General features: G+C 40.9%; 3 protein-coding genes across 3 annotated transcripts; 1 reads left to right on the top strand and 2 right to left on the bottom strand.

Annotated features, from left to right (window-relative positions):
- Positions 1-41,268: 41,268 nt before the first annotated feature.
- On the bottom strand, positions 41,269-42,627 carry LOC135697216 (uncharacterized). The gene is made up of 2 exons (XM_065216844.1): positions 42,011-42,627; positions 41,269-41,937 (listed from the first exon to the last, which is right to left on the bottom strand). Exons 1-2 carry the CDS (start codon positions 42,381-42,383, stop codon positions 41,405-41,407), a joined length of 906 nt encoding a protein of 301 aa, XP_065072916.1. The 5' UTR covers positions 42,384-42,627; the 3' UTR covers positions 41,269-41,404.
- Positions 42,628-81,646: 39,019 nt separating this feature from the next.
- Positions 81,647-114,424, bottom strand: LOC135697059 (uncharacterized). Its single transcript, XM_065216645.1, has 3 exons — positions 114,245-114,424; positions 112,663-113,373; positions 81,647-83,216 (listed from the first exon to the last, which is right to left on the bottom strand). The coding sequence occupies exons 1-3, from the start codon at positions 114,422-114,424 to the stop codon at positions 82,029-82,031; spliced, it is 2,079 nt and encodes a 692-aa protein (XP_065072717.1). The 3' UTR covers positions 81,647-82,028.
- Positions 114,425-133,229: 18,805 nt separating this feature from the next.
- LOC135697212 (protein toll-like) lies at positions 133,230-142,119 on the top strand. The gene is made up of 3 exons (XM_065216840.1): positions 133,230-134,309; positions 140,261-141,707; positions 141,768-142,119. Exons 1-3 carry the CDS (start codon positions 133,267-133,269, stop codon positions 142,113-142,115), a joined length of 2,838 nt encoding a protein of 945 aa, XP_065072912.1. The 5' UTR covers positions 133,230-133,266; the 3' UTR covers positions 142,116-142,119.
- The last annotated feature ends 2,060 nt before the right edge of the window (positions 142,120-144,179 follow it).

Genomic DNA, 144,179 nt, shown 5'->3' with positions numbered 1-144,179 from the left:
GATAGGTAGGGTCCAGGTGTGGGAGCTGCCTCCCTGGCGTCGGTAGCATTGGTGCTCAGCACGGAAAACAAGATCAACGGAAAACAAATCAAGGAAAAAAAATCATTTTACCAGCTATTTTTCAAAATATTTGTTGCTGATTGTATTTGGTACAATTTAATTTGTGTCAAGAAAGCGAATTTTGCTGATATCAGGCTTCATTCCAGATTGGAAATCCTATGATCCATATCATTTTGAGAGATCATAGAACGATCATGAGTTCATTCCTGATTAACTGCAATCGGTTCTAGATAAAATTTTCTAGAGAAAAATTTTCATGTGACTTGAAAAACTTTATTTTAATTGAGATATTCAAAAAATGATGAGGTGGGCAATTTATTTTGCCTATCAGTGTATTCACATCGTCAATATTACCAACGATTTTAAATTGGTTCATTTATTGACTAGCTCAATGGTCCCAGGTACATCTATAAGCGTACCCCATTGTCGTACTAGAATTTGTTTTGATTCACCTTATAAATTTGACAGAGTTTAATGAGGGGCTCGTGAATTTTCCTACTTTTCAAGGGGTAATTAAATTAGCTTGGGGAACCGAAAGTTTGGTACATCCTGTGCCAAAATATTGAGCATGTTTCTCCGAGACTTCCTGGTCTTGGTGTTAGTTTACGATATTACTTGCAATCAGGTGTCATTCCCACTAAAGAACTTATGTAGTCGAAATACGTATCTGTCATGGATACCAAAATTAATTAAGTGGAATTAAATGGAAGATAACCTTTTTTGCTGTTTTATTTAGCATTCCGCTAACAACCCAATTTCATTACTTCATTATGACGGCTACCAAGCCTTTGGGGATTTTCCTTATTAGAGAGTTGTACAGATTTTTCTCCTTTATCTTACTTAAATCTTTGGTTTTTATTAGTTAGGTAGGTTCCGATTCAACACATTGTAGTTTCATTTTTATACCTATGATCTTGACTTTTTTACCTAGGGGATGAGTACTTAAGGGGGTTAGATTTTGATAAGTTCTTTAGTGGGAATGACACTGATGAAGACTGCACATTGTAGTCGAAATACGTATCTGTCATGGATACCAAAATTAATTAAGTGGAATTAAATGGAAGATAACCTTTTTTGCTGTTTTATTTAGCATTCCGCTAACAACCCAATTTCATTACTTCATAAGATTTATATTTTAATGAATCAGTTTTTTCAGCTTGCATTAGGCTTATGAAAACATGGTTTAACTTCAGTTGACTTCCGTTAGGTTAAACCAACATTATTCACAAAATGATTTCTAAACAACCCTCCTTCACAAACTGCAGCAAGTCGGTTTTAATTTTACTTAATTTTTACATTAAATTGGTGAATTATTTCAACCCATCACGGAAATTAATTCATTTCTCAGTAGCTCACCGATTTACCTAATTACTGGCAAACGAAAGTGTGCAACTCTATTTGCGAAATTCAAATTAATTTTAAACTTTGAACCAATTGCACAACTTCAAACAGCAAATGTCCGTCATTAGCGCTAAAAATTACTAAAAGTGAAAAAGCAAAATGGAAAATTGTCTCGATCTATCTTGATGTTTAATAGGTAGAAAACTAAACAAAGCGGTTATTTGCCGCAACGGCGAGATCGCTGTCGGTATCGCTATTGAAGAGGAGGGCGGATAAAAAAACTTTAAACGCAGATCGTAACCTGATCCGTCTGACCCACCTCGTTGACTTGCAGAGTGGAACGGGAGGTGATAGCTCATTTGGCAGTCCGCTCTTCTTCCCTGGTGACAAATGATGCGTTTTAGCTTGCTTTAGAGCGAGCTTTTATATTCGGGGCCAAAAACGATGATCGCTAATTAGCTGTCAGCTGCCGGTATTGAGCGAGATGAATTATTGTGGTGATACGGCGCCGACCCAATCTGTTTAGGTAGACCTCCGCGTCAGCTTTTGGATGGGAATTACTTACGACGAAGGATGCAAAGAGCTACCGATTGAAATATGGGTTTATGACGCCGTGAAATTCATGTTTTACAGTTTTAGCACATGGTGAAGGAGTTCATTTTATAGTACTATTGAATGATTGCTTGTGACCTGGTTGAAGAAAGTTTTCTGGTCGTAAATGAGATAAATTGTGCTAGTTTCCGTTTATCAATATGCAAAGCTGAAACGGACCACTTGAGGCTTGTGCGACGGCTTGAGAATAAATACCAGATCTCAAAACAATAAGCTTTATTTAAAAACCTATCTGTAAAATTCCTATCGACTTGCTTGATTTCCTTGTTGAGGCTCCACCGCCATGAGCCCCTGGGCATGGGAAAATACTCCTTTCCATGTGATCCTAGAACATAAATCGAACAAAAATCCTGATTAGTAATGAAATTTGGGTTAAAAATAAGCATTCCGATTTTTTTTTTAAATTAATTTGTTCAAAAGTTGTGGCCTTATGAAAAAAAAAGTCCATTTTTCACCCTAAAAATGCTTACAAAATCTTGGATTAAATATCCATTTTTGACAAAATCGAAAATGAGGATACGTATTTCTAAGCAGAATTTAATACTGAACAAGAAAACCTAGGCGATATCCAAATTTGATGATAACTGGTTGAAGTTATTTCCCACGCCAGTTTGAAAAACCCCGTTTCGAGATAAACGCGTTAAAAGATAAAAATGCTCTCTCAGCGCGCCGGTAAATGTTTAAGGAAATCGCTTCGTAAAGCGGCAAGGAATATTCTGGTGGACTTGGAGTCTTTTCTTAATTGAAGTATACATCCCAAGGAACATTTAAGCCAAAAAAAAAAGTTTTTTTTTTTTAAATCAAAGTGTATTTCCTCCTTAAGGTGACGCATGATCGTTTTTGGCCCAAATCAGAAACTTATAACTTCTCCTGGGATACCCGGAACGTGTCCGGATACGGTCAATTTTTTCTTAAATGCTCATCATGATAACCATTGATCTTCTTGTGATTTGAGATGTCACGAAATGGGTTTAACATGATTCAAGCCGTTTCTAGACTCACGGCCCATATCCGCCGGAATATGTCAACCATATCTCCGGAACCAATGAACCAATTTGAAAAAAATACTCAATAGCGTTCTATGGAACCACAATACCTTTCATTTGGCGGTTATTGCGTCCAACTCGATCTAATGGTTGCTGAGAAACACGTCTTCTAAAAATTGAGTAACACACACCCATACACCCATTTCCCAATCTTGTCGAGCTAAAATAAAATTAAAATAAAAAACGAAGAAAACCCCAAACTAATATGAAGAACGACGGTAGAACGCCTGATAGTAAAAACGGTGGAGCGAACGTATTCGCAAGAAGTGGGATGTTACAGAGATCACCAGTGTTGAAACAGGTGGGCACAGCGAGTTCCAGAAGCAGCACACCGAAATACAACAGTAGCACACCCCAAGAAGGACTGCAAATTGGGAAAACCAAAATGATGCGGGTCAACAGAAGGATCAATAAACTTCATGACTTCGTCAAGGATAAGAGCAACGTCGACAAGGCAATAAAGGAAATGGTGACGGTTATCAAATCCGCCATGATTACTGCCGAACGTGAACAGGATGCGCTGAGGACAAGAGCCGAGGCTACCGAAAAGACACTGCTCGAGGTCAAGGAGAAAGCAACAACTGAAGCACAGGAGACGCCGAAGGGACTCCAAAATCCACGTTCGACGAAGAGGAAAAGAGAAACGCCAGGAGAGGAAGAGGACTTGAAAAAACAGTGACTATGGCATGACCAAACACTCCCGGGTAACTAACTCAGTAGCATGAGACCCCTGAACTGTGTCGCAGGGCCTGCATGTTACTGGGTATTCGGAGGGGCTAAGCGGACAAAGTATGAAAAAACAGGAATATTCACATTTTCTAAAACATTTATTGCCCTATTCTGTGGCGAGTGAGTGTGGGTTTTCACATATATGTGGCGTGTATGCCAGGGTTTAAAATTTGCACTGTACTCAGAGCTGCAGCGGGATCTCCTACGGCGTCGCGACGCTGGCGTTGGCCCACACGGCTGCTCCTGCACTACCGTGTGGCCGGAAACTTGCGGCGCGGGCTGCAGACAGTGTTGCAGCTTTGGGAAAATGGTGGATCTGGTGGCGTTCATCAGCCACATACGGCTCAGCAGGCGTTGCTGGCTCGTTTGGCTGGCAGGCGTCTTCCGTCGTTGACGGCATCGGCTGACCATGGCATGGCCACCTTGGTCGAGCCGAGACGGGACCCTCCTTGGCAAGCCGTGTAAGACCGTTTTATTTACGGTACGAGGTGTACAAAATGTACAAAAGCACAAGAGGTCCTGAACGGAGGTACGCTTTCCAGCCCAAACCCCACAAGGGGGGGGGGGGGGGGGGTTGTATTCTATATGCACTACACTTCACACTCAACTGGTCTACACGGACGCCTGGTTACTTCTGCCTAATCTTCCAAATCTAAGATGGCTAGCAGTAACGTTATGTTGTTGTTCTTTGCAGCGGCATAAGCCCTCTCGCTCTTGTGTATGTCTACTGTTTTAAGTTTAACAAAACGTGAATTTTCCCAAGCAACAATACAGAAGAAAATCCACGGATTGTAACCAACTGGTTACAAAACCCTAGCACGACTAGGTAGGCAGCAAGGAGGAAGGATGGAATACTGTCGAGAAGCCGATGGAGAAGTGGATAGAACGAAAGAGGTGACGAAGAAAGAAAAACAGAAGAAGGAGAAACCCAGGTATTTCCACCCGTATGTGCTTTTTTCATCGCATCACAGTGCTCAGTGTCCAGGTGACTAGCACGCGTGTCTCGGAAGCATAGAAATCCGGCGAGCCCGTTTATTTCGAGATTCGATCTCTACCCCGGTGAATGGTCATCACAACCATCATCGTCATCATTATCGACATCACCATTATCATCGCTCATTCTCAGTCGAACGTTCGGCCAAGGCGGTTCAGTGTTTTTTCGCTCCGTTCACAGTAATACCAACAATCAATAGGAAACTAACGATTTAAAATTGGCTCACTACTTGACTAGCCTATTGGTCCCAAGCAAATCGATTAACGTATCCCATTTTAGTCGAAAGTCTAGTACTACACTATGTTTGTTTTTGTTTGCTATGAAAGTTTGACAGATAAAATGAGGGGTTAATGGATTTTCATATGTTTCGAGGGGTGCATCGATTAGTTTAGGACCGAAGATAGTACCAGAGCTGAGCAAAGAAGTTGAGCACGTTTCTTCGGGACCTTCTGGTCTTAGAGTTACCTCTATGGTTTGGCTGCCGAGTGATAAACAGGGGTGTTCGTTGCGTTAAACACTGAAATTGAAACTAATTCAGAGAGTGAATAACTTTTACTCAGTTGTGAGTCACTTTTACTCATTCGTATGAACATTTGTCATAAAGCATAGGTTATTCAACGCAACGATTAAAAAAATCTCCATACGAATCAATAAAAGAGACTCATTCACTGAGTAATATTCGTTTTCAATGTATTTAGCTTGCCATCTCGGCTAGAAATTGGATATTGGATAGTCAAGCTCAGTGTGCAATTTGCATCAAATTCCATATTTTATGCATGGCTAGAAAGCAGGTTTATATATTCAGTGAAGTTATTCGGATGGACAATACCTACCGCATGATTGGCCTCTTAATTCAGAATTCACTCACCATGCAGCGCTAGTAACATTTGATTCAAAAGGCTTGCTTAAGCAGTCTACATTCACTGAAAACGAATCTTATTCAGAGAGTGGCTCACTTTACGTAGGTTACTCATGCGCTGAGTGACCAACGCATTTAGAAATGTACTAGGGTGAAAAGTAACCTCCTTGACCGCCAGAATGCGCTGTTACTGCAAAAAAGGTTATGGTGCCTTGTAGCAACAATCAATACGAAACTAACGATTTTAAATTGGCTCACCACATTAGTAGCCTATTGGTCCCAAGCAAACGATTAACGTACCCTATTCTAGTCGAAATTCTAGTACAACGCAATGTTTGTTTTGATTCGCTATGAAAGTTTGACAGATAAAATGAGGGGTTATTGGTTTTTCCTTTGTTTCGAGGGGTGAATCGATTAGCTTGGGACCGAAGAGAGTACCAGAGGTGAGCCAAAAAGTTGAGCACGTTATTTCGGGACCTTCTAGTCTTAGAGTTACCTCTATGCTTGTAGTCCGTTGATATTCAGGCAGACATGCCAAATTTCATTGTGATACTGCACACTACGAAAAAGACATGTACATTTCAGTGCTCTGAGACCGACACATGCAAGCGGCCCTTTTGACATAATAATCAGTTGAAAAGGACGAGAAAATCACTTCAATCAAACGCCCTTTTCGTCGAGTTGCATATGTTTCAGTTTCAGGACACTTAATTTTACATGCAATGTTTGTTTACGTTCCATGATTTACGTCAATGCTGAATTACGTCTCGTGTAAAACTAATAATTTCTAAGTGTGTGTCTTTAGTTTTGTTTTGACAGCTGATTGTTGTTGACGTGTTTGGCATCATGTTGAGTATGGATAAAAACGATTTTCGTTGTCTCATAAAACATTTTTTTTGAGATGCAAAACGGTTAAGGAAACAAAAGAAAAAAGTTGGATAAATATTATGGGGCTAATGCTCCGTTAGATTACACCGTCAAATATTGGTTTCGAGAGTTTCGTGGTGGCACAACTCCACTACCGATCAAGTCCGCAGTGGCAGGCTCTCCGATGTGGTTACATAGGACAATGTCAAAAAATAAATGAAATGGTGTTGGCTGACCGGAAAGTGAAGGTGCGCGAGCTAGCAGATACCGCAAAGATTAGTACTGAGAGCACACGCCATATTTTGGGCGAGATTCTGCATATGAAAAAGTTATCCTGCCGCTGGGTGCCGCGCAAGCTCACTCCTGACCAAAAACACGAACGCGAGAGCACTGATGCGGAATCGAGCGGACTTTTGGCGTCGATTAGTAACTGTTGATAAAACCTGGATCCACTACTACACCCCAGAGAACAGAATGAGTGCCCGGCAATGAACTGAAGCCGGCACGAGTGCTCCAAAGCGGCCGAGGGAGGCTCCATGGGTCGGAAAGGTTATGGCGTCGGTTTTTTTGGGATTGTCATGGCATACTCTTCGTGGACTACCTTGAAAATGGAAAAAACCATCAACAGCGAGTATTACTGTGTATTATTGGAGCGGTTGAACGCCGAAATCACTGCAAAACGGCCTCACATGAAGCGAATTTGTGGTTTGTTTTTGCAAGGTAATGCGCCGGCACACAAGAGCATCGCAACCACGGCTAAGATCAATGACTTACGACTCCAATTGCTTCCGCATCCACCGTATTCACCCGATTTGGCTCCCTCAGACTATTATCTCTTCCCAAACCTCATAAGATGGCTGATCAATAAATAATTCTGCTCACATGAGGAAATCATCGACGCCGCGGAGGAGTATTTTGCAGACCTTCCGGAAAATTACTTTTCGTACGGGATCATGAAGTTGGAAAATCGCTGAAATAAGTGTATCGAGCTAAAAGGGAACTACCGTGCCGATTCAAATTTCGGACACTTAAACTCGAATTTCGGACACTTTTAAAAGTTGATTATCTCGGTCGAATATGATCCACATGTCTTGTAAATTTTAAATTTTTTTGACTAGTGCCCTCCACGATCATCTAACATTATTACTTTGTTTCTAACTGGATGTAATATTTAATTAAAAATGAAAGTGTCCGAAATTTGAATCGTCCGAAATTTGAATCGGAACGGTATATTGAAAAAAAAAATAAAAATAAAAAAAAAACATTTAAAAAAATGTTATTCCCAAGGAGGCTCTTTTCACCCCACCTAGTATCCTTACGAATTAGCAAAAGTTACTCACTCTTTGAGTGAGTGTCGTTTTCTGTGTTTCGACTAGATAGGAGATTGCAATCTATACTAAACTTATTTAGATGGGTACGACCTATTGTATACTGGACACAGGGTGACCAGTTAACCGGGAAATCGGGAAAAAGTCGGATTTTCTAAATCACCGGAAGAAGTCCGTGAATTTCGATGATGAACCGGGAAAATATACTTCGTCCTCTCTTTGAAAAATAATAATCTTCTCAACTACAAGATTGCCGGATACAATCACTTTGAAGAACTTATTCGATAATTTTGATGATAATTCCAAAGGATTTTAGAGGAAATTTTAGAATGAATTCTAGAGATAATAAGGTATGTAAGATACAAATTTCAATGGAGTTTCTGGAAGTATTCTTATAGAGTTTTGACTACACTGTCAAGTCAACTGTATGAGTTCAAAGTAGAATTAATAGGTAGTTCTGTATGAAATTACATGACGATTGTTAAGAGGATTACAGGTTAATTTTTAATGCATATTCTAAATAAATTCCGATAAGAATGTTAAGAGAGTTCCTATGAGAACTTCAAAGAAATTCCGAGCGTTCTGAATTCTGAGGGAATTAGAACGATAATTTCAAGTGAATGCTTACGAAAGTTTCAAGGAACATCCGAGAAAAATATCAGGGTTTTCGGATTTTCAATTAAATTTCTTAACCATTTATTTTGTCATTTATATATTATTGAATGGAACAGCAAAATGGTATCGTAGTTCTACGTCAACATTGCAGTCGTGCGTTAGGCACAACCCTCAACTTTTTAATATCATTATTATAAATATTACTTTTCTTTTGATATTTTGATATTGCCTCAGCTGTTCAAAAGCTAAGATTTTTTCATAATAGACATTATTGGAAAAATCCACCCTAACATGGAAATGGTCACTCTAATGACAAAATAAAAATACGGTTCTAATATTTTGCGACAGGAAACAAAACAACCAATTTTTACGAAATTCTGAGAACCACTATAACGTTTTGCTATGGAATGGCTGTATAGATACAGATATGTTTGCAATTCAATATATCCTAAAAGAAATATAAAATCTCTGTTAAACTCTTTGGCATCAGTAAAATAAATAAAAAAATGTGGGCATTTTGAAATATTTGCATTTAAATTTTGCAAATGAAAAAATCGCTGGAATGGCAGCATTGTAGATACATGCATCACGATCACATAATTTGATTGTACGTTGCTTCAAAAATTTTAACCTATGTCGTTTTTTTTTTTGATTCCAGAACTATGAAGAAATGAAAAAAGGTGTTAATTAAAAATCGGCATTATTTTGATTTATACCATATTGCTCCAAAGTTGCCTCCGAAATAACTTCAATTCCCCGACTTCATAATCATCAAAAAAAAAAAGGTTGCGCAAACATAGTAAGTCGTCTTCATAGTGTCCCAACGCGATCTGCACGTCCAGATCAACGTGATGATGCCGAGGGTTGCCTCTCCCTATAATCAGAGAGCCGTCCGGTTGGCTTCAACTGTCACTTTGCTTCATATGATGTGACAAGTGCCAACGGACCGATTCGAGCAGTTTGTATAAAAAAAATAATACGATTAATTCCACTAACGTTAAATTTCGTGCATTCCCAACAAGTGTGGGCTGTCGTAGAATCCCAGCATGCGGTAGTTTACCCAATGGCAAATGAAAACAATTTATTCCTTGACCAGTCACAGATCCAGTACCACACGGTCAATCACAGTTCCGCCATGGCCAATTCACACGATTATTGCCAATTTCCGAGTCGTTCGACGGTGACGAAGAGACAAACGTGTAGCGCGGTTATCGCAGCAAAACAATCCAACCCGTTGTTGTCTTGCTATCCAAACAGTGCGGAATTAGTTTCATTTCACCTGCTGGTCTCGATGGGTTTCTTTTTTGCGTAATTAAAACATTACTCATTGCTGAAGTCGGTCGAATTGTGCAGACAGCTTTTTGCCTCAATACTCACCCGACTTCAGACGGGGCGGCAGGATGTCAAAGTGTCACAGACATATATGAGTGCGGCATGAGCACTTTCAAGACTTGGTCCGATGACGCAGCGCCTTCATTTCCTGAGAGACATTGCGAATCGGCGGACTTTTCCTTCAGCACCTACTTTTTTTTATTTAGCATGTTATGCAATCGCCCGTTTGAGTGGACCGAGTGTGTCAAACGTAATGCAATCATAATTGAACCATATTAGTTCAGCTTCGTCCGATTGGTACGCATTTAGCGAGATTGTGCTTTCTCATTCTACCTTTCATTCTTCGATTGGGCTTCTCACTATCGTCGTTGCATAAAAATTCAGTACCTGTGTCACTTTCACTGCGACCAAATCAGTGGCTACCAGTCTTAACCAATTATGAGCTTCGAAAAGTATCAATTATGTTATCTTTACTGTTAACCATAAAGACCCCCATCAGGATCCATGGGCTTCACCTTAGCAAATTGACTTCACGACTTAGGCCTGCTGCCAAACGCCGCTCTTGTACTCGGGTCGGAGGAGACGTCACGGCCCGTGCCAATCTTGATGTGCCCAACTATTTACTCGCCGCTTTTCAGCTACCTACCAAGTGTCAGCCGACATTCGATCAGTCACGAATGTCCCAGCCATACGACTGTGCTGGACCATTGATCTCGTTAAAAGTGAGCATACAGCGGTATGGTGTCGTTTGATGATGGTTAGAGCTACCTCGTTCGATGAATTGAGACATTTTTACGACATTACGACATGGGGCGTGTCGTGTAGAATGTGAACCTGAATGATTACTAGGCATCGGTTTGTGAACCTCCTTCTTATCTTCAAGTGGAATTTTTCACCTTCTATGTTACGGGCCATTCAATAATTACGCAAGAACTTCTTAGGGAATTTAACAGCCTCCCGCCCCGTCCCATTTTAGAACGTTGAGAGCTTTCAAAGCATGTGACATGAATCATTTTTACATTAATATATTGTGTGGCAAGTACAATCATTCCTTATGCCTTGGTAAGTCAAGCAGTTTTACAACATGAAAAATTCTTCACTGAACCAAGAATCGAACCCAGATCCCTCTAGTATGGTCTTGCCATATAGCTGCACCTTTACTGACTAAGCTAAGAGTTGTTCCGCAGAAAACCTATACTAATCCATCTGCAGTGAGATCTGACCCTTCTCAATAAATTATATTGCCAGAAAAATGCTAGAAACATATCCGGATGTGACCAACGTACGTCAGGGAACTTAACATGACTGCCAACGCACAAAGGTTTAGAAGCGCCGAAACGTGCATTTTATTAATTAAGCGAAAGCGGATTATTTTAGACATACACACTTAGAAATAGCTAATTTTACACGTGACGGAATCCATCTTTGACATAAAAGATGAGACGTAAACAAACATGTCATGTAATATTAAGTGCTCCGAGACTGAAAAATTCGTTGCTCAACGAAGAGTACGTTTGATTGAGCTATATTTTGCGTCTGTTATGACTCAACTTTATGTCAAAATTGACGCTCGTATATGTCACTCTCGGAGCACCTAAATTTACATGATTTTTTCTACGTGTTTAGGGCAGTCAAATGAGGAATCTTAAAAACTTAAGAACCCAAATTTAATAAAAACAATTACTAGAAATTTACTCGAAAGTCTTTTCGGTTGATCATTTTTGCCCCTGGGGGATGACACAGGATTATCTCATGTTTACCCAAATCTCTCAAAAAATTTCCAACGTGCACAAAATTTCAATCCATCCTACACACTTAGAAAAAATCATGTAAATTTAGGTGCTCTGAGACTGACATATACGAGCGTCAATTTTGACATAAAATAGATTCATAATAGACGTGAAATTCAACTCAATCAAACGTACTTTTCGTCAAGTAACGTACTTTTCAGTCTCGGAGCACTTAATTTAACATGTAATATTTGTTTAAGTCTGATGCTTTATGTCAAAGATGGATTCCGTCACGTGTAAAATTAGTTATTTCTAAGTGTGTATCTATTATTTCTATTCCCAACTTATCCCTTGTGCATGCACACAAATTGCCAAGCATGAAGTGCAGTTTCTAGTAGTTTTCATGATGACCGAGGAGCACTGTCAGTAAAAAAATAAAAAAAATAAAATAAACGACACACTTAGCAAAAAATCATGTAAATTTAGGTGCTCTGAGACTGACATATACAAGCGTCAATTCTGACATTAAATTAAATCAAAACAGATATGAAATTCTACTAAATCAAACGTACTTTTCGTCGAGTAACGACCTTTTCAGTCTCGGAGCTTTTAATTTTACATGACGTATTTGCTTACGTCTAATCCTTTATGTCAAATATGGATTCTGTCACGTGTAAAATTAGTTATTTCTAAGTGTGTACGGATCACTCGTTCATAATCAGTCGCGGGGGCAAAAACATTAAGCGCATCATGGAAGAGACGACAGCACACATTTACTTCCCGGACTAAAACCGTTAAAATCCGATGGAGAAGAGCAACTAGGCGTCGGTGTGTGGTATCATGGAAGGTTCCGAACGGGCGCGATGCCCCTGTTTGATTTCGTTCAAACTGCTGATCCCCGGGAAAAGCCTCACTGGACATCAAAATTCCCTATGTCAAGCAGGTGGAAAAGGAATTCAACGTGCAGGTCATTTCTTTCTACTCAGCCCAAATTCTACTCGTCGCTGGTGCTGGTCAAAGATTTGGAGAAGGAATAGCTTATGATGAAGGAATCCACCAACCGGCTGATACACTTTCTGTGCGAGAATATTAAGAATCTAATTCCCGTCCAAATACAGCTGGGAATATTAAGCAAAACCCAGTCATTCATCACCACCACCCGTTCTTCTTACAGTGCAGTTTCGACCTATTCGGTACGGAACCGTTTTGCTATGAGTTTGGTTATGGAGTGTTTATATCTGTGCTGGTGCTAGTGAGCTGATAAGTAGTCAGCATAATGTAAACAGGGTGTCAGCATCTACCAGCATGAGATTTCAGGAGCAACTGAAATTCATGCTAAGTGGTTGAGCTGGTTGAGCTAACCCAAGTAACAATTCAAGCTGAACAATAAGAACAGAAGCTGATTATTGGTTCATTTAAGGTGTACAAAGCTGATTAACATTAGGCTGAATATATAGTTGATTTGAAGTGCATGAAGCGAATTGTATCCCCATAATCCAACCTCATTAAGTTAGCTGTTCTAAAGATTGAACAAGCCTTCTTTAAGCTTAACACAACTGCACAAATCAGCAAGGCGTTACACATATTTTGATAAATTTATTTGTTGAGTATCTGTGTCACTCGTTGCATTTCCGGCATTTTAGTTCTTCTTAATTCACTGCCTACCTTTATAATTACAAGCAGTGACAGCAATTGAGACTAGGGAGAGGAGATTTTCAGGAATAGCTCCAGGTAGCTGTGTGCTGCGACGACGTCGGAAGAATTAACAATTGTATTTCAGTGTTCTGTATGTTATATTGCACTGAAGTTGCAGACCGCATTCCTAAATTAATGACCATACCTTTTGCCACACATATGCTTAAGTGGTCCAGGAGGTATGGTTGACGCTTGTGAATCAGCGACTGCCGCTTCAAATCATGAAATGCAAAGGTAATTTTTAGACTTATATTAACGATATAAATATGTAAATCCAATTAGCCAGCAACAAGATAAAAGCAGTTCCACATAAATGCATAAGATATGAAGAGATATTCCATTATTATTTTTGATGTAGAACTAGAAGGCTGAACTAGGATTGTAAAAAACTGTGATTTAATGCCTTAAAAGCTTATAATTTATATTACTGTAAAGCTTTTGGCTGATTAAAATCACCAGATTTAGATCTTTAAAAGCTGAAGAAAGGTTAACGTGGTCTATGTACAGTAATTATTCAATCTAAGACTGAATTAAAATCGATTAAACAGCTTTTGTTAAGCATCAAATTGTTGCCTAGGGAAACAACATATATGTAAACACCCCATTATTATTGTTGCAGCAGATGTTTCACCTTTTTACACCTATCCTCTTTCATTGCCCTGCAATAAGATCCAGTTTTTCAAACTGCCGAAAACCCTTAGCAGTGCTGCTGCTCCATAACATATTTAAGCACCGACCATGTAACATTAAATGCGGCCATTCTTTGCTCGACTGTCGAGCTGTTCAGTCCGTATTTTCGCTCGAGTTCTCGATTCGATTTTGTTTCGTTTTGTGCTGTCGCGTTGCGCCGTGGAGGTGTCGCCACCTTCTCGCGTTCTGGCAAGTTTAATTGAACTTGCAAACACGAAACAAATGGTGCGTAAACGTGCCAATGAGCCAGCAGCGGGCCCTTCAAAGAAGGTGCTAATCAAGCCCAGCGCGTCGCAGGATGACGCAGGAAAACGAGTACTGCAAGCCATCCAGTATGCAGTACTTCCAGAAGAAAATGGCGATGGTGACGCCGTTCCCATTGCAAGACGAGAGCGGATTCCCCCGCTTTTCACGCCGGTGAAGGATGTTGCCAAGCTGGGTGCCGAACTGGCAAAACACAAGCTGCTGCCTCGCTTTAAGCTTTGCAGCATCGGTACCAAAATCATGTGCTCCAGCCTGGAGGAGTACAAACAAATAGGAAGTTTCCTGAAGAACAACAACGTGGACTTCTTCACGCATGATCTGCCATCGAGCAAGACACTGAAGGTGGTTTTGCGTGGATTACCGTCGTTCGAGGCTGCTGCGGTGAAGGCCGAGCTGGTGCGGCTTGGGCTCCAACCTGAGGCCGTGTTCCAGATGAACCGGCGTCCCAACCAAAACACCAGCTTCCGTGATCAGTTGTTCCTGGTGCATTTCACGAAGGGATCCACCAGTCTTGCGGCTCTGAGATCCAAAATCCGGGACCTGTTTCAGGTCATCATCAGTTGGGAGCATTACAAACCCCAACATCGTGATGTAACGCCGTGTATGAACTGCCTCTCATATGGCCATGGCACCAAAAACTGCCACATGAAGACAAACTGCGGCAAGTGTGCTGGAACTCACTCAACTGCGTCCTGTGAGCAAGTCGATGACATCGAGCCAACGTGTGTCAACTGCGGTGGAAACCACCAAGCCTCCAATCGCGGATGTCCCAAGCGAGTGGAGTTCATTAATATCCGTCGGAAGGCCACAATCAACAACCAGCTCGGTCACCATTGTAATCATCGTTCGCCTCCTGTACTAACGGAAGTCCAGTACCCAGCTCTCCAGCCCCGTCGACATGTTCCAAACCTAGCCCCGCTTCCACTTAACAACCAACAAGCCAATCCTGCGAGTATCCAAATGGTTCCCAACAGTCGGACAGTTCAGCATCGTCTCGCTGCTGCTGCGGCCCAGGAAATTCCAGGTTCATCCACCGCCCCTGGTTTATCATACGCTGGTGCTGTCTCAGGTGAATCTGTCGACGATTCTTCGTTCACCTCGGAGGAACTTGTGACGCTCGTGGCCGAGGTCATCATCATCATGCGTACCTGCAAGACTCGATCTGAACAGCTTCATGCTGCCTTGTCACTCGTTACCAAGTATGGACCGTGAAGCTATAAAAATTGCAAATTGGAACGCTTGCTCACTGACGAACAAGCATAGAGAGCTACTCGATTTCCTCAACACCAAGGAGGCCGACATTGCTATCATCACCGAGACGCATCTGAAGCCCGAACTGAACATATTCCTTCCCGACTTCCGGCTCGTCAGACTTGATCACACCTGCTCTGGAGGTGGAGGAGTGGCCATCGCTGCAAGACGGAACATCAGTTGCCGGCTGCTACCAAACTTACAGCTGAAAACAATTGAAGCCATCGGAGTGGAGGTGAGCACATCACTTGGCCCAATCACCATCATCGCAGCCTTCTGCCCCAAGCAAACCAACATCAGGGACGGGTCGTCAGTGGCCCTCCGGAAAGACATCATCAAACTCACCCGGAGGAGCGGGAACTTTATCATCGCTGGCGATCTGAACGCAAAACATCAAGCTTGGGGCAACGGTCGGAGCAATAGAAACGGCATCGTCCTCAATGAAGACCTGCAAGAGGGCCACTATATCATCTTGGCCCTGGACTCTCCCACCCGGTTGAGTCGGTCTGGGGTCCATGCGACCATCGACATCTTCGTAAGCAACATGGGACACAACATCGCAACCTGTGGCATTCCAGGAGCTGAGCTCGGACCACTACCCGGTGGTGGCCGAAGTTGGATCCTCGGTAAACCGATTCGAGGCTTCCCGGCGCAACTACCATCGAGTCAACTGAGCGCAATCGCAACACTGCGTCGACACAACCATCGACTACGATGTCCAACCGGGGACGTCCGAAGATGTTGACCGGTGTCTGCAAACCATCGAGGAGGCGATTTCCCGGGCCAGGGAACAACACGTGCCAGTAGCCAGACAGGTGAGTAACACTCTGAACCTTGACAGCCCTACCAAAGATCTCATTAGACTCCGTAGCACCATTCGTAGGTAGTACCAGCGTACTGGCCTGCCTAACTTAAAGACCAATTGTAATCGATTAACAAAGATCATTCAGGCCAGGATGGTGGATCTCAGAAATAACGATTTTGCTAGTAAGATCCACTCTCTCCCAGATTGTGCTAAGCCCTTCTGAAAACTTACAAAAATTCTTAAAAACAAGCCTAGGCCCATTCCACCACTGACCCCACTGGATCGTCCCGGCGACCCAGTGGTTCATCTGATAACTCCTGAAGAGAAGGCTGCCGCGATAGGTCAACACTTCGTCAGCTCCCATAATCGAACATCAGTCAGCCCTCATGAATCTGAGGTTGCTGATAATGCAACCAATGTTCTTCAGATTCCTAACATTTTTCCAGAGTAATCCGAGATTACGGCTGACGAACTGTTGGCCTATATAAAATCATCTAAAAACATGTAGGCCTCAGGTTTCGACAACATCCTGAATCTGAAGTGCCTCAGACTTGGCTACTTCCCCTCGTGTTAGATGTCAGCTAAAGTCATACCCATCCGGAAACCTGGGAAGGATCCGTCCTCTCCTTCAAGTTATCGACCAATCAGCCTTCTCTCAGGGTTATCAAAACTGTTCGAAAGAGCAGTGTACCACCGGCTTCTAACATCTGCCGATGAAAACTACTTGTTACTCGAGGAACAGTTTGGTTTTCGGAAAGGTCGTTCGACCGTCCACCAGCTGACTCGAGTAACAAACATTCTCAGACGGAACAAGTCTGTTTCGAAAACATCTGCCATGGCGTTGTTGGACGTTGAAAAAGCGTTCGACAATGTCTGGCATGATGGCCTGGTGTTCAAATTGCAGCAGTACGGTCTTCCAATCTTCCTAGTGAAGATAATAAACAACTATCTATCAGACAGGACGTTCCGAGTCTCTCTGGGTGGCATCACATCGGATGTTTTCAACATCGGTGCCGGGGTTCCACAAGGAAGCATCCTTGGCCCCATCCTATTCAACCTGTTCACCTCCGATATGCCGGCTCTCCCTGATGGTGGATCGTTGTCTCTGTTCGCAGATGACACATCCATCGTCTACAAGGGTAGGGTCATCGGAGCTCTGACTGCCAAACTTCAGAGAGGCCTGGACCTCCTGTCTGAATATTTCAACAGCTGGAAGATCCGTATCAACGTGGCAAAGACCCAGGTCATTATCTTTCCACACTCTAAATCTCCTAGACTTGTTCCGTCGGAGAATAACAAGATCTGCCTGAACGGCACAGTGGTGGAATGGTCCAAAGAGGTCGTGTACCTCGGGATAACACTAGACAGCAAGCTTCTTTTCAGGGAGCACGTTGACAAAACAAAAACCAAGTGCAACATCTTGATAAGATCGTTGTATCCACTTATCAACAGGAAGTCAACCCTGTCCCTGAAAAATAAGCTTGCTGTTTACAAACAAATCATCCTTCCTGTAATCGAGTACGGTATGCCAATCTGGGAGAGTTGCACAAAATGCCATCACCTTAAACTCCAAAGGATCCAGAACAAGATCGTTAGGATGGTCCTAAATAGTCCCCCGCGGACTAGAAATTCTGATATCCACCTCCTGGCTGTAATTCAGACATTAGAAGAACGGAGAGTATTCATCCTGGAAAGGTTCAGAGACACCTGTCTGAGATCAAATCATCAGATCATACGTGATCTAGCACGTTAGGTTAAGTTATACTCGTAGTTACCCAAGTAACATTTTAAGTTTTATGAAATACTACAAAGCAACTATAAAACAACATTCATAAAACCCTGGTCAAGGCTATTTTGTCATTAATGCATCCACCAAAACCTCATTAAGACTAGAATATGTCTAGTTGGCCCACCCTGGAGAAGGTTCTGAAGGGTGTATTCTCGAAAGTCGTCAAGATTGATTTACTGCAAAAGGTTGTATGACGAACGCATACAGAACCATTTGAAAGCTACAATAAAAGCTATTTAGCAACAATAAAAACCCTTTTCGAGCCATTTCCCCTAGCCGCATGCTGAATCCACTAGGAAAGCATCAATCAAGATAGAAAAGGATTTATGAATCCGATCTTATCAAAATAATTAAAATAGAAACTGATGGTATAAAAATATTGTTGAATATCCAAATTTATTACAATAGTTTTAAGTGACCAGGTCGTGGTCGATTTGACCAATTATTTAACATTGAAAAAAAAATATTCTTCAGATCGAGCTTGGTCGACATTTTTTTAAATGATTTTTGCATTTAAATGTTTGCTCATTGCTAAATTTACCAAAATATAGTTATATCCAAGGCAACATAGATTGAAAAACGAAGATTGTAAAAAAATAAGCAAACTAATTGTAACATGGCGGTGGCATAAAAGTTGATTTTCATGGGTCATTTGTGAAAAAGTTGTTTTGCTTTCAAGAATTCCTTAACAAATTAATAAGGTTTTAAAATGGCTTTTATGAAGAAAACTTGCAGGCTGAATTGTATTTATCCAAAGCCAATTTGCTTGATCCTAAACCATTCAGATTAATAGCAGCATTTATGGAGGCAAAGTTGCCTGCAGAAAGTTAAACGTCAAAGTTTGAATATCTTCCGATAGTTGCGCTGTGAGATCCAGGATTCTTCCAGGCGGTTTTCTCCCGATGGATTGGGAGCAGTTACTCAGATAGTTTGCGATACTGTTTTACAAAATTTCGCATTTCGAACAGCTGGAAGCGCAATCGTTCCCGAAAAAGATCCCCTTCTTCCGGATGGTTACAGAAGTGCACCATCCAATGATGCAGAGATGTACGGTTGAATAAAATTTTCGAAGAGTCTTTCGCCGAATAAAATCGCTGCTTTGGATCGGAAACCAGCTGATCTCCGCTAACTAACAGTTTCAGTGGTTTGCTGTCGGTTGTTATTTCGATTGTCATCGCAAGATCTGGAGAAGGCTGGTATGTTTTTCAACTTTAGACAATGTTTTATGAGTTCGAGGGCCCCGCTCACTTTACTCTTCTCCGACAGATGGTCAGTCGTTGATGGTGTGCTGGTTCTTCTAAAGAAGTAAATTTATCTGAAATTGACTTGATTTTTTCATCCTACTTCGTCTATCCTTCGAGATTTCCTTGTCATAGATTTGGCATTTAGTAACTATGAGGAACCATCTTTTAAGCTCAATTTGTAAACAAAGTAAATGGGGAGTTAATGATGCTTTTTAAAAAGGCTAAAAAGCAAGAATAAATGCTTTTTTCTCTAATGCAAAACCTAATAGTTTTATGGTTGCTTTTATAATGAACATGTTTATAAAGTATTTTATAATGACATTAATAAACAATTGCTAATGACGTTTATGCTTGAATTATAGAACAGTTTAAGGAGGGATTGATAACTGTTTAAAATTTATTTTTAAAACAAGACAGTTTTTGACTTTCTTGCCAGACTATAAAAGGTTTTTAAAACAGCAAAAAGCTGAATTACTAAGCAGGAATGTTTTACACCTTAAAATGCTATATTTAAACTAAGTGGATTGTTCATTGCCGTTATAAACCATCATAAATCAGAGTGGATGCTAAATGGTTACTGCATTGCTACTTGGGTAGGTAGGTTATCACTTTTTTCAATTCAAATAAAACACATCCCCAAAGGGATATTCTGTAAACTAGTTGAAAAACGCAAATATTAAATTAGAATATCAAATTAAACAAAGATGAAGAGCCATATAGGCTAATCAATTAATATGATAAATCAATGTACTACCATAATCAACAGAGATAAACATAATTTTACTACTACTACATTAAATGCGGCAAGGTGGCAAACAATGTAATGTCCTAGAAAACTTTTGTATTTTTCGGAACGCTAAGCGACATGTACCAAGCTTAATCGTATAGGAAAGGAAAAGCTGTCAAATTAGGACCACCCTAATGAAAAATACCATGAACGAACGATAACCCAAATGATTGAACTATTCCACCAATTGTTTGGATGATACCCCGAACACGTCGTTTAGCAAATTAGCCATAACATTTTTATTAGGGCAGAGCACCAGAGAAATTTGGCTTCACTCGAGTTGTTCGCAGATGACAGGCGTTGCAATTCTGTTTGCTCTTCGCGTCGAATCTCTCTAAAAATATTTAACACCCCTTACATCTAACCCATTCCTTGATCCATTCCCAACTATTTTTTCTATCCCAGCTCTATTTTCTTCAAGACGATACACTAAAAAAATCCCATAAATTATGTTTGTCTCCGATAATCACAAGTAATTACTATACTGAAAAAATGCATCCAAATGAGTGTCGTTCCCCCTATTTTGCCCCATATCGATACTTTCATATTTGAGACTTCAAAAATGCCCTAATAATAAACAAAACGCTCAATATGATTAGGTAATCATGCAAAATCTGGCTAAAACACTGTTAAATAAATGATCCAGAGGATTGGGACGATTTTTCAAGATTCAGACGTAGAGAATGTTTTGTTTTAGATTTCATGCGAGAAATGGTTTCAAGAATCGGGACAAAATAGATCATGATTCATAAAATGTCAATTTGCTCGATATTGTGCAATTTATGCCTTCTTTATGATCCATGTCCCGGATGTGAAGTATACATATTTATTTTTATTTTTTATATTGTAGTCTCTTATACACTTTTGGATAATTCGTGACTTGTCCGGGATTGGATTTGAACTCGTGACTTTATTGTGAGAGGTACGCCGGGGCCGTCCCCGTGTGCTCAAGCCAATTTATTTGTAGATGGTTGATCTTGGAATTGAAAATGGACAGTTGTTCTTCGGTGTGTTCACATTCTTGCGACTTTGAATGTTCCTACATACCTGGAATAAAAAATGATGCTCTATCCTTAATATTCAACATTGTAGATGTTGATATATGTTAAAGTAGTTTTGATGAGTAATGCTTGTGAGTTGCTGCGTATTGAAACTACTGCAGTCACACGTTTTTTACTCTTTTTTGCATCGATTTACGTTATTGGTCTGCAGTTTTTTTTTTAATTTTGTTTTTTCATTTAAGTTCATAAACAGTAATGTTTTTGATATAGGTAATTTGAAATACTTTTTTTCGAGTAAAATTTTTTTAAATTAGTTCAAGTCCGATCGAGTAATTCGTTCAATCCAAAGAAGCCCACCACGACACTACTGAAATTATTATTTGCTGTACAACTAGTTGGCCAATTCGCAACATCACAGAATAGTTAAGACAAGTATTACCAAGACAATTTTAATGACTCATCTATTCATTGAGATCATGAGTGGTGTTCAGGAACGTAGTCAATGATGAAAATTTTCAGTAAGCTTGGTGTTATCAAATTATAACTTATGTAACGCATTGGCTTTTGAGCGCGCTGTTACTGAATCGCCTTTCATTAGACAACACTCTAAGCACCGTTCACGATCGCGACTCGATGGAGGTAACGTTCAACAGCGCTGCGACATTACTGACGAGTAATAATGGTGCAACACATTTATCATGAATGGAACATCTCCTTAGTTCCATTCCTAAGCCATTTCCCAATATTAGACATAAAGACAAGGTTATTCACTTAAAACTGGACATAATAGTCAGTCAGTTCCAGCGATACCCCACCTACCTGTGTTGTTCGTTTCATTAGATCTCATTACTTTTGATTCCCTTCATGTTCCTACCGCAGATAAACACCACACTTCGAGGTTTCCTTTCTATCCCAAAATAATGATGCCGCACTCTTTTTTATATTTGAACAAACGCTGAAAGTGAGGCCTCTGGTTAAGAGCAGATAATCTTTCGCCATTACCACCATCGCGTCGTCGGGACGTGTGGTCAGTCCCCTGGGCTAATCGCGGTAATAAATCTATGAAACGGCAATTTCGGTTGACACCCATCACCTGTCGTCTAAGTCTGTAGGACAAATCATCAAGATGTTGGTGATGATTATATCATTTTGAAAGTATTTTTTTCTATGAACAAATTAGTATGGAGAACGGATGATGGGTTGGAACGTGTGGCCTCCAAAATGGGTGATTCTTTCTTGCGTTGTAAGTGCATTTGGAGACAATGTTATCTAATCGGATGATGTGTGGATTAGCCAGTGGGCTTGATGTCCTCCAGACAATAGGTTTGAGGCATTTTATTCGAAGGATGATGCGTGATAACGACCAGATGTTTGGCGGTGAACGTTAGGTTTATGATCAACATTATGGGTGGGACGAGCTTATCATTATGTGTTTCAATACTGGTTTTGAACTACCGATGTTGGCAAGGACAATTGACTATCAATATGAGAACGTTTATATTTTGTGAAATGTTACAGAGAAGGTTTGTTTTTGTAAATTTACTTGTGTCCACATTCTGGTTCAAATCCGTATTCATTTTGACAACATATCTACAACCAGAGCAGGAACCGATAACTAATCGATAACATATAAATATCTTAATATCTTAACCGCTCCAGGATGGTGAAACTCAGAAATAACGATTTTGCCAACAAGATTCGCTCTCTCCCAGGTTGTGCAGAACCTTTTTGGAAAATGACAAAAATTTTGAAAAATAAGTCGAGACCGATCCCTCCGCTTTCCTCTGTTGACCAGAACTCGGACCCATCCCTACTCATAACCCCAGTTGAAAAGGCCAATGCTCTTGGCCAACATTTTGTGTTTTCACATAATCTTGGCCAAACCATGGTGAGTCCCCATAAGCCTACCGTACTGGAGGCAATGTCGCTGACGCCCCCGTAGTAGTGCATGATGATAGTAGAATATCGGCTGATGAGGTGACAGCAGATTTTAGAAGCACTAAAAACATGAACGCCGGGGGTATGGATGGTGTAGTCAACTTCGAGTTGAAAAACTTGAGTATTGACTTCTACAACCATCTTACCGTTATCTTCAACAAATGTTTGGAGCTTGGCTACTTCCCTGCATGCTGGAAGTTAGCCAAAGTGATTCCAATACACAAGCCTGGCAAAGATCCTACCAGTTCCAAAAGCTATCGCCTTTTGTCCTCCATTGCGAAGCTATTCGAAAACTTGATTCTCAGCCGTCTGCTGGTGTTTTCAAATGATAATAACATCTTTCTCAAAGAGCAATTCGGGTTTAGGGAAGGTCACTCTACCATCCACCAACTCGCACGGGTTACTAATATCATCAAGCGGAACAAGTCCGTTTCCATGGCATTGTTGGACGTCGAGAAGGCGTTCGACAATGCCTGGCATGATGGCCTAGTGTACAAGCTGCATCGATACAACTTTCCGATCTACCTCGTGAAGGTCATCAAAAACTACTTGCCGGGCAGATCATTCCAGGTCTAATTGAACAATGTACCCTCTGATACGTTCAACGTTGATGCAGGGGTCCTTCAGGGTAGCATGCTTGGGCCTATCCTATTCATCATTTTCACGTCAGACGTTCCTCCCCTGCCGGGTGGTAGTATCCTGTCATTGTTCGCAGATGATACCTCCATCATCTATAAGGGTCGAGTGATCCGTGCTCTGGCGAGTAAACTACAATCAGGCATGTCCGACTATTTCAAGAGCTGAAAGATTTGTATCAATGCAGATAAAACACCAACAATTCTGTTTCCACACTCGAATTTACCTCGGCTTGTTTGGGCGATAGATACTGCTGGACAGTTAAACGTGGGAACAATTGCCGACACTCCGTCGCCATTCGGGGTTCTGAAGGAGGTCCCGTTTCGGTTTATCGACCTTGACGCAGAGCTTCCCATTTTGGGAGTTTGCTTGGAGGAACCAGCCAACATCGCAATAGCATGCGCATACCTGCCTTGTGAAAGATCAGCAAACCTCAACGGTCAAATCGACAGCATCTTCGATAACCTACCTGAACCGCGTATATTTTTGGGTGACTTGAACGTGCACCACTCTAGCTGGGGGTGCCCCCAGTTCGACTCAAGGGGTTCCACACTGGTAGACAAGTTCGAAAGGGAGGATATGATCAACCTTAATGACGGATCGCCAACCTTCTTCAATGTACGACACACCACGGCAATCAATGTAACTGCTGTTAGTCGTTCCCTCGCTGGAAGAATGCAGTGGAGCGTCAATCTGGACCTCTAACGGTAGCGATCATTACCCGGTTCAGGTGCAACTCTTTGCCGCCGCTATATCGGCAGAAACGCGGAGATCTCGGCGGCGCTATGACGAAGCCGATTGGGAGAGTTACGGTGAAACCTTCCAGTCGTTCCTTCAACAACGTAACCCTGACAGCATCGAGAGTCTCACTGAAGCAATAAACGCAGCTGCGTCAGCAACCATCCCGAAAACCGTAAAGCTCTCAGATGGTGGAACGAGGAAACGAAAAAGGCAGTTAAGGCCCGACGAAAAGCCCTTCCACGAGTCAAATGGTTTCCCATAGATGATCCGGACAGGGAAAACGTGCTCTGTATCTATCGAGAACGGCACAACCAGTGTCGCCAATTGGTCCGAGATGCCAAACGATCCAGTTGGACGGACTTCCTCGAAAGCATAAATGCCTCACAGTCTTTGGCGGAGCTCTGGGGTAAGGTCAACGCCCTCAATGGCAAGTGCCGTACGGCCACATTGCATATACAGGTAGACGGCGCTGCAGTCTCCGACCACACAATCGTTGCAGATAAGCTTGGCGACTATTTCGCTGACCTCTATGCGATTTCCAAACACGAGGCGACCTTTCAACGGCTAGTAAATCCATCGACTTCGTCCGTAAGCAGTTTTCGAGTTTCTCCGGACACGAACAACCTGAGGATCAACCAATCAGCCGGCCCAGGCGAGATCGGCTACCCACTGCTCAAGAACCTGCCTATCCCCGGTAAAGTATAAATGCTGGAACTCTTCAACTAGCTTTGGCAGACAGACCCATCCCCAAAGCAAACGAGCCGACACGGGACGTGGCAAAGTTCCGACACATTGTGTTCACCTGCTGCATGGCAAAGGTGTTCGAGCGGATGGTCAACCGACGACTAAAGCAGTTTCTCGAGTCTGGCGGCTTTCTAGACCATCGCCAACACGCATTCCGGCAAGGCATCGGTACATCCACGTATTTTGCGACGCTAGTCGACGGTCTCCATACGGAGTTGGTTTCCCTGGACATTGCAAAAGCCTTCAACCGTACATGGACGACCGCGGTACTGAAATAACTCGTCAGTTGGGGCCTTAGTGGCCATATCATCCAATTCGTCCAAAATTTCCTGACTGGCAGATCCTTCCGAGTCTCGGTAGGTAATACCAAATCCCGCACTTTCTGCGAGGAAACTGGTGTTCCCCATCGCTGTCACTTTGTTCCTGGTAGCCATGAACAGTGTCTTCGAGCGGTTACCAGCGAACATCTACATTTTCGTGTACGCAGACGACGTAGCCACAGGTCAAACTTCGGGACGAACGAGGATTAGAGCCCAAGCAGGAGTTTCCGCCGTAGCGAGATGGGCCGCTTCGAAAGGTTTTCACCTGTCTGCTGAAAAGAGCGCTAGGTGCCACGTTTGCCAGTACCGACATCGGGTCTGCGGACCTTCCATAAAGATCGGTAATCAAGCTATCGCATTGAAGAAAACTGTGAAACTGCTGGGGGTTGTCATTGACCGGTCGCTGAGTTTTCAAGGGGTCAAGGCCAGCTGTCGCAGCAGGATAAACCTCATCAGCACAATCTCCCGTCCCCACCGATCCAACAACAGAGAAGTACGTTTCCGTGTTGCCCGGGCCATCGTAGACAGCCGGCTGATGTATGGACTGGAGCTACCGACAAGGCAATACAAATACTCGCTCCGGTGTACAATAGCTACCCGCGCATCATCTCCGGTCTCCTACCCTCGACCCCAGCCGATGCCAGCTGTGTCGGAGCCAGCACTCTCCCTTTCCGGTACCATATCTACGCAGCCATTGCCAATAAAGCTGCTGCATTTTCAGCAAATACCGCCGAAATCGAGGGGGACAGAGTTCTCCGTACAATCGCCAGCGCAGAGCTCCTCCCAGTGGCCAAGATTCACTGGTACGGAGATAAGAGTTGGCAATCTCCCGCACAAAACATCGACAGCCGGATAAAGGAGAAGTTCAGAGCCGGGGACAATTCCGTAGCTCTTAGGAGATCGGTAGCAGACCGGATTGTACCCAAACTACATGCATCGTTACACGGACGGGTCAAGATCGAGAGCTGCCCAGACAACCAGAATGCACGTATATTCAAAGTTGTTTTCGTGATATACAAACATATATACAAACAAACAAGTCGTATAGAATGCAAAAAAATGGCTTATACGTACAAAAGTGGAGGCCATATACGTGCATATTTTCGTTTAATTTTAAACGAGTTGATTTAACATCATATACGATTTGATCTGTAATAACAAATCCATTTTGAAAAGTCTTACGATGTAATCCGGTTTAATTTGTGATACAGTACGACGGAAAAATGAGTCATCGAATATAAGTCGGAAATTTGCATTCTATACTATTTAACTTAAACATAATGCGAGGTATGCCATTCTAATATGCGATTTTGACTTAAACTGTAGCAATTTACGATACTGTCTGTACATTGTTATACGGTTTCTGCACGGAAACAAATCCGATTCCATTTTCATGAATAAAAAATCATGAAATGAAAAAACTTGCCATCCCATGAAATCGTAACAATGATTCATGATTTCGTCATGGAAAATCATGATTTCATAATGCAGTAGAATCAAGACCGCTACAAGCGTTACACGTACTTGGCAAACCGTGTTCATAAACCACACTACATAGGTATCTATTATACGCCCATGAGTCATTATTCCCATTTCGGAGATCGGATTTTTTCCCGTGTGGTTGTCTGGGTGGAGTCCGAATGGGAATCGCTGGTGACATTTCCCCAACGAGTAGAAGTCTGCCAAAACAATGTTCGGTGTTCTCGGCAGAAGCAGAGGCTATTCTTCATGCCGTTACGGTTCCTGTGGATTGCCCAATCCTGATCCTTTCGGACTTCCACAGTGTCCACCCTTGGATCCATGGCATCTTGAAGGTTGCGCCACCAAACACTAAATACGCATGGATTCCCGGACACTGCGGGATCCCAGTTTAACATCTAGGCGGACAACCTAGCCGGGTCAGGTCCATCGGGTCCTCGGTACTCGCACAAGGTACCGTTGCAGGACGTGAAGAGATGGATCACTTGCACAGTGTGGATAGCGTGGGCAACGGAATGGTTCAGTGCCAGACTTCCGTTTATAAGAAAAATTAAACGCGACATCGGAAAGTGGACGGATCTTGCAAACCTGCGAGATCAGAGGATTTTTTCCAGACTCCGGACAGGACACTCCCTAATCTCACGGGATTTCAGCGGAGGACCCTTCAGGAAGACCGGTGAATTCTGCCATATTCCTTCGACGGTGGACGTGCCCTCAACTCAAGCAGCTGTACTGCGCTTTTTGCAGGCGGCGAAGCTATACTGCAGGATTTAGCAGGATTCGGCCGTCCGGACATCCCCGCTGGACGGGGCTCTCAAGGACCTCCTACAGTGGAGCTATGTTTTGTCATTGTTTTTTTTTTCTTTTTATATTTTGTTCTTCTTTTTTGTATCCTTTTAGTCTGTCTTTTTCGTATGCTGATAACTGTGTTATTGTACTAGTTGTTTATATGTTTAGCTAAGTAGATTATCAAAGGTTGAAGTAGCATGATACTCAAGCAATGTGGCTGGGGGACCTCTTGCTAAGGCTTCCCACCCTTTACGGAGATGAACTAGCCTACGGCTAAAAATCTCCTAAATAAAGAAAAAAACTCGGCTTGTTCCGCCTGCTAACGTCAAGGTCCATCTTGATAGCACTCCCATTTAATAGTCGAGTGAAGGAGTCTACCTTGGTTTCTCCCTCGATAGCAAATTGCTATTCCGATTCCATGTGGACAAGACATCCACCAAGTGTAACATCTTGATCAGGTCGCTCTACCCTCTGAAAAACAGGAAGTTCACCATGTCCCTCAAAAACAAGCTTGCTATCCACAAGCAGATTATTCTGCCGGCTTTTGAGTATGGTATGCTAATCTGGGAGAATTGTGCTAAGTGCTAAGCTTCAGAGGATCGAAAACAAAAACCTCAGAATGATCTTTAACAGTCCACTGCGAACTCGTAATTCTGAGATTCACCACCTGGCCGGTCTTCAAACACTCGAGGAGCGAAAGAATTCCACGCTGGAAAGGTTCAGAGTCTGCAATAAAACCACCAGATCATTCGTGATTTGGCAACCTAGTTGAGGTAGGTTCCTGTGCTCGAAACAATCCCATAAAAGGGGATCCTGTAAATGTTTCCGTGAGCGGCATACTAGCGGCAGGGTCATAGCAAGCGTGTTAGTGTAACTAAGGATCGGAAGCTGCATTTGAAGGTGTTGAGAACGGTTAGGTAAAACCCAGGGCTGTCGGATAATGATATCGCCAAGAATTTCAATGCCAGTCAGAAGTATTCGTCAGCGAGAAGGATTTCGATCTTTTCGCGCCAGGAAGCAACCAAACAGGACACTGAAGCAGAATCTAGTGGCCAAAAGACGTGCCTGGAACTTGTACATTGAGGTTCTTACAAAGTACGAAGGATGCATCCTCATGGACGACGAAACGGACGTGAAGATGGATTATGGGCAGCTTCCCGGACAAAAGTTCTATAAAGCCACTGGTCGAGGTGATGTCCCAAGGTATTCGTGGAATTGCTATTATTTCTTGCATTCCAAAACTTTTTGAATCAATCGTAAACGGGTTTTCAGCAGGTGAAAAATCTAATTACAAGTAAACAGCACGGCTTTTTAAAGGTTGCTCAACTACCTCTAATCTTCTAGAATATGTATCTTTCATTCTTAAAGCGTTTGACAGTAGCAATCACGTTGAAGCGCTATACACCGATTTAAGTAAAGCATTTGACCACATCGACATACCATTATTAATCCTCAAATTGCAGAAAATAGAAATGGAGCCTGGACTTTTGAATTGGCTTCAATCATACTTAACACATCGTAAACAAATAGTCCGCTTTCAAAATAAACTTTCAGAACCAACTCTGGGGTACCCCAAGGTTCTTATTTAGACCCACTTCTTTTAATTTTGTACATAAACGACATTTCCTACATACTTAAAAAATAAAACTGCTTGTATATGCAGACGACATGAAGCTCTTCAGGGAAATAAGTAATTCTAGCGATGCAGAAGAATTCCAGAATGAAATCAATATATTCCACACCTGGTGAAGTAAAAGTCTACTTCAACTGAACGTAAGAAAATGTACCGCAATAGCATTTAGTAGAAAAATTGAAAAACCGCATATTGAAATATCATTAGGCAACCAAATAGTAGAAACATTCAAAATTGTAAGAGATCTAGGTGTACCTAATCCTATACTCCAAACTAACTTTTATATAACATTATAATACAATCATTAGTAAAGCAAACAGAATGCTAGGCTTCATTAAAAGGTTCACACATAATTTCGAAGACCCATGCTATTATATACCACATCTGTAAGGCCAATTCTGGAATACTGCCACCTAGTATGGAATCCATTAATTTCCATACAAAAAGAACGCATAGAATCTGTCCAAAAACAGTTCCTTTTACATGCCTTACATAAATTGAATTGGCCTGCATTTCCATCACCATCATATGAAGCGCACTGCATGCTCATCAATATACAAACACTTAAGGAGCGCCGCCAATTTGCAATGCTTTTCTTCATCAACGACATTATTTCAATGCGCATAGATTCGGCAGAAATTCTCGCACTATTAAACTTTTACGCACCTTGTCGATATCTTAGAACACGGAATTTATTTTCTAAAAAATCGTTCAGAACAAACTATGCAAAAAATAGCCCGATCAATCGAATGATGCGCCTGTACAATTTGCATTGCGGAACTATTGACATCACTATGTCCAATCAGAAAATATAAAATAAGCTAAAACAGAATAGAATTAGCTCAGGAACCTTCAAAGGAAAATCCAAAGGCTTCGGTAAATGGTCCTCTAAGGAAAATCAATTCGGACAACTTTTGGGAAGTGAACACGGTTCGTGAAGGGTCTAGTCTTGATAAGCACAAACATAAAAGTCATCAACTATAAATCAATACAGGAAGTAACAAGTTCAGAGGGCTTCAAAATTAGTTATCCATTTGACTTTAAGAGCCTCCCTAAGAGTTAGTTCAGCAACCATCTAGGGCAAGCCTGGGGTACTTGCTGAATTGTTAAACTCAGGTACAGTGCTGCAAAATCTCGACAGTACACGGTGATATTGACAATTCTGCTTTGGTCTCTCATTTGAGCTAACAGTCATAGTCAAGGCAAACCATGTCAATTATCAATGACAATGGTGTCAGTGACGAACATGTGCAGATTTGTTTATTAGCTAAATTTGTTATGAAATTAAATGACCTGAGCAAAACAATCACATGGATCCATTTTAGTGAACAAGTATCTACGTCCTGAGCTACTTGGATAACAATAATGTGACACAGAATGTACTAAATTACACTTTTTGTTACCAGGTGAATCTTTGTCATTGACGAAAAAATGAATGAGATTTTGACGAAGGTTGTTTTGAGGATCTAGTCTGTCAGTGACTATGTGACGAACAATTTTGTCAATATCGCGCGAAAGTCTGTCAATGACAATGACAAATCTCAGCACTGCTCAGGTAGCTTCAATGACTGTTGGTCCTTAACGGAAGGTCTGTGGAACTTCCCACGTTTTACCGCAGACCTTAATGTGACAATCCTAAGTAGTGTATGGGCCATTTTGGACAAATTTTGGGTTGTGAAAAAGTACTTCACCCTTAAGGAAGACAAATATACGTATCTATAATACGTAATAGAAACAATATTCGAGTTTAAGAAAAGATGTGTTTATCGGAAATCTATAAAAAAAATCCTTCTCAAGAGCAGTTGTTATCGTCGTTGGTGAGGTCGCCACCGGGATCGAAATCTAGTAACAGCAAGTTAAACAGGAATTTCGTAGTGATTAAGTTGTGCATTAAAGAGCTCGGTGGCCTTGTGGCGACCGATTTTGCTTACTGTGCAGAAAATTATTGGTTCAATTACAAGCTCCTTCATATTATAGAGTTATACTTTAAACCGGCTTTCTTTAATAATATGATATACAGCGCAATGAAATTGTGTTGCAGGAACGGGTACGTAAAATAAGTAATATTTGAGGGTTAGGAAAAACGTGTTGACCGGAAATCTATATCAAATTATTCTCAACACGCAAACCAAAAATCTATTACAATGAATGTTAGTTCCGTTTCCTATCATCCTCTGTTCATGAACATCGCAACGAATGTTAGAAATTGACCATGCAGACGATGTAATGGTTTTTTGTCTTTTTTATTTCGGGTTCAATCTACGCTTTCGACTATACCAGTAAGCTTGTAGAACGACGCACATTGTAGAACATTGTAGAACGACGCACACACTTATCTCGAATCTCTCCAGCAGAAAAAGCATACGAAGTCGAGCATGCGAGAAAATGAGCGCTTCATGTTTGCTTTTAGGCTGACCATATTCTGAAGCATAGAGAGAGCAGTGGAGAAAGCACAGGTCTGATAGTCGCAACGTCCGTGGTTCGAGTCCTGTCGCAACCTTTTTTCTATTTTTTTCGACATAATTAATTTCACTCACTAATACACTCCACATTTTTCGGTCTCCAATTTTCTTACATCGGACCGCAGCTAGGTATATCGCATCCTCGGTTCATGCGGTCTCCACTTACATCCTCTGATGATGAATCCCACATAATTGTAAGCGAATCTTACATCCACCGCACTATGGGCAAAAATGGGTCCAAAATTACCTAAAATTCAATATCTTAACAGCACGCTGAATTCCGACCATGAAAAACAAATTTTTCGAAGGGAAATCGTCCGGGGAATCGATTGCACGTGGTCCCATAGACCGGAGAGACTTGTAGGTATGTGTTTTAGACCATTTTACCCCGTTTTACCCGTACTTTTTTGAGGAAATGTTTTTTCACAGCTCTATTTTTCGTAAAACATAAGCACTTTATGCATGGTTTTAGAATAGTATGTCTTTAAACAACAGTTCATGAGATATTAGGGGAACACGGGGTACACTTTAAAGGGAAGTAAGGGGTAAAAGTGAACCCTCGCTAAATTTATTTTAATTCATAAAAATGTTGAACGATGCGATTGTTTGAATGCCCCAAAGGTTGCCTGCAATAATAATATTTTTTTTTCGAAATGTTAAGGTTAATTGGGGTTAAATAAGTTTTAATTTACTGCTATCTGTTTTAAAAGAGTTTTCACTTTTTTTTTGTCTGTATACAGCAAAACGATATAGTGGTTCTCAGAATTTTGTAAAAATTGGTAGTTTTGTTCCTTATCGTAACATATTAGACCAGTATTTTTTATTTTGTCATAAGGGTGACTATTTATATATTAGGGCGGTAAAAAAATTTTTTTTTTCGATTTTTTTCAAAAACTTATAACTTTTGAATTGTTTGGCCGATAACGGAACTCAAAATACCAAATAAAAGTTAATTAAAAGTATTTTTCAGAAAAAAAATATTATAATATTAATGGATTTTGTATTAAAAAACATTGATTGTATTTTCACTTTTACCTCTTACTCCCCTATAAAGTGTACCCCGTATTCCCCTAATATCTCATGAACTGTTGTTTAAAGACATAGTATTCTAAAACCATGCATAAAGTGCTTATGTTTTACGAAAAATAGAGCTGTGAAAAAACTTTTCCTCCAAAAAGTAGGGGAAAATGGAGTAAAATGGTTCAAAACACATACCTACAAAGCTTTCCGGTCTATGGGACCACGTGCAATCGATTCCCCGGACGATTTCCCTTCGGAAAAGTCGTTTTTCATGGCCGGAATTCAGCGTGCTGTTGAGATATTGAATTTTGGGTAATTTTGGACCCATTTTTGCCCATAGTGCACCGGTTGAGTGAAGAGCAGTTGTTGTCGTCACCGGTGAAGTCGCCACCAGCATCTAAACCTAGTAACAGCAAGTTAAAAACTGGATCGTAATTGTATTGTAAGGAGCTCGGTGGCCTTGTGGCAACCAATTTTGCTTACTGAGCAGAAAACCGTGGATTTGAACTCAAACTCTTTGGCGCTATTGAATCTTCAGGATATCAATTCAGCATATTGTGCACCAAAACGAATCCAGTCATTTTATAAAACATCTCGGTTAATTCTCGTGGAAGTTCAGAGGTGTTCTCAGTTTTCATTAAAGCGAGTATTACATCAACATTTGACCAGCAACCTGGTTTGCCTAGTTTTAGACCACCAGTGTTAGGCCTATCGTTTTTTTTCTGTGTGATTACAGCTGATCTGGCAATAACGGAGTTGCATCTTCGGGCGGACAATCATGCTCATGTAGTCAAACATATGATAAAAGTCATCAAACCCAAAGCATGGACAAATCAATACAGGAAGTAACAATTTCAGACGACTTTAATAATCCAGAGGGCTATAAGAGGTTAGCAAAAAGTTCTTATAGGACAAATGATTTCCAACGGAAAGCCTAGGGAACTTGTATTATTATTCTAAACGTCTTTATGTCTTTATGCCTTCATCTCGTCATAGACAAATTTATCAAGGGAATAACAAGAGGCATCCCAAAAAAAAAACCGACAAGATCAAGTTCATACTACTTCAAATGTAAATTCAGGGTCTGCTCCGAAGTCTTCTATATAAGTTGGACTTACTCTGGAAGTCTTCAGGACCAAACATTTCAGATCACTTATACATTAGAAGCCCTCAATCTAATGCATAAGTGATCTGAAATGTTTGGTCCTGAAAACTTCCAGAGTAAATCCAAAGGTTTTTAAGTAGCAATCCAGAGCAGTTTCTAGGTTAGTCCATATCCACGTGGATCCGACTCTGTGGTGCCTAAAACATCTGAGTGTCAGTCTGGTTCAAAACTGTTGGGTCAGAACGTCATCTCTGTACCTACATGTGAAAAACCGGCGGCAAAATTCTGGCTCTACTTGTCCCGTATCCAACGTGATGTGAGCAACGAAGCAATCTCTGAAATGGTGAAAGTCAACCTGGAACTCGAAAATGAACCTGATGTTGTGAAATTGGTCGCCAAAGGAACCGACACCAGTAACATGACCTTTATTTCATTCAAAGTCGGTCTAGACCCAGCTTTGAAGAAGAGAGCTTTGGATCCGTCATCTTGGCCCGAAGGAGTTCTATTCCGTGAATTCGAAGATCACTCGGCTCAAAAATTTCGGAGACCATCTGGTGTGAATCTAACACCCACGCCAGTGACACCGCAGACGACGTTTGCAGCAAATCAACCGATGGATGGACCCCGGGACGCGCAAAAATAAGCATTTTGGAAGCCTCTTATCCACTCAGCACAGTCGCGCCGATAAATGGTGAATGCAGTCGAAGTCGTCCCGGCCCTGTGTCTGATGTGCGAGAAGAGGTCTTCCAGCTTGCTTGTCTAGGCAAGTATCAACATAATTTTCATAATTTCCTGCCTGATGATGATTCCCTCCTCAGATCACCAACTTGTTCTGCCGGGAGTCCTCCAGCCAACATGGACAACGCCTTGAACGTCCCCAACCTATGTCGGGACGCGCCGAAAATTCCTACACGCCGGCATCTCGTGACAACAGTTGTGGAATTGGTGGTGACAACGATGTTTGGCTTTACTTCCAAAACGTACGTGGTCTAAGAATCAAAATTGACGACCTGGTTGTAGCGGTATGTGATTGCAATTACGATGTCATCATATTGATAGAAACGGGCCTTGACGACAGCATCAACTCACTGCAACTTTTTGGTACTGACTTTAATGTATTTCGCTGCGATCGCAGTGCTCGTAATAGCCAGAAAGCGAAGTTTGGAGGAGTGCTTATTGCCGTGGCCAGCGTTTACAAGTCTGTTGAGATAAAGACTATTAATGGTAGTAACCTGGAACAAGTAAGTGTGTCTGCCTGTATTCGCGGAAAGCGGTTCGTGCTTTGCGCTGTATATATTCCTCCAGATCGTAGTCGGGACGTAGGTGTTATCGATGCCCATTTAGCTACTCTTCGTGAATTACGTGATGCAACTCCAGATGGTGACCTTTTGCTTGCTTGTGGTGACACACATAGCATGGGATTGTCTTGATGATGGAATCTTAAACCTTGATCCTTCCACGACGTCTGCTGCCAGTGCTGCTCTGATGGATGGAACGAGCTTCCTGAATATCCGGCAATACAACTCTATTCGCAATCACCTGGGGCGCATCCTAGATTTGGTTTTCTGTGATTCCGATTGCAACATTGTAGTTAACGAAGCGGTGTCCCCATTGCTGGCTATTGATTTGCATCATCCACCGATTTTATTCTCCTTACCAACTCAATCCGATTGTGTTGACCGTGTGGAATCCCTTGATGCTGGTGAACATACGCTCGACTACTCAAAAATCGACTTCGTCATGCTCAACGAGTTCCTGATGAGCTGTGATTGGAGCAGTATTCTGGCAACAAATGACGTCAACGATATGGCAGCACAATTTTGCAACATAATTTGCAATTGGCTCACCAATAACACTCCAAGACGAAAACCTCCTATATCTCCTGCTTGGAGTTCTCCTCTCCTGCGGCTTTTGAAATGCGATAAAAATTCCTGGCAGCGTAAACTTCGCCGACATCGAACTTCTGAAACGAAACGCAACTTTCATCGCGCTTGCAACGCCTATCGTAAGCTTAATTCAACCCTATACAAGTCATATGTCTTGCGTGTCCAGACCAATTTACGTAGAAATCCCAAGAGCTTCTGGAAGTTTGTGAACTCCAAGCGAAAATCGTCGAATATTCCTTCATCCGTATTTTTTGGCGATTTGGAGTCTACTTCTATGCTCGAATCGTGTGATCTATTTTCCCGCCACTTCAGTTCTGTTTTTTCGGATTCAGCCGCCAACGCAGATGAAGTAGAAAGAGCGGCTTGCAATGTTCCTGAGGGTCTCATCGATTTGCGTACATTTGTGGTTAGCAATATGTATGTCGTTAAAGCTGTTAGGAAGTTGAAGAAATCTGTTTCACCGGGTCCTGATGGTGTACCTGCAATCATTTTTTGCCGCTGTGTTGCTGTTTTAGCTAATGCCCTTGCTCGCATCTTTACGGCTTCGTTGCACCAAGGAGTTTTCCCCGAAATATGGAGACATTCCTTTATGTTCCCTGTCCATAAGAAGGGCGACAAACGTGACGAGACAAATTATCGTGGCATAACAAGTCTATCTGCAGCTTCAAAATTATTCGAGATCATTGTGAACGATGCTATCTTCTTTCATGTCAAGAGCTACATTTCAGCAACGCAACACGGATTTATGCCAGGACGCTCAGTTACATCAAATTTGCTGGAGTTCACCTCAACATGTATAAATCACTTGGAAAATAGGGCTCAAGTAGATACCGTTTATACCGATCTGAAAGCGGCATTCGATTGCATCGATCATGGTATTCTTCTTCGGAAAATGTCTCGCCTGGGAATTTCGGATGGTTTGGTTGATTGGCTGAAATCATATCTTTCCAACAGAACACTTCGTGTCAAGCTGGGTTCGTGCACTTCATCACCATTTGCTGCAACCTCCGGTGTTCCCCAGGGCAGCAATTTAGGACCATTGCTGTTCACAATCTTCTTCAACGATGTGACGCTCCTCTTGCCGAGTGGTTGTGTGCTCATATACGCCGATGATCTCAAACTATACATTATTGTCAAGAACGTCGAGGATTGCCGTCAGCTCCAAGCAATGTTAGACCAATTTGTTGATTGGTGCCGCTTAAACAAGCTTTCCGTCAGTATATCAAAATGTGTGGTCATGACATTTAATCGCACAAGAACGCCAATCGTATTCGATTACTCAATTGATGGATTTGTACTAGAAAGAGTAGAACAAGTAAGCGACCTAGGTGTAATGCTGGACCCTAAACTTACGTTTGACTTACACCGTTCAATGGTAATCACTAAGGCTAATCGTCAGCTTGGTTTTATATCAAGAATCTCAAGAGATTTTTCGGATCCGTACTGTTTAATAGCACTGTACTGTTCACTCGTTCGTCCGATTATCGAGACTGCATCTGTTGTTTGGACTCCCTACCAACTTTCCTGGAACATCAGAATAGAACGTATCCAAAAAACATTCATTCGTCGAGCATTAAGACAACTTCCTTGGAGAGATCCACTAAACTTACCTCCGTATGCTGAGAGATGTCGCTTGCTAAGCATGGACACGTTACAACGACGGCGACAAATTCAACAGGCAACATTCGTCGCGAAGTTATTAAGTGGTGAAATTGACTCTACCAAGCAGATTTCTACGCTCAACGTTCCTATTGCGTCAAGACTCACACCGCTCTTCTTTTGGACAACATGAACCTGTTACGAGTATGATTCGCACGTTTTCTACAGTTGAAGAGTTGTTCGAGTTTGGGGAACCTGCTGCTCAATTCCAGAGACGTATTATTAACTCCAGATACATTTAGTATTTGTTATGGCTTCTGGTTCATTAAGACTTATTGTCAGATGGATGTATTAAATAAAAATAAAATAAAATAAAATAAAAATAAAATATCAATTCCACTGCAAATTTCCAGATTTGTCCCTTGCATGTCTCTTGTAGTCAATGCATTGGTATTCAAGGGTATGTACAGAGGAAAATCTTAATTTCTCGTGGAATAATCAAGAGAATAATACAAACCAATCATTCGAGCCTTTAGAACAAGTCCAGAGTACTTTAAAATCAAGTTTACATGCATTTCAAGAAAGTCTAGAGGGCTTCTAGGATAATTGGATCATTTTCCGGTCGTTAGGTTTAGGATGGAAATTGTCTGCACTTCTGAAGGTATTTTTTTTTATATCTTTATTAAGGAGACTTTCAGCGCTGGGCTGGTTCGTCTCCGAGAGCTCTGAAGGTATTATCAACCGGTGAACACTCGTGTTTATTTCAGTTACCGTGTGGACGTAATTTGTGATGAGCCCCGGTCCCTTTCAAATTGTATCATTATTTATGTACCTTATATTTGAAATGACGTTTCACATTCATCTAGTGATGGCCGATTTTCATTCGAATAATCGATTAATCGATTAACAAACCGAAAAGTAAAATATTTGTAATCGGTTATATCATGCTGATATAAGCATTAACATCTCCAGAGGATCATCACCCATCGTTTCAAACATGTGCTGCACTCTCATTGGTGGAAAAATGACAGCAAAGCGAAAAAAAAAATAATCGATTAGTTGTTAATCGAGTAATTGAAAAAATGGGACATCTCTGATTTTGGTGTGATTGTTTTGATAAAAATGAGCGAAAAATTTCATCTCTACCGAGGGAGCAGCAAAACCACAAAATTACCTTGAATACGGGGGGTATTCATTGGATGAAAGGGACCGTGAAAGAGGACACTAAAATAGAAAGTTTTTCTTCCGACAGTTTCATCTTAGTATTCATCTTTGGTATTATGTTAGGTCCTCATTAAATCGACGGCACACATAAGTTCCAGAAGCTGGTAAGAGTAAAACTTTCATGACGAGTCAGTCCAGAGTGCTTCTACAGATCATCAGAGGTGTTTTTGTCTTTCAAGCCTGGAACGATTCAATTCGGCGTTCAACTCACTGGGATTGCGAAATTAACGACCAGAAAACTGGTCGATGCCAGACTTGCCCTATTCGAGATCATGTTAATTAAACGACGTCACTTGAGCCATGTATTTGCGCCTTTTAAGGCCAAAAGGCCTTTAAGTAGGGATATAGAGTGGTATTTGGACCTGTACTGTGGCGATTTAAGCCATATTTTTATGTAACTTATGGGTAAGCCCAGAGGTTTCTTTACCGTATGCGTGATAATGTTTGCACCATCGTACAAATAAGGTTCCCGTTTCACCTGTGCATACAATGCCATGGTTTTCTTTGCATGTACGTAACCTATAGCTCATACCGTAGTAGGCTGTGTATAAAAGAAAATGATTTACTTAGTTTGACAGTTGTACCATGATGAAGTGGCAGAGTATTCGTGATTTCCGCAAAGGTGGCCACAGGTCGTCCGAGGTCAGCCCGGGTTCCGAGGGTTATCGCTGCTATCAAAAGGAAGATTCGGGTGAATCAAGTGCGTTCAATAAGGAAAATGGCAAAGGAACACGGAATCAGTGACTTTACGGCACGGAAGATCGTAAAGGAAGATTGCGGGGCACGGAAAAAAAAACTCACATAATTACCAACCGCATCCGGAAGCTACGAGTCGAACGATGCAATAAAATCTTGAACTTCCTTAAGCGAAAAAATCCGGTAATCCTGTTCACCGACGAGAGCATGTTTACCGTCGATCCCGTATCAAATTCCAGAACCGACCGGTATATTAGTTCTCTTCCGGTAAAAGACGTGGTCGACGAGCACAAGAACGTGTATCTGACCAAGCATCCTACTAGCGTTATTACCCGGTGTTCATTTCAGAAGGCGACAAGGTCAACACGGAAGTCTACATCGGGATTTTAAGTAAATATGTTCTTCCGTGGATCAAAGAACAGTACGGTCCTAAGCCATATGTTATATTTCAACAAGATGGGGCTCCGTGCCACACCTCGAATCGCACTCAGAAGTGGTTGCAGGAACATCTTCCGTTCTAGGCGAAGGATATGTGGCCGCCATCCAGCCCCGATCTTAATCCGCTGGATTACTCAATATGCCGCGTCATGAAGGCCAAGGTCTGTTCTAAACGCCACCCGAGTACAGCAAGCCTCAGACAAACATTGACCCGTACCTGGAGAGAAATAGATCCAGACTACATTATTAGAACCTGCCGTGCATTCCGGAAGCGTGTGGAGGCTGTAATTGCAGCAAGTGGAAACTCGATCGATGATTAACATAGTTTAAGACTCTAAAAAACACCCAAAGGTGCACAGACAGTGTGGCTACCAGTGTTGGGAAAATATCAAAAAATCAAATCTCATCAACGCCCAAGATCACGCTTGATTTTCGTAGACAAAAATCAACAAGCAAACAACTGCGGTTGATTTTGCAAGCTGTGATATCGCAGCTCGGAATATCAAGCTAACAAAACTCACCAACTGCAAATCTCACCAAACTGTGGTGAGATTGAGTTTAATAATTTTTGCTTTACATCCGAATGCAATCGAAACTTCCATAACGGCTGGCAGCAGTCCCTTCGTGTCTGCCATCGGTGAAGATTAAAAAAAGATAGCAAACTATGCGTTCTCTTTCTAAGAAAATGATTTGCAATGGAAACATTTTTGTGTCGAGTCAACTCTCAGCTTGATTTTTGCACGTTGTGAATAGTCTCGCAATATCAAAGGAGCTTGTAAAATCAATGTCAAGCATGATGTTTTATTCCAATATCATGCGTGATATTGCGAGCGCATGAGAGCGGAAAAATATCAATTGATTTCTGATTTTGCCAACACTGGTGGCTACCAAAATATAGCCATGGATAGAGTTGAATGGAGGTGATTCTTTAGTACAGCACAGGCCAACTCGCCCTTAGCCTGAATCGCACGGTACGTAAGAGTTCTAAAAAGACAAATTGAAAGATTTTCAAGAGGGAAAATGCAGTGTCGGTCCTGAGGAGTTCACAATTTCTAGGCCAAGTCCGAAGATCTTCATGAATCATTCCAGAGAACCAAAGGCAACTTGGGAACTTCTGGGAAAAATTCAAAGCACGTATTGAATATGTATTATTCAACGTATTATTCTTCGTTAAAAGCAGCAATAATATTTACAATATCGAACAAATCTTAAGAAATTCAAGTCAATTGATCACTGAAACAAATTGAAATAAAGAAAAAAAGACCTAATGTAATTTGTAAAATAGTGTGGGATGCGAAATACCTAAATTTCTATTAAGGTTTTAATTTCGATAGGCCCTGGCTTGCGACCAGAATTAAATAAAAAATTCGACAATAATTTCTCATTAAATTAAAATAAAAACGAAATCATTGAACAGATTCAAAATTATTTATTCTTGACCGGGAGTTCATGTATCAATAGACCCATCTAATCGGATCCCTTTTTTTTTTCGTTAGTAAGGACAAAACATGAAGCCTTGACAATTAATTACAATTAGTTAACATGTTAAATATAGCATATAAATAATCAATGAAATCTCATCGGAAAACGGAGACGCTTGCAAATTTAGTGCTTACAGGGAGATCAGTACCATATATCACGCACGGGACCCCACCTCAGGCCCGAATGCTTTTCACACCTTTGATAAACACTTGATCGCCGGGCGATGGTATGTACTCGTTTGTGTTGAAGTTCATTTCGCCGGGGGAATTCATGAGGGAAATTCTCGGTTGAAAGTAGGACAGAACCGGGCTGGAGTACTGTCCAAGCGGGCTAGTGTAGGCTGCTGGCGAGGGCAGGTGGTGATGGCCGGTGGCGGCGGTGGCTGCTGCTGCGTATTGGTGAAGCGAAGAAGGCTGGAAGGGAACGAAGCTCGATTGGGTGGTGGTTGGCGAAGTGAGTAAGGAGGGCGTTGGGGATGATGGAATCGTGGGACCGGAGTAGTGGGACAGGGTATGCGGGTGGTGCAGCTGTTGATGTTGGTGCTGGCCGAGGGTGGTCGATGGCTGCTGGTGTTGTTGGACGTAGGATGGTTGGACGTACTGGGTGCCGTATGGGTACATGACTGGACGCAGCAGCTGGATGTAGTGAAGACCTCCGGTGGGTTGACCCTGTGGGTTGATGTATTGCATAATCAGCGGGGTGGTTGCTGAAAAAAAGGAAAGCGAGAACGATTTAAGAGTGATGGGTTGAAATTGGGATTGATCGCTCGGCAGGTTTACCTGGAGACAATACTTGGTTTCCGGTTGCTTGAGGAGTCATTGCGACATAGTACTGTCCGCCAATGTTTTGTGTAGCAGTGGTGGATGGGTACGAGTTTGGTGGTTGGTTAGAAGTCACACTGTAGGCTGGAGGAGTTTCAGAAGTTTTCGTTGGAAGACCAATCGGTTTCAATGGAATTTGAACCGAAGGTCCAACCTGATTCTGCAGTTTACTTAAGGTTTCACTATCAGGTCCCACAATGGAATTGTAACTCGTTGGTCCACTGGCCGGATGGCGTGCCTTTCGAGCATCCGGAGCCACTGGTTCAGGTTCCGCATGGGCCAGGTCAAGAACCACAGCCGCCAGTCCAATTAAGCACAAAATTGATTTCATTTTCTTCGCGCCTAATTGACACCAAACTAACCGCAACAAGTTCGTCGTCCGGCTCGAACGGGAAATGCCTATAATAACTGCAAAAATCTGCTCTACACTTCACCGATCTGCTTACTATCGCTACACTAGCTTTTTTTATTACTCTCTTTTTATGCAACTCTAACAACAACAACACCACGCGTAACCGTCTGACAACAACACCCAACTTTATGCACTTGCACTTGTGGTGCTTTGTGATTGATAAATGAATGCACTGGTAACATGTGCAAGGTCTTTTATATCGCGTAAGGGAAAAACTAAACCAAAATTTATCACTCCGGGGAACTCTATTGAAGAAAAACAAGAAGAAAGGGGGAGGGCTCAATATCCAAAACCAAGCCACTGCGGCAAGCTGATGCGGTCTAGTGTGTAGTAGGAAGTTTTGCGAGTGCGGTACGCAAAGTCCGAAACCAACTTCTACTTGATAGGTGGGACGAGGGACGCCAGGAGATCATAAGCTAGTGTAGATTTTCCGAATCAGTTGCGTAGCTGGAAATGGGGTGACGTGCATTCCATTGCTTATGAAGGTCGAAACGGATCCCAATGATATGAGCTTCTTGCTAAATATCTTGAATTCTTGATTTTCCTTCAGAACAGAAAACCTCCAATACCCTCACCCACGCATGCCGCTGAATGCAGTTAAACAGACGCATGGTGTGGGATACATCAGGCAGTTTGACCGACCAACAGCAGCTGCAGCATCCCTTCTCTTCTTGGTCTCACCTAAGAGCATCAACTGAAACTGGCAAACATGAGCAAACACTGGTAGTAGGAAGTGAATTTCCTCCCCGGTTTGCCAACTCCGGCCGAGCAAACCGAACTCAGCAGGCAATCTGATAATTTATGTCATATCAATTATCTGCTTGGATTGGCCGGTTGGCTAGTGGCGGCGGTGGAGCGAACGCCTAAGATAAACCGGGCTCAAATTCCTTATCGACACTCGACACTCTGTAAGCGCAACGGAACGAGTCGATCGGAGATAGGTATGCAAATTTCTTGGCGCAAGTGCACAACCGTTGTGAATGAAGCAGCGTACCCGTCTCTGGATAGTTAAGTAGATGACGAGCAAAGTCACACTTCGGTAGAGAAATGTTTGCATTTCAAGTTCATTATCCTGCTCGTGAACTGTGGCCACTTGGAATAGGAAGCGATAGGAAGCAATTTGGTCGCTTGCGTCGCTTGAGTGAGTAAATGATGCACGGGAATTCAACTTAACCTTACTTTGTAACTTATGATTGCCCTCAATTTAGTGTGTTTTGATACATTTTACAAGCTTCTAGATCCTGAAATTGTAAAAAAAAAACCATAACTATAAAACGACTTCAACTCTTCGGCTGTGCCAAAAAAAAATACGTTGTCTGTACCTTGACCCCAAATTTAAATTTTAATATCTCAGCGAAGGTGAGCGACACAGTTTGGTTGGAATTTTTCTGTTTCCTGGCTTATTTTCGCATATATTTGAAGATTATAGTATGGAGTCAAAAGATAAGAATGAATACGAACCACTCCAATGCATAGGTATTTAAATTGGGCAAGAACAAATTCTTAGCCCTGTACCATAGAATAGGTATTATCCGTCTGAATAACTGTACCCCTTCTATATAGTCCATGTGTTAAGTTAGGACAGTAACAAATGTACGTCACACTAGTGCCGCTTGGTGAGTGAATTTTGAGCTGAACTCTTCACTTTAGGATAGGTTTTGTCTATTTGAACAACTTTGCTGCTTCGACACAGACAACTTTGAACAAGCGAAGACACGAATCGAAAGGGTTGTCGTAGCCGTAGTTTGCTCTGTGGTATGGGACTTGTATTAAAGCTGACATGTAGCAATTTTTAGTCCCGTAACCCCATCCCTGGTACTTACGACACTTGGTAAGGCTTTGAAAATTTCCTCCAGTCTTCCTGAAGTGTTCCCACTTCACTCGGACATGGAGCATAAGGCTAGTTTTTTTTATAAGGCATTGAGGTTGTTTAGCTCACTAGACCTTAAGTGAACTAAATAAAAATCATTAGAAAATTCGTTGCGTGAATCACCAGGACGGGATTTCATTTTCATTTTGATTACTTCGACAGGCTCAACTCGAAGTAATTTATTCAATTCATCTTTGATCTGATCCAGGGATTCACCACTGGGCAGAGCTTTAAAGACAACCTTGAACAGTTTTGATGTTATAGGTAAATAATGTGTGTTGCTTCTTAGCAAGGTACTTGAGAAGACGTTTGAATCCGTCCAAGGTTTCATACAATATATGAAATTCACCATAACAGCCAATTGAAAACTTAAATTGAACGAAATTCAAAACTTCCGTGTGAAGAGCATGGAAATCGAAAGGGTTACAACAACAGGGGGAACCTTTTCCTTTTTGGTACTAAGCCGGAAATGTTTAATGGAATTTTGCCTGGATAATGGATCATTCTCATCATCCGTAAGTATATAAAATTGATTGCTCAATTGAATTTCATCAGAAGGGGGATCAAGCGATTGCCCTTTTTTTTGCGCTTGGGCGCCATGGCGGCAGAACCAAGTTTCTCTAAATCGACTTCTAATCAGATTACTGTAAGAATCCGAAGGATCTAAGAGGAAATTTTCCAAGCCGATGGCCAAGTAGAATTACCTCGGGTATGGTCCAAACAAGAATCGAATAGGAATAAGAGTCAAACAAGGTAGCTCTGAAAAGTGCTATTTAAATTTGTTGTTGCTTTAGGTAGCAGTAACACTTCGTTCAGCAAAAAGTAAATAGGTCCGCCCGGAAAGAGAGAACGATTCGGATTGAAGATAGACATCTTAGTAAAATTAGGCATACCTATTATAGTTATTAGCCATTTCATAGCAAAACAATATAGTGGTTCTCATTGCTAAATATTAGAGCTGATTTTTTTTAATAATGACGGTAACCATTTCCATGAAAAATCTATTTTTTTCGATTATTTTTTTAAGTGACTCACTTTTTGGGTTTTTGCTCAATACTCCTGTCATGTGCATCCCTTTGGACGAAAATTTACTGTAAAGACCGACCACAAACCTCTAGACCTTAGACAAGTCTTGAGACCTTAGACAAGTATATGAATATTACATTAAAAAATTAAACCCTGAGGGAATTATTGTTCAAGCGCCAGTATTCCAACAAAAAGGAACAATTTATCTAAATGAATGCATGAAATTAATAAACGATATGGCCAAAACAACGAATATAAATAAAATTGCGAGCAGTGAAATGGATCCAATATTTAATAATTTTTCCCGGGAACAACTAAAAGAAGCAAGCAATGAAATTTTAAATGACGTCATAATAATTATATACACACCAGCAAAGGTGATAAAAGATTCAGATGTAATAAATAATTTGATCAATGAAAACCACGATACCCCTTCGGGAGGACACGTAGGTATTAACAAACTATTACAAAATTAAGAAGAAATTATTGTTGGTCTAATATGAAAGACAGTATATTAAAAACTGTATTTCATGTAGGCAAAGTAAACACAGAATCAAGACAAAAGAAATATTCGAAAAACAACAACACCAGCAAAACCATTTGAACTTGTTTCAATGGATACAGTTGGTCCAATAACGAGATCAACGAAAGGAAATCGTTTCGCATTGACAGTACAATGTGATTGGCCGAAGTATATTATAGCAATACCAATAGTAAATAAGCTAGCTAATACTTTAGCCAAAGCGTTTGTTGAGAATTTTATTTTCATATATGGTTGTCCTACAACAATCGAATCAGACATGGGCACTGAGTATAAAAATGAAGTGTTCCATCAAATATGTACCATTCTCTCAATAAATCAGAAATTTTCAACAGCTTATCATCCAGAAACCATAGGAGCTCTTGAACGAAGTCATCGTTGTTTGAATGAATACTTTAGGCAATTCATCAATGAGCAACATGATAACTGGGACTCATGGTTACCATTTTTCACTTTATCTTACAATTCAAGGCCACATACAGAACATACTTTCACACCTTTTGAACTTATTTTTGGTACACAAGCAAACTATCCAACACAACTAAAAGAAGAAACTTGACCCAATCTACAACTACAAGGCATTCTGTAAAGAATTAAAATATATATTACAAATTGCAAATCACAAAGCAAAAATGTTATTAGACAAAGCAAAAGAAAAAATAATATTAAACCAATCAAAAAATACAAATTTAATTGAAATTCAAATTGGCGACAAAGTATGGTTAAAAAAGGAAAACCGTAGAAAATTAGATTCGTTTTACGCTAGCTCAGGCTCAGGCTCCCTGGCTCAAATCGTTTATTTTGCTGTTTTGGGCCCGCTGTCACAGTATAACATGTTGCCTACGCGCCTGCCACTGGGTTGCTCAAGACGGACCTTTTTTTCTTGCTTCTTTCTTTTGTCACTGCATGTTTCTACTTTTCACTTTCTATATTCTTCTCTTATTTTTTAAACAAATTTGGCTTCAAAACTGGATGCTTCAACACAGGAAAAAAACACGATTTATCACTAAATGATAACTTTATGAACACTTGAAACTAAATTTTAGCACACACATTAACAAATTCAAGTCAAAAAAAGTTTAATTCGCTGACGAAAAATACGCAGCAAAAGAAAAACACTTCAGCTTTCAAGCGCGGCCTACTGCGATCCTCAAAAACGGAGACATCTGGAGTAGTTACACAAAATTTAGAATGGTGACATTTCATTTTCATTTAATTACACCATTCTTCCAAAAAGGGAAGGTGCCATTTGCATCCCTACAAACAACCAAGGGTAGGGTAGGACCACCAATTCACCAAAAGTGCAGACCTTGCGAAGATCTATATATTGGGTACCGACGCTCCAGTCGTCTCTTTCTTACACATAGGTTCACTAGAATAAGCAAGAACATGTAAATGCTATATAAACCAAATAATTCTAAATACACATGCCAATTATCGATCAGCAGTCAAACTCTCTTTACTGCGGTCGGTAGACACTTTTTATAAGTCTACCATAGTTTGGATACCGCATGAACAAAGGAAGCCCTTCTCCCATTTGAAGTCTGCTCGATCGAACAATGTGATATGCAAACCTGCTACATTCATATGCGACTTGAAATAGATATATGTGACTGTAGCTATGTATCAATGGAGACGCATGGTAGTCTAGTCGCATAGGAGTATTGAGCGAAAGCCCAACATTTGATAACTTAAAAAATATATAACTCAATAATAAGAAAAATAGCGCGCTGATTTCCTGATATGTTGGGTAAAAAGTCTAAATTTTCATGGAAAAAATTAAAACATATTGCGCATTCTCTTTACAAACCATGAAAACCATTAAATACAAATACGTTCAACGTTTTTCAATACAAAATCCCAATTTTTTAATATCATTGTATTTTTTCATTAAATGTATTTTAATTGCCTTTCATTTGTTATTTTAGAGATGAACTAGCCTAAGGCTAAAAATCTCTTTAATAAAGCTTTAAAAAAGAAAAAAAAATATTCATTTGTTATTTAAATCTTTGAAATCGGCCCAGTGGTTCAAAGGCTTTGAAGTCTTGAAAAAAGTCATTTAGGAAAAAATCGATTTTTTGAACCACGAACATGAAATTGGTCACCCTAATGACAAAATAAAAAAATATGGGTCCAATAATAAGGATAAGGAACAAAACTACCAATTTTTTTGAAATTTTCAGAACCACTATATCGTTTTGCTATGGAATGGCTGTCAGTAGGTTTCAACTAGATGGGATGGGTAAGCATTGGTGAATTTTTTTTCTGAAGATTAGTTGAGAAGCCATCGAGATTCTTGTCGTTGAACATTTAGGACCGAGTGATTCACGAACCTGGTATTCCACGTTAGTATTTTTCTCCCGGTATTTTCAGTGTTAAGAAGATGTTGCACCCTTAGAAGCTCAAACTCGTTTTGATTAGGAAGCTGTTGCGTTGAGAAAGACGGCAATAGGGACATGACTTTAAAATATGTACCAGATAAGAAGTTTTCAAGTATGCAAAAAATCGTTGGAAACATCAGAGTTGGTTGGAAATGCTAACATGAAGCTTTAGTGTGATAATTTATTAGCTAGAGAATGATCGTTAGAAGAGGGTAGGTGGATAGTTCCGTTAGAGTACGGCAGTATGAAAATTGAATAGAAGTTGAAAATGAGCGAAGGGCCATTAATGCGACAGTAAAAAGTCAAACGCACACCTTTTGCCTAACCCGTACGATGTACGCGGAGACTTGAAGTATGTCTTCACGCATTAGAAACATTTTCATTGCCCTGATAATGGTTTTTCCTGAGTATCCTTGCGATTTTCCTCCACCATGAAAATTGGATTGCTAAGATAATTTTCTAATCATTTTACAACACAACGTTCTTCAACAATGCTTGGTTCACGAGTTATGAATTGTCAAACCACGTGATGTCCGGAAAAATTCAAAAACTTCAATTAAAATTTTTCGGGAAAATTAACCACCTCAAATTTTTTGATTTATTTTTTCGTTCTACCCGTGGAAAAAATTTCATTAAAATCTGAAACCTTCGGCCGATTTTATACAACAATTTAAAAAATTTAAAACAATTTAAAATTTAGAAAGTGGTTATGTTAGAAATGATGGCTTTTCAGTTTCAACAAAATTAAAATTTTGCTAACGTTGGACTAAACTAAAATGCCAGAATGTACCGTTTACTGGACGGTTTGTGAATCCAAACATTTATTTTGCTGATAAATATTTCGTCTTTTTTGCATTATAATAAATAGGTGTGATTATTCTTAATGGAAGTATAAAAGCTAAGGGACCGGAAGTCGGATACGAGTTTAAAAAAAAAGATCTTAGCAGTTACGCTGCACGAAAAATACTAACTTCGATATAGATTGGTATTTAACATCCACCCTATGCTAACTACACAATTGCTGACCTAGCATCACCATACCTGCCGATGTTAGTTCAAGGGTCATTTGCTGTCGTCGTCGTCTTTGCTGTTGTCCGGATGTTTACTATTGATGCAGTCCATACGTTGTTTGTAGTTCCGTGTCGTTGTCACCTGGTTTATGTTGCTGCCAATTCTGCTGATGAGGTCTGTTGAATGATTTTGGAATGTATGATGGTGTCTGCTGATGAGGTCCACATAATGATTGAAGGATGTTTGTTGGTTTAATGTCGTTGCCAACTGGCTTGGTTGGTAACTTATATACATGCTATGGTAGGCATTAGGGTGCTTCATTTCGAAAAAGGGCTACATTTCATATAGGCCACCTTCTTGATTCTTGATTCAATACCCCAAAATATGAGTCAATGCCTAAAATGGTTAAGATTGATGAAGGTTTATAGGTCACGCCAACGGATTGAAGTTTGTATGGAGATTTCGGAGAAATTCTATGGGAAATTATTGAGTTTCACTTACATTGCTCAAACTTTGGTTGTAGTTGTCCAATCTGTGAAAAAAATGGATACGGGGTTGTCATTACAATGAGTTTTTTTTTCCTTGATTTGTTTTCCGTCGATCTTGTTTTCCGTGCTGAGCACCAATGCTACCGACGCCAGGGAGGCAGCTCCCACACCTGAACCATACCTATCGACCCATCAACTCATGAACCGGGGACCAACGGCTTTACTTCCCTTCCGAAAGAAGGCGTGAACAGAGATGTTATGCCTCAGAACATCCCGGCGGCGCCGACTGAGATTGAACCCAGGCCTGCTGGGGTGAGAGGCAATCACACTTACCACTACCAGCACCGCTGTCATTACAATTATTAACAAGCCTAGTATTGTTGTGATGACATTGGTGTTTTGTTTGTCAGTTTTTAGCATTTCTATCTTTCTTGATATCTCGCGATATGAAAGTCTCTTAAATAAAGAAAACCAACCAACCTTTCTTGATAAGCTGTAAAACTGATCGTAACAACAACAGGCTATTTGGATTTTGTTATTGTAACAACATATTCAACAATATAGTCAACATTTGGGTCAGTAGAACCAAAGTTAGGGCGATGTAAGTGTCATAATAATCCCCGTACAGATTTCGAACAATTTGCTAAACCGATAAACCATTATCAATCCTTACCATTTTTACACAGGCTCATATTTTGGGGCTTTGAATCGAACTTAAAGGTGGCCTACAAGAAATTTAACACTTTATTCAAAATAAAGCACCCTAGTAGGCATTTATAAACATCTTTTATAAGTGTTTTGTGGACAAAGTGTCTGGATTTCGAGCCTTCACGGTAGCAGTACTTTGATTTTGTCGAGACTGTAAAGTCATTTCCAGCTCACAAAAGTGTTTATCCATTGAGCATTTAGCGGAACACCTCAAGTGCAAGCTCGCTGATCTCATACACGCGGATAAATATACGCAGAGCATGTTGGTAATTGGACACAAGTTAATTCAAAGGAAAATTGATGCTGTCTCATTGGTGTTATGAAATTAATACATTTACACCGACTGTTTACTGCATCTATCACTGGTTAGCCCTGGTCAGTAATAAGGAAGCATATCTTTCCTGTGCTTGATTTCCTTAGCTTTGAAACGCACATTTAGGGCCACACCCATTTGTTTGCCACAACGAATAACTTACTACGTAAATTCATTAGTTAAGTCCTGTGCTCTTGCTTTGTTTGTCTCATACTGGCCACTTCAAAACCTGCCAAACTCTTCATTTCATTGCTAGCCTTTCTCACGATTCCATTCTCTCACAGCACGCAGTGGTTGGCAGTAATGGACCACCTTCTCAATTTGATTTCCTTATTTCCAACTTTGAGTCTGCTCGGTTGACCATATGACGACTGCCACCGAGCTGCTACCTAAACTGCTACTACCAACATGACATGACGTCCACCGCTTCCGGTGTTGTCCAAAACTAGGCAAAACATTGCTCCGTCCCCGCGCGTGTCTTATTTCATAATCTGTTCACAAGTCATTCTTCAATCGTGCAAAGTGCCATAATTTACCACCTCTCGGAGTCACGAAGGCACGAGGGTGCACTATACTTAACCCAATCAAAACACACTTGCATACAGGCAATACAGGCAATTGGTGACGTTTGCTTTTTTGCTAATGACCGGTCTAATGAATAACAATGTCTTTTCTTGCCATCTAGTGAAATGGTTTTCCGAACCAGTCTACAGGATCATGCTACCGGACAAGTTGTCCTCATTTCTGTTACTTCATTCGTCGTCATCATCAACGTCCATCCATCAGCATCGTTTCAAAACTGGTCACCATATCACTCCCCGGTCAGATCGCTGTGGTATGGTGAAAAAAAAAACAGTCAACAACCTATCCAAATGGAAAATATGGTTCAGCAAAACATGCCCATAGTTGTCCGGAGCGTCATTTCTGGTTCACCTGTTTTCCGCAGATGGTGCCGGGGCAACTTTCGCTCTCGATTGCAACCCAGTTCTTCGTCATCATCAGCAGCAGTTCAGTGATGTATTACTTTCAATTGGAACGCGCATTGGCTGGTTCGGTCGATCTGCGAAGAGAGAGAGAGAGTAAGCGAGAAAGCAAGAGGAATTGCACCAAAGGGTCGTAAATTGGATCAACAACGCTCGGTGGAAGTAAAACCCGTGCTAATCATGGTGATAATTACGTCAACCGCATTGTTTTTTTTTTTTGTATTGAAATACGTTGAACATATTTGTGCACGTGTTAATAATAACTGCTATGAAAGCTTAAATTATCATAAGTTAATACTCAGGAGATCGATAGTTGAATTTTTTTTGACGTCTGTGATGTCTATATGGTAGTACACTTTGGGAAAACCGAAAACGGAATATGTTTTTTTTTAAACTTTATTAGAGAGATTTTTAGCCCTTAGCTAGTTCATCTCTATAAAATGGGAGGCCCCAGAGGGGGGTTCTGCCAGCAAATTTTGTTACGGAGTTGGCTTACAATTCACATGTACTCAAATAGAAGCAATTAAAACAGATTCCAGTCAAAAGACTAACAATACAGGCAACGAGAAAAAAAAAACAATCTGGTACATCAAAGTTAGGTAGGGTTTTGAAAGAGATCGGAGCTCCACCGTAGGAGGGGTAATCCCCCGTCCGGTAGAGATGTACCGTTAGCCAAAAAAAAAATTGAAAGAACCTTAATGTTGTTGTATAACCCAGCGTCCTTTTTTTTAAATGCGTTTATTTTTTTCCAGGCTCATTTGCCGTAGCTTTGCGGAGCCGATATTCATTGTTTGGATGACAAAATTTCTTAAAACTAACGTTAGTAAAGCGGGGGCCGATTACTCGCGGCTATCTCGAGGTTAGGGGTAACAAATTGTAACAAATGGATGGCAGGGTAGGGATTGAGAACACAAGGTTTGGAGAGCAATGTGCTTTTTATCTCGAACTAAACGACCAACTGACGAAAAAGACAAACATGGGGGTACACCGATGGGCAGCTAACAACTTGGGGGAACACAAGATGACACTAAATACTAAATCCTCAGATCGATCCGTTTTAAAAACACATAAATTAAATTAAAATATTCGAGATCTCGGCTCGCCAAGATGTCTCTAACGGGCCGCATAGGTTGTTTTCCTCGGGCCCTGAGGGATGCGGATAACTCGGATCTAGCAACACAATGTAGGGTGCATGACCAAAGCACGTGGTCGATATCGTGATAGCCACTACCACAAGCGCACAAATTGCTGCCTGCGAGCCCGATTCGGAAGAAATGCGAGTCTAACGAGTAGTGATTGGACATGAGCCTTGATATGACACGTATAAAGTCACGGCTCATGTCCAATCCTTTGAACCATGGCTTGTTCGACACCTGTGGGAGAATAGAATGTAACCATCTTCCCAGATCACTCTCATTCCATTTTTGTTGCCAGTTGGTGAGGACGTGCTGACGGGTAATTGAGAAAAATTCCGCAAAGGCGATTTGTCGATCAAAAATATCGCCTTCCATAGCGCCCACCTTGGCTAGCGAGTCCGCTTTCTCATTACCCGGAATTGAGCAATGAGATGGGACCCAAGCTAAGGTGATAGTATAGGAGCAGTTAGATAAAGTACTCAATTTTGCTCGGATTTCGGTCAGGAAATACGAGGAGTGCTTCATCGGCCTCATTGATCGAATAGCCTCCAACGAGCTAAGGCTATCAGTAAAAATAAAATAGTGATCAGATGGTAGTGAGGCAATTTGCTCTACTGCGTAAAATATGGCTGCTAGTTCCGCAACGTATACGGAACAGGGTTTTTGCAGTTGATATGAGGCGCTATGAAATTCGTTGAATACTCCAAATCCAGTGGAAGCGTTTATAGTTGACCCATCTGTGAAAAAACTCTTATTGTTACTAACATGGTGGTACTTGTTTGCAAAAATTAAGGGAACAACCATCGATCGATGGTGATCTGGTATTCCACGGATTTCTTGCAACATGGTCAGATCAAAATTTACAGAGGAACTATAAAAGTCTTGGAGGCAAACACGAGAGGAATTGAATGAAGAAGGGCCAATCTCCAGCGTCATGTACTCGTAATAGAGACTCATGAATCTTGTTTGAGGATTTCTGTCGAGCAGCTTCTCAAAGTTTTCTATTACTAATGGGTTCATTACTTCACAACGGATAAGAAACCGGAAGGACAGTTCCGCGAAACGATCTGTCAGTGGGAGAACACCCGCGAGTACTTCGAGGCTCATCGTATGCGTCGAGTGCATACAGCCAAGCGCGATTCGGAGGCAACGGTATTGAACCCGTTGCAGCTTCAGGATATATGTTTTCGCCGCGGATTGAAAGCAGAAGCTTCCGTACTCTAGAACCGACAAGATGGTTGTTCGGTACAACCTGATCAGATCTTCCGGGTGTGCTCCCCACCAAGTTCCAGTGATTGTACGAAGAAAATTGATTCTTTGTTGGCATTTTTGTTTCACATACGCAATATGTTTTCCCCATGTGCTTTTGGAATCGAACCAGACACCTAAATACTTGAAAGATATACTTTGAGTGATTGTTCTACCCTTTAGTTGAAGCTGTAACTGTGCAGGATGATGCTTCCTAGAAAAAACAACCAACTCAGTTTTCTCCGGAGAGAATTCGATACCCAGCTTCATAGCCCAAGTAGACAAATTGTCTAAGGTATCTTGCAATGGTCCTTGCAGGTCCGGTGCACTTGGCCCTATAACGGATACAACGCCGTCATCTGCAAGCTGCCTTAGCGAGCAATTTTCATCAAGACAACCATCAATGTCTTTTACATAAAAATTATAAAGAAGGGGGCTTAAACATGAACCCTGGGAGAGACCCATGTAACTAATTCGTGAAGTTGTCGAGTTTCCATGAGAAAAGCTCATATATTTCTCAGACAACAAGTTGCTCAAATAGTTGTTCATAATTGGTGAAAGCCCACTATCGTGGAGTTTATCCGAAAGGACATCGATACAAACAGAATCAAAAGCCCCCTTAATGTCCAAGAAAACTGAACCCATTTGCTGTTTTTGTGCATAGGCCAGTTGAATTTCAGTTGAAAGCAACGCAAGACAGTCGCTCGTTCCTTTGCCTCTCCGAAATCCAAATTGCGTATCTGAAAGTAAACCATTCGACTCGACCCATTTGTCTAGACGAAAAAGAATCATTTTCTCCAACAATTTCCGTATACAGGACAGCATCGCGATGGGACGGTACGAGTTATAATCCGACGCGGGTTTACCGGGTTTTCGAATGGCGATAACTCTTACTTGCCTCCAGTCATCCGGAACAATGTTGTGCTCCAGAAATTGATTGAATAAGTTCAACAAGCGTCTCTTCGCGACATCTGGGAGATTTTTAAGCAAGTTGAACTTGATTCTATCCATTCCTGGAGCTGAATTGTTACATGAAAGGAGAGCAAGTGAGAATTCCACCATCGAAAACGGGGAATCTATTTCGTTATTACCCGACGGACGATCACGAACGTTGGTTTGAACCGACACCGAATCCGGGCAAACTTTCCGCGCGAAGCTGAATATCCAACTGTCCGAGTACTCCTTGTCTTCGTTAATCGGTGATGACGCGTTTCGCATTCTCCTGCCGACATTCCAGAGTGTTCTCATGGAAGTCTCTCGCGACAAACCATCGACGAACCGACGCCAGTAACCGCGTTTTTTTGCTTTAATTAAGTCCTTAAAAGTTTTCTCGAGGTCGGTGTACCGCTCGAAATCCCCGACCTTGCCGTGTTTGCGGAACCGTTTAAACGCGGCGGACTTCTCGCTGTTCGCGTCGGTGCAATCCTTATCCCACCACGGGGTGGGAGGTCGCTTGCGGACGGAAATACCCGGAACACGTTTCGTCTGTGCTCGCAGCGCAGAATCGATGATAAGACGCGCGAGAAAGGAGTACTCGTCCAGCGGAGGAAGTACGTCAACCGATTGGCTGGCATCAAGAACCGCGGTCGCAAATTTTCGCCAGTCAATGTTTTTTGTAAGATCGTACGCGATGTCGACCGAACGAGTAGAAGATGAACCATTGGTAATAGAAATTTTGATTGGCAAATGGTCACTACCGTAGGGATCTTGAATTACTTTCCACGAGCAATCCAACGATAGTGAACTCGAACAAAGTGAGAGGTCTAATCTGCTTATTTTTGCTGGAGGTTTGGCTACTCGTGTTGCTTCCCCGGTGTTCAGAATTGTCATTTGGAAGAAGTCGCACATGTCGTATATCAAGGTTGAGCGGTTGTCGTCGTACAGTTCCCCCCAGCCTGTACCGTGAGAGTTAAAATCTCCCAAGATCAACCGTGGCTCCGGCATAGCCGTGCAGATATCCGAGAAACTTTGACGAGAAATCGCAGTTCGCGGTGGAAGATATACTGAGGCAATACTGAGGCATTTACCTCGAATATTAACCTGACATGCAACAACTTCAATGCCTGTCACCGAAGTCAGATCGATTCTGTAGAAGGAATGGAGCTTGTTGATCCCCAGAAGCACCCCTCCATACGAATCTGCGCGGTCAAGGCGAATAATGTTGAAATCGTGGAAAGCAAGATCGTTGTCTGAAGAGAGCCATGTTTCACAAAGGGCAAATGCATCAGAAAGTGAGTTGTTAACTAAAAATTTAAATGTGTCAAGTTTTGGCATAAGACTTCTACAGTTCCACTGAAGAACAGAGATCATATCCCCGACCTCATTCGGAGAATTATCCATCGAAAGATATGATCGATGCAAGGAAGGACCACCTAGAAGCTAGTTGCTTCAAAAGAGTTTTCACCATTGGCAGCACTAAATTAATAATGCTCCTCGTTGAGTCAGAGACATTGAATATACTGAAGAAGCTATCCACAATACCAGAAAACGTGAACATGGGGGCATGTTCTTGCTGATTATTCAGCTGCTTTTCTGGCCGAAAAACTGGGACATCTGGGGTTTTAGATGATCCTGGAAGTGACGGAAAGTTCTTGTCATAATTACAAGGTTTAAAACCCGGTGGAATGGGTTTCGGTGTATTTCCGTTACCTCTTGAATTTTCCAAGGTGGAAGGGTGGTCCGTACGAGTGGCCTTACGAGGCTTTTCGGTGGTGTGTTGTTTTGCTCGTTTTCTCGTATTGCCTTTAAAGACAAACGGACTACCCTCACCGCCCTCTGAGTCAGAGTCTAGATCATCAACTGGCAAAATGGAGAACGTGTTACTGTTTTTTGGTGTGGTCTGAGAAGATGAAGCGGTATTCTTCAAGAGTTCTGCTAGTGTTCTCTTGGAGCGAGCTTGCAGAGACCGCTTAAGTTTTTCTCCCTGCTGTTTATACCTCGGGCAGTTAGTCAGGGTATGCAGGCTCTCCTTGCAGTACACACATTTTGGTGGAGCACCGCAAGGGCCCTCTTGATGTTGCTCGCCACACTGATCGCAGCGTGGTTTGTTCGAGCAGTAGTCCGATGTATGACCAAGTTGTTTACATTTCGAGCAGTTCATTACCCGAGGTACAAACAGGCGTACAGGCAGCCGAACCTTGCCAATAGCGACGTAGTGAGGTAACGCTGAACCCGAAAACGTCACACGAAACGAGTTTGACAAGGAATAAGTTTTTTTGGAGCCTACTACGGATACTGACTGCATTTGAAGGCAGTCCAATATCTTCACCTTCGGCAGAGCACGGTTTTTAAAGATTCCGAAGGAATCGGGACCCAAGAAATCATCACTAGTCAAACTCGCTTCGGTGACCACTCCTTCAATTTCTACCTCACTACTGGGTATGTAGACTCGGTATTCCAATGAAAAAAGCTCGCACGCAACAATTTGGTTAGCCTGCTTCCGGTCATCAACGGTAACGCGCAGTTTTATTGGTGTTACCTTGAAAATATCGGTAACGGTCGAAAAATGTGTTGTTAGATCCTTAGAGATCCTCGGAATGTTCAAAGGTTTTTGTTTGGGCCGGTAAAAAACAACCCATGGGCCTTTCGAGGCTTCTGGGTAAGCCTTTAGGCGGGGGAGCGCAGAGGTTTTTGGGGGCAATGGTGTGGGGGGTGCAGGTGGACGAGGAGGAGATGGTGGGGGAGAGGGTTGTGGGCGATACCTTTTCTTGGGATATGCTCCAGTATTTTTGCTGGAGAGCGAGTCAACTGGAACGTCAAGGGTTTCCATTTCCACAACTTCCTCGAGACTTTCGTGTGAGGTGGAATTAAGAGTTTCGTCGTCTGAGATGGAAAGCGACCATCCCCCGCCTTTATCATTTTCATCCATTGCGGTTAATGGTGTTTTTTGTAAAAAAAAATTACAAATAATCGCAGTAATTTCAAATAATATCAAAAAAAATATATATATATATATAGTTTCACTCTACTAACGAGTAATACATGCAAAGAAAAAAAAATCAAAAAAAAAATAAAAAAAAAATAATGATTATATACTATTTACAGAGTTTTGGATCACCCTAAGTAATACAAAAATAATAATAAAAAAAAATCAAGAAAAAAAAATCAAGCGAAAAAAAAAATTGGATTTTTGGATCACCCTAATTAAACACCAATCTAATATTGGACCAGGGAAACAAGGAAGATGCTATACTGGCGAGAACAATACAAACGACACGATTTATACCTAACGCACTGAGGCGGCAGCAGACTGGAGATATATAATTGTTTGATCCAACGGCTGCAGAGTCAATAACCTCGATGCTGGTGTGCCTCGGTCGACTCGGTAGGCAATATGACGCTCTTTCGTTGTTGCTATCGATGGGGTGATGTACCGATAGTGGTGATGATTTTGCTGATGATGTTGCGATGATGCTTAAAGCTGGACCGTAATGAAAGCACTCGGCATATCATTAACGGCTTCCTCACTCGCGCACTAGTCGTCTAAACACTATGCCAATTAACTTTGGCGAGAAAAAACCCTCGCGTGGGGAAAAACTCAAAACTAAATGATAGTGTCGTACAACGAGACCGATGCGACTTGATCGGCTCAGCGTGCGAGACGGAATGTACCCAGCGTCCTTGAGGAAATAAATAACTTTCGCGAAAGTGGAAGGTTCGTCGCCCAGTATGTCCCTAATGCTGTTCGGAAGTACGTACTGCTCCCGTACTTGTTGGTATTGCGGACACAGGCATAGGATGTGTTCCGCCGATGCAGTGGTTCTGCAAACGTAGCACATTCTGTGGTACTGCGTCCCACCAAAACTATGTGAGATCCTTTTATGGCCTGTCCTAAGACGAGAAACCACCTTCTGGTCCCGTAGTTTTGACATATCTGTCCACTTGCTCGTCGTTCCTTTGATTCTTCGGATGAAGAGGGATTGGGATTGGCACCACTCTGCTTCCCAGGCTTCCCACATTTTGCTGACTATCCATCGCTGTATCTCCTGTAGTGCCACTTCGTCGGTGTAACGAGGGCCAGCATGGCCCAGACCCTGCCAAGCTGTCGGCTTCGCTGTTTCCTGGGATACCGCAGTGCCCAGGGATCCAGGAAAACACCGTGTTCGGTGGTGTGGCCTCCACAATACCCTGTATCCAGGGGTGAGTCATGGTCTCCGGTGTAAGGGCTTGTATCACGCTGTACGAATCGGATAGCACCAGTATGGGCCGGTCTGAGGGTGTTGTAACAGCAACAAAGATGGCCGCAGCCTAGGCGGAGAAACCCGAGCTTTGTGGCGGTAGGCTGCTACTCATCGGTGCTGAAATTCCGGCTACTCCAATTCCGACCCCGGCTCGGGAAAGCGATCTGTCTGTGTATATGTGGGCATGGGTTGGGTAGTCCGAGCCTAGCAGTTCGGCTATTGTTCTCTTCAGAGTTATCTCCAGCCTTGCTTTTTATCCGACTCTCGATTTTTGGTGGAGGTATGCGCTAACTTTTGTCTCCGTACCAGTGGACCTTGGCCACTGGGGGGAGCTCCGAATTGGCAGTTATGCGGAGGAGTATGTTCCCCTCATCGAGGAGAAAGATCCTGTCATTTCCGGAGGTCATTGCGGTAAAGGCAGCGGCTTTCGTTGCAATTGCTGCGGTTATACGATGGCGGAAGGGCAGAATACTCGCTTCGATGCATGCGGCATCGGCGGGCGTTGATGGAAGAATACCGGAGACAATCCGAACGTAGGTGTTAAAAGTTGGTGCTAGTATCTGCACGAGCTTTTCGGTGGCGATACACGTCATCTCAAGACCGTACAGTAGGCGACTATCGATGACGGCTCTTGCAACCCGGAAACGAGTGTCGCGATTGTTAGACCGGTGGGGGCAAGAGATAGTGCGGATCAAGTTGATCCTACTGCGGCAGTCGTTCTTGATCGCCTTAAAGTGCTGCTCGAAGTTGAGGGACCGGTCAACAAGTACCACCAGAATACGGACCGTCTTCTTCAGTTGTATGGGCTGGCTTTGAACTTTAATAGGTGGCCCATTGACACGGTGCCGGGATGGGCACACGTGGCACCTGACGCTTTTGGTGGCCGAAAGCTGGAAACCTACCGCGCTGGCCCACCTGGCTACAGCGGAAACTGCTGCCTGGGCCTTGATCCTGTTACGTGCTGCTGTTTGGCCGGTAGTTACGATAAGTACATCGTCTGCATACACGAAAATGTAAACATTTTTCGGCAGTCCTCCGTAAACTCCGTTCATGGCCACAAGGAAGAGAGTAAAAGCGATAACTGAACCTTGTGGGAACGGAACATGTAACAACATTATGAAAGATTTTGACCGTTAATATCTCAGCTGCCCCTTGACCAATTTTAAAATTTTTACCACCAATCGATCACAAATATCTCTTCTGTTAAAATAAAGATCATTTTTCAAAATGTCACTATTGAAAATTGCACGAATGTGCAATTGTTGCTATGATAATTAAAATTATCACCGATTGCCTGCGAAAAGCGATTTCCCAAACACAGATTTCAAAGTTGAATCCCATCCGGTGGCACCAAACGGTGTATTTAGTGATGTCCGATTACTACTCGATTAAAGGGTGATACGGTCAAAATTTGGTCAATATCAACTTGACGTATTTCTTTCAATTTTGCATTTAAAAAACCTGAGCACCCCTCATTTTGAAGGTGTGTGTGTGTAGAATGTTGCTCCTATTTTGATTTTGGAATTCACTCTTCAGTTGTCAAAATGCCGTCCAAGCAAGAAGAGCAGCGTATCAAAATTTTGCTCGCGCATCGCGAAAATCCGAGCTACTCGCACGCAAAGTTGGCAAAATCGCTAAAAGTTGCCAAATCAACCGTTACAAATGTAATTAAAGTGTTTGGGGAACGTTTGTCGACAGCCAGGAAGTCTGGATCGGGGGGAAATCGAAAACCGGAAGCCGCTGAGACGACAAAGAGAGTTGCCGGTAGTTTCAAGCGAAACCCTAACCTCTCTCTCCGAGATGCCGCAAATAAGCTGGGTGTATCGTCTACAACCGTGCATCGAGCCAAAAAACGAGCCGGACTATCGACTTACAAGAAGGTAGTGACTCCAAATCGCGATGATAAACAAAATACGACGGCCAAAGCGCGATCCCGGAGGCTGTACACGACGATGCTGACGAAGTTTGACTGCGTGGTAATGGACGACGAAACCTACGTCAAAGCCGACTACAAGCAGCTTCCGGGACAGGAGTTTTATACGGCAAAAGGAAGGGGAAAGGTAGCAGATGTTTTCAAGCACATGAAACTGTCAAAGTTCGCAAAGAAATATCTGGTTTGGCAAGCCATCTGTACCTGTGGCTTGAAAAGTAGCATTTTCATAGCTTCCGGGACTGTCAACCAATAAATTTACGTGAAAGAGTGTTTGAATAAACGTCTGCTGCCTTTCCTGAAGAAACACGGTTGTTCCGTACTGTTTTGGCCGGATTTGGCATCTTGCCATTCCGTTAAAAATGCCATGGAGTGGTACGCCGCCAACAACGTGCAGGTGGTTCCCAAGGACAAGAACCCTCCCAACACGCCAGAGCTCCGCCCAATTGAGAAATACTGGGCTATTGTCAAGCGAAACCTAAAGAAGACCAAAAAAACTGCTAAGGGCGAGCAGCAGTTCAAGGCAAACTGGCTTTCTGCGGCGAAGAAGGTGGACAAGGTGGCTGTACAAAATCTGATGGCAGGGGTCAAGCGTAAGGCCCGGCAATTCGGATTTGGAAAAGCGGAAGCCTAACTGAATATTTTTCCTGAATTTTATACTAATTGAACTTGAAAAAGAAATTTAATTTGATTTTTTAAATAAACGATTTCACCGATTTACACGCGTTTTCCCTTGACCAAATTTTGACCGTATCACCCTTTAATCGAGCTAATCGAGTATCTGTTAGAATAATCGATTAATTTTTAATCGATTATTCAATGCCTCGATTATATGCTAATCGATTGATTGGCTTTGATTATTACACCATTATTTAAGTTTTCATTGGAAGTAGGAGTTTAATTTATTTTAGTGTATATAGAACTTACCACCCAGCCAGCCCCGTAACGTTGTACTTTACGGGATGTAAGATCTACCCCCGATTGACTAGGGGAAACAAAACTAGGGAACAGGATTTTTCAGTAATCAAAGGAACACATCTTAGTCTTTGTTACTTTTTATGCCTTGTTGATAGTGATAAGTCCTCGGGTTGCCTGGACCGAGGATGATCTTGAAACAAGGAAAAAATGAGTTAGTTAGTCTTCTTATATGAGATTCCTAATCTTCTATTCGTTGTTCCCTAGTTTGAAGCGGTTAAGACTTGGATTCTGATGCATGGTCATTATCGGTGTAATTGCTTGTTTTTGTTGCTAAGGAATCCAATTTTGATTGACAAAGAGGCGTGCCTTTTGAGGGTTTTTCAACACTTCGAAGGGTATAAATAGCGAGACCTTTCAATTAGAATTGACCTTGCGATGAAGGCAAGAATGACAACTGTATCAAAAGCAATATGATATGCACTAAATTAAGGACACGGGATATGCTACAATAGATCAAATTACTGGTTACAGAGGAAAAAAAACCACCCAGCCAACAAAGCATCGATTAAACTATGTTCCATCTAGAGGTGGGCAAAATAGCTCATCTGGCTGAGCAGATCAGACCCGTCCAGCTCATTAAAGGGAGTCGATTCTTTCGAACAGCTCTTTAGCTCACCTTGAAATTATACAAAATTTGACATAAATCACCACGCCAATCATAAAACCGTCGTCAACGAAATGAGGCAGCGATATGAGATACCGAAGCTTAGGACGCTGTTCAAACGAGTCGTCAAGGGTTGCTTCTCCTGTCGACTATTTAGCAAAAGTCAACCACCACCACCGATGGCACCGCTGCCAAAGCAACGACCGACTCTGTATGTAAGACCGTTCACATACGTCGGGGTGGACTATTTTGGACCCCTATTCGTGAAGGTAGGTGGCACTATTTACTTGTATGACGGTGCGCGCAATACACCTTGAAGTGGTGCACAGCTTGTCTAGTGAATCGTGCGTGATGGCGTTCAGGCGTTTCATTGCTCGGCGAGGCGCTCCCGTTGAATTTTTCAGTGACAACAGGACCTGTTCCGTGGGTGCGAACAAGCAGCTGCAGCAGGAGATACAACAAATAAACGAATCACTGGCTGTGATGGTTACCAATACGAACACACGTTGGAACTTCAACCCCCCAGAAGCTCCACACATGAGTGGAGTCTGGGAGCGTTTAGTGCGCTCGGTCAAACAAGTCATTGGGACAATCATCGAAGCACCCCGTAAACCCAACGAAGAAACCTTAGCAACGATTCTTTTCGACACCGAGTCGATGATTAACTCGAGACCTTTGACTTACGTGCCGCTGGAAACCGCCGATGAGGAATCGTTAACCCCAAACCACTTCCTGCTAGGGAGTTCGTCGGGCGTAAAGCAACTGCCATTGGAACCGGTAGACTACGAGGTACGAGAAATCCGGAAAGGTGATTTGGTGCTGATGGTAGGTGGTGCGGTGCGAAACCAGTATGTAAGAGCGAGAGTTGAGAAGGTGTTCATGGAACGCGATGGTCGAAGCCGTTGAGAAGTCTTCAGGAAATGCAGATCATCACCAGGCTTCACGGGCGGGGGATTGTTACGGCGAGCAGATGAAGCCCCCCGGTTCAGCCGTTACTGAGCTACCCGACGGTAACGTGAGCAAGGCGGTGAATCGGAGCGAAGCTTCGGATCGGAGCGATCTGTCTATTCGCCATCAAACCTGAACATCTGTCATTTGAATGGAGCTGAGTCACGATCGACGATTATCATTAGTTGCAGTTTTCATGGTTTCATTCGATCAAGTGAGTTATGAGTGATCAGAATTGAATTCGATAAAAAAAAATTACATTTATCTACGTTTATTAAAGGGCGAACATGAAATTATTGCGACACCGAAAATGTCATGCCAATTTTCTTATAATGTTTAGAATCAAACCAAAATTTTAGGGTAGTTTTATACATATATTTACTTCAAAAATCAAAAGAAAAGTTAATCGATGGAGCCTTGAGTGTAAAATTGAACGCATTTTCGCTTGATGCCCTCCATCAAAGTCTGTACAGTGTCATCCGGTACCAGTTTCTCAGTTTTTTTTTTTTCCATTTTCTTAACATGTCCTTCTCGTCTTTGACTGTCTTCTTGCTCTTCCGAAGTTCCCGCTTCATTATTGCCCAGTACTGCTCCACCGGGCGCAGCTCCGGACAGTTTGGCGGATTCATGTCCTTTGGAACAAAATGGACAGAATTGGCCTCATACCACTCCAGGACACTTTTAGAATAGTGATGCCAAATCTGGCCAAAATAGCGGAGCTCCGTCGTGCTGCTGCAAGAACGGCAAAAGCGCTTCTCGAGGCACTCAGATTTGTAGATCTCGCCATTTACTGTGCCCTTTGTCACGAAAGGCTCACTCCTCAGTCCGCAAGAGCAGATGGCCTGCCAAATGAGATATTTGGAGGCGAACTTCGACATTTTCTTCTTCTTAAATTTGTCGTCCACATCGAACTTGCTCTTGCCGGTGAAAAACTCCAACCCCGGAATTTGCTTAAAATCGGCTTTTATATACGTTTCGTCGTCCATCACACAGCAGCCATATTTTGTCAGCATCTTCTCGTAGAGCTTCCGTGCCCGAGTTTTAGCCGTCGATTGTTGCCGCTCATCGCGGTTTGGGAAGTTCTGTACCTTGTATGTATGTAGTCCAGCTCTCTTCTTTGCATTCTGGACGTAGCTCTGCGACATGCCGATCTTTTTAGCCAAATCACGGCTTGAGACGTTGGGATTTGCTTTAATCATCCGCTTCACCTTTCCCTCCATCTTTTTGTTCTCCGGTCCCGGTTTTCTTCCAGCTCCTTTGCCGTGGTCCAACGTCAACCGCTCCTGGAACCGCTTCAACACTCTGGAGACGGTTGAATGGTGAATGTTCAACATTTTTCCCAACTCCGGTTGGACAGGTCAGGAAATTCCAGGTGTTTGGAAAGAATTTGTTCTCTCAACTCGCGTTGGTTCACCTCCATTTTCGTTGAATCGAAAAACACGACTTCGAGCTTGACAGCATGTACACAATACACATCAATGAGAAAGGGTGCAAAATTTGGTTGATTTTTACCCAATGGTAAAAAAGTTATGCCCTGTTGAATGTGTCGCAATAATTTCGTGTTCGCCCTTTATTAGCTACTAAGTGATCGTAAGAAATTGATATTTTTGATTGAAATTAATTTAAATTAGCATTATACTTACCTTCCAATCTAGTAGACTAGTAAATGCTAGGGCTGTGGCAGGAGAACATCCGAACTAATTTGCAACCGGAATCGAAAACCAAGATTGAAAATTTTAAATATGATACTCTACAGTCAAATCAATAATCTATGTTACTTGTTGCAGCTTAAATCCATTAATAAAACGTGCGCTAAAAGGACTTGGTCTTTCGAAAAGTGAGCTATTAAAACACGGTGGTGAAGCACTGGCTAGAGCGCTGCACTGGGTAATTTTCAAGATTTGGGAAGAAGAGACATTACCATAGGGGTGGATGGAAGCTGTCATATACCTAATCTACAAAAAGGACGACAGATTGGATTGCTGCAACTACGTTGCGCGTCCAAATTTTAGCGATTCGGCAGGTTCTGCAGAAATACTGCGAATATAACGTGCCCACACATCATTTGGTCATCGATCCATAAAATCCGCATACGACACAATTGATCAAGATCAGCTATGGCAGATAATGCACGAGTACGGCTTTTTGGATAAACTGACGTGATTGGTCAAGGCAACGATGGATCGAGTAATGTGCGTTGTTCAAGTATCGGAGACACTCTCGAGTCCCTTTGAATCTCGAAGGGGTTTACGACAAGGTGATGGACTTTCGTGTATGCTATTTAACATCGCGTTAGAAGGTGTGATCAGAAGAGCTGGACACAAGTGGCACGATCTTCAGGAAGTCCATCCAGCTTCTTGGCTTCGCCGATGACAACGACATCATGGTACGGAACTTTGAGACGATTACAAAAACGTACATCAGACTGAAGGCTGAAGCTAGGGGGATTGGACTTGCCATCAACGCATCGAAAACGAAATACATGAGACGAAGAGGTTCTAGGGAAGACAATGCTAGCCTCCCACCCCGATTTCAGATTGACGGAAATGAAAACGAGGTGGTAGACGAGTTCGTGTATTTGGGCTCACTGGTGACCACCGAAAATGATACCAGAGACATTCAAGACGCATTATACTTTCTTTGGACTCCGAAGGACGCTCCGGTCAAATAAAATTCACCGACGTACGAAGATGACTATCTACAAGATGCTGGTTAGACCGGCGGTTCTCTACGGCCACGAGACCTGGACTATGCTCGTGGAAGACCAACGCATCCTTGATGTTTTTGAACCGAAGGTGTTGCGTACCATCTACGGTGGAGTGCAGATGGATGACGGAACGTGGAGGAAGCGAATAAACCACGAATTGCACCAGCTGCTGGGAAAACCATCCATCGTCCACATTTCAAAAATTGGGCGACTACGGTGGGCTGAGCACGTCGTAAGAATGCCGCATGACGACCCAGTGAAAATGGTTCTAGAAAACGACCCAACATGAACAAGAAGAAGAGGAGCGCAGCGGGCAAAGTGGATCGACTATGAAGAAGGCGACCTGCGAACCCTTGGCAGACTACGAGGCTGGCGAAGTGTGGTCATGGATCGAGTAGAGTGGAGACGACTTCTTCGGACAGCAGAGGAAAACAAGGCCTTAGCCTGGTTGGTAAGGTAAGGTAGTCAAGCAGTTGCAAATTGGTGCCAAATAGTGCACAGCTAAAAAAAAGTAGTGTAAATTTCCGGTACTATGATGCACATAAATGGAGCGTTATATATCATACAAGTTTAGATTATAGACCGTGTAAATTTATGAGGCATGTCCAGGCATGGAAAAATGATGTATGGAACTTTTGTAGGTTTTGTTATTAGCTACAACTTTTGTTAACAAGTCAAATCCGTATCTATGATGCATGACGAACCAGAGCGAACAGGAGCTACTACTGTTTTTCAGTGAATGTATTTTACATTCACTGAAAAACAGTAACAAGTTCTGCCCGCTCTAGTTCGTGATGCATAAGAGATTCAGATTTAAATTATTAGCAAAAGTTGTAGCTAATAACAAAACCTACAAAAGTTCCATACATCATTTTACAGAATGCTGTTGATGAAAAAAGTTAGAGGCAAATGAATGTAAATGAATGTATGAAATGATTGTAAATGATTTTCCATGCCTGGACATGTCATGCAACATTCCATATATTGTATGCAACTGTCCACTTTTGTTTGCAACATTTCTTGCAAGCTGCTAGTTTACGTGAAAAGGAAGTTTACATGTATGAATGTTTGCATGCATTGATGTTTACATCGCCAGTATTGCGAGTTACAGTTTTATTATTGTTTCTGATCTAGTTTCAAACGGAAACAGTCACTATAAAATCCTACACCATTGCACACGGCCAACAACAGTAAGGCTATGTTCAAACCAGAGTTGTTAATCGATGTCTTTTGATATCGTCTGTAATGATGAATTTGACGGTTATCGATTAACAACAACGGTTTAGACTACACAGATAAAAATTCTGAATTTTAATTGTTATGTAAACATTCATTCACGTAAACTTGTATTTCATTTCACGCAACCGAGCAACTTGTAAACAATGTTGTTTACAAAGATGGGCTTTTGCATACAATATTTGCTACATTGCATAAAATGTGTCATAACTTTACATGATATATACTGTAAACGTATATGATATGTGACGCTTCATTTATGTGCATCATATTGAACAGAAATTTACTCTACTTTTTCGAACTGTGTACGCACTTAGAAATAACTAATTGTGACGGAATCCATGTTTGACGTAAATGAGATGAGACGTAAACAATCATGTCATGTAATATTAAGTGCTTCGAGACTGAAAAGTTCGTTGCTCGACTAAAAGTACGTTTGATTAAGCTATACTTCGCGTCTATTATGACTTAAATTTATGTCAAAATTGACGCTCGTATATGTCGCTTTCAGAGCACCTAAATTTAAATGATTTTTTCTAAGTGTGTGGAGAGATGTAACATAATAATTATCAGCAAGAGAAAACCCATCAAGATATGCTTATAACATGGCATAATTCTGTAGTCTGAACATGGCAAAAGATATTAATAAAATCCAATATTTTTTAATCTTCTTTATCAATAAAGCTCGAGAACAATCTGGCAACGACAACCCCATCATCAATCATAAAAACATGTTTTAAGTCATATGTCGATCATGTTTCAATTATTTGGAATATTTGCTAAATGCCATCAACTCATGAATCATGTACTGCTACAGCAAATTGTGCTATTAGTTACAATAATTAGCTTAAGTCTTCATGAATAACCCATTTCCCTCACACACTTCGCATCAATTCCTGCTTTCATTCCTCAATCAATCACCGTAAAGCAAGTCTTTAAACCACGGAATTTGACAAAAGCTTTCCGTGAGAAACTTGCCACAAATTCGAAAATAGCGTGGCACTTCTCACACTACACTTATTGTTGTTGTTGTTGCCGTTGTTGTTGTGGACTGAATAACAACGCACAAGATCAGGTTCACGGCTAGAGTGAAGTGCTGCCGCTAAAGCATGCCATTTCCATCAAGCATAAATCACCAGCACGAACGTTGGGGTGGAGCACTCGTACACAATTGAACCCTCCATTGACTGTTTGCTTTTCCCACTCGAAATATTTTCTTTTTGCGTATTTCAGCAAATCAGTTTTCGAATCTCATACTTAGTGCATTCATGTCGATGTTTTTTTTTTTGCAATCTCATGAAAACAAGTGACTGCAGCTTCTGCAAGTGACGAACCCTCCATCACTGTGGCAGGCACTCGCTCTGACGTTACCGTGTAGCGGAAAGCTTCTCGATTACATCGCCCAACGAAAGTGATAGTTAATTTTGTTTTCATCGTGATCGTTGAAAGCCAGAGCTCTCAGTTGGTGTGCATTGAAATCATCAGCTGAAAAATTACCGTAATATTGCGCGCACGGTAGATTGGTATATTTATTCAGCTGTCCTCGATGTCATTATGCTTGACGGTGAGGTGGCGCGACAGAGATATCTAACAAACATATAGGGTATGCGTCGCTCGAGGGGGTTAATGAGATGAACGTGGTGGTGATGATGGCTTGGCATCAGCGATTTGAACTTGGTGATCTTAATTTAAGCTGGAATGGAACTCGCCACAATAAGGAGCGTTACATAATCCATTGACTTCGATATGGTACGCAGCAACGGAGTGTTTTATGGTTGATCTTTCCTGGGGGTCTAATTGGATTGGTTCCGAATAATTGAATTTGGATCGTGCAGTGAACGGTGACACGCCGTTAATTGAAAGACATTAGTTTGTGTCGCAATTTGGTCCACATCAAAACAAAAATCAGAAATCTTCTGTTCATTGAGCAGACTTGGGTAGTGAATCGAGGCTGCACGGGTCCGAGTTTATCGCTGTTCACTTAAATGGGTGAATTTTTCATGAATCCGAGTAGACTGATAAATGACTGATACAATAACAGCGTGGCGAAGAAATTTGAACATTCAACCTAAAACCTTGGTAAACCAGAGGGTTTCAAAAACAACGGCTTTCAAGAACCGGAGGCATGGTTTATGTAAATAGTTCTTATTGTTTCCCCAAGTTAGTTCATTACCATTAATTGAATAAAATAATAATTTAAGTGACGAAATTTATCGCGCAAATTCCTCGTTTCACGATCCAAGCCTGCCATAGCGGTACGATGGCTATCGTGCCGTAAGATGACAATGTGACATAAATCCAGTAAGATAATTGATCAGAAAACATTTATGTTTGTATAACCCTGAAATAATTACAGAAATTTGCAAATTTGATCTGTTAAATAAACTGTGAACCGTGATGCTTAAAACAGCTTTCAATTTTTCGTAGAAAAAGTGAAAGTCACTGTTTTTACGAAAATGAATGGCTTACTTCACTTTCTCTACATGCTTGCAAAACATGATTTTGGGTGTTACGTGGTATTATTTGTATGTACTTCCACAGTTATTAATTGAGAGCTTTCTATGCTAACCAATGCATGAATTTGTATTGAAGCAATGTAATTGGGTTGTTAGCGGAATGCTTAAATAAAACAGCAAAACAAAAAAAAAATTCTTCCATTAAGTGGAACTACTTAATTTTGGTATCCACGTGTTTGGACTACAATGTGCAGTCAGTGTCATTCCCACTAAAGACTTATCAAAAACCTATCCCCCTCAAGTACTCATCTCCTAGGTAGAAATGCCATTCTCCTTTACTTTACTTAAATCTTTGGTTATTATTAGTCAGGTAGGTTCCGATTCTACACGTTGCTCTTTGGAGTATCGTTCATTCTTTTTAATATAGAAAACTACCTGAACAAAGCCGGTTAACAAAATGAAAGCAAATCGATATTAAAGTTTGCAGTTCCTATCATAATGAAAACTAATTTTGATTTCAATTGTCGCGACAGAAGTCTGATTTCATATTGTGCTTTCATTATGCAGTCAAGACATTCTAAATCAAAGCAACTTAACTTGAAGTACTGCATTTAATTGCTTGTTTAAAATTTGATTTAAGTGCATCTGTCGTTGAACTAACGATTATTGTTTATTTGTTTTGTTTAACACATTTTAGGCCATTCGTGACTAAACCAAGGTAAGATTTGAGATCAATTATTTCGGCGTGAAAATCATAGATGCTAACCATTTACGCCAGGCCCGTATTCAGTTAAACATTATGAATGCAAAATCAGTGATCAAATTAATTTCATTGATAGCAGGATTAGTTTTCCGTTGGATTCAACAGTGTAAAATGTTGCTCTCATTTTTGCATTTTTTCCAAAATGAGATCAAGTGGACTATTCAAAATAAGTTACATCATAACAGCAAATTCTGATTTCAATTTGATCTCTAACTTTTCTCGGGTAACGTTTAGTCCAATTGACATCTTTTCCGAGCAAAGTCTGAGATCAAATTGAAAACTAAATTTGATGTTGGGATGTCCCTGATAAAGATTTTTTTCCTCTGTTAGGGCATAACACTACTGTGACCAGTAATTTGATCTATTGTAGTCAGCGAATCCAAACACATAAAGCAACCAACGATACAGACAAAACGGTTGCTACGACTACCATGACAAACTCGCTCTGTAACATAGCATGATCGGAGTGGTAGAAGGATAATGATATATTGCTTGCCAGCTTTGTTGCAATATACACGGATGAGGACATAGCTTGATATGAATCGAGAAAGGACATAACATAAAAATTCCCATTAACACACGTGTATCATGTTCGGCTTTACTTCGTGAAGCAGCTTGCCAACAATTTGCTCGTTTCCTTCTACCGCCCCGAGTGAGTTGTGTCGCACGGGCTGCTTGTCATGAAAAAGAAGGAAGAAGATTAGGTATCATTATTGCTTTGCACTTCTGACATAGCGTTATTATTCGGTTCGTTGATCGCTTGTCATTTTGTCATTCGGAGATATTTTTGGTTCCTTGATTGTAGTAGGGGAATTTACGTATTCTCGGCAACCTAAGCAGCGACCTTCTTTCTATAGCCTTTTTCTCTAAGGAACGCACACATATGCAGTATTGGTTTGTTTACAATCTTTTGCTGCCAGCTGCTCTAAAAATTTCAGTCGAAAGAATTGTCAAAAACTGTTTTGAAACGCTTTTACAAAGCTCCAATCTTCTCTAGTGAGAGCGAGTATTGTCGGCAACCAGTTTTTCTTCGGCAACCGTTCCATTTGAACTGCATGTAAATCTGCTGTTCTATTATCGGCAACTCGAAATCAGCTACAATTTGTAGTGCGTGTGTTTCATTTCAAGAAAACCTTGCTAGATTCCTTTTTCTCAGTGGTAAAAATATAGTCAAATTGAAGCTGAAAGCATAAAGAATCGTTTGCATGCATTCAGCGAAGTGTTTTTGTAAGAAAATGCAGTGAAAATAGTGTTTCAATTTGGGTTGCCGAAAATAGTCTGGCATGCCGAAGCCGTCATTTCCCCTATATCCCGTGTCCTTAGTTTAGTTCATGTCGTATTACTCCATCACTATTGACATATTTGATTAATTGACACATTCAATTTTCATTCATGTGGGATGTGTGGATTTTATTTATTTAAGCTTGCTTTCAGCTCTTCGATGATGAAACACCTCTAGGATTATATTATAATATTTCATTTATATTATTGAATTTTGCATTTATATTATAAATATTCACTTTTTCAGCTTAGACATGAACTAGCCTACAGAAGTTAAAATAAAATTAAAGTTAAGTTAAAGTTAAGTTAAAGTTAGGTTAAAGTTAAGTTAAAGTTAAGTTAAAGTTAAGTTAAAGTTAAGTTAAAGTTAAGTTAAAGTTAAGTTAAAGTTAAGTTAAAGTTAAGTTAAAGTTAAGTTAAAGTTAAGTTAAAGTTAAGTTAAAGTTAAGTTAAAGTTAAGTTAAAGTTAAGTTAAAGTTAAGTTAAAGTTAAGTTAAAGTTAAGTTAAAGTTAAGTTAAAGTTAAGTTAAAGTTAAGTTAAAGTTAAGTTAAAGTTAAGTTAAAGGTAAGTTAAAGTTAAGTTAAAGTTAAGTTAAAGTTAAGTTAAAGTTAAGTTAAAGTTAAGTTAAAGGTAAGTTAAAGTTAAGTTAAAGTTAAGTTAAAGTTAAGTTAAAGTTAAGTTAAAGTTAAGTTAAAGTTAAGTTAAAGTTATGTTAAAGTTAAGTTAAAGTTAAGTTAAAGTTAAGTTAAAGTTAAGTTAAAATAAAGTTAAAGTTCAATTAAATATCATTTAATATTCTGTTTATACTCACGAGTGCGTGTGTGTGCGTGTGTATGCGTGCGTTTTTGTGTTTGTGTACCTATTATAAATCACTACAATCAGTATTAGTTTACCAAAAACGATCCCTGCTGCTGCAAACCTTTCCCCACATCCAACATCCCAGTGATTTCTCGGGGAAGCGCAGAGGATTTCTCGGTTTCCTTCACAGCGAGTATCACGTCAACACATTCCTTGCCATTCCCTATTGGACCAGCATTCGGACACGGCCGGCGCTGGTATTGCTAAATATTAGATCTTCAGTTTTTACACATTGAGGATGAATATTAGTCCCAAACATCATCTGTTGGTTCTCTGTGTAATTGCAGCTGATCTGGTAATAACAGAGTAGCAACCGTGGGCGGTCAATAATGCTAATGCTAATGTCGTATTACTCCATCACTATTGAGAAATGATTATGTATTCGGTATTGATACAGTTGTCATTCTTGCCTTCATCGCAAGGAATTGATTCTACTTAATTGGAAGGTTCCGCTATTAATACCCTTGGAACACCCTCCAAAGACGCGCCCCTTTGTCAGACAAAATTGGATTCCTTAGCAACAACAACAAGCTATGACACCGATAATGACCATGCATCAGAACCCTAGTCTTAACCACGTCAAACTAGGGAACAACGAATAGAAGATTAGGAATCACATAGGTGAAGACTAACTAACTCATTTTTTTCTTGTTTCAAGATCATCCTCGGTCCACGCAACCCGAGGACTTATCACTATCAACAAGGCATAAAAAGTAGCAAGGACTAAGATTTGTTCCTTTGATTATTGAAAAATCCTGTTCCCCTAGTTTGAAGTAGTCAAGACTAGGAATCGGTGGTAGATCTTACATCCCGTAATGTAACACGAGAAGGTGATCTTCCCACGTTACGGGGCAATTCATAAGCTTATTAATACGATTCTAAACACTTCGTGCACGAAAAGTGTTGATGAATCAGGATTAGGGTAGCTGAAACGATTCAGATAGGAAATAATATCGAAATAAAGATAATCGAGAAATGGAGAGTACTGTACAACGAAGACAAGTGCGATGAATTGGCGCTAAACACTAACACTGTTGTAACGATTTTCCAAATACAGTTTTAAAATAAGATATATCAAGCAACATATTCATTACATTTTGCAAAATAATTACACTCCTGGGGGAGAAAAACTTGGCTAAATAAGTTTGCTGATACCAACCTTTTTGCCTTTCTCGTACACCAAGGTGTACCGATAGGCTATATGATATCACTTGTATGTATGTATGTATGTATGTATGTATGTATGTATGTATGTATGTAAGTTCGTATGAGTGTAACTCACTCAATTTTCGCAGAGATGGCTTGACCAATTTGATTGGAACAAGTTCCAGAACATGTGTTTCAGATCCCTATAGATCGCCATTGATTCTCCCGATCTGAATTTTGGTTCCGAAGATATAAACAAAAATGTGAATTCCAGATTCCACTGGAGAATTCGCACTGGGTAATTTGATTAAAGATGTACAACAGTGTAAACAAATTTTTTTTTTAAATTTTCTCTTGATTACAAAAGTCTGTAAATATCTGTGAAAAAAACTAAAAAGTCTGTAAATGTCTGTAACGAAAAAAACGTCTGTGAAAAAAAATTAAAAGTCTGTTAATTCACAGACATTACTATTTAAATAGTCTAACAGCTGGCCTTTAACGACAAGTTCTAAAACTTTCTCTAATGTGTGCAACATGTTGATGGGACGAAGCTCTTCGGCTTTAATCGTTCCAGCAACTTTTTGAATAGGGACCACTAAGGATTCATCTGTTTGGAAGTCGATTTGGAGAAACTTGGTTCTGCCGCCATGGCGCCTGAGCGCAAAAGAAAAGGGCAATCGCTTGATCCCCCTTCTGATGAAATTCAATTAAGCAATCAATTTGATATGCTTATGGATGATGGGAATGATCCATCATCCAAGCAATATTTTATTAAACATTCCACGCTTAATGCCAAAAAGGGAAAGGTTCCCCCTATTGTGGTAACCACTTCCGATTTCCATGCTCTTCGCACAGAACTTGTGAACTTCGTTAAATTAAAGTTTTCACTTCAAATTGGCCGTCTGGGTGAATGCCGCGTATTGGCTGAAACCATGGACGGATTCAAACGTCTTCTCCAGTATCTTACTGAGAAGCAACACACATTTTCACTTATGACACCAAAACTGAACGTCTGTTCAAGGTTGTCTTGAAAGGACTGCCCAATGGTGAATCCCTGGATCAGAAAACTACTCGGAGATGAGCCTGTCCAAGTAATTAACTAGTGAACTAGACAACCTTAAGGCCTTAAAAAAAGCTAGCCTTATGCTCCATGTCCAAGTTATCAACAGCACAAACCATCAAATTAAGTTTTCAGTTTGTTATCATTGATAGCAGAATTAGTTTTCAATGTGATGTTACAGGAAGCTTTATTTTTTCTCATTTTTGATTTTTTTTTTAATTGTTAAATCGACCGAAACGTTAGCATCGTGAGTAATCATTATCAGGGACATTCCAATATCAAATACAGTTTTCAATTTGATGTCAGACTTTGCTCGGGAAAGATGTCAATTGGACTTAACGTTAATTTTCTATGTTAAAAAGAATGAAAGATGCTTTAAAAAGCGATGCCATCGCTGCTCGGCATCTATGCTGATGAGATGTTTAAAATTTGTTCAAATCTTTGGTCAGGTCTAGAGAAAAAAAGGTTGTTTCCAAAGCACGACCGCATTGTTGACGTAGGACTACGAAATTATTTTTGATGCTCCATTCAATAATATATTAATAACAAAATAAATGGTTCAGAAATGTAACTCGTAAATAACAGTTCATTATTAAAAAAATTGAAATTGGGCGTTTAATGAATACATCCTAAAATTAAGATTCAATTTTTGAAACTGGAAAATCAGTTCCTTTTTATTTATAATAACGTTTAAAATACGTTCACCCAACTTTCGGAAACTTACTAAGCCCCCGGCAAGGTGACAGATCACTTACCCACTTGCAAATAGTAGATGTCACCACTAGCATTGGGCGATATTGAAGCAAGAATCGATCTTAGTGAAACAATTTTTTTTTAAATTATCGATTCACCGATTTAATCAATCATTTTGAATCGATTCATTTTTCAATATGACACAAAAATGTTTCAAATATAACGGATGATAGGAAAGTTGGTGCAGATTAACGCCAAGCTCAGTCTAAAGTTGATATTACGTTACATAAGCTATCTTGTTATGACATTTCACTTGTAATAGTTATTTAGTGTGATGATTTATACAGGGGAAATGGATGTAATGTCGGCTTAAATGCCCCTAGTTTGAACCCATACAAAAATTCAGCAATCGACTTAATTTTCAATAGCGACCAAAATAACCATTAGCTCCGCCCCAATGACGCGATCATCTTGATAAAATTGATACATAGCAGATTTTTAGCGATGGGTCCTATCTTAGATCCATAGGCCAACATTAGAGCCTTTTCACTTAATTTAGAAATTAATTGTGTAGTACGAACGCAGTGAAAGTTGCATACATACATGATGAGAATATAGTAAATGACTATTTTGGTTTAATTTGACATGGGGAAGTTTTTGCTCAGGATACTTGATTAGGTGAGTGATTTAACAGGTTATAATATTCGTTTTATTGGTATTAAATGGACGATTTAAAAATCGAAAGATTAACATGTAAAACAAAACGATTAGATGGTCGGAAAATATTTAATTCAGATATCCCAAAACTTATCAGAAAAGGACCCCAAGAATGCTAATTGAGCCATGCGTTTTGCATTGAACCGATATCGATTCTGTGTAGTTTCACCAGTTTTGAAGAATAGCCTCTTTGACGGAACACTTGTTACCATTCTTGATAAATAGTCTCGAGCAATGGGGTGTACATGGGGACATACACTACGGATTTTCTCCCATGCTCGAAAAGGCTCGACCGAACGTGGGAAAACAGGCTTATGCAAGAAATTTGGTAATTCTGCCGATATGCCCCCATGGCGATATCAGAGGACTGATGGACCTGAAATATGTCATTAGAAGTAAATGTTTGTACATATGTAGATTAATAGCTTTCTTTACCATTTCGTCATGAATATCCCACAGGCCTCAGGTTGGTTTTGATGGGGGACAGCTGTGTGCATATCATCGCATATTCTTTTGGTACTATAGATCTGCTCAGACACAATTTTAACTACCCGAGCGTGAGCTGGAGACTCCAGGTACAGTGTCTTGAAACGGGATCAAGGAGCGTTGCAATAGCAAATGTATCCACCAGCTCAACGTCTTTGAACCTCTCGTCAAACTGCAGGGAACAAGACAAGAGGTAAACATATTAGTGGGAAAACAAACCGTCTGTTCATCCTTGTGAACGTCAAAAAAAAAAATCTATAATCATCTCTGGAGCACCAAACTTTCTCTTTCTCGTTCTTGCCTACTGAAATGTCACACTTTTTGTTTGCAAAGGTAAAGACAAAAAGAAAATCAATATTAAATTGGAAATGCAAATGCACTTACATTTTTTTTGGATCGATACAAAAATCGAATGAAAAGGATCGTTCCAGTCGATTTTTGTCGTGTTTGTGTTTGATCTTTTGTGTTTCGATCTAAGATCGCCCATTGCTAGTGAGTTAGCACACACCGTAAAAAACAGATTGTCCTTCTACACTGAACCAAAACATCCGCAATACTTCGAATGATTATTGCATTGCTCGAGCCCTTTAACAATATGCATTCGAATTTCGGATGATTTTCTTATGGTTGAATTCGTCGTCAGATGATGAACGTCCATATGACTGTCATCCAAATACAGGACGATTTTCGTTTGAAAATTAGCTATAAAACATACGGCACTCAGAGGACAAACATTTAAGAATAGTGTGACGTGCAAGTGCTTTTAATTAGATTTATAATTTGATTATCTACAATTCCATACTGAATAGCCATAATAAGCCATTCCATTATGGATACAACATTTTTCGTGGTGGAGAAAACCTCCTCCACCACGAATTAGCCAAACATTGGTTTTCATCCTTTTACTTTTTTTCGTGACAGCTCTGATAGCGATGCATATGCTTCCACCTCGTTTGTCAGCTCAGATCAGCAAATGACGTTCGATAGAATTATTTACATCATCGTTTTGAATGATTTGCTTTATGGGGCTGAACCAATACCATATGCATTTCCAGTAAGTATGGCAGTCATTCTGCAGAGAGCATTACGCATTTCAACTGAAGGCCCTGTCCCTTCTCATAACAAGTTTCATCCCGTATTCGAGAGGAAAATCATCTGATTTCAAAACAACCGTCATCCGGTTGCAGCTAGGATTCGAAAAAGCGATTTCGGTGTTTTGTTTTGAATGGTCTGAGGTTTCATTCGATTAGAGGATGATGTTTGTGTACAGTGTATGGAAAACCAACGTTTTGTATCACCTTTATAAATTAAATATTTTATATCAAAATTGGAACAATCGAATGTCTGTCAAAGTCATAGAAAAAGTCATTCCAATCGAGCAGAAGACCAGTCAAATGGATAAGATGTCGCCCCTTTTTATAAATTCAGGATCTTTAGTATCACCATGTGAGGATGTCAAACAACAGGCAACAATGCCATATGAAAAGGGCGGATTTATGATTTTTGTGGTGAATAGAAATAAATCCAAACGATTTGAATTTAATGGAGGTTCATATTCCTATATAATCATATGCCAATACAATTATTTGGTTTCTTATACTAAGTTTTGCTCATGAATATAATCATCCTTCAGATTAATGTTTGTTGGGTCACTAATTTTTCCCTGAACTTCTCTGGCCATTCCTTTTTTTTTTTATTTTCCTTTGGTTTGTTTTTTCCGTCGATCTTGTTTTCCGTGCTGAGCACCAATGCTACCGACGTGCCAGGAAGGCAGCTCCCACACCTGGACCCTACCTATCGACCCATCAAACTCATGAACCGGGGACCAACGGCTTTACTTCCCATCCGAAGGAAGGCGTGATCAGAGATGTTATGCCTCAGAACATCCCAGCGGCGCCGACTGGGATTGAACCCAGGCCTGCTGGGGTGAGAGGTAACCACTGGCGCCGTTACTGGCCATTCCTGCCGTTTTCTATGCTTCTCTGAGGTTCCCGAAATATAAATAATTCCCTGACGCTTATGATGTTTTCGGATCATTCATAAAATTCTAAGAATATCCCATAATTACAGGTAACTTTTTGTATGTCTTTGCAAATCTCCTTAATTTAATGGAATTGCTCTGAAGCTATCTGATCGTTCTTGATATATTCGGAACTTTGCTGAATATCATGAAACTATTTTAAAGTGCCTAAGTTTCCATGAAGATCTTAGGATGTTTTTTAATACATTACATTTTTTTTTTGAAAATTGAACTGTCTTGAAGTTCACTAATCCGCTTGTATAAATTTTCGGCAATTTTTGAAATTCTTGAAATTTCCATGATAATAACTTAACATTTTTAAATAATCTCCCATTTTTCTGATGCTAATTTAACTTCCCTTACGTTCTAGAAATTCTCTCCAAAGTTTGCAGAAAATTCCGGAATGTCAATGAATTTTTCAAAAATTCTGTAAGCTTTCTACAATTTCCTTGAAATTATTTGAACTGCCCTTAAGTCCTCTGGTCTGTTCAGTTCAGAGAAGCTTCCCTGAAGCTCACAATTCTACAATATTTTGGTTCTGCTCTGAAATAAATGGAACTCTCCTAAACACTTTGAAATTTCCCTTAAGTTTTGTGGACCTCTGTGAAGGTTCTGAAATATTTCAGATTTTTTCATAATTTCTCTGAAGGTCTCTATACTACCCTGAAATTCCCGGCACATCTTAAGGGTTCTGGTTTTTTTTTTCGTGAAAGCTGCTCTGAATGTACCAAATCTCACGCTTATATATGTTTAAACTCCTCCAAAAGTTAGGACTTTCCTGCAGCTACGGGAACTGCCCTTAAGATTCTCTGAAATTTACCAAAGATCTGTGGATCTAGCTTTTCTGAAGTACTTAGAATTTCTTAAAAGATTTCACAGGTTTCTCTAAAATTCTCCCTACATCTCTGAATTTCTTTTAACCTACATTAAGCTCATTCCAAGAGCTTATTCAAATTTCCTGCAGCTTTTATTAAGCTAATAGAACCGCTCTGAAATTCTTAAAACATCCATGAAGTTGCCCATATTTTCAAGATGTTTTTTAAAGAGCTTTATGTTCCCGCAGCTTGTTTATTAAGTTTCTTTAAAATTCTTAGCATTTCTTTCAAATCAACAGATGTTCTGCTAAATTTCTACAGTTGATGTGAAATTAATGGGACCTCACTGATCATCACTAATATTTTATAAAATTAAATGCAAACTTTAAATATTTTTTTCCAATAATTAAGCTGATGCCAATCATATTTTCATTTAATGTCCAACATCACTCAAATAAGTCGAGACGAGAAAAATTAAATAAGAAGGTATGAAAAAAATAAACACACAATTCGTGTAATGATACATACAAAATTTAATAACAAAAACACAATGTGTAATGACGAACAATGTAGTTCAATTTGTTGTGCATTTAAAATATAATTTTCGTGTGATTGCGGTTCAAATTGATAACGCGTTGAAGACCGGTATAGAAGCTATCCGCTTAAATGTAAATGGTACCCCAAAAGAGGCCGTTTGGCTAACCTGAAAAATTATTAAATGAGAAATTGACAAATATGACTAGGACTAGTTCGGTTTCTTCTGAGTTGGGCAAATCCCCGATAGCAATAGTAATAGTCATGACGAAGAGAATCATACCGGTGGTAAAGCTAAAAGTAGCTTCGCGGATGCTTCGAAAAAACGGACAAGGGGACAGTAAAAGTAAGGATAGGAATAACAATAAATTTGAAAATGATAAAAGTAAGGTTGAAAGTTAAGAATCGAACAACCGTTTGGCTCGTCCGGTCATTTGCGTTGAAACCTAAAGAGTCCAAACAAGACTTCGAGGAAACTCGCAAATTTTTGAAAACAAAACTGGATCCAAAAACACCTAAAATCATTAACTTTAGAAACGGGAAAGTTGGCTCCATTATTGTTGAGTGTGCCACAGGATACAATGTAAATGAGGTGAAAAGGGGCATTGAAAGCAATCTGGGTGAAAACTACAACGCTGGTGTTCCCACATCGGTGCCAATGTTAAGAGTGATGAGCGATCAGCATTCTTCTGATGACTTCATTGACTTGTTAAAAAGTCAAAATGAAGACATCGCGAAAAATGATGTCAAAGATATAAATATGTACGAACATTTCAGAAAGTTATAGCTTACAATGTCAAAACCCAGAGGCGGGAAAGAGTTAAGACTTACCTTTAGTGTTTTAAACTCGGTCCATACAGGTCTTCAGCGTCTTACAATCAGCCCGTCTAAATAGGTTCATAAAGGTCCCCTGGACTTGTCTGGACCTTTTTCCCAATGTCCAATGAATGTGATACCAACAGAATCAAAACAATTTCCTGTATAAACTTTATTCTTCGATTTTCTCGTTTCATATAAATAGTTAATTTCACCAAATTGCAAGTTGTTTTCCTTGCCAGGAGTATAGTCGTTAAGTTTAGAAGACCTAACACTAGAATTATACTTGCATAATTCTGTTAGATATATGCAAATCTCGTTTTCTTCTATCATATCGCTAATCGAACGATTCGAATGCAAATCTTACTTTACATAAGGAGGTTATAGTACAACAAGTTATAAATGGCATTAGTCCAACTTCCGTCCGCATGGCCTTGGTTCTATCTTAGCTTAGTGCTACGAAGCAACCCTTCCACCTCTTCGTCTGAGTCCGTTTTTGCTTAAATTATAAATATCTTATCCAGTACATTCTTAGTATAAATGCTGCTGATCTGCGCTCGTTTCGGTCGAATAAAAAATTGTATCGAGAAAGAAGTCTTTGGATAATCCTAAATGTTCAACTCGCAGATCTTATGGTTGCCACGGGTGGTTATGGGATTTGATAGTAGACTCGGTGGGTGCCGAGGCCGATCCACTGTATTCGTACGATTCTTTGGATTCACCCGAGCTGTGTTGATGGTGCAGATGTTGCAGGTGTTGGGTGCTGTCACCGTGAGAACTCACCGGAATGTAGTTTTGACTGCTGGAACCTGCTGGAAGGTAAGTGTGGGATGGTTTCGGTGGCAGGTATGCCCTGCTGGGACTCGACGGCAGTGACGGGAGATATGTTTTGGAGGGTTGTTCGTAGATTACCTTGTTCTGAGCTTTTGATGGTAGGTACTGGAGGCTGGGTGCGAGATAGCTGTTGTGAACCGACGTCGATGTGGGTGCTTGAGTGTGGGAGTAGTCCGGGCTATCATTCGTTGAGCCTAGGTAGGTTGATGGCTTGAATGGCTTCTGATTGTGGATGGAAGTGTGCAGAGGAGATAAGACGTGAGCCTGGTTCTGTACGGCAAGAGGTTTGATGGACGAGATGTACTTGTTTCCGGAGTATAAATCAGGGATCGCAGCGTTAATCGAGGATGCGTAATGTCCAAGTCCTTTGATTCCGGCGGCATATGCAGGTGCAGATTGCTGAGGAGCTCCGTAGCCGTGAGAGTAGTATGAGTTCAATGGAGGACCTTGTGGTGTTCCGTAGGTATGCGTTGGAGCTTCGTGAACTTTAAACATCGTTGGTTTGTACTGACTGAATGAATCATAGTTGTACGGTGTATCCCAGCCATGGCCCGTTGGGACGGCTTTGATGGAGATGGCAGGGCTAGGAGAGTTCAGTGCCTTGAGTAGGTCGGAAAGTTCCTTCGATCCGATGCTGTATTTTACTGAATTATCAGCAAACGAGTTATACCCATGTTGAGCAGCTGGTGAGAAGAATGACGCCGGTTGTGGCGAAGGGTATTTGAAGGGGGCCATAAAGTACTTTTGACCCGGATACTGTGGTACGTTGAATGATGGCTGTGCAACACCGTAGTTGTATCCGCTGTAGCTAGGTGGTAAATATTCCATGTGTCCGAAACCGACCGGAGCTTCACGTTTTCCATGTGGGATCTTCGATGGAGTTTTGTGAGAAGCCGATGCCGGAGCTGATGATGATTTCGGTTGAGCTTCTTTGGCCGCTAGAACGCCAGCCGATAACAGCACTACGGCTGTTAGCTTGAAATACTAGGATAGAAGGGAAACATAGTTTTAGTTGCGTAGTAAAAACCATAGAGATTAACAACCTTTTTTCGTTCTACACACTTAGAAAAATTCATGTAAATTTAGGTACTCTGAGACTGACATATACGAGCGTCAATTTTGACATAAAATGGAGTCATAGTATACGCGAAACTCAGCTCAATCCAACATACTTTCGAAGTTTTCAGGTTGATACAAAAATGCAAACAACAAACATTCGGTGACTAGACTCACCTTGGACTAAATTTCAATCTTTTGTACCCGTACCACAAGAATGCTTCTTGTAAACAAAATTCAGTTCTAGTTTTGATATTATAAAAACAACCTTAAATATCTATTAAGGTGCCTCACATTAAACGTTTTGATAATGGCCCTTCGCTCATATTCAACTTCTATTCAATTTTCATACTGCCGTACTCTAGCGGAACTATCTACCTACTCTCTTCAGATCATTCTCTAGCTAATAAATTATCACACTAAAGCTTCACTTTAGATAGCATTTCCAACCAACACTTTGAATGTATAATTCTTTGTTTGTCTAAACTTCAGCTACTAAATACACTCAGGTCTTTTTTTACACGGGGGATACGGTCCGTGTAAAAAAAAAACCGTGTAAAAAAAACCTACGAGATTTTGATTTTTCGCATGCTTCAACGTTTTTAAAAAATCGGATTTTGATGCCATTTGTAATTAAAGCATGATATGGTCCAAATAGACATATTTTAAAAATTTCTGTATTTACACCAAAAATTGTGATTTTTTTTAAGTATGCCATTCGATTACAAATAGCTTGAAACGGATAATGTAATTGGAATCAAGTCGATAGGTTGTATCGTTGTCGAGAAATCGTTAAAAACGTACCGTGTAAATCGTGGAAAACCGTGTAAAAAAAACCGTGTAAAAAAAAACCGCGTAAAAAAAAAACCGTGTAAAAAAGACTTCAGTGTACTGCTGAACAGTATCAAGTAAAAAAGAGATTTGGTTAAATTTTATTCGTCTTGTCTTTATTTAACGTCGGTCTCTGTTCCGCAATCTAGTGCCGATCACCGACGGACATCAATTGCCATTCATTGACGACAATCGAATGTGCAGGGAGGCAGCTTCCACACATACGTAGGATATCACACCCATGAACAGACATGAGCCGGGACCAACGGCTTTACTTCCCTTCCCAAGGAAGACGTACCAGATATACCAGATTACCTCGACTGGTATTGAACCCATACCCATTGGGGAGAGAAGCAGTCACGCTTACCACTACACCACCGGCATTGGCGATCAAATCCTCATCCTCTGTTACCGATTGTGTCACATTTTCCATCGTTATATTTTTGTAATACACAAACAGCCGTCAGTGTCAATAGGCACATGTTGTATTACGCGCGCATTTTGGCTTACGCGGTTGATATTCAATACGTAAATGGAGTAATAAGTCATTTTGAAAAGTTCTACTATAAGTGACGTGATGCTCACTTTAACACTTTAGTGAATCGGGTCTTTAGAACAGCTCGAGAACAGATCGCCCATCTCTAGACTGAAGCCAAAAAATGATTAATTGGATTTTCTAGGTAATTGTGAAACCAGAGCAGTACTTATGGTTCGTTGGTCTGATGGCCAAAAATGAAAGAGAGAGTTGCTTAGAGAAAGACTCCAAAGGTCAGCAACTCTCTTAATAATAGGTGCAATGAGAAGTATATCATAGAAAACGAAACGAGTGCTCTAAGGGTTGAAAAGTCAGCTGCGCCGGAAATGTACACACTTAGATTTTTTTTGCCGAGATGGGCACCACCGAGCAGCTCGGCCTTTTATTTTGCTGGATTTCAGTGAAAAACTTGCCGAGATTGTTTGTTAGCTGAGATTCCGGCAAAATTCCTATTTGTTAGCTGAATCTCGGCTAGTTTTTCACTTAGATCCAGCAAAATAAAATGCCGAGCTGCTCGGTGGTGCCCACCTCGGCAAAAAATCTAAGTGTGGGTAAACGTGATTATCTCTCAGCCCAGCAGGCCTGGGTTCAATCCCAGTCGGCACCACCGGGATGTTCTGAGGCATAACATCTCTTATTACGCCTTCCTAAAGGGAAGTAAAGCCGAATGCATCACCCAAGTCTTCGAGTAGAAGTAAGCAGCTGGTGAATGACGAATGCTTGATGGCAAAATGTAGTAACTCAGTGAATGATAGTAAAGAGGAGAGGGAGCAAAAAAACCGGGAAAAAACGAACCATTCGTGCATAACTAGCGCAACGTTTACTGTGATAGAATCAAATCGCTGATGAGCAGCAGACAATGCGATGCATGATTCATAGCGAATATCTGCAACCTTGTTGCCTATAATAGAACAGCTGGTTACCCAAGCAACAATTTTGGTTTTATGAGGGTTCTGTAGACCATGATTTAGACTTGTAGAATGCTATAAAACCGCGATAAAACCTGCAATGTTACTTGGGTAACACGCAGTTCAAACGGAAAGGTTGTCGAAGAAAAAGAGGCTGCCGACAATAGTCACAGTCACCTAAGAAGTTTGGAGTGTTGTAAAACCATTACAATCAATTTTGAACATTTCTGCCGATTGAAATGTATAGAGAAGCAAGGAGGAGATAAATGTAAACAAACCAACTCGTCATATGTGTGCGTTTTGCTTAGGAAATGCTAATAGAAACGCGGACTCTGCATATATTGACGAGAACACGAGAATTTCCCTATATGTGCCAAGAAACACTTGATTTTCTCTACAACTTTGCCTCAGACGTCATTTCGATCAGAAGTGACGTTTTCGGGCTACAAATTATTGAAAAATTACAAAGACGACATTTTGAAAAAAAAAAAATACAACATCCAACATGGCCGAATTTTGAAAAAAATGGATAATTGCCCACAGTGATGGGCAACTGAACCAACCGGTGCGCACCGTGTGCTGGTTCGTGTTCAAAAAATACTCCTGTGTTTATGTAAGCGTGTACCCTGGTTCGGTTGAGTTTTAGTGTACCAGTGCAGTGTGTTCTAAATCAAAACCGTGTGCCGGTTTTGGAGTTGATGTTCAGAACCGCAGCTTGAAAACCGAAAACCGGTATGCTAGAATTTTGGTTTTGGTACACGAGATATAAACCGTGTGCAGGGTTCAATTATATGTTACCAAAACCGGGTATACCGTTCTTGGTTCGGAACATTGGCAAGAATTAAATAGCAGTGCTCCCAAAAAGGTGAGTAAAATATTTGTACGAAGCGACAGTTATTAATTCAATTGCCAAATATTTTGATAGACAATATTGGTAGCGAAGGAACTAGAAATCATTTTGAAGCCTGACAAATACCCTTCGATATGGGTATTTTTGGAGTCCGCGTGACGCCTATAGTCTAGAAATCGATAACCGATACCTTCTTGAAATCCAGAAGGCGGCATCCTGTTGCAGATAAACTGAGAAATCCTGTCCTGACGCCATTTTGAAATCCAAGATGGTGGCTTACGGTTGTAGGAAAACTGGGAAATACTAGCAAATACCCTTCAATATGGGTCAAATACCCTACAATTTAGGTATTTTCGGAACCAAAAAGACGTGTAGATGCCGAAAATGAATGTCCGTTGCCGTTTTGGAATCTAATATGGTGGCCATTGGGTTAAAAAAAAGTTGCAAAAACCCTACAATATGGGTATTTTTGAAATAGGGACGACGTGTAGATGCCGAAAATTGATGTCCGAGGCCATTATGGAATCCCCGATGCCGACCATATCGTATAATATTTTACACTTTTTCTAAAACAGGTGGTCACCATCTTGCATTCAAAAATGGCGTTGTACATCGATATTCGGCCTACACACGTCATTTCCGAGGTGATAATACATTGTAAGGTATTTCACAAGTTTTTAAAAGCCAATGCCTGCCATCTTGGAATCCAATAAGATGTTGGACATCGATTTTCAGCCTCTATACGTCGTCTCCTACACACTTAGATTTTTTTGACGATATTACCACCATCGAGTAGTTCAACATCTACTCATATAAGGATCTCAGTGAAAACTTGCCGAGATTGAGCTAAAAAACGGGAATTTTGCTGAGGTCTTCGCTAACAAACAGAAATTTCTCGGTAAAAAATCTAAACGCTTATCCGAAAATACCTTATTTCCCAGTTTTTCTATAAAGGGAAGCCGCCATCTTGGATTTCAAAATGGCACCAGACTTTGATATCCGGTATATATACGTCATCCTGATTTCAAAAATACCCATATTGAAGGATATTTGGCATTATTTCCCAGTTTTAATCTAACCAGAAGCCGCCATCTTGGATTTCAAAATGGCGTCAGACATTGATTTCCGGTCTCAAGACGTCTTCCTGATGACAAAAATAGACATATTGGAGGATAGTTGGCTTTATATCCCAGCTTTCCTACAACCGGAAGCCGCCATCTTGGATTTCAAAATGGCGTCAGACATTGATTTCCGGTATTTATACGTCATCCTGATTTCAAAAATACCCATATTGAAGGATATTTGGCATTATTGCACAGTTTTCCTACAACCGGAAGCCGGCATCTTGGATTTCAAAATGGCGACAGACTTTGATATCCGGTATATATACGTCATCCTGATTTCAAAAATACGCATAGTGAAGGATATTTTGCATTATTTCCCAGTTTTAATCTAACCAGAAGCCGCCATCTTGGATTTCAAAATGGCGTCAGACATTGATTTACGGTCTCAAGACGTCTTCCAGATGACAAAAATAGACATATTGGAGGATATTTGGCTTTATATCCCAGCTTTTCTACAACCGGAAGCCGCCATCTTGGATTTCAAAATGGCGTCAGACATTGATTTCCGGTATTTATACGTCATCCTGATTTCAAAAATACCCATATTGAAGAATATTTGGCATTATTGCACAGTTTTCCTACAACCGGAAGCCGGCATCTTGGATTTCAAAATGGCGTCAGACTTTGATATCCGGTATATATACGTCATCCTGATTTCAAAAATACCCATAGTAAAGGATATTTGGCGTTATATCCCAGTTTTCTACAACCGGAAGCCGCCATCTTGGATTTCAAAATGGCGTCAGACATTGATTTCCGGTCTGAAGACGTCATCCTGATTCCAAAAATAGACATATTGGAGGATATTTGGCTTTATATCCCAGTTTTCCTACAACCGGAAGCCGCCATCTTGGATTTCAAAATGGCGTCAGACTTTGATATCCGTTATATATACGTCATCCTGATTTCAAAAATACCCATAGTGAAGGATATTTGGCGTTATATCCCAGTTTTCTAAAACCGGAAGCCGCCATCTTGGATTTCAAAATGGCGTCAGACATTGATTTCTGGTATATATAAGTCATTCTGATTCCAAAAATACCCATATTGAATGATATTTGGCATTATTTCCCAGTTTTAATACAGCCGGAAGCCGCCATCTTGGATTTCAAAATGGTGGCAGACATTTATTTCCGGTCTCAAGACGTCACCCTGATTCCGGAAATACCCATTTTGAATGGTATTTGACAGGTGTTTAAAGGTGTTTAAATTTTTTTCTATAACCGGAAGCCGCTATCTTGGATTTCAAGGTGGCGTTGGTTGACGATTTCCGATCTCCACGTCACACCGATTCTGGAAATACCCACATTGCGTAATACATCATTTGAATTCACAGTTTTTCTGTATTCAAAAACCGCTATTTCGACTTGACACTGCATAGTATTATTCATCAAATACAATTTCTGTTTAGTTATCTGCCATCACTGGCAATTCTGAATAATGCGCACCACGCACATAAACACACAACAGTACCGGATCGGTTCTTGAATTCAAAACATCATCCTTGTGAACACAGAACACCGGTACTGGAAAATCAGAACCGCACCGTGTGCAGCGAACTGGTGAACACGGTGCGGTGTTACTTGCAACTACCAAACCGAACCGACAGCAGCACCATACACTCGGTACAACAGATCAGCACATTGGTTATGCTATAGAAAACCGTACCGGTGCTGTACCAGTGTTTTGCCCATCACTGATTGCCCATAACGGCCATAACACACAATCGGAAAAGGTCGAGTTTTCCCGATTTGCCATTTGGCGTGGAACTCCTCAGTAATGAAACGCTACGACTTCCTAGCAAAGGAAGTGTTTTTCCAGCGTTCATGAACTTTCGAAGATTCCTCGCTTTTTAACTCCATTCTAAGGGATTGCAGCCGATAAGTCACACAAACACTTGCCAAACAACATACTATTGCAAATATGGAACAGGCTTACAGAGTTCTCAATTAAAAACTGTGGAGGCATATCTAGAAAAATTGAGAGACAGCATAAAGTCCAAGATGCGACGTAATAAAAAAAACCGAATTAGAAGGAAGTCATCTGAGCAAATTTGCGAAGACGGAAGTCTTTTATCCAGCCCATATATAAAGTAAGAATAAAACAACTAAAAAATAATGTCATACTAGCGCTGTCTATTGAGTGTATTCTTCAAGAATCTTTTTACCATAATATAGGTCTTGTCCATCTGAACAATTTTACTGAAGACGGATACCTTCTATCTAGCCCATATGTTAAGTTAGGGCAAACAATGCAAATTGAATGTCATACTGGCGCACCCTGGTGAAATCATTCTGAGCTAAGCTCTTTACTATAAAATAGGTCTTGTACATCTGAACAACTTTGCTGAAGACCATTCATATAAGCAGGATCTGTAAATAGCGTTATATAATGTGTATTTAAGAAGGCACAACTCGACCAATCTCATCTTAGCGCCATCTAGTGAGTATGTTATTTCATAGACTAGCGGTAGATGAATATACGCGCATTTCCAGGTACAGTAGAACCACAGACAAACAGACGTAACACTTCATTGTGTATCTTCGTTCACGCATTTAACGGTTGATTTGAATATTATCAGTTCCGCGAACTACTCGCCGCAGCGCTGGCATCGGATCACTTTGACGTTTCTATACATTCTATAGAACTTTTATGCAATATTGTTTGCGAGTTAGCGAGCAATCTTGTTTTCCGCGAGAAGCCAGAGAGATGTCGTTACTGAGGTCCTATGTTTTGAGATACTATGTTTTCAAGAAAAACTTTTTCAAAGTGCTACGTCTGTTTGTCTGTGGTAGAACTTTAATTGAACACGTTCCAATGTTGATTCCATTTGTTCAGTTGCGGAAACTGATTTGAAAATAACCGAGTGCTGGAGAAAATATTCGAAACAAACTGTTTGGAATTTTGTTGAGAGAAGCGAGGATTTTTCCTTCGCGGCCGGTAATTTAGATGAATCTACAGCTGTTCTAAATAACGCTTTTAAAACGTGTACCAATCAATTAGCGGAGCAAAAGTTTGTTGCTTTGAAAAACTCGAACAGCTGGTACAATTAGGATCTTTTGCGTCTTAACTTGTACAAAAAGTATTGTAGATCAAATAATGACAATCATTGGAATAGATACCCAATCGCGCGTAATAAGTATTCACAATCGATAAAGAAAACTCGTTCTGAATATGTTCAAAGGAAGATAGATCAGCATCAAAACAACAGCAAAGAGATATGGAAAATTTTGAAATCTTTATTAAAACCTAGTAATGGCAAACCGAGGTCCATAACTATTAATGGCACATTAGAACAGTTAGAACAAATAATTGCATCTAAGTTTAATGATTATTTTGTAAACAGTGTTTCATTGATTAATCAATCCATTGAATTGGTCGATGAACCTGACGAAATAAAACAGCCAGTTAATAGTAATAGTAGATTTGAAGGTTTTCGCCCAATAACATTAGATGAACTTAGAGTTATTTGTTTTTCGTTAGGAAAATCGGATGGAGTAGATAACGTTAATGCTAGAGTTATTCAAGATTGCTTTCATGTCATCGGCCACTTCTTGCTGGACCTTATTAATGGACATGTGCCACAAATTTGGAAGGAATCCTTTTTTTTTCCTCTGTTCGAGACCACATCTGCGACCAGTATTTTGATCTATTGTAGTATATCCCGTGTCCTTAGTTTAGTGCATGTCGTATTACTCCATCACTATTGAGAAATGATGAAGTATTCGATTTTTTTACAGTTGTCATTCTTACATTTATTGCAAGTATCCGACTCTAATTTAATGGTCCCGCTTTTTATACCCTTCAGAGTGTCGAAACACCCTCCAAAGCGCAGACAAACTTGGATTCCTTAGCAATAAAATTAAGGAATGATATTGATAATGACCATGCATCAGAACCCTAGTCTTAACCACTTCAAACTAGGGAACAACGAATAGAAGATTAGGAATCACATAGATGAAGACTAACTTACTCATTTGTTCCTTGTTTCAAGATCATCCTCGGTGGACAAAACTGAGTCTTGTCACTATCAACAAGGCATAAAAAGTAACAAGGACTAAGATGTGTTCCTTTGATTACTGAAAAATCCTGTTTCCCAAGTTGAAGTAATCAGGACTAGGAATCGGTGGTAGATCTTACATCCCGTAACGTACCACGAAAAGGTGATCTACCCACGTTACGGGGCAAGGAATTCTTAGTGGTTCCTATTCAAAAAGTTGCTAAAACGATTAAAACCGAAGAGTTTCGTCCCATCAACATGTTGCACACATTAGAGAAAATTTTAGAACTTTTTGTTAAAGGCCAGCTGTTGGAGTATTTAAATAGTATTAGCATAGAGGTAACTCTAAGACCAGAAGGTCCCGAAGAAACGTGCTCAACTTTTTGGCTCAGCTCTGGTACTATCTTCGATCCCAAGTTTATCGATGCACCCCTCGATACATAGGAAAATCCACGAACCCCTTATTTTGTCTGTCAAAAGTCTGTTCAAAAGTAGTATGTAGCACTCGAATACGGAAGCTGAGCGACGGTTTTCCACTTCGAAGCTTATTATGTGTGAGAATCGTGCAAGTATGTCAGAAGAGTTATTCAATCATAGAAAAATATTTTGAATGGAATGTTGTTCTTTAACAATGACTTAACTGACATTGATGTACCCAAAGAGCTGATAATTAAAGCAAAGTTTGCCAGACAAGCACATGCTGCTAAGCAAGAGTTAAAAAAGGAGAAGCAAAAGAAAAATGAAGAAAATAAAAAGGAAAAGGTCGATCAAAGAAAAGAAATTGAAAACCAAGAAAACATCGTCAAGCGAAAACGCGAGGCAAATGATGAGTTGGTAAATATTATTACAGATTAGGTAAAGAAACTCAAAGGCGATAATCCTTAGATTGTTTGTTTAAAAGCAATGATCGATCAAAGATCTAGAGTGTTACTGGAAGAAAAGAAAGAAAAGGATAGGTTGAACGATTTGAAAGCTAAGAAGTAGGCAGAAAGTTGTGTAACTATAATAAAGTTAATTTTTTGTTCGTATTGTTCGTAAAAATGAAAACCACAAATTGAATTTATTGCTTGTTTAATTGATTCTATGCACCGCATTTTTTTTTATTGGGATCTGGATGTTAACCTTTGCGTCCCGGACATATTTTGCTGTCATAAAAATGATTGCTCATTTGGATCTAGTTTTCTCAATTTTTTATCGGTTCAAAGCAGACACTCTACAAATAATGTTTCCTTTGGTTTGTTTTTTCCGTCGATCTTGTTTTCCGTGCTGAGCACCAATGCTACCGACGTGCCAGGAAGGCAGCTCCCACACCTGGACCCTACCTATCAACTCATCAACTCATGAACCGGGGACCAACGGTTTTACTTCCCGAAGGAAGGCGTGATCAGAGATGTTATGCCTCAGAACATCCCGGCGGCGCCGACTGGGATTGAACCCAGGCCTGCTGGGGTGAGAGGTAATCACGCTTACCACTACACCACCGGCGCCGTTCCTACAAATAATCGAGAAATTATAATTTTTTTATAAATAACACTTGTTGGTCACGTCGGTTTAATGATTTCGGATTAACACGGACATTTCTTGGGATCTGTCCAATGGTCATGTGGATGTGAGACATTTTCATGATTTATTTGATTTATTATATGAACATAGCATTTTTCGTTGTCAAATCAAACGCTCCTATAGTTGCGGTACGTTAAAAGCGTTTGGTTCCTATAGTTGTGAATTGAGTATCCATGCACAACTATAGGAACCTAACGCTTCTAACGTACCGCAACTATGGGAGCGTTTCCCCTGTGTGACTTTGTGGATCATGCACGGCTTATTGCCAAGTATATCAGTTGTTCTCCAAATCGTCCTGGAGTTCAGTTGATAAGTTCTACTAGATCAACCAAGACTGGGATAATGTCTGTAGTATCTAAATATGTCCAATCAGATTCACAGTGACTATGGACGAGGCTCGGTAGCTCAGGGGTTACCGTTTCTGCTTACTTAGTTCGATCCTAGGCCCGTCCTCTTCCTTGCAATTTTTCACGTTGTTTTATTCTATCCCCACTAGATTTTAATGTGAAAGCCGTGGAGATGCAGAGGTGTATTCGATCTCTGGTAGAAACGGATGTCGAACTAATCACCCATCCCTCCCAAAAGACCGTGAAGACGTGGCCGGCTCTGTGATTGATCTATAAATAGATTGAATTAATGCGCTTTTACATTGACGATGGAATGCTAATCCCATGCATCATTTATGTGGTTCTCTGTGCAAGTGCATTAATTTTGATCAATCGCAGAGGAGCAACTACGAAGTGCATGGTCTCTTTTATTAAAAAAAAAATCAATTTCACAGTGACTGACTATGTGGATCATGCAAAACCTATTGCCAAGTATATCAGATGTTCTAGGTTCTCCGAATCGTCATGGAGTTCAGGTAATTTGTTCTACTAACTATACTAAAGACTGGGAAAATGTCTGAATTATCGTGTAGTCTGAACTGCAAGAAGGTTTGGAGACATAAATCGTCCATTATTCACATATACACTGGGAATCTGTTTGAACATATTTCGATGCTACAGACATTATTCCTGTCTTGGTTGATCTAGTAGAACAAATCATTTGATCTCGAGGACGATTTGGAGAACCTGGTTAATGCTAATATGCTATATGCCATAAACTTTAAAAGCCAAGGGTATTTTTAAGCAATTAAAACTGTTTTTTTCTTTATCACGGATTAGTATTTGAAGTCGCGGATTTCTTTTGAGAAGTCACGGATTTCGCGGATCAAATTTTGAAAATCTTGTAACAGCCCTGCACCTGAAAGGGCTTTACGACAGCGAGATTTCATGTCACTTGAAGCACGTTATGCAGGGTATGATCAACACGATCCGAATCGATTTATGAAAGCAAGATTTAATGAGGTTTACCAGTTCGACTTCAACTCATCCGCTGTAGCATTTCAACGTTGATTACTGGACAGATTACACATGCAACTGACGATCAGGTGAGTTCCTGCCCAAAACCTAGTACAACGAAAAATATTATTCCCTTTTTTTTTGCCTTCTTGACTGCCGGAGCTGAAAGCCAAGTAAGCTTGCATACATGATCGCCCATCGCAGCATGGCTCTTCGTGCCATTGGACATAGTTTTTATTACCAATTGACATCGTTTTAAGTTGTTATCTTCTGACCTTTTATAATGTAGTTCCAGAGCATCATATCATAAACATCAAAAAATTCAGAAACTTCCAGAGCCTACGAAGCCTTCGATGCCAACAAAACTTTATGATCAGAGGTCTGGGTACTTTGGGAACACTCTGCAGGATTTCCAAAATTAGGTATGGTAGATAGAGTGTATTATGAAAAACTAATTAATATTTAAAACTCCACTTTGTCTGCCACTCGTCCTAAGAATGACAGATATCTCTAAGTTCCTCGGATTTCGAGGTTTTTAAAGTTCCGATAATCCTGAACTTTTCCCAAGTTTTAAAAATTTCGGAATACTAGTGGATATAGTAATGGATGAATCTTTCATTCACCCTACATTATTTATAGAACACAATGTCCTAAGCATTTTTCTACAACATTTTTTTTTTAATTTGCTGTGTAATTTAGATGAGTTTTATTAATGACTAGTCATAATAATCAAGAAATGAACATCTACTAAGATCATTTTCAAAAAATTTGTTATCATTTACTTTTAAGACTACCTCTTCTTCATTAGCCAAGCTTGTGAGTACTTTTTGTTTTATATCAAAATGAATTAGTGGATCAATAATAATTGACTCCTATCATTAAAAAAAATCACCGGCTGTCATCCTTGCTTATGATAATCTTGTTGCTTTTGAATAACATGACCATGAAAGGGTTAATAAAAATTAAATTAAAGATATAAGGTGACTGAGATTCATGGATTCATCGATGCTAAACAAATCCTTAGAAAACTATTTTCGATATTCTTGGAATGAAAACTGTTATCTACAATATTGATAAACGTATATTTACAAATAAACGACAAAGTACTTTTTCAACCAGTCAAATCCCGGACAGTTTTGATGTATAGTATTATGCTATGTTTCATTCAAATTGATTATTTCCCCGATTCAAACTTTTTTTGAAAACGAAACAATTAATGAATACTACCAGATTTTAGCATGAGCTAAAATCAATGTTTTAAAATTTGTTTCCAGTCAACTTCACTCAGTAAACATGCGTTCTTCGTATGAAAGTTCAGTGACACTTTTCACTCAAGTCTTCCACCATACTATGCCCTTGCACCTCACACTGTCTTCATGTATTTTCTTCACAGAACCTTCCCAATGCAAATTGCAACACTAACCATCATTTTATCGATCTTGGAACCGATGCACCGCAGAACACTTTTCAAATGTACTTGGATTTTCGCAAGCAGAATCCGAAAACCAGAGCCTTCTCGGAGAGCCGCCAAAGATGGAGGCGATTATGTTCCGAGTCCTTCAATCCAACACTCAATGCTGCTGTCCTCTGCAAATTATGATCACTCCAAGGTACCGTTCCACGCCACAGCAGAAAACAGAAAACAAAACCAGATATCGTCCAAATTTGAACACCGAACAACCGGGGCGCCGTTTTTCCACTCGCGGTCGACAATAATGGAATGCAACCGAGCTGCCAAAATTCACTTGTTTATATACAACAATCCACTTCTTCGGTCCTTTGCGTCGCGTCTTGGTCAGCTGAGAGGCGTCAGAGCAGCAGCATAACCATTGTGTGCTTCACGGCTGCTGGTGGGTCGGCGCAGCTTTCGCGGGTGGATGGCGGTGGGTTCGCTCTATAATTCTCCAAAGATCAGAAACGACGCGGCATTCGTTCAGCGAAGTGTCACGTGCGAGAGGGCAACCAACCAGTTTGTTTCGGTGAATGGAAGCCGCCTGCGCTCATCCTGTCGGTTGGTTATGGATCAATTAATTGCCCCCAGAAGTTCGTTGTGGATGGTTGCCTAGCGGGGAACGATCAGGGGGGTAATAATTTGGATCCTGGTTCTCACAGAGATTTATTTATTCAAATTCCCGAATGAAGGTTGAATAAGATATTCAAAAAAATGTTGTATAATGTCTATATGTAGAGCCACCCCATACCATGTCAAAGGTGGTGGATTCGATTCCCCAATGTACGCTGTAACCTTCTGAGTAAAGGATATGAATGTTACCAAAGAATGGAAGATTTGACTGTGTAGGACAATTGTCGAAGCAGCATGTGAATCAGATGCAGAAGTAGATTTACGTGACTCTCCGTACCGGAAGATGATCCGTAACTCATTATTATTATTATTTATTATTATTTAATTTTGACGTAGGACTACGTCTTTGATTTCTATATGGGGGTACACTTTGTGAAACCCGAAAATGGAACATGTAACAAATTAAGAAAGATTTTGAACGTTAATAACTCAGCTGCCCCTGAGCAAATTTCAATAATTTTATCACCAATCGATCAGAAATATGGTTACGCATTGATAATAATGCTTCCAAATGTTGATTTTCAACAAGAAACGATTGAAAAACTGGTAAATGTCCAGCATTGTCCAAAAGCATCGAATTAACTAACAAATCCACCAATTACCTACATGCATATGCTGCTTCCCTAGCACAGTCGTCAGAGAGTAGTAAGTAGGCGAAACAAGTCGAAGTGGCATTCGCCTCCGATCCTCAGGCGCGTGCGAATAGGGAGGATGGAATTGCGTAATATTTTGCACACTCATCGCCATATTCAGAACCAAACGCAAATTCTTCGAGATAACTACCATCCGTCGTCTGGCTCGCCGTGGCGGTGTCTGACGTATCTCCGGTCTGATTTACGAGGTGTGTAGAAGGTGTTCCTGAAAAATGAGATCCGTGATGCTGTCACCTACACTAAACACGCCAAGCGTAAGCGGCCTTGGATATCATCTACGTTTTGAAGTGACAGAGACACACTCTGTTTGGTTTCGGAGGTTAAATCATCACCAATTTTGGCAACAAAACGGCTCTTTTCAGGGCCACCAAGCTTATTACAGTAAAGAGTAGGAATAGAATTCATCTGCCTGTTAGTCCATATTCAGAACCAACGATCACACAAAATGCTCATGTAATCAAACTGGAAGCAGGGGTACAAATTATTTTGATCAACCTTGATCCACTTTGAATCGCCACGGCCGGATATTTTCGATGGAAGAAGCAACAATCTAGCATCTAATTCGACGAAGACGGCAGGAAACATTTGTGAAGCCGAGTTATTTACGAAAGAGAGTGTCGATGAAGAGAATCGATCAATGTAGATAGGAGGATAGGACCTATTTAAAAGTGACGCGAGATTTGTTTTTCGTACTGAGCTAGCTCCAATGCTACCGACGCCAGGGAGGCAGCTCCCACACCTGGACCCTACCAATCGACGCATCAACTCAACCGGGGAACAACGGCTTTACTTCGGCAAACATACTTTTGAACATAAAACCAATAAATGATCCATAAAATATTGGAAAACGTTCCATAAAAAACATCCAAATGATCCATAAAACTTCGGAGAAAATCCTTAAAAAAGTGTGAATGAACCATAAAAAATATCAATATGATCCATATGTAATGTAAAATTTAGCAACACAATTGTAAAAATGTACCGCTAAATTTCTAAGCAATGAGCATTGAAATTGTACGAATTACCCATAAACATATTGCAATTGATCCATAATACATTCAGCAGTGAACCTTAAACTAAAGAAAGTGATCCATAGAAAATCATGTTTGCGCACCTAAAAATATAGCCATGTTCGGATTAATGAAAGCAACTTCCTCAGAGCAGTCTCGTTTTGGACAGCTTGAAGCTGAAATAAGTTTTATTAAACTAATTTAAAATCTAAACCAATCATAATGCTTATAATAAAACCTATTTCAGCTTCAAGCTGTCCAAAACGAGACTGCTCTGAGAAAGTTGCTTTCATTAATCCGAACATTCTTGAAGAACAACATCGGATATAACCTCAAAATGTCAGAGGGATCAACACCACCGTTGAGTGAAGAACAGAACAGCGATAGAAGTAGATGATATGGTCCAGTGTGATGTCTGCGATTTCTGGACCCATTATAGTTGTGCTGGTAAGACAACAGCTGTAAAGGAGGTTCCGTAGACGTGCTCTAAGTGCACAAATATGCTGAAGGTGGCAAAAGGAACCAAGAAGTCTGTCCCAAAGAAACCACCTAGCAGAAATAATAGAGCGAGGAGTGACGCCGCAACCGAATCTGGAAAAGGAAGTACCAATGAGGTCAGCCTGGAAAAATCCCTAGAGCAGTTGCTGCAGGAGAAAAGCGCAAATAAGAAAGCGCTGGAGGAAGAGAAAATCCTCCATGAAAAGCAATAGGAGGCTGAGCGGGAGATTTTCAAACCGAGAGTTATCTTCCGTCACTCTTTCAACAAAGATTTGGCTAGATTTAGCATTTAGGGATTCAATTATTATTCTAGTTAAGCACGCAAACGATGCAGAATGAGCTACTTACTAGTTACTTAGGATAAATCATGTATATAGCGTTTAGGAACAAATTGTAGATTACCAGATTTTAGGATCAAATTGTAGTATCTAGATTAAACAAATAAAGGGTTATTAAATTCAATATTTGCACGAATTCCACCTCCAACTAACCTACTTCAGTAGCTACATAGAGGTAACTCTAAGACCAGAAGGTCCCGAAGAAATGTCCTCAACTTTTTGGCTAAGCTCTGGTACTATCTTCGGTCCCAAGCTTATCGATACACCCCTATAAAACACGAACCCCTCATTTTACCTGTCAAACTTTCATAGCGAATCAAAACAAACATTGTGTAGTACTAGAATTTTGACTAGCATGGGGTACGTTAATCGATTTGCTTGGGACCAATAGGCAAGTCAAGTAGTGAGCCAATTTAAAATCGTTAGTTTCGTATTGATTGTTGGTAGCTAGCTCACTACAAATAACTATAATTTAATTAAACGATAGGTATATTAACAAATTTAGGCAATTAAAATAATTTAGCTGTAAAACGTTTTTTAGATGGTTTGGAATTGTATCTTCTTTTGCTCTTTTTTTCTCGTTCATACTCCGACCTATCTAAGGTTTGGTTCAACGGAACTGTGAGTTCACAGTTCCGTTGAACCAAACCTGACGTCTGTCATTTCTGACAGCGACCGTTACCGTAGCTCTCTGAATCTCCCACAGGGTTGTCACTGGGTTTGGCGGTACAGGGTTACCCCGATATTCCGAACAGCGATGATCCATAAATTAGACGTATATTATTCACGTTTTGTACACTGTATTATTAATTTTGATCCATAAACCATGAAAAATTGCTCCATTAATGCTTAACTACTTAGATTTACTGTCCTGCCGTGTCTTTAGGTAGATGTGGGAGCGATGGTCAAGCGTCTAGAATTAGCTTCCAAAAGAAGCTTCTATAATAATCTTCTTAAGAAAAAATGAAAAAGAAATGTTAATTTTATGGATCATACCTAGGGTAGGTGTTCCAGTTGTTGGTAGACGTGCTTATTTTGGTGTGTTCTATTTATAGTCTATATCGAGGGGGGCGACACATCCAAATCTCAATTCTAGATGCTCAACAGATCTACCACTAGCGAATCAATCTTCGAAAAATATTCTTTCATTTCTCGCATCTACTTGCATCGCGCCTCATCTTTTTACAGGAAATCTTCAGAATCGTCATCAATCTTCTTTCTATCTACTCAGCGTGAGCGCAGCTAGCCGAAACAAAACACACTTTTTCCTGCATCGTAGCTAGAGTCGCTCCCCTCGGTCTATAAACATATGTTTTTTAATTTGATCAAACCTTGGAAAATTGCTACATTACTGCGTAGCTACTCAGGTTTACTGTTCTGCCCGTGTTTTTTTTTTTGTCAGAAGAGCAGAACGATGGGCGAGCGTCTAGAATAAGCTTCTTAGTTTCTAAATGAAGCTTCCATAGGAAGCTTTTTAAGAATATTATTGTAGAATCTTCTTTTGGAAGCTAATTCTAGACGCTTGCCCGTCGCTTCGCACATCTACCTTAAATACACGGGCAGGACAGTAAATATAAGTAGATAAGCAGTGGAGCAATTTTTCAAGGTTTATGGATCAAAATTAAAAAAAAAATAGTGTCCTAAACATGAATAATATACGTCTAATTTATGGATCATGCCTATATTTTTAAGTGTGCAAACTTGATTTTTTATGGATCACTTTCTTTAGTTTAAGGTTCATTGCTGAATGTTTTATGGATCAATTGCAATATGTTTATGGGTAATTCGTACAATTCCAATGCTCATTATTTAGAAATTTAGTGGTACATTTTTACAATTGTGTTGCTAAATTTCACATAAAATATTGATAATATTGATATTTTTTATGGATCATCCACACTTTTTAAGGGATTTTCTCCGATGTTTTATGGATCATTTGGATGTTTTTAATGGAACGGTTTGCAATATTTTATGGATCGTTTTATCAATTCTAAAGGTGCAAACTTAGGGCTGCCCTTTACTTCCCGAAGGAAGGCGTGATCAGAGATGTTATGCATTAGAACATGCCGGTGGCGCCGACTGAGATTGGACCCAGGCCTGCTGGGATGACAGGTAATCACTCTAACCACCGGCGCCGATATCTTTCAAGGTGATATCACGGCGAATGAGAACGACCCAAATTTGAGTTTAGTTATCACAGAAATAAGAAATAAAGCTCAGGAACTCAGCGATAAGTAAATTTGCCTCATGTTTTCCAAGGTTTTCCAGGATTTTCCAGGGAAGAATTCCCGAATTTGAGAAAAGTAAAGATTGGATTCACTCAGTCGATTGGTACTACTCCGGGACTGAATAAAATTTTCGTCAATTTCCTCATTTTCTGGCAGATTTTTTAGGTTTTCCACAGGAAACCATGAAACAAATTTACTCATCGCTGAGTTCCTGCACTTTTGGCGATTATGAGTGAACTAAACTCAAATTTGGGTCGTTCTCATTCGCCGTGTACGCAAAAGGAAAAGAGCCAGTGTCGCTACTTGATAGCAAACTACTCATAATGGGAGGAGTCTTTGTAGCTTTTATACCACTTGGTTGCACATCATTCTGCTTTAACCTGAAAAGATATTAAAGAGCAATGCTGTATGGAGGAGGTCTTGGTTAAAGAGGCGCCAAGCGTCATCGCAAAGTTCTTTGAGATAACCGCCATCCGCTGTGGTGGTGTCAAACGTATCTCCGGTCTGATCTACGAGGTGTGCTGAAGGTGTTCCTGGAAAATAAAGTCCGTGATGCTGTCTCCTACACTAAACACGCCAAGCGTAAGTGGCCATGGATGTCCTCTTCAATAAAACGGCCCTTTTCAGGGCCATCAAGCTTACATCAGTAAAGAGTTGGAATAGAATTTATCTGTGCTTGTTTGTCCATATTCAGAACCACAAGCCCCCAACGACCACACAAAATGCTCTCCAGAGTTGTAATCTTGTAACCAAACTTGGAAGCAGGGGTGCAAGTGATTTTGATTGATTCTCTTAATCAACCTTCTCTTTGAAAAAGATTACTACAAATTTGGTACGCCTACAATTCAAAAACGGAAAGAGTTGAGATAATAGATAATTGATCAATTAAAAGAACTAAATTCTCTTCACATTTATTCCGTCCACTAGCGGTCCTACGTCAAGCTTCCGTTCGTGCCCCTAGGCACAGACCCTTCTACTTTTATTCATCGGACTATTGTCTACATGAAACAACCTTAAAGCTAAAACAATTCAAGTGTTTCTAATCCGTGCCAAAAAGCGAGATGAAGATTCCCCAAATTCGAATAATTCTTCGACAGCCGTAAACGTACGCATCATAGTTGTTAGTGGTTCGTTGTAACCGAACGCCGTTCGATGGTACCGCGGTTGGAGAAGGGTACCACTTCGTAATGTTCTCGGTGGTACTCGGATATCCAACAGCGAGAGAAGCCTCGAGCAGTCGACCTCACCATTCAATAGCTTGGCAACAAAAACTGCTTGCTGATTTTTCCGTCGGCATTCCAGAGTATCCAAGCTCAGCAGATTGCAGCGATCAGAATACGGCGGGAGATCTTGCGGATCACGCCATGGTAGATTACGTAATGCTATCCTGATAAACTTGCGCTGAACACTTTCGATCCTCAAGCTCCAAGTCAACTGATGAGGAAACCAGACCAAGGAGGCATTTTCCAGGATTGGTCGCACAAGTGAGCAATAGAGAGCTTTCAGGCAGTGTGGGTCAATGAAGTCCTTCGATATTTTCGACACAAAACCTAGCTGGCGATTCGCCTTTGTGATCAGAGCAGAGCGGTGGAGGTTGAACGTCAACTTATGGTCCAGTAGAACACCAAGATCGCTGAACCGACCAGTTCTTTGAAGAACCACACCGTTGATGGCATAGTCAAAAACAATCGGCTGCCTGATGCGGTAATACGACATTACATTAGGAATGCTGAGGGTAAGCTTATTCCGACGACACCAATCAACGAACAGATCCAATACCGATTGAAGACGAATGCAATCCTCAGCAGTCCGCACCACGAAGTACAGCTTTAGGTCATCGGCATACGCAAGCTTACAGCCATCTCCAAGTAGAAGAAGTGCGTCGTTGATGTACAACACAAACAGCAACGGGCCAAGATTGCTACCCTGTGGTACACCTGACGAGTTCGTGAAATACGAGGAAGTACTGGAATCGAGTTTCACTCGCAGAGACCTGTCAGTCAAGTAGGAGCACAACCACGAAGTCAAACGGTCCAACGCACCGAGTTTGGGTAGCTTTGCCAACATAATGTCATGGTTGATCGTATCAAACGCTGCTTTTAGATCAGTGTAGATGACGTCTATTTGTGTCCCATTTTCCAGTTGCTCAAAACATGTCGTGGTGAAATCTAGAAGATTTGTGGTAACCGATCGTCCAGGCATGAAGCCATGTTGGTCACTAGAGATATAGCATTTGGTGTGCTCAAGAATGAAACCACTCACAATTATCTCAAACAGTTTTGATGCTGCTGAGAGATTAGTAATTCCTCTGTAGTTTTTAACGTCACGTTTATCTCCTTTCTTGTGTACCGGAACCATAAATGACTCTTTCCAGATTGCAGGAAATTTCGACTCTACAAAAGATTTGTTGAAGACTCTGCAAAGCGGTTCAACAAGCGCTCCAATGGTACGACAATACACTGCAGAAGGAATGCCATCTGGTCCAGGCGAGAAGGTACATTTCATTTTCTTGGCGGCATTAGTTACCATAACGGGCGTTATTTCAAAAGTGTTTATGTCAACAAGGTTTGAAGGCACATCCGAAACAGCCGAGACAAGTTCAGTCGAGGTGATGGATTCTGCGGCAAAAACCGACGAAAAATGAGCAGCAAAAAGCTCACATTTCTCCCCGCCTAGCGACGATTCAACGTCATTGAAAAAAACGCTTGCAGGCATTGTTGAATTTTTCCTCTTCGAGTTTACATACACACCAAAAAATTCTGAATTTTACTGGCGATGTAAACATCCATGCATGCAAACATTCATACATGTAAACTTCCTTTTCACGTAAACGCGCAACTTGCAAGAAATGTTGCAAACAAAATTGAACAGTTGTATACAATATATGGAATATTGCATGACATGACATGTCTCATAAATTTACACGATCTATAATCTAAACTTGTATGATATATGACGCTCCATTTATGTGCATCATAGTAACGGAAATTTACACTACTTTTTTTAGCTGTGTAGCTCCAAAAGCTCTTGGGGCTTCGCCTTAAATTAGTTTGCACTCGTAAAACGTACGATTTGTAGAGCGAAGAGTTTAGATTACGGTACTCGTTACACGCCAAGTGAAAACTACGCTTATTTGCCAGGGAACGGTATCGCCGAAGTCTACGTTGCGAAGCATTTCTTTTTCGTTTTAGTTTTCGTAGCAAAGCGGTGCTCCACGCAGGAGAAACAGCAGGCCGACGAATCGGTACGTTTGTATCCATCCAATTATTTAGCACAGCACACAACCTTTCAGCCATTTCATCAGCATTCAGTCCATCGAAAAGAAGATCCCAGTCAGTGACGGAAAGGAAGTCCATTAGAACATCGAAATCAATCTTGCTATAGTATAACGCAAGCTCATCACTCGCATTCAGTAGCAGTGCACCGTCATCAACTAGAGATGGTAAGCAGACGACTAGTGGCGGATGATGAAGATCAACTGGCAAGAGTGCTGAAACAGATCTCGAGATTTCCACAGGAAAGTCCGTATGGCAAAATAACAAATCCAGGATGCGTCCTAAGTGGTTGCGCTAGAGATTTCTCTGATGCAGGTTGTGGAAATCCATGCCATCAATCAAGAATGAGCTAGCAACTGGGAAAGGAACAGAGTTCACAGGTCGAATCTCGCCATCAGCCCAACTCCAGGATATCCCAGGTTGATTGTAGTCACCGCATACCAGCAAGCAATCGCTGTCAGAGCCACTGTTACAAAGCTCTTGGATCGATTCAATATGCCCATTCAAAACGCTGAGATCCTTGCTCTTGTTTGGAGGAACGTAAATTGCACACAGCAATAGTCGCTTGGATCCAATCCTTGTCGATACACACACTTGTTCTATCGTTTCTCCGCTCGTTGCAACGACACTGCTACTGATGAAACGATGATGTACGGCAGTTAGAACCCCTCCGAAACGAGTTGCTGCTGTTTATATGGCTTCGGTCACATCGGTACACATTGTAGTTGCTTCCGAAAAGCTGCGTCGAATTGATAGCCTCGTTAAGCCCCGTCTCGATTAAAATGATGACGTCAAAATTGCACTCCAGGACGTTGCAGTAAAAGTCGGCGATCTTGGTGCGCAGTCCACGTACGTTTTGGTAATAAACCCATAAACGACTAGCGTCACGGGTCGTGTTCTGCAACATGGAAATATTTGGCGCGGGAATATTTGGTGAATGGTACAGATACTCACCTCTGGTGGAAACCCTAGGGTTTCCACCGTCCACAGAATGTCGCAAAGAATGATTATTGATAATGGTGCTAACCCTAGGGTTTCCACCGTCCACATGATAGAGCCTTAAGTATTTGTCAGTGGATTGCCGTTGGATCCAGACTGGTTTTTTGAGTACTCGGTGAATTCACGGAATAATATCCCATCAGGCCACGTAGAAGCGTCGAGAGCTAGTTCTTTCAGCGATGGATCCAAGCCAACTTTGAAGGAAATGAAAGTCAGCTTCGTCATATCCACTTCCTTGGGAACGAGACGCACGACGTCAGCAGGTGTTGTTAGATCCAAGCAGCAAGAAGTAATTTTTTGAATGTCCTCAGCAGTTATTAACGGGTGTAATCCGGACAGGTAGAGCCAGAACTTTGGAGGGGAGATCGGTGGTGTTAGACACGGTACAGACAAGTCACTGAGATCAATTGCATTGGTCCCACGCACAGAAGAAGTGCCAATCGGTCCACCTTCATTACCACGACGACGTTTAACACCAAGTCTGGGCCAGGCATTTCCCTTCCTTGATCGATTCGATGGTCGCTCAGCAGGAATATCCATGGAAATGCACTTGTCAACTTTATCACTCAGCGATTCCACCAAGTTGAACAGTTGTTGAACCTGAGCCGGTAAGCCATCAGGTGACGGAGTCGTGTCGTGTGTGAGCTCATCAGTAAAATACTGTTTCACACTTCTGCCATTAATTTTATTCCGGCAATTTGAACAAACGAATACAGCCTTGCCTTGCGAGAATAGGTCTTTGCTCGCACGACTGAGGTTGAAACCACAACATTGCATGCTGATGTGGAAGTAAACCTCACAAAAGCCGCAGCGCAACGGCTCGATTTCGTTGATTTCCATCTGGCATCTCCGCATTGTTTTTTCTCCATCCTTACAGCGAACAAAACAAAACTCAGTGAACAGCAACAAATGATAGCGTTAGCCCGAATACAGGAATGTGGTTGAAAATTAAATCCTTCGGAATCGTCCAAAACAGCAAATTCACGAATCAACTCCACAGTTTAGCGATGAAAGCAGGTCCAGATAATACGTCAACGTTGAAAAAACGAATAAAAACTACAGTCAAACGAATTGAAAATAACTTTTAGCGGACAAAATGTTAACGCGAACAGCAAACAGCAAAGGAATGTGCGGGTTATCGTCCTGCAACAAGGTAACGGATTCGTAGAATCCATGAAGGGGAAATTACTTGGCCGATCGATCTAAACATTGGGCCATCGATAAAAATCTATTCTATTCTTCAATATTTGCTTAAAACAACTTAGGGACACTTAGGCCGACATATGTAAGGGACATTAACCCTATTTGGAAATCATTGACTATGAAAATGCTTTCGACTTGCGTCCTTTGCTGTCCACAGAAGTTGTCTGTATACAGGAGGTACAACCCAAGTAACATTGCTAGTTTTATCGTGATTTTAAAGCATTCAACATGTCTTAATCATGCTATGCAGAACCCTCATAAAACCCAAATTGATACTTAGGACTATCGCATAAAATCGTCAATTTCATCAAATCGCAAAACGAGGTTTTCACGTGCATAAAGCGAGTCCTGCATAAGCCTTGTTCGACCGTATTTGGATCAGTGCGGTCATGGTAAATTACTATGAAAGCTGGTTACTCACTGATTGTTCATATGTGTGCCCGACCCAAGGTCTCAAATTCATGCGCCTCCTTTAAGGAGCGACTATCATTTTAATTTGGGAATTTACAAACAATTTAGCTCCCTCTAACTAAAACTAAGATACGAGTTAAACGTGTCGACACACTTAGAAAAAATGATGTAAATTTAGGTGCTCTTAGACTGACATATACGAGCGTCAATTTTTACATAAAATTGAGTCATAATAGACGCGAAATTCAGCTCAATCAAACGTACTTTCAAACTTTTCAGTCTCGGAGCACTTTATTTTACATGACATGTTTGTTTACGACTCATCCTTTATGCCAAATTTGGATTCTGTCACGTGTAAGATTAGGTATTTCTAAGTGTGTACAATCAGCTCGCCATAAACGATCTTAATCTAGTTTTGATACCTGCGCTGATAGGGTAGAAAACTACTTCGGCCTAATCGCCCGTTTTGGGCCTATCGAGCAGAAAACTTCAAATAAATCCATGATTTCAGAGTTAAAAACTCATTTATGCGTTTGTTTCGGTACTTTAGTTTATAAGATACGGAACGAAGTCACTGAGAACGCGTGATATGATGGTTTGCACCCATTTTTCCCCAAAACAAAAGAAGCGCTCCGACCGAATCAATTTTTATCTTCATCCGATAGGCCGAAGTGAATTCTTTGGCGTTTCAATTGCGTTTCAATGCGTTAGGCCGAGCTTAGAATCCGTAGGCCAAGTTTGGCGTCAAGAAGCAGTATTAGACTTTTGACAATATCTCAACGATTGGGTTCTCTTTATCAAATCTTACGGTACGTATGGAAAGAAAGCCATCAGTAATAATAACATCCCGTTTGGTGATAAACTGCACTAGATTAAGAAATACTAAGTGCGGGTTGTGCTTAATAGGTCGGAAATGGGGTAGTTAACCCTAATCTATACTGGATCGAAACATCGACAATGATCAAACTGTAACCAACACTTTTGTAGACTGAAAAACTAAAACAACATTTTGGATTTTATAAATTCTCCATAAGTCTACAGTATTCTTCAGTTTTCGGTGCTTTCCTGAAGTTAAGGATCTGTTCTAAAGGTCTATAATCTCCAATGAAGTTCTCTAGACTAACCAAAATTTATCAAAACTTTTTAATGTTACCGTAATGATCCTGAAGATAATTGAACTGCCTTAAAGTTGTTCGGTCGATGATGAAGCTCCCGAAATTTACCTTATGTTTTTATGCTTCTTCCTTGAAGCTCATGGAACATCCTTTAAAATCTATATAATTCCCAAGCGGCGCCGGTAGTGTAATGGGAAGCTTCACTGCTTATCACCCTACAGGGTCTGGGGTCAGTCTCAGTCGGCACCACCGGGATATTATGAGGCATAAAATCTCTGATCACGGTTAGTAAAGCCGTTGGTCCCCGGTCCCCTGACATCGGTAGCATTGGTGCCCAGTACGAAAAACAAATCAAGGGAAAAATATATAGCTTTTATCAGCTTGCCTGGAGTTTTCGTTCCTTCACGAAGTTCCTTGAATTTTCAAAATGTTCTCGAAACTTTTCTAACGGTCCAACAATGTTTCTGAAATTTTCATGGAACTCTTTTGAAGACCTCACAGTTTTCCTGAAATTTTTGGAACATTTCTGAAGCACTAGGAATACTCTAAAATTCCGCGGCACTGATCTTGTAATTATTTAATGAAGCTGCTCGAAATACTCGCAACATCTCTGAAAATAATGAAACTGAAGTTCTGTCGAATTCCCTGAAATGTCTGGTACTCCTTTCAGTTTCTTAAAATATTCTTGAAGCTCATGGTGCTGTGCTGAATTTATAGAATTTTACATTACAGATCTTAGTACTACTCATTATTCTCTCCCAAAAACTACAGATCTTTAAACTTCCTCGAAAGTCTGAACTTAATATCGTGAGATCTCTAGAGCTAGCTTTCTTAAATTCTTCTAAAGTTCTGCAAACTTCTCCTCAGATCATTTTTTGAAATCTCTGTACTTTTATGGATATCCATGAAGTCATAGAACTTCATAAAAGATACTGCAGATTACTTTGAGCTGATGGCTCCACCTTGAAGTTGAGGCTGATATGCTTAAAATTATACAGAAGTTCCCTTATTATTCCGCAGTCTCTTCATGACACTTTCCCGAAACCCTCGGAATTTTCTTGAATTCTTCGAACTCTTTTTTTTTTTAATTTTTGCAAACCCTTTTGTTCTTTTCTTTTTTCCTTGATTTGTTTTCCGTCGATCTTGTTTTTCATATTGAATACCAATGCTACCGATGCCAGTGAAGCAGCACACTCACCTGGACCCTACCTATCGAACCATCAAACCCATGGACCGGGAACCAACGCCGTTACTTCCCTTTTGAAGGAAGGCGTTTTCAGAAATTTTAAGCCTCAGATCATCCCGGTGGCGTCAACTGGGATTAAACCCAGGCCCTTTGGAGTGAGAGGCAGTTACGTTTACCACTACACCACCGACACCGCTTTGAAGTACTCTTATCTTTCCTGAAGCTCTCGCTACTCTAGCTATCTACCTGATGATGTTCCTGGAATTGCCCGGAAATTAATAAAACTAACCGAAAAATCTCTAAACTTCTTACCGTTTTCGGAATTTCCGTGTATTTCACGCAACTTCAGAGAAATTCGAGAATTTTTTTCTTATGATCTCTAAATTTCCCTGATGCTCACTGTAATTTTTGGAACATTCCCAACAGTTTCCTGAGTTCTATGGGACTGCCCTAATGGTTTTATAAATTCACCCGGGAACGCTTCCCTAAAATTCCCGCAATTTTCCTTATACAGTGCTTTCCCGATTTTGTCAGCTCCCGATTTTGTCAGCCTGCAGATTTCACTAAATTGTTGAGTTATTAAACATGAATTCTCAAACTTTACGCTGTGAATAATTTTTATTCTTAAACTTTGCAGAAATGTGAATGTTAGGGGAAGCGGGGATAAAATGTGCATACGGGGTAAAATTAACAATTGACGATTTTAAGTGCTTTTCCATTCATATATCAATCCATTCAAAGTTCAGGTCTTTCATTCAATGTAACTTTTAGCGTAGCATAGCATAGTATAAACCAGGTTGCACAATGTCGTAGGTGGTACGAGCTCCAAACTGTTGGTAAGAGGGAGACCCACCTTCATCCGTTGCTGTTAGATAGTAATTTGTGATTAATTACTACCTCTTAGATGTGTCTCCCTCCCTGTCCTGGCCACGTCCTTGCATCTGTTGGGAAAAGGGGAGGAATGTTAGTCCGACACTTACTTTAGAGAGATGCAGAGAACTCTGCGACCCATCAGAAGTGTCACGGGAAGGGTGGATTTTTGTTAGTAGGGAGGGTAAGCCATAGGATACGCCCATGCGGCGTTGCTGGCAATCATTATATCAAGCATTTAATAAATAGAAGCTGAAAGTAGTTTATCGGTCCGTTGTTGCTGCCCATTACCTAAACATATTTTTCCAAATAGTCTTCAGATTTTGGGATTAAGAAACGTTATCAGCTCGATCCTGTTGCTCCTTTGCGCCTGAAAATGTGTGTTGATCCTAAACATATGCACAATTCATTCTGATCCATAGGAGGTTCTCATGTGTAAAAGGTTATTAATAGTATGTGGAATCGTAGATTAGAATGCAGATTCGCCATTGGCCTAAGTTCCACTGTCTGGCAGTGATATTATGGATAAAATCTGCCTGCAATCATTTCTTATGATTGCAAAGAAGCTTGAACCCGGGAGTTAGAAGGTGACAGCTCCACCGCAGCTACAATAGCCCATTTCAAGAACGCAAGCATTCCGAACCTATTTTCACACATGATAAGCCCCGCTCCAATACAATATCGATGCAAATATACACCATTGATAATGTACTGAAACTTTCAATCAAGCAGTAGTGCAATACATGATTGACACGTATTTAGTAAGTTTTGAAATAATCGTCTTCAATTAGATGGATATTTCCTATCGAAGACAGAGGAACTTAATGGTAAATAAACTTAGCTGAGCGTAGCTAGGCGTAGGTTAGAACAGTCGGACATGCAACGGATAGGATTTTGAAAATTTACACTCAATGCACTTTTCAACATCACTTCTGTACTTTCAAATTAACACTAAATGAAATTGTAAATTTATAACATTTTCACTAGAACGAAACAACGTAGCTAAACAAAAACACGCCATTTTTGCAGTGCGGCTATCTTGGATCCACCATCGTTCATTCAATGTAACTTTTACATTTAATTCATTTACATTAATTTAATGTTTTCCTACAATAATTATTAGTTTTGAATTGCTGTTTGCTGGAAAAATATTTTTTGCCGCTGGGGGCAACCCCGGCGTAGTGGTTAACATCCATGCCTCTCACGCCAAAGTCACGAGTTCAAATCTCACCCCCGGACAAGTCACGAATAACCCAAGAGTGTTAAAGTGATAATAAAAAAAAAAAAAAAAATATATTTTTTGCCACGGAAAACCTGTTTCTTTTTTTTTGCAATTGTAATAATTGCAATTGTCATTGTCAGCAACATTTAAAAAAAAAATAAAAAGATAAAATAAAAAAAGAGCATTAGGGGAATTAGGGGCATAATGAACACCTTAAAGGAAAATACATTTTATGAGTGTAAAATACCCGTAATAGTCAAACCTCAAATAATAACCATATACTATACACTCCAATCGTTTTCAGCAATAAAATAGTAAATTTAAGTCTGTAAAAACAATTTGAAAACTTCTTTGTAAACCGGGTTGGTGGATGGGGTACGGGGCGAAATGAACACCCTTATGGGGCATAATGGATACCTTATGGGGCATAATGGACACCTTGCTAAAAACTGGATTAGACTCAGAAATTGACTCTATAACATATGTACATACCTACGCGAACATGTCCCCATCCCTCCCACATACATACAACCCTCACACACACACATACACACACATACATATTTACATACAAAAACGAGAACATAGGGGAGACATTTCTTAAGCTTTACTTCGTATAGGTCAATAAGCAACTCCAAAAGAGTATGTAGAATAAGTTCAATTGGTATAGGGGGTCTAATGGAGAATGCTCATGATTAACTACCTTAACGAGAGGTGCTTACATACCGAAAAGTGCCCTGGAAAGTAAGTAGTTATTGAATCACGGCAATTGATTGACATGATGAGAGCCCGATTCTAAAACTATTATTGAAATTATGATTGACAGTGGGGTCAGTTTAGTAAGATTTTAAGTAAAACTAATCAGATTTCAACCAAAACAGTAACAGATTTTTTTTTAATTCAATTCAATTTCATTGGCGAACACACCTCTGGTGATGTTACCGAAATAAAGAAAATAAAACCAATTCATGAACAATCACATAATGAAGATTAGCTACAAATTGATGCCTTATTGAAAGGCACACGAAGGGCAGCGAGAGTCCTGGCATTCATGGAACCACAAGCAGCACTTGGAACATTTGATCCAATCCTGTCCTTTGTCAGATCAACTGAAACAACAGCCACATACTTCGCAGAGCGTATCTTGGGCAAGCACCGTTTTAGTTTGATTGCTCTTTCCTTGCGGACGTTCTCGTTTGCGTTTAGGTGTTTCGGCATCACTGTTAGAAATGTGTCTTGTTTCAGCTTTGATCACCTTCTTTAGCTGATCAATATCCTTCAATGCCTGCGATGACTTCAACTCATTTCGGCTGGGGCTTGACGTTATGTTTTGAGCTTTTTCCCTCTTTCGTCCACCGCCAACTTTTCTGGTAACTGTTTTCGGTAGCGGTAGGATTTCCGCAGCAGACACTTTGAAGATGCTTCGGACAGACAAACCGGCTGGAACATTCGAATCCAACGGCGCCAAAGTAGCTTTCGGAGTCAGCATGTTGTTAGCATCCACTTTTACAATCCCTTTTGGAACGATATTTTCCTTTTCGTTTGACAGTGAATCGTTGATATCTCCTACCTCATTGTGCATTCGCGAAGGTCCTGCTTCAGTATCGGCTGCGTTGGATTCAAGAGCTTCGTCACCAAGTTCATTTTTTGAACGATCGGTTTCTGGGTCTGCTGGAAGAACGTCCGTTACGTCAGCCGGCGCAAAATCATTATCGTTGAAGATAAACCGGTTCAGCGGAAAAATTCCTGCCTTACGGAATCCGTTGACACCAAGAGCCGCGTTAGAAGTCTTCATGAAAGCCAAATCGAAAAGCCGGCTGATTTCGTTCAGGGTGATAACCTACCAGGATTGCATTTGTGGAAACTCTCCACTTCCTTCGAGAAAGCCGTCTTGAGCGGCCCCATGTAGCTTATGTCGAGAGGCTGTAGTTTGTGGCTGCAATGGGGGGGGGGGGGTGGTTTCAAGCACACGACTGTCACATGACACTCACGCGCTCTTTCAATAAAGCCAAGGTTCTTCGTATGCGAAGAATGACCGTCCAAAATCAAAAGAACCGGGTTATCAGCTGTTGGACGCGTGTGCTTTAGAAAATACTCGAACCAGGTGTTGAATTCTTTTACAGTCATCCAACCGGAAGAGTTGCAGACAAATACCGTGTCTGGTGGAGCACCTTCCATAAGACTGGTAGTCAAACGGGCCCTAGGGAATATCATCATAGGTGGCAGTATATGTCCCGTTGCTAACATGCAAATGCTTGCAGTGGAAAGTAGCCCTCTTTCCGCCTATTGCACCTAAGAATACAAAATGAGTCAAAACATGCATTTTATTTGAAAATGTGTACAACTTACGGTGAGCACAGAGGTTTCATCAACGTTGAAAATCCTGCTGGCACTGAATTTGCCTCCGTCCATTTCACGATGCAGCACATCGAAGAAGTTGTCGACCGCTATCTTGTTGAATGCTTGCAACCTTGCAGCTGAGGTAGCCTCAGGAGTACGGAGCGTGCGTTTGGGATGACGCCGTGAAGCCAATCCCTACCAGCCAGCTGTGTCTTCGTGTCATGCTTTCATGTGCTTTCCCGTTGCGTTCGGACAGCTGGAAGGCAAGGCTCCGGATGTCGCGGGTGGTAATTCCGTAGCATCGAACCTCAAAGTCCAAAATGTGGGCCGGCAGGTATGAAAACTGTTTTGAATGAGCCGATTTGCTTCACCTCCTGGCCCAGTACTTCTGCAGTTTTCAGATAGCGGATCAGCGTAGGTCTTGGAATTCCATGGTCCTTGGCTGCTCGTTTGATGGACGTTCCACTCCGGCGGACAGAATCTATGGCCGCTTCCATGGCCGTTTTGGACCACTGCTGCCTTCCCGATTGTCTTTTGTACGTTCGCACCATCACTGCCATCAAAACACTGCATAGGTAAACAATGTAAACAAGTCAACAAAGTGGGCGTTGAGGTTAGATTCCAGAAACAAGTGGTGTTCATTTTGTCCCTACTAGAGGTGTTCGTTTCGCCCCTAATCGACTATATTAATTTGAATGCATTTTTTTTAAATAAATTATTGCAAAAACAATATTGTGATTAATGTCAACTTTCAGCAGCGATACAAAGAACGTGTTTGGGACAAGTAGGTAATTGATAATAAATATTCTGAAACGTTCGTAATACCCCGTTCACATTACACCGTATATCACGTGATATACGCTGTCTTGCAATGACCACTCATACATCTAGTTTTCACTGGAAATCCTATGTTTGAGTGCTCATTGCAAGACAGCCTATATTACGTGATATAGGCTTTAATGTGAACGGGGTACCGTTCCGATTCAAATTTCGGACGATTCAAATTTCGGACACTTTCATTTTTAATTAAATATTACATCCAGTTAGAAACAAAGTAATAATGTTAGATGATCGTGGAGGGCACTAGTCAAAAAAATTTAAAATTTACAAGACATGTGGATCATATTCGACCGAGATAATCAACTTTTAAAAGTGTCCGAAATTCGAGTTTAAGTGTCCGAAATTTGAATCGGCACGGTATAAAACCTTATTTTGCTCTGGTTAGAAATTATAATATTTCAAACCCTTGGGTTATGATTTCTAATTTTTCATATATTTCGGTGGTTAATAGAGGATATCAACTATTCTATTGAAAAATTATATGTTTGATAGTGGTAAAAATGATTATCAACTTACATTTCCGTTTAAATTTAAAAGATTTTGTTATTTTGAGGGTGTCCATTTCGCCCCGTGTGTTCATTATGCCCCTAATCCCCCTACATATTTCATTGAATTGTACATAAAAGTTTTGATTGACTTTCAATTTTCAGGAGATTTCAACATCCAAAATTCTCGAATTCAACGGAGATATACAACATCGTCAATTGAAAGGGACAATGTTTCAACTTAATCAGCCCTATCAGCTTTTGTTTTGGATTGTCGGGGAGGCAGGCAGTTTGGATTCCGGAAAGGGAGATCAACGGTGGGTGCAATTCGGACAATGGTCGAGAGAGCCTAGAAGGCGTCCAAAGAGAAGCGAAGAGGCGATCGATATTGCGCCGTGATAACGATCGACGTCAAGAATGCGTTCAACAGCGCAGCTGGAAAGCCATTGCCAAAGCGCTGCATAGAATGAGGGTCCTTGACTACCTGGACAGGATTCTGAGGAGCTACTTCCAGAACCTGGTTCTGGTCTACAAGACAGACATGGGACAGATATTGATTAGGATCTCAGCGGAAGGTCCACAAGGCTCCATCCTTGGTCCAACGCACGCCATGTTGAAATACCTGGGAGTGGTGATCGATGACCGGCTAAACTTTACCAGCTACGTCGAATATATCTGTGAGAATGCTTCGAAGGCCATCAACACAATAGCTAGAATGGAGGTCCAGCCTGGTTTGCAGCACTGGAAACGAAGCAGACCCAAAGGAAACTGAGCAGTACTTTTCGGCTTATGGCCAAGCGAGTCGTGAGTGCATAAATATGAATGATTCCTATCGGCATCACCCGGCGGAGAACAGTGAGTGCTACAGTCGGAGAGAAGCCGGTAGAGTACGGAAAGTGGTGAAAGCGGAGTCTTTGGAAAAGTGGCAATAGGAGTGACACACGGTGGATAACGGTAGATGGACACATCGGTTATTATCGATTCTTAGGTGAACATAAAACACGGAGAAGTCAACCACCACCACCTGACGCAGTTCCTGTCTGGCCACGGCTGCCTCAGGAAATACCTGCATCGGTTCGGACACCCAGCGTAACGCAGTGTGACAACGTTGATGAAACGTCCTCTGCTGTCCGAAGAAGTTGTCTCCACTCTACTCGATCTATGGCCACACTTCGCCAGCCTCGTAGTCAGCGAAGGGTCCGCAGGTCGCCTTCTACTTGGTCGATCCACCTTGCCTGCTGCGCGCCTTCATTTTCACTGGGTTGTCGTGCGGCATTCTTACGACGTGCCCAGCGCACCGTAGTCGCCCAATTTTTGCAATGTGGACGATTTATGGTTCTCCCAGCAGCTGGTGCAATTCGTGGTTCATTCGCTTCCTTCACGTTCCGCCATCCATCTGCACTTTACCGTAGATGGTACGCAACACCTTCCATTCGAAAACACCAAGGGCGCGTTGGTCCTCCACGAGCATAGTCCAAGTCTCATGGCCGTAGAGAACCACCGGTCTAATCACCGTCTTGCAGACAGTCAACTTCGTGCGGAGGCGAATTTTATTCGGCCGGAGCGTCCTCTGGAGTCCAAAGTAGGCACGATTCCCTGCCATAATGCGTCTTTGAATTTCTCTGCTTGTATCATTTTCGGCGTGCAGTGAGCCCAAATACACGAACTAATCGACCACCTCGATTTCGTCACCGTCAATCTGAACTCGGGGTAGGAGGCTAACATTGTCTTCCCTGGAACCTCTTCCTTTCATGTATTTTGTCTTTGATGCGTTGATGGCAAGTCCAATCCGCTTAGCTGCAGTCTTCAGTCTGATGTACGTTTCCGCCATCGTCTCAAAGTTCCGTGCCATGATGTCAATGTCATCGGCGAAGCCAAGAAGCTGGTTGGACTTCCTGAAGATCGTGCTACTCGTGTCTATCCCAGCTCTTCTGAGAGCTGTGTCCCCGATACTCGAACAACGCACATCACTCGATCCATCGTCGCCTTGACCAATCACGTCAGTTTATCCGGAAATCCGTACTCGTGCATAATCTGCCATAGCTGATCTCGATGGATTGTGTCGTATGCGGATTTGAAATCAATGTACAAATGATGTGTGGGCACGTTGTATTCACGGCATTTCTGCAGAACCTGCCGAATCGCGAAAATTTGGTCCGTGGTAGCGTGGGCACCCATGAATCCCGCCTGGTATTGCCCCACGGAGTTGCAAATGGTCACAGGCGGCGGCATAGAATTTGGGAGAGTACCTTGTAGTCGGCGCTCAGCAGTGTGATCGCGCGGTAGTTGCAGCAATCCAACTTGTCGACCTATCTCCTCCTCCCAACTCTTGGCAATTACCCAGTACAGCGCTCTAGCCAGTGCTTCACCACCGTATTTTAATAGCTCACTTGATAGTTGATCTACACCAGTTGCTTTGTTGTTCTTCAATCGACCGATCTCCTCCTCAATTTCTTGAAGATCAGGGGCCGGTAGCCTGTCGTCTTCTGCGCGTGCTCCAAGGTCTGTTGCCGTGCCACCTTCGTTTTCTGCTGCTTCACCGTTGAGGTGCTCGTCATAGTACTGCTTCCACCTCTTAACAAACACCGGAGCATGTGGTCTTTGACTGTCCATGGTGCGAGACAGTCGGAAGGAAGATGCCTGTCCTTAACGTGGAGAATTTCGTCGATGAGATGTGTCCAGAGGAAGACACTTGGAATGGAAAGATGAGCAGTGATCTAGCAACGCCAGCTAGCACTGAGAGTATGAGAAGGGCATGAGCACAGCCCCTTCAAAGTAGTCGCTTCACCGTGGTCCCGGGGGGATCCAGGCAGAGGAGAGAGTAAGAAATGGGTTTTAGTGGAGCTGCACTAGGCAACTAGCGGATACAAACCCGTGCCAACTTCGATACAGGTCTGGATTTTTGACCCCCACCCCCCTCCCATTTTCTTTGCTTTGAAAGTTGATACGAATTTCATTATCGTCAAAGGAAAATTGATGACAACGGCGCCGGTGGTGTAGTGGTAAGCGTGATTATCTCTTACCCCAGCAGGCCTGGGTTCAATCCCAGTCGGCGCCGCCGGGATGTTCTGAGGCATAACATCTCTGATCACGCCTTCCTTCGGATGGGAAGAAAGCCGTTGGTCCCCGGTTCATGAGTTGATGGGTCGATAGGTAGGGTCCAGGTGTGGGAGCTGCCTTCCTGGCACGTCGGTAGCAATGGTGCTCAGCACGGAAAACAAGATCGACGGAAAAAACAAACCAAAGGAAGAAAAAAAAAAAGGAAAATTGATTCAATAATTCTAAGTATTTGATGGTTTATAAGAGTTTTTACAAATAATAGCCATATGTAGGACAAAAAGGGGTAAAACGCACCCCGGTGTTTTATTACCAACAGTGTTTTTTTCTCGTACTATTAAAAGATAAATTCATACAAAAAATTTCCCAGATGACTGTCCCGCAGCTCTTCTAGTGATTACGGGTGAATCTCCATTAAATTTGCTTTGCAAAACACTTAAATAAGCGCCGTTGGTCATGTTATCCCATAGCACCCCTTACCCTATAAGAATTTCATTATTCTGTAATAATTTTGATCAAAAAAATAATGGAACATTTTTCCCCGAAATTTGAGAAGGGCAGACAAAATCGGGAAAGCACTGAAATCATGGTCTGAGATCTCATAACTGCTCGATGCTATGAAACTACCAACAAGATCCTATAACTCAACTTTAGTTTTGGCAAGTTCTGTTAATGAAGTAATGACATTGGGTTGTTAGCGGAATTCCTAAATAAAACAGCAAAAAAGATTATCTTCCATTTAATTCTACCTCATTCATTTTGGTATCTATGACAGATACGTATTTCTACTACAATGTGCAGTCTTAATCAGTGTCATTCCCCACTAAAGTTCTTTTAAGTTTCTGCAATTTTGCTGATGTTATTGAAACTGGAGCTCTTTGATTTCCATTAAGTTCGCACATACGACAATTTCAAACATCAGAAACTCACTTAGCACATCTAAAGCACCTCTCTCATTCACTAGATCAAAAAAAAAATGAACTCTTTTTGCTGCAGCCCACAGAGAAAACAATACCACCTGCACCTGCACCGACACTGCACCGAAAGAGCACCGATAAGGCTGATTCCATTAATGCACCGCCATCATTGACTGCCTGCCAGTAAGGACGGCCAGTTAGTTTTAATGTGGCTGTACCGAATGTACGTGGGCGTTGCTGAGAGATAAATCTTGGAGACGGTCGTTTGCTAATTAACCACATGGCTGGATGACTGGGTTATGTAAGCGTAACATACTAGATAGCGGGAAAATAGAGAATTACCGTCTCATAAACGAAATTCACTGAATATTTTAGCGAAAGTGAAATGGAATCGCTTCTTGAAATCGATTAAAAATCAACCTTTAATGTTCCGAACCGGTGCCGCTCAAATATACTTTTAACGCTCTATTTATACGACTGTGGTCCAATAATGGGGCGGCGACTAAGGAGTCTGTGTAGAAAACGCACACATTTTAACGACCTTTGGTTGGTCTATTTTGTTCACGCTTCAGGACATTTTAAACATGTTTATATGCTGCCATTCATAGACCACAGCTTGAGGTCTGCGAAATTTAATAAGTGCAGCACGGTGTGTTTGTTCAAATTTCGGCACTTTTTTGTTACCGCTAAGAAACGGCAAGCAGTACAGTGGCGTTATGCCTTTATTACTTATATTACCGGATTGATGGTAGGGCTATTATCGACATCTGACTGGTTACGAGTCAGCGACTTTCGTTGGAGTCAGTTACCATATCTGGGCAGACGATGCGCCGCAGATTCATTTCTGGCTATTGTTCATGCGTAATCAACGGCGAAAAATCTTGCAATTAGACACTTTTATCAGGATTTTGCTACCTTTTGTTTTGTTTTTGGCAAGGCCGTTGACCTCCTGATGTTTTCAATCACAATTTGCATCGAAAATCATTTAAAACATTATGCAACCCACATCTTTCCTATGAGGCGATTTTTTTAAAACAGAATCAACTCACCTCTGAACTCAGTGACCTTGATCAGTCTACACACCCCATTAGCTCAACAATTTTCGAAGGACTACGTTTGCAACGCGTAAAGAACCTATTCATTCCGATGCGCATATAGAGCTATAATTACGCCAATCTACGGTAATAGGTGCACTTTTCACGTCCAAAAAAATGTAAAGAAGAGTTCCGAAGAAACCAGTATCACATACTTCGGTGCCACCACCCCACCCATGCCAGAATGAGGAAATTTGGTACCAGAGTAGAATGGGGAAAAAAGCAACTGAGAAAAACATCAAAATACAAATATTGAGAACTGCCTCTTTTTCGGCTCACCTATGCTGGTGTTGAGTTGGTTTTTGTTTTCTATTTGGCTCGCAAATTCGTCAAAGCATTCGTTACCTGCCTCGACCTATCGTTTTCGCTCATTACTGCTTGAATGGGTTTGAGACCAGTTGCAAGTAGAGAACTGAGAATCGGTAATTGGTGGAACCTTGATGCTCGTCATCTTCGGATGATATCTGACGGAATGCAGACAATGGTGTTGTGCAATGTGGAGCATTTGAACATGCTTCCGATTATAAATTACCGCTGCCCAGTGGCTCATTTTAGTAGGACAAACAATAATTATTTTGAGGGGTATGCGGTATGAAAACCGAAATAAGCTAAATATAACGAAATGTTTGACTCAAATCTATAGAAACCATCACATTGTGGATTTTTTTTAGCTTATTGTAAACGCGTGGTTCTGTAAGACCTTATGAACTCGAACTTTTGCCTCACGTACTTCAGTATCGTCCGTAATCATTTAGTTAAGGCCTATTTTTGTCTAACTGAAACAAAACAAAACTTTCTTTTTCCGGAAATAACAAACTGAAACAGCGAGTATTTCATTCAACTGAAGGATCTGACAATCTGCATGTAGAATTCCCATAATGCGGATCCATTTGGGGTCCCAAAAACCTGTTCAAAAATTGGGGACGATTGGTTAAAATCCGGTTTTCCGCATTGCGAATGAAACTTGTATAATGTATCAAGTACGCTTTCCATATAGATAGTTATTTATTAAGTTAGTTCAGAATTCATATTTATACAATATACTCAGTTAATCAAATTGCATGAAGTTTCGTTTTTTCAATTAAATTCATATATGTGTTCACCGCCAAAGAATATCCACTCATGTTGAGTTACACTTGTCATACAAAATGAGTTCCCTGCGTTCAGATGCAAGCGCAAAATAAAATGTAACTGCCTGTTGAGCGTACCGACGCGACCACGTCGAGAAGCAGACATCGATCCGCCAAATTTCCATTTAAAATGCGTTGACCTTTTTTTCCGTTCGGCTTTGCGCCCTCCCCCTGAATATCAGAGAGAAATGGTCTGGATGCTTGAACAGCTCGTTGGAAAGAGATGCTGCGAAGCCCTAACAATCGGGTGCACAATTGCGAGAATTTTGGCGTTCGTGAAATTGGACTTCGTTCAATTCAACGATTCCGGGGCAAAGTTCTGTACTAGCGACTCACTGAGGAATGTCCTAGCTTGAATCGTTCAATTCGAATCGAATCGAGAGGCAAGAGTGGTCAGTTTTCTTATCGTGTCGTGGTGTGTTTAATCTGGTAGTAACGACATGAGAATCCCTAGTAGGATAGTTAAAACATTTCCCTTTCCTTTAGAGACAAGTTAGGCAAACTCTAGCTAGTGCAGTGCAGTGGGCGGCAAAGTGTGTGGATCCAGAAGTTCATGAGGTTCGTGGCAGCGAAGGCCATTTGCCGACACACCACCTTTCGTGAGAAACCGCTTTTGACCCCACCTGACGACTTCGGAGGATCCCCGAGGCACACGTGGTCGGAAGAGGTCGCGTCCGTTAATCTACGCGACCTGGACAGGCAGGCCAAACGAAACCGTCATCGGTATCTGTCGGAACACCGAACAACCAACGCAACACGTGGTCGTGGGTACGGACGAACGAACACATGTGCCGCGTTCCCGCGTAATCCCACTCTTCCGGTGAGTGAGACCAATCAGCATTGTATGATCGCATCCGCGATAGTTTCTGGGCCGAAGTAGTGCGTACGCAGCTTCGGTACCGCGCGCCGCCGTCTCCTCAACAAGCTGCAGCGACATAAACCCTAGGTAGTCAATCGTGAGTACATGCATGTAACCCATTTCTCCTTGTATCGTCCATGCGCATGAGACCGAACGAAAGTCCGTGAGAGTCTCACTGAATGGGTTAACCAGTGAAAACCCGAAGCACCCGAAGAACCCGCTGAACACACGTCTGGGAAATAGCATTGGTAGTGCACACTAAAGGATACACACTAATCGAGTCAGTACGGTTTTACCGAGTTTTTGAATTGCGGAACTGTTCGGTAAAAGTTTAAAAATCTGTGGAAAATTTATTAATGAGAAAATTTGTTCTGAACTTGTACATACTTAGTTCTGTTAACCCCATTTAGAGATAGAATATAAAATTGATTGATTTCATTGATTCCTTACGGATAACGGTCATTTGAATTTTTACCGACTTTTTCAGCAATTCAAAAACCCAGTAAAAAAATACTGACTCCTGTAAAAAAATCTTAGTGTGTAGGAAAGAGGAGAGGAAAGGGAAGGGAAGATAAAGGCCTAGGCAAGCAGACATGTAGAGAGCAAACAATACACAAACGAATGTACCGATCGCAAAAGCTTGTTTTATTCGAGTGGAGCTTTGGTGTCGAGATGAGCTTAGGTAAATGTGATTTTCCCCTAAATAAATACCGTTGAACACCCAATTACATGGTTTTCTTATGATAGCGTACTAGGAAAAACTCTCAGGTTTTCACGTCTTCGGAGGTTTCCATGTCGTTCCGTTCGCTTTGGTAGTTTACTGGGATGATCAGCCCGATTCTGATCTCTGGCGTCTCCCGAATCTTAACAGTTGGTACGATAGATCGTTCTGGTTAGGCCCGTGATGAAAACCCCGCTCACGTGACTGATGTTCTGGACAAATTGTTGTTTTTGTGTACCTGTAATTTTTGGGGACTTCGTGGGAAATCTTCCTGGGCGAATCTTTCCCGCAGCCAGTCAGCATTCTCCCCGTATTCGGGAAACATCGACCCAATCCTCAGGAAGGTCTCAGGCCGGGCAAACCTGCAATCTGCTGGGTGGTCTCCCTTTGGGAGTGGCGCTTAAACCACCCATGTTGTGAACGGAAAGTAATGGAGATTAGTATGGGAAAACCTGCTTTTTGCATTTTCATCTCTAGAGACCACAATTTTGCTTGAACCAGTGATGGAAAAGTTCATCAAAGTTCCCTATGACTCGCGAACTTTTCCCTTGGTGAACTTCGTGAAATATCGCCAACTTTTCCAACACTGCCTTGAACGATGCAACTATGTACAAATATAGTATAGAAAATACCTAACAACTTTTCCGGAAGAAATACGATGGTAGAATGTTTATGAAAAAAGTGATACCTGTTCAAATATGTATGGATTGAATTAACTGTCAAAAATCACTTTTTCTGCCAACACTGCCAATGGAAGCCAGATTCCGAACTGAAATAAATTCGGAGTTTCCTATCTTATCGATTTGATATATTCAGATGAAATATTCAAACATATTGTATCTATCTCATATGCATAGTATGGAAGTAATTTTTCAAACTGAAATAACATCGGTGTTTCTCATGGTATGTTGAGAAGTGTTATTAAAAAATATTTTCTCGAAAATTTGTTTTGAATAACCCATCAGATGCAAACTCGAGAAGAGGGGAAAGTTCGAAATTATTTCAGTCAACAACTTTACTTTCATTAATATAAGTGAGGGCAAGGGTTCAATCACAGGAGTGGAACTTTGGATCAGAAAGTGGCTCCACTTGTCATTTGCGAACACTAGCGCACCTAGCGGTAGAAGGCATCTTCTGCCTGCAGTTAAGATAGGCAACATGCTATGATAGTGTGAGTGCACATAGAAAGCCCGTGTGGAACGCTACCACAACACATCGCTTGTTGAGCAGAAAAACGAACACTTTTTGATTCACCGATTTGTTTGCACTTCTCCTTCTGTTCTGTGGTTCAATCCTAGTCGGCGCGGCCGGGATTTTTTGAGGCATAAAATCTCTGATTACGCCTTCCTTCGGAAGGGAAGTAAAGCCTTGAGCCCCCGGTCCATGAGTTGATGGATCGATAGGTAGGGTCCAGGTGTGGGAGCTGCCTCCCTGGTGTCAGTAGCATTGGTACACAGTGCGGAATACGAGATCGACGGAAATCAAATCAAGGAAAAATATTTCAGTCAAAATTCCATTGAACAAAACCTTAGAGGCTGATCAACTCTAATTCCATGTCAGAGAAAAAAAGGTGTGATAGTGACAATTTGATGCCACATCTCTTTCTCTTTTACGCTAATGTGATGAGGGCATCGTAAACATCTGGATGAAGTGGAGACGGTCTAATCCAATCTATCTAATCTAACACCAACACAGCCAGTTCTTGAAAGCATCCTGGAAAATGATATATGTACCTACATCATTTTTCTTGTCTATTTGATATATGTTTCACATCAAAGATACGACATCGACATCGACATACATAATTCAACACTTTTCAATTCATTTAATAACATGTTTCATTAGACCTCTAAAAGCTGCTGTTTTCTTGCGCTATTATTAGGTTTCATTGCATGTCTTTACAATATTGCTGAATAAAGGTGGAAACAGTCAGCATAATAGCTCTTATACCATTTTGCGTCCATGTTGTAATCGAATGCTTTGTGAATGCATTATAAACTACGTATTAGATTCCCCATCAAACAATTTGAGCTGATTAAAAGCTGAATAAGCCATTTTTTGATGATAAGCTCTTATTCTGCTTCTAAAGGCTGACTAAAAGTAAATTGGTACGCACAAAAAGACCTGTAAATGGTGATTCAATAAGTTTAAAAAGTTCATCAATGGTTGCTTTACAGTACTTTTATTAAAACTTCACAGTTACAGCATTAGATGCTTACATTTCTCCAATTAGAACGAAATCTCGAACATTCCTCTTGATGGAGCCTATCAGCGCGCGCACAGTGGAAACAGACACGAAATCAGCGCATTTCTTCCATTTTGCCTGCATTTGCTGGATGTCCTTGACTGCTTTGTCGAAGTCGCTGCTTTTAAATTGCCCAGTTTTTTTTTCGAACGGTCGAAATTCCGGGAAATTCGGAGGATTCACTTTGGAGTAGTGGCAGCTGGACAAATCGGGTCAAAAGACGACTTTGCTCCTATGTTTGCGGATGAACGGCAATACACGATTTTTTCAGGCATTCTTCGATGTAAACTTGGGATGTCATTGTCGAGGACGAATGGTTCCGTTTTCAGGCCACAACTGCAAATCGCTTGTCAAATCATGGCCTTCTTCACAAACTAATCGGCAAACACGAACTTGAATCTTTCCGGCGCATTCCCACGTCCAGTCACGATGTAAAACTTTTGACCAGGAAGCTGCTTATAATCGAGTTTGACGAATGTTTCATCATCGATCAAAGTGAAGCTCTTGTGTTTCGTCAAAACACGGTCGTACAAGAGTCTTACACGCTTTTTGGCCACGGAGTTCTGATTCATGTGCCGGTTCGGATGTTTACTGGCTTTGTACGACTTGTATCCTTCCCTGACAAGGATGGTCCACACTGTTTGAAAGTTGGCGTTGTACCTTCTGGCCACATCTCGGATCGAAAGACCGGGATTGGCTTTAATGCACCTCAACACTTCAACGCTGACGATCCCTGGTTCCAAATTTTCGTAGGTCCACTGAATCCTTTCTACACTCAGGGTTTCCTTGTAGGTTTTGAGCACTCGACATCTTCAACACTTTAGCCAGCTTGAAACGGGAAACACCCATGGATCCAGGCGATTATCACGTACGCCCCACCGAAGACCGTGTACACATGGATTCCCGGACACTGCGGAGTGCCAGGTAACGAGTCTGCTGATCACCTTGCCGGAGCCGGGACATCGGGTACCAGACTTACCAACAAGGTACCCCTACAGGACGTCAGACGGTGGATCATGTGGACCATTCGAGCGGCATGGGAAGCCGAGTGGTTCCGTAACAGAACTGCCTTCATCCGCAAAGTCAAAGGGTCAACTGAACCATGGAGAGAACTGGACAACCTGAGGGATCAACGCGTGATTTCGCGGCTTCGAACCGGGCACACTAAACTCTACTATAACTATGGTGGCCTGCCGTTCCGCAGAAGCTGCATCATCTGTGGGGTACCCTACACCGTCGAACACATCCTGTGCAACTGCCCGGAGTTCCAAAATCTTCGGGAGTCACTCTGCCTAACTTCCAGCATCAGCGATCTGCTCGGGAATGCTACTTCGGCCTCGGCAGCACTAGTAACCTAATTAAAAGAAGCCAAAATCTACCACTTGGTATAGCAGGCATTTCTTTCGGCCGTCGGGACATCTCAGCTGGATGGATTTCCCCTATTGGACCCATGCCAGCTGAGCTCTGTTTTGTTTGGATTAATCGTTTGTAGCTTGTTTTAAATCATTTTGTTTTCTGTTGTTCCTCTGTTTCATTATTTTATTAATTATTATTTTTCCATATAAGTTGAAGAGCCAGCAACCAAAGTTATTTACTATATGTTAATATACCATGTATCTAGAGGTAACTCACTTTGAGCCCTCTCCTTTCTCCGGAGATGAACTAGCCATAGGCTAAAAATCTCCTGAATAAAGAACTAAAAAAAAAAGCTTGAAACCGGACCACCCCGGATTTTTCGGGTGTTTGTGTACAATTTTTTTTTTCTTCTTACGAGTTCCATTTAACGTAACTTCTGAAAGCTTGGTCAAACTTGCACCAGTTGTTCTTGATAGAAGTGTAAACAAACCACTGTCAAAGATTGTCGGTTCCCAACACTAGAGGCATGCTAGCGGCGCGCAAGGGGCGTTCCAATTTACTTTTAGTCAACCTTTAATGTATGTTGGGTCGTCATTCCACAACACTGGTTCAGCCCAACAATAAGACGAAATCAGTAAAATAGTGGTTACCGTTTCCGCTTTCCAAGTAGATGTTCGCGAGTTCAATTCCAAGCTCAACCCTCGTTTTATGTGTGTTCTTCGCCCAATTAATTTAAGCCATAATCATCGTTCACATCACTCACGACAGAGAATTCACTGATCTAGTTTAAAAATAGAGATTCGTAGAAAAAATCATCGATTGGCGAATTAAGAATCATCTCTGGATCAAAATCAGACCACTTTCATGCCATGACCGACTCTGGTTTTTGTTAAATTGCACCCCCAATGTTGACTTTAAAATACATGGCATGTTAGATTTCAACTGCACACTAAGATTTTGTTTTCGTGTTCGGCAAATTTTACCGAAATCAGAACAGCTGAACGTTCGGTAAAACTTTGACCTTCATTATAAAGGCTATTGAATTTGAAAATAATTTCAAAACATGTTCAACCTTGCTTAAATAATCAAATCATGTCATTTTAGTTGAGATTTAGTTTCAAAGTAGCTGAAAATCAAATGAATTGAATTGCATAAATTTTACCGAACGGTTCAACTGTTCAGATTTCGGTAAAAATTACCGAAGTCGGCGATAATTTTTTAAGTGTGTGATGCGAACTGATATCGGATTGATGACCTTGACAAATGTTCAGAAAATACTCTTTAACAAATTTATGGTGGTCCTGAAAAGGACCGTTTTGTCGTGATGGTTGAGTAATGCTGAGCTATTAGCGTGTTCAACAAAGACGAGGCTGGCGAGCTGTATGTCGTTTTGAACAAGGGTGACGAGCTTGGCATAAATAGCCTACAGCGCCACACGAAGAGCTACTGAATCCGATCAGTAGCGGTGTGGCTTCTTCCTCCTTCTTCGGTGAATGGACGCTCATATGGGCTGCAGCTCGCTGCTTGCGGGCAGCCTTTCGTTGTGTACTTGAGAACAATGTGCAACGCCCTTGCGGCTAAAGCACAGCTGCTGCTGATGATGAAAACTGACCGGACATCATCAAACATGGTAATTGAATAAGCATCGTTCAGTGAAACCGGATGGAATTAGATTTTGAAATCTGTGTTAGGGAAAGCACTTTTTGCAGGCAATTTATTGAACATTGCACTGTGGAATGATATGTTTTGAGCCTGAAATTGAAGCTTTAGTCTAAAAATCTCTTCTACAAAGTTGTTTCTTATTGTTAGGCCCTCATTTTTATGACAATCAATTCTAGGGTGGTTCTTATTGTCATTAAAATCAAAAATCTAACTTTTTTTTGTTTGAAGAAATTAAGGTATACATTTTTCGGCAAAGTTATAGCTTAGCTAATTTCAAGCAACTTTATTAAAAAACTTTTTTGTATATCTTAAATAGGCCAATTTAGAGCTATTTTTTGATTGAGTTGGAGTGTCTCTAAAAAAAACTGTTGTTTTGCTCTAGTTTTCTTATATCAAATTGCTCAGCACACCTTCGAATAAATTTTAGATATTCAGAAGGCGCAAATTTTTGCTGCACAAAACTTGATAACATCTTACACCGATCAAGAATAATTGACATTTTTCTACTAAAATATGCCCTTTTCAAATGTTAATATCTTTGGTTGGGGCAAACAAAAAAAAAACAGTTTTTTACGGCATTTGAAAGGGCGTATGTTATTCTCAATAATATGAAAAAAATGAAGTTGTTTTATTTTTTAAACTTGTATAAAATCAATTTGAATTTATTAATATGTTTTACTATATTCGGGTATATCCTTTTTTTTTAGAAGAGACAATACGCCCTTTCAAATGCCGTAAAAAAATATTTTTTTTTTGTTTGCCCCAACCAAAGATATTAACATTTGAACAGGGCATCTTTTTAGTAGAAAAACGTCAATAACTCTTGATCGGTGTAAGATATTGACAAGTTTTGTGCAGCAAAAACTTGCGCCTTCTAAATATCGAAAAGTTATTCGAAGACACCTTTGCTGAGAAATTTGAAATAAGAAAACTAGAGCAAAACAACTGTTTTTTTAGAGGCACTGTAACTCAATTCAAGAAAATAGTTCTAAATCGGTCAATTTTTAGAGACACCAAAAGTTTTTTTTTATTAAAATTGCTTTAAATTAGGTCAGCTATAATTTTGCCCAAGAATGTACCCAAGTAACCAACAAGCCCGATAATCGCCCTTTTTGGTTTGTTAGGCTGCTATACGATTGATATAAAGTTCGGAAACCCTATATTTACCTTATATCGCAAAAAGGGCGATTATCGGGTATTTAGCGGGCTTGGTGGTTACTTGGGTATACCTTAATTTATTCAAACAAAAAAGTTAGATTTTTGATTTTAATCATAATAAGAACCACCCTAGAACTCATTGTCATAAAAATGAGAACCTAACCATAAGGAACAACTTTGTAGAAAAGACTTTAAGTCTAAATTTTCATTTTCAGACTCAAAACATATCATTCCACCTAAATATGCATTCCCCAAGTAACCACCATGCCCGCTAATAGCACGCTAATCGCCTTTTTTGCAATATAAGGTTAATATAAGGCTTACAAATTTTATATCAGTCGTATATCAGCTTTATATTGCAAAAAAGGCGATTATCGGGCTTGTTGGTTACTTGGGTCTGGACCATTGTGCATTGATAAAAAGTTAATTTAACCCTCCGTTACTCGCGTTGTTGTACTTTGTACGACACACATGAGCTTTTCATTGCCATTTTGTTGCTGAGTTACCAATCGTTCTGAAACCAACGAGTATTCCTCAAAAAACTTGTTTTGATCTAAACAAGCTAAACTTTGATTACAGTAAATACCTAAAAAAAATGCGGATAATATGGGAAAATGTGAATGGAAACCGCGTAAACTGTGTGGGATTTGACTAAATTGATTACAACATGGAATATATCGAGATCCTGACCAGATAGAAAGTTACTGTCATCCGCAAAGTTGTTGATGAGATCAAAGCCTATTTCTTGGTGCACAATCGTTCAAAATTTTCTCAATACGCGGCGCTAGTATACACTAGAAATTCTCATATAAAATATCTCGAGATCCTGACCAGATATAAAGTTACTGTCTTCGGCAAAGTTGTTCGGAAGGTCAAGGCCTTTTCGTTGGTAGACAGTAGTTCAGGGTTTTCTCACTTCGCAGCGCTAGTATACATGTAAAATTCTCGCATATATAAAATATCTCTAGATCCTTACCAGATAAAACGTTACTGTCTTCGGCAAAGCTGTTCAGGAGATCGTAGCCTTTTTGCTGGTTAACAGTAGCTCAGAATCTTCTCACTAGGTAGTGCTCGTATACATTTAAAGTTCTCGAGATATATCACATACGATAAATTCACATGTATTCTAGCGCTACGTAGTGAGTAAATTCTGAACTACTCTCCACCAGCAAAAAGGTTATGATCTCTAGAACAACGTTGTCAGAGACAGTAACTTTCTATCTGGTCAGGATCTCAAGATTTTTCATGTTGTTACCAATTAAGTCAAATCCCACGTAGTACGGACACCGTTTACGCGGTTTCCATTCACATTTTCTCAATTATCCACATTTTTTGGGGGTTAACTGTGATAAAAGTTTAGCTCGTTTAGTTAAAAACAAGTTTTTTAAGGAATACCCGTTGGTTGCATATCGATTGGTAGCTAGGCTGCAAAATTGCAATGGAAAACTCACACTATTGTACAAAGTACAACGCGCGAGTACTCGTGTTACAAAAGTTGGCGCAAGTAACGGAGGGTTAAGCAAATTTGTATGAAGATTTCCAATCGATTGACTTGTTTAGAATTAAAGCCTATCAGCTATTGACAGAGTTATTAGTGGTCAAAACCTGACCACTTTTCGTAACGCGGTCGATTTTGGCTTTTTTTTTAATTGCACCCTCAATATGTTGCTGAAAGACGCAATCCTACGTCAAAAATGCGCCGACTAGGATTGAACCCAGGCCTGCTGGGGTAAGAGCTAATCATGCTTACCACTACACATCTTATCATCTTATCTTTCTCTGGTGATTATTTCAAAGTGCTATCTTTTACCGTTTTTAAGCAGCAGGGAGCTAAAAAAACTGCTGATAAAATTATAAAACTCAGCCCACCATCAACAATCACTTGCAGGTGACTTTCCAATTTCCAATCGTTCTCAACTGAGAATGACGTAACATAGCTTCCCTGCGATAAGCGAATTGTTCCTTTGCTTTTCCCAAGCAATTTTCCAGCGTCGTTCCGGAGCAACATCACTTTCCCTTTCTATTAAGTCAATTACCGCTTGATCTCCTTCCCCACATTTAGATGATACGGCGCAATCAGTGTCTCTTTAAGCTATCACGCCCTTCTTCCATCAGAACCGAAACAATGCGAAACACTTTGGATATCGTTGTTGTCAACTTAGCTCAGGCAACCGAGCAATCCAATGCCATTCGTTCGGTCCGATTCCAATCATCAGCAGCAGCGTGGTGACTTTATTGCCACTAGCGCGAGCGAGATATAAATCTTGTTTCAGCTTCCAGCAAAAGCGCTTCCATGCTTCCTCGGATATTGCCACGCTCCCTTCACACTACTGATCACGCCGCGCCACTCCAAGTGGACGCACGTTCGGCGAAATTAACTGTCGAGTCAGGTTGATCTGCTCAAAGACGAGGAAAACAATAACAACCCGTACAAGATCAGTTGACTAAGATTGAATCAGTTTCACTCACACCGAAAGAAAGTGTTACAAAATTTGTTTTGTTTTGTTTATTGAAGTTGTTGCTTTCTGTGCAACAGGATTGCAGATTCCAATCAAAGAGGCTACTGAATCGGAATGACATCAATCACTGAAGTAATTTGATTCATTGTTGCACGCGAATGTTGATGCTTTGATATGGCAATATGTTGTTCGACAAAAAGCAGGTTGGCACGCTTAAATTAATTATTACGTCATGTGAGGCAACTGCCTTTTCTGTTTCACCATTAGCTTTATTCCGGGGCACAAACCCTAAGATAAAGAAGCCATGCAGATCTGAAAACATAACGATATGGCAATATTTTCTTGGATTTCGAAGAAGTTAGCACTTAGCTAAACATCGATTGGTTTCAATGCAATAAAGTTATTAATATTTTCTTCTTTTTGAATGCATTTCAAGCTTATTGCTTATGGTATTGTAGCTTATTGCTTGCTCTCAACTTAGTGTTCTAGATGTACTTCCATAGCAACTAATTGAGAGCTTTCGATGTCATTTTTGCATTAGTATAATTGTGTGCCAAGTGCAATCATAAACAGTCGAATCCAACCACGTCCAGTATGGTCTTGCTTTGTAGCTGCACCTTTACCAACTGAGATAATAGAAGCCCCAAGTTGTTGATATAGATCCTGCAATATTTATTTTATTCCCATGTATTTTCATGACTTGATATTTCCGGATATGTGCATACTAATTCCCACGAAGATGAGTCAAGTGATACGCGCAGTGATGCTTCACCATAAAAATTCATCAACCGTGTGACCTTGGTGCGCCTTGAAGGAATGATTTATCCCACATGCCACATCCGCTGCCAAATATTCGAAATTGATTTTTACAAGCTCGATTCCTGCCCGCTCAAATTAGTGATAGCAATAAAATCTAATCTGCTGTCAGTCATATTCAGACGAACTGCGATTCCCCAAGCAATGCAAAAACACGTGCTCACGGGGCATTCCACTTTCGTAGGTACAATATCAACAAACCACACAGTAACAGTATACCTCCGCTAGACGCTAGATGATCGCTAATTATTGACATTACTGCCGCACTCATACATATTCCACTCTGAACTTCTCTGACCAGCCCCCAGAGCACTGAAGCGCCGCGGGATGTTTATAATCATCCTTGATCTAGCCCGCTGCATACTAGAACAAGAACCGCTTCGCGCCACTCGGATGACTGTTGCTGTAAAACCGGTTCAATATGTACTATCGCTAGTCAATAACGTTCCTACGATTGTAGTATGAAGTCAGTTACGAAGATTCGCACTCACCGTTTGCGGTAGTGATAATAATGTGTCTATTATCAGTTGAAGTTCCGTTGCGATGCATGAAGGACGGTGAGAATCTTGCCGGCAGTTCGAAATATTCAGAGGAATGAAGAACCTTTGGAATTCACTGTTTGCGCTTGCGTTGCTAGAACTTTGCTGGATTGGTGCAAAAGTGGTGATAAATGAAGAATCAACCTGTGAGGATGTTATCAAATCCGGTGAATGTAACTGTACGAAAGGATTGCTATCGTTGTTTCTAAAGTGTAACTTTTCAAATGCCATCATCGAAGGAAGATTTAAGGGAAAAGATTCGGCGACGATAGAATGTAGTGGAGAACCGTTCGTGAACAGATCGTTTATCATTGGCAAGCGAAATGCGGTGTATTTGCGGAATTGTATATACCAATCGCCATGGACGCTGTGGCAGATGCTCGATGAGCTGGGATCAAGTGACGAGAAGGAAATTGAAATAAAATATGATAATTTCACGGAGATCAATCTTGCGGCAAACTTTTTTCAAGGGTTTCAGGAATTGCGATCGCTTCGGCTTAATTTCAGGATTATCCATATGACATCAGAAACATTCAACGACTTGAAAAAGCTAGAAATGCTAAGTCTTAGAGGAAGATACGGTCATTTACCAAATGATCTACTGAAGAATCTTGACAATCTCGTGGAACTCACCTTGAAGGACAACCAACTCGAAGAAATTCCATCAACTTTTTTCATTGCGCAAAGTAAACTCACTCACCTGGATGTCAGCATGAACTTACTGCGGCGTATCACAGAAGACACGTTCCAAAAACTAACCTCACTAGCTCACCTGGATTTGAGCGACAATCGCATTGAATCACTGCACGAAAGGAGCTTCCAAGGAATGATGGAATTAAAATTCCTAAGTCTCAAGTCCAACAAACTTGAAACTCTACCGGACAGTTTGCTCCGGGGGTTGATCCTGTTGGCTAATTTGGATCTCTCGGGGAACCAGCTGCGAGTACTACCACCGGATCTGTTGCGGAACCATACGCAGCTTTTTAGATCCGATTTGTCGAAGAATGGCATAGAGACGCTACCGGGAATGCTGTTCGAAACCAATGCCGCTCTGCAGTATATCAACATCAGCTACAATAGTTTGATAACTTTACCCAGGTCAGTATGTTCATTGAGGGAGAAATGGTGGCTTAAAAATCTTATTTTCCTACTTCACAGTAATATTCAAAAACTATATAAGCCCCATTTTATCGATCGTACATCTCTCCAAGCTATGATATCCATGCATATTTCAATAAAATAGGGGGTAGCAGGGTAAAATCGGCCATAACTTCATTTACAGAGCCTTGTGGTGACCGAGACTAGTTCCATTCGATTTTCCATAAATTTTAACAAAGGATTAGCCCCATTTTATCGATCGTATATCCCTCCGAGCCAAGATATCCATGTATAGTTCAATAAAATAGCGGGAAGCGTTGAAAATCGGCCTTATATCCTTACTAGATTCTCCAGAGAATTTTATTAGATGTTATAATAATATGTTGTTTTTGTAAGTTACAAGAAGGGATTGTAAAGTATTAGTATGACTCATAAAACCTGTCAATTTCGCTTTCAGAGCGTCACAATAAGCGAGTTTATTATCCGTGAGCGTTCAGTCAGAACGAGCGCTCACGAATCTTAAAATCGGCAATTGTGACTCGCTGCAATTAGTATTGACAGGTTTAATGAGTAAAACACATACTTTACAACCTCTTCTTGTTACTTTCAAGAACTGATTATCATTTTAACGTCTAATGATTTCATAATAAAAAAAAAACATTTTTTATAGCAAGTGAGTGGAAGCAAACCTGCTCCGAGCTGAGGTATTGAATTTATTAAAGATTTATGTACTATGTATGGAAACTTTCCCCTACACGATGTAACTGTTGGTTTGCGTGGGTGGCCTACGCTAAGCGAGAAGAGTACGTACAAAGGGTTGTTTACAAAAGAAGATATAATGCATTGTTTAAAAGAACGTCCCTTCGAAAAAGTAATCGAGAAATGTCGAAACAAGGATCTCAACGTTCGCTGCAGTGTAGTAAATATGTTAAAGAAAATTTCAAGAGCACAGTCGCAATAGTGTCTCCAGATGATATCACTGAAAAAACAGTTCTAAAAAGAGTTCTAAAAACTTCTATTTGGAAGTTATCTGAACTTCTCGTCGGAAGTACTCTAAACTTCTCGTCAGAAGTTCTCAAAAAATCTTTACGGAAGTTCATTGAACTTCCCAGACAACCAGAAGTCGTATAATAATGTACAGACAGTATCGTAAATTGCTACAGTTTTAGTCAAAATCGCATATAAGAATGGCATACCTCGCATCATGTTTAAGTTAAATCGTATAGAATGCAAATTTCCGACCAATATGCGATGACTCATTTTTCCATCGTACTGTATCACAAATTAAATCGGATTACATCGTAAGACTTTTCAAAATGAATTTGTTATTACAGATTAAATCGTATATGATGTTAAATCAACTCGTTTAAAATTAAATTAAAATATGCACGTATATGGCCTCCATATCTTTGCATTATATACGAATTATTTGTTTGTATATATGTTTGTATATCACGAAAACAACTTTGAATATACGTGCATTCTGATTGTCTGGGTTCTCGTCGGAAGTTCTCTGATCTTTGCCTCAGAAATTCTTTGAACTTCTCGTCGGAAGCTGTTTAAACTTCTCGTCGAAAGTTCTCTGAAGTTCTTGTCGGAAGTACTCTAAACTTCTCGTCAGAAGTTCTCAAAAAATCTCGTCGGAAGTTCATTGAACTTCTCGTCGCAAGTTCTCTGATCTTCTCCTCGGAAATTTTTTGAACTTATCTTCAGAAGTTCTTTGAACTTCTCGTCAGACGCTTTTTGAACTTCTCGTCGAAAGCTCCCTGAATTTTTCCTCGAAAGGAAGTTCTATGAGCTTCGTGTCGTAATTTCTCTGAACTTCTCATTGGAATATCATTGAACTTCTCGTTGAAAATTCACTGAACCTTTCCTGAACAGTTCTCTGAATTCGTCTGAATTTATCGACGGAAGTTCTCTGAGTTTCTCTTCGGAAGTATTCGGAATTTTTCCTTGGATGATCTTTGAACCTCTAGTAAGAAGTTCTCGGAACTTCTTGCCGGAAGTTATCTGAACTTCTAGTCAAAAATTCTCTGAACTTCACCTCGGAAATTCTTTGAGCTTCTCTTCGTATTTTTTGTCTAAAGTCTCTGAACTTCTCCTCGGAAGTTCTCTGAACGTCTTGTCAGAAGTTCTCTAAACCTATCCTTACAAGTGCTCTGAACTTTTCATCGAAAATTCTACAAACTTCTAGTGGGAATCTCTCTGAATTTCTCGTCGGAAAATCTTTGAACCTATCCTCAGACGTTCACTGAACATCTCGTCCGTCTCTGAAGTTTTTGTCGGAAGTACTCTAAACTTCTCGTCAGAAGTTTTTTTAAAAAATCTCGTCGGAAGTTCATTGAACTTCTCGTCGGAAGTTCTCTGATCTTCTCCTCGGAAATTCTTTGAACTTCTCTTCAGCAGTTCTTTGAACTTCTCGTCGGACGCTCTATGAACTTCTCCTTGAAAGTTCTCTGAATTACTCGTCGGAAGTTATCTAAACTTCTTGCCGGAAGTTCTATGAACTTTTCGTCGTAATTTTTTTTGAACTTCTTTCTTCTTCTCATCGAAATTTCATTTAACTTCTCGTTGAAAGTTCTCGGAACTTTTTTTTAGGATCTCTGAACTTCTAGTAAGAAGTTCTCGGAACTTCTTGTCGGAAGTTATCTGAACTTCTAGTCTAAAGTTCTCTGAACTTCTCCTCGGAAATTCTTTGAACTTCTCTTCGTATTTTTTGTCTAAAGACTCTGAACTTCTCCTCGGAAGTTCTCTGAACGTCTCGTCAGAAGTTCTCTGAGCCTATCCCTACAAGTGCTCTGAACTTTTCATCGGAAATTCCATAAACTTCTAGTCGGAAGCTCTCTGAATTTCTCGACGAAAAATCTCTGAACCTATCCTCAGACGTTAGCTGAACATCTCGTCGGTCTCTGAAGTTCTTGTTGGAAGTTCGCTGAACTTCTCGTCAGAAGTTCTATGAATTTACAGTGGAATATTTTTTGATCCACTCCTCGAAAGTTTTTCTGAACTTCAGGAAACTTCAGAGAAGTTCACGGAACTTCTGACAATTTCATGAACTTTCTGACAAGTTCAAGGAACTTTTGACACGTTCCGACGAGAAGTTCATAGAACTATTGACGAGAAGTTCAGAGAACTTCCGACAAAAAGTTCAAAGAATATCCAAGGAGAGGTTCAGAGAGCTTCCGACTAGATGTTCAGAGACCTTCTCAGAGATTTTGTTCGGAAGTTCTCTGAACTTCCTCCCAGAACTTTTCTGAACTTTGTCTAGGAACTTCCTTTCAGAAGTTCTCTAAACTTCTTCTCAAAACATCTCTGAACTGCTCGTCAGAAGTTCTCTGAACATCTCCTTAGAAATTCTCTGAACTTTTCGTTGGAAGTTCTCAGATTTTTTTTCGGAAGTTCTAAGAATTTCTCGTCGGAAGCTTTCTGAATTTCTCCTCAGAATTTCTATGAACTTATCTTCAGAAGTTCTCTGAACTTCTGCTCTGAATTTCTATGACCTTCTCTTCAGAAGTTTTCTGAACTTCTTGTTGGAAGTTCTCTGAACATTTTGTCGGATATTCTCTGAAATTTTCGTCAGTAGTTCTCTGAACACTTCTCATTGAAAATTATCAAATCTTCTCATTGGAAATTTTCTGCACTTTACGTCTAAACTCCTCAAAACTTCTTCTCGGAATTTATCTTAATTCATATCAGATACTCTCAAAACTTTTCTCTGAAGTTGTCCTTCAAATTATTTGAGCTTCTCGTAAGATGTTCTCTGAACATCACCTCTTGCAAGAATTTCACGGATATTCTGACAAGTTCTCGGAAACTCCGACAAGTTTACGGAACTCCCGACTAAAAACCAGAGCGGTTCATGGAATTGCAGGGAAGTTCACAAAAATTGAAATAAGCTCAAAGAACCTTAAAGACGCTCTCGGATCTTAACGAAATTTCATCTTCACTCAGATATTTTTAGAAAAGTTTACGGAACTTCTCAAATGCTCATGTGTTTTCAGATAAGTTCGCAGAATTTTACTGAAGTTCACGGAACTTTATAGAAAGTCAAGGACTTCAGAGAAGTTCACGAAACTTCCGGGAAGCTAACCGAACTTTCGAGAATCTGATGGATCTGTCGAAAAGTTCACAAGCTTGCAGGAAGTACATGGAACGTTCTGACTTGTGCCAAGTTACTCCCTTCGCTCACTCAGTTCAGAGTATTCTTTCCACAAATGGGGATTTAAATACGTTTATAGAGGAAAAATCATAAATAAAACCTTAGCTAGCTAGATAGGGACTTAAATCAAACTAAAATAATAAATATAAAAGCTATATAAATAATAAAATTCATGCAAATAAATAAATGCTTAAACTAGGTATCATGCAAAATTAATCTAGAAGGCAATAGACGGCTAACGACTAAATTTAAAAAAACACACACAACACACTGTGAAGGTATTGTACGCAGCCTCAACAACACGACACACCCACAATACACCCCTAAACGCTGGTATTTTTGATAGTAGTACTGCCTGATGGGTGGATGCTACCTACATCAACCGCGGTAAAAGGCCTATTCGCCGGTTCTCAAGGATTGCAAGTCTGGAGGCTCGGTCACTTGCTTGAGCACCAGAAAATCTTCCAGACCTTAGCTCTCGAAGAAAACCAAGTGAAGTGGTGGAAAAATTCAGTGACCAACGATCGACTGCCATACTTGAATAAAACGGTAAGCGACACCGTCATCAAGTGGACGAAGCCACACAATAAGGCTGCGAATCAAGGCTCCACCGAGGGTAGTCCCGTCGTAACACGTGTCGGCGTGGGAAACCAGACGAGTGCAATCTACACAATAAGCGTGTTCGACGTACACGGCGCAATCGGGGCAATCGGCACGATTGGCGCGAATCATCCCACCATATTCGGAAAAGCCAGATCCGCGTAATCGACGCGAACGGCGCAATCGGGGCAGTTGGCACGATTTGCGTGAACGACAAGGAAAGAGACAGAAGTCCGTAGCATCCAACCAGGCACGGAGTCCTCGTGCCAGCCGTGACGGAACCAGCCAGCTAACGTTCATCGACGGGCCCGACACTGACACCGCACACAAACCTAAAGCGTGAGTAGTATTCGTGATAGGAAAAGATAGGGCTGTTAGGGACCGTCAGGGCCAATATTACAATAAATCGCCGTCAAAAAGCAAATAATGTGTCTTGGTTTTTCCCTGCCGACCCAGAGTGTGGTGAGAGTCACTTGTGGGCTGAGCGGGCGTAACAAAAGGGATTGTTACAGACTGGACTGACTGATCCATAATTGTGTTTAGCAGATCATCCATAATTGTGGGGTCAGTGTACTTAAAGTTTCCTCTGCAGCTATCTTCGTGAAAGGCGTTTGCAATGTTCTAGCTTCATCGAAGCTGTTAATAATCACCCGCCCTGCATAGCTGGAACTGGAACTGTCTGTGGGCATCACCTATACGTCGTCCTGCGCCTGAACGCCCGGGAAACCAAACCTACACCACGTGTAGTTCTCCGGACGGATGCTAAATCAACGCACAAGATCGATTCTCAGTCGCAACTGCGTGTGTGAGATCAGAAATTTTTGGCTGCGTGCTTTTCGAAAATCTCTGATTTTCTCTAATACTCCAAAATCGGGATATTAACGTTAAATCCAGGATTAGAATTGAAGTGCTTAGCTAAATTTAGGAAAGTTCTAGATTGGCGTATTATCCTCGATGGAGTTTATCGCCATTAGCGTATGAAAAGATTGTGTGAGAATAGCTAGTCATCTGGATATGTTGTCTCCAATTCCACTAATCATTTTGTATCAGAAAAGACATGCGCAATTCATTGATCGAAATAAATGTAATACGATTATTTTCTATGTTTTGATAATTCCGTAATCACTCTTATAATTTGTCCACACCTTTTGCAAACATCCAAGCAAAACTAATAACCCAGCATTCATTGCAGCAAAATATTCCACTCGTTACAGAAACTCATCTCGCTGGATGTGAGCAACAATCAGCTAGGTTCGCTGGATCCCGATGTCTTCGAGCACAGTCCCTACGTCATCTTTCTGTACTTGCAAAACAACCGTCTGTGGTTCGCCGGATCCCTGTACCGCAGCGTTTACGATTTCCAAGAAGGCTCCCGTTCTCCGTTCTGGCCAGTAAGAGCACAGCTTCGCGAGCTTAACCTACGGAATAACAGCATCGATCGTATGAACATTGCTTGGATTGAATCTCCGGAGCTTAGGGAGCTGGACCTAAGTCACAACCGGCTGTCCAAGTTTGACAATGAGGATTTTAAGTTAACGTCCAATCAGATGGTGGTGAACCTGGAGCATAATCAAATAACGATGCTCTCGCTGTTGGCATCGGATGCGACGAAGGGTAGCGGAGGCTTCGTTTTATTCAAGCTAAACCACAATCCGGTGAACTGCGATTGTCGGATAGCTTCATTTGTACGATTTCTTCAAATGACTGGACACGTCTACCGGCGGTGGCGATTCACGGTCGATCATCTTCGTTGCCGTGAACCGGAGGTCAACCGGGACATCAACGTGGTTAAGGTTAATGTTGTCAATCTGATTTGCCAACGGGAAGAGCATTGCCCGGAAGGCTGCCGCTGTTTTGTACGGTGGAACAATGAATCGGTGCTGGTGAATTGCGATGAACGGAATCTTACGGAACTACCGATTCTGCACAATGTAAGTCGGAGCTTCAAGTACGTGGAGTTATCTGTGAGAAACAACAGTATTCGGACAATGTCGTTGCAAAACAGGCTAGGTTACGAGAAAGTAATACAATTTTATGCGAGTCATAATCAGATGCAGAATCTGACCGCGAATCTCTTTCCCAACGTTCGAGTTTTGGACTTATCGAACAACAATCTCAGCTGTTTGCTACAACTAACGCACCTACTGAACTCCAGTGACAATCTCCAGAGCGTTAATCTATCGTTTAATCATTGGCAGTGCGATTGCAAGTCGATCGATCAACTGAAATTCATTCAGAACTCAACGGATCGAATTGTGGATAGCAAGTATATGCGTTGCTCGGATGATCGCGACTTCAATCTGCTCACCGTCAGTGACGTGTGTGCAGCAAGCACGGTCGCTACTGCCATCGTAATAGCATGCCTCTTTATCATTTTTACTTTGGCAGCAAGTTTTGCTTGTTATGTATACCAAATCGAAATTAAGATTTGGCTATTTACAAACAATTTCTGCTTGAGTCTGGTGACCGAAGAAGAAATCGACAAGGATAAGCTGTACGATGCATTCGTTTCCTATTGCCATCAGGATGAGGAATTTGTCAGTACGACATTGGTGCCACGATTGGAAAACGCTCCCATGAATCTGAAGGTATGCTGGCACATGCGCGATTGGAGCCCGGGTGAAGTGATCACCACTCAGGTAACAACAAGTTTGCTTTGGGGAGTCTCAGTATAATAATTGTTGTACGGTTTATTACAGATAGTGCAATCGATCGAAAATTCCCGCCGTACGATCGTCGTCCTGTCCAAGGACTTTTTGGAATCGAGTTGGGGCCAGCTGGAGTTCCGAACGGCTCACGTGAATTCGATGGCGGAGAAACGGATACGGGTGATAATCGTGATCTACGGGGATTTGGGTGACGAAGACCGGATCGATTCGGAGATGAAGGCCTACCTCAAGACCAACACCTACATTAGGTGGGGTGATCCATGGTTTTGGCCTAAACTACGCTACTCTATGCCACATCCGGCCCGAGTGAAAGGAATACGCTGGAAGAGGGATGGTGATGAGGTGGAAATCGAAGGACCATCTGGAGGAGGCAGTTGAATCAGTGGACAGGCTTTCTTTGCATGCACGGCTCTGCAGGCAAAAGCGTACACTCAGGTCATTTTTTACACGGAGGATTTGTATAGTGTAAAAAATACTACCAATATATTGATTGTTCACATGCAAACAAATTTTAAAAAAAATGAGTTAGATGTCATTCGTAATTACATATGGACATATTTTAAAAATGTCTTTATTTACACTAAAAATTATGATTATTTTTTAAGTATGCTTTTCAATTACCTTTGGCTTGAAACGGATAATGTGATTTGAATCAAGCCGATAGGTTGTATCGCTATCGATAGGTTGCTTCACTTTCTGAGTTTCATGTCCATGTTTGGTCTGTGTTGAGATGGAATTGATAGTAATTGCAGGGACTTTTATACGATTTTTGCATGGTTTCCATTTAAATCTTAATTTTAATTAAATGAAGTTCAAGAACACAACTCGTAACTGCCATTTCAAGTAAAACGTGAAAATAGCAATAAATTGCACTGCTGCTGTCTGTCTGTCGGGATTTTAAGTTTTGTTTGTGTGAGTGTGGTATGAAAATAAATTTAGTAGCAGTAAAATTTATTTATGTTTCCATTGATTAAAGTGTTATATATATTGATTTATTTATTTATTTTATCATTTGCTGCCTACTGAAGTTGTTCTGAGTGACAAGACCTATCGTATATCATTCGACAAAAATACTAACCACTATTTGATACTGATGGGATACTTAAGTCGACATCTCGACTAGATAGAAGATTGCTGTCAACATGACCTATCATTTTATAGGGGACAGCTCAGTTCTGAATTCTCACACCAGGTGGCAAGAGTATATGTTGCTACGCTAACTAGCAACGCTGGTCATCTAACCGATAGCACCGGTGGACCTTGACAGCGGCGGATGATGACAGGAGTGATGACTGACAGGTAAAAGGAGGTAAAGGAAAAAGCGCGTGTGAACGGCGAACTTAAAGTGGATTCACCGGTGGACTGGTGTCTTATATACAAATACGTTAATTTAATTGAAAAATACCTCTAAAATTTGTTCAAATTAATTATTCAACAAGTAATTTCCTAATACTAGTTCTTATTTACATACAGAACGACCTAATCTATAAACGTAAGATATAAATTGATTATTCTATTTCTATGCTGAACTAAACCCAAAATTGATCCAAACAGGCAATTATTGAACAATCGTGATTTTACGGATTCTTAATTACGGAACTTCTAAATCGGAACTGCTAAATCTTAAACTATACCCTACAAGTGGAAATCAAAGAAGATCTAATCTAAAACTACGAAGCCTACACTAAATTGTAAGATGATCTACCTTAATTAGTTAAAACGTGCACGCACTAAACAATAAATAAATATTCCAGCTTGAGCTGATCTGGAACCGATAGTGTCCACCGCTAAAAGAAAGTGTAGTGCAATTTGTTCGGGGAACAAACCTCAAGAATTTACTGAGATGGCCAATAACAACAACACTGCCTCAAACAACTATGCTAGTGCTTGCTTGGCCTGTGATCAACCGGACTAGGTTGACGACATGGTTCAATGCGAAGGTTGGTACCATTTTAAATGCGTCTGTCGAAATCTGCCACTGGGCGTGTAGCGATTGTATACCAATGTGTCAGCAGCCAATCAACCCGAAACACCATCACTAAGTCGCTGGCGCAGCAGCGATTGGAGGAGGATCAGCAAATCCACCGTAATCGATTCCTGAAGGAAATGGATCTTGAGAAGGAGCTGATTGACCGAGAGAAAAGGTGGATAGTGGAAGAAGAAGAGATGGAGATGACCTTCCTTAATGAGAAGTACGCTTTGTTGGCGGAACAAGACGCAAACGATGAAAAGAGCGTTGTAAGTAATAGGAGTCGCTGTCGTGTTAGCCGGGAGAAAATTATCGACTGGATGAGGAATGACGGATTAAAGGAGCCTAAAGCCAGTACACCAAATGAAACCGTGATGGCACCAAATCCGGAAATCGCTCTCCAGGGCGAACACTCTCGCAGCAGAAATTTAGTTTCGTCACGTTCAGCAGTCAACCAACCTATGACACTTCAA

This window comes from Ochlerotatus camptorhynchus, unplaced genomic scaffold, assembly GCF_037179485.1.
Source record: "Ochlerotatus camptorhynchus isolate MF236.1 unplaced genomic scaffold, CSIRO-AGI_Acam_v1.1 ptg000007l, whole genome shotgun sequence".
Classification (NCBI taxonomy): domain Eukaryota; kingdom Metazoa; phylum Arthropoda; class Insecta; order Diptera; family Culicidae; genus Ochlerotatus; species Ochlerotatus camptorhynchus.
Note: the sequence above shows the minus strand (reverse complement) of the source record. Positions and strands in the feature narration are given on the sequence as shown.

Bases quoted from the DNA above. Each gene is read 5' to 3' on its own strand.
- LOC135697212 (XM_065216840.1), top strand. From the start codon at position 133,267: ATGAAGAACCTTTGGAATTCACTGTTTGCGCTTGCGTTGCTAGAACTT. The intron at 134,310-140,260 runs GTCAGTATGTTC...CATTCATTGCAG, and splicing joins AGTTTGATAACTTTACCCAG to CAAAATATTCCACTCGTTAC. The intron at 141,708-141,767 runs GTAACAACAAGT...GGTTTATTACAG, and splicing joins GTGAAGTGATCACCACTCAG to ATAGTGCAATCGATCGAAAA.
- LOC135697216 (XM_065216844.1), bottom strand. From the start codon at position 42,383: ATGAAATCAATTTTGTGCTTAATTGGACTGGCGGCTGTGGTTCTTGAC. The intron at 41,938-42,010 runs GTAAACCTGCCG...CCTTTTTTTCAG, and splicing joins AAACCAAGTATTGTCTCCAG to CAACCACCCCGCTGATTATG.
- LOC135697059 (XM_065216645.1), bottom strand. From the start codon at position 114,424: ATGGTGCGAACGTACAAAAGACAATCGGGAAGGCAGCAGTGGTCCAAA. The intron at 113,374-114,244 runs GTGAAGCAAATC...CAATCCTGGTAG, and splicing joins CAGAAGTACTGGGCCAGGAG to GTTATCACCCTGAACGAAAT. The intron at 83,217-112,662 runs GTATGTGGCTGT...CTTCTATCCTAG, and splicing joins CCCAAGATACGCTCTGCGAA to TATTTCAAGCTAACAGCCGT.